Source organism: Taudactylus pleione, unplaced genomic scaffold (genome assembly GCF_031769625.1).
Source record: "Taudactylus pleione unplaced genomic scaffold, aTauple2 ptg000184l, whole genome shotgun sequence".
NCBI classification, from domain to species: Eukaryota; Metazoa; Chordata; class Amphibia; order Anura; family Myobatrachidae; genus Taudactylus; species Taudactylus pleione.
The window spans coordinates 7,662,120-7,806,298 of NW_028284586.1; the positions used below are offsets into that span (position 1 = coordinate 7,662,120).

Consider the following 144,179-nt stretch of genomic DNA (forward strand, 5'->3'; position numbering starts at 1 on the left):
GAAAGCTGTTGTGCATTCCTGGTTCCCCAGCAATGATGGTGTTAAGCAGTTTAACCTTGGTCAGACATGTCCCTTTGATGTCTAGGATGCTCTGCATTTCAGGGATGTGAGGAAACTGTGCTTGTAATCCCCTTTACAGATCAATGAGTCATCCAGCTGCCACCCAAAATACAGTATATGTGCAACACATAGATAGATTAAGTGTTTTCTTTATGATTGGGACTTCTGTCTGTAGGTTCTATCTTATACGCTCTCAACAACATCTCAAGTGGGTTCATCCAGAGACATCAAGGTAAATGCATTTATTTAAGTTGTTAATAGTATTAATCTTACAAAATACCATCATGGAATACAATAACAAGCAATTGCAACAACAACCAGACTGTATAAAACTAAACTATTGCTAAAGCACATAGTAAATCAATATATTTTAGACACTATTAGTATTTTATAGTATGTCTGAGATATCTTATCTTTTTTCTAGTATACATTATTTCGTTTTAGTAAATTACATAGCAAAATAATTTATGTGATGGTGCAAGTTAGTAACAGTCTATTGTTTTGCTTGTTGGAAATCCGTCACAAATTTGTACAATATCAAAATATCAGGGAGATAAGTTACTACTTGGTTCTGGCCTGTCCTTAATGTTAAGGTCATTCAATAGACACATTTGGCTATTTTAGCCTATTTCACTACATGTGTTAGTTTTATCGCATCACTGAAGTTGTAGCAATGAGATAAATATACTCTATTAAGATGGATTTTCTTGTTTTTTTTATACATTATATATAACTTTATTGGCGTAGTTAATATGATTACCAAGGAAAGAAAAAAGCCCCAAAAAGGCGCTGAATAATTAAATCACTAAAATAGAAGTGAGTGAAATAAATAAATAAAATAGCAGCTATGATGAGGGGTGTTAAGCCTCTAAACTTGTTCAAAACATAAGACTAAATAACCACTAAAAGTGGTACACAGCGCTAATAAATATAATATAGAGACAAAATTGAAATCTATAACAATTTTAATAATTTGAAGCTATTTAGCACATTGATAAAAGCAGGAATCAAAACATAAAAATATATGCAGCCAAGCAACATGCACCGTTGGAAAATCAGTTGCAAATATAATATTGTACCAGTAAAGAGAATATGTGTATACAAGCTGGAGTCCGACACAGATGTCCTCCTAAAAGGAGGTCTCCTAGAGTGCTTGTAGTTAGCTGAAAATTAAAACCACACTAAGGCCCATATTCAATTTGAGGCGAAAAGTCCGGATCCGCGATACTTTTTCACCGATGACGTAATTTTCACCTGTTTTGCTTTTACCCCGTATTCAATTTGAAAGACTTTCCGCCTAGGCGGAAAGTCAATGCAATGTACTAGGCGAAAAAGTTTTGCCTATGAAAAGCAGGCGGAAAAAAGTGCAGAATTGGGGTTTTGGGGTGCAACGGGAACCCCCCTACAGCTTTCAGACAGTCTCCCAAAGGTAAACTGTGTCAAACATTTTTTAAAAAACACTTAAGGACACCCCAAAAAATGACTTTGAAAAAGGGGGCAAAAAAAAAAATGTTGGGGTACAAAGTTAAAAACTAGCGAACTTGCCTCTGGGAGGGTCCCCAAGTATGCCCCAGGTGTTTTTTGTATTGCAAGTGCTTGCGGCAGGTGGATTTTTTCAACTTTTAAATATGCTGACCCCCATTTTGAAGTACCCCAAATTTACTGGGATAAGTTCTTTTCTGGAAAAAATACTCCTGAATACTATTCTTCACCACTAATACAAAACCGCTATTTAGCAGCTATTGAGCCTGTTTAAAAACACCAAATACCTTCAGCAAGCCAAATCGGGGGGTACCATAGTGAACCCCCATGTCAGAGCATCTTTTGGGGGGTGTCAGGCTGATTTCCCCAAATCCGACAGTACTTTCCGTCTGTTCAAGTTTCGCCGGGTCCCGTTTTCGCGTACTTTCAAATTGAATATGGGGTAAAGCGGGCACACGCGCGATACTTTTCCACCTACAAAACAGGCAAAGTAGGCGAAAAGTCTGGGATGCGAAAAAGTATTGCGGCTCGGCTCAAATTGAATATGGCTCTATGCCTGGTAGCTCCATGCCTCACACTCCTGTAGCGAGCGGCTCCAATACTGGATAAAGTCACCATCAAACACTGGCTACTCAGGATTCATTGCCAACTGGGAACAGCATCAGGTGAGCTCACCAATACATCAGAGGTCTCTCCCCTGGCCACTATTCAGCTACACTTCCACTTTGACTTTATACAATATTGGAGCCGCTCGCTCCAGGAGTGTGAGACACGGAGCTACCAGGCATAGGACCTCATTCAGAGGCGGTTGCACGGAGCGATTTGTTGTAGCGAACAATGTTTTTTTCAACTGCGCATGCGTGTACATGGCAGTGCGCGTGTGCAAGCCTGTCTTCTCGACTGCAATCCTCTTGCTCGCTAGTCACTACGAGGTCGTAGCTGTGATTGACATTTTGCGCCGTTTGTGGGTGGTTACAGGGGAAGGTGCTTGTGAACGGGGGTGTGGTGGTGCGTACGCAGGCGTGGTTGACCTTAAAAAGGGCGTTTTAAGGGCGTGCATATATTACTGAGTGAGTCATCACACACGTCATCTCGTTGCAATAATGACGCTACTGCTCGCAGAGCTAAGGGTAGCCCAGGGTCTACCTAAAGCGTTGCGAGTGCTGGCGATGGTTTCTGCCTCAACCTATGTTTGTAGGCAATTAACAATGTAACAGGTGTTAATCGTGCTGATGTAGGTTGCCGCCTGCGACCGACTCTGAATTAGGCCGTAGAGATAGGGGTGTGCTTTCATTGTTGTGGGTGTTTCCGCGCTTACGATGTGCATTGCAACTGAGCGCTCATTTTGCATATTCTCGATCACTTTGGGTGTGACCTATCGCTCCCGTGCGACCGCCTCTGAATGAGGTCCATAGTGTGGTTTTAATTTTCAGCTAACTACAAGCACTGGGCCTGATTCAGCAAGGATCGCTATTGCAATTACGCACGCAATTGGCCGATTGTGCATGTGTATGCATTGCAGTGCACGTGCGTGAACACTCCACTGCGATCGGGACTGCGATTGCAGTGACTACACAGATCCCTCACAGACTGATTGACAGGAAGTACCATTTAGGGGTGGTGACAGGGGGTAGCCGGTGAAACGCAGGAATGCCAGTGCGTTTGAATGGTGGTACTCCGATTGTACTCGATGTTACCGATGGTCTTGCTAAGTATTACTGATGTGTGTAAGGTGAGGTGGGGGTCTTTATGATATCAACTGCAAACTGATGGAAAAGTGCTCTACCTCCATGCAGATGGTTAAAACGTGTTGATCTTGTCATTAACCTGTGGGCATAGAATTGCATTGATGTAACCTTGTAACCCTCAATGACCTATTTTGGAGTACGATGTCCCTGCATTGACACTCTTGGACAACAATAATGATTGCTATCTCATTGGTCATTGGGGCATTGAATCGACCTTGATGTTCACCAGCAGGTGTCCTGTCAGCATGGATGATCAGTCTAAGAACATCTGATGGCATGTGTTCTAAGGCACTGACTCTTAAAGCTCCTGATGTAGTTATTGTAGCATGCAACATTTCCTGCAACTGAAAGACTATGTGGAAATCAATGCCAGGAATATTTTCACATCGTCTTGACCCATAACTTAAAATTTTCCATACTTGAATGTTGAATCATCAACTGGACCTGTTCCTCCAAAGGATGTCATTTGGAGAACAGAGTTATATATTCAAATGTTTGAGCAAAACACTTTGGATTTATTGGACGGGATGCATGGTGCATTCCACTTAGGGTGCGATGCATTCCGCCGGTCTTTGCATGCATGCCGGCGTTGGTAATATGAGTACTCACTGCATACAACGAGGTTACCAAGTTCTGAGTTAGGTCAGTGCTGTTGTAATTGTGCGTGAGGGGCCGATGTTACTCGATGTTCCTGATGTATACACAGGACTGAAAGGTATTACGGATGTGAGATAGTGATAGTGGGCATCTCTATGCTGGCTGTCCGGCGGCTTTGTGATTGCATTCATTAGCATATTTTCGCAGCAGACCTCAGTGCGTAATCACAGCTGCGTTCACAATAGCGATCCGCAGTGTATCAGGCCCTCAGTGTGTTCTCTCTCTTATTAAGTGAACATAAAGATGGTTTAACCTTGATTATGTTCTCTAAAAATACAGTGACTATAATAGATTATCAAAAACCGTAGGTGATGGACTGGCTTATATACGAATTCATGTTTTTTTTTTTTTTTTACATAAAATAATATCCAGTGTGCTTTAAAAATTTAACAAATACTATGGGTCAAATGTAATAGTGTGAGAGTTTAAAAAATTTGAGAGTTTAGCAATAAAACTCTCACACTAATACAATGATCGAGTTATATTTTCAGTACACGAAACACCTGATGAGAGTTTAAGGGGTAAATTTACTAAGGGTCGATTTGACTTTCGTTTTGTAGTTCGATTTAGCTCACCTCAAACCATCTCAAATTGAAAGTTCAAATCCCTCATTTACTAACATTCGATTTGAGAACCATTTCCCAAATCGAATTCGATTTGGTTCGGTTTGGAACAGTGATTTGCTGTTCGACTTGGCATGTTTACGTACAAATCGAGCAGCAAATCCCACTTCAAACCGAACTGCAAATCCCCGACTGCATAGAACTGTTTCATGCTTTAACTTTCAGCATGAACAGTTCATTTTCACACAGATACATGCAGACATCAGTGAGATGCCTGCATGTATCTTACTGTAACAAGCTTATAAATAGTTACATTTAAAAAAAGAATGACGTGGGGCTCCCCCAAAACAGAACCAGCCCGACTTTTCATAGCCAGTCCTGGTTGTCTAAGTACAGGGAAAACAATTGCGTAGGGTTCCACTATACTTAGTACAACAAGCACTGGGCTCTGGGAACCAGTCCTGGTTCTGGAATTACAGGGGAAAAATTGCCCCTGTAATTCCCCAGGGATCCCTGGCCTGGGCTGACTAGTGGTCAGGACTGATGCTGCGGCTGGGGGGGCCCGGTGAAAGGGCTCCCCTGGCTGTGGCATCACCCCCCCGCTAGAAAGGGTCCGGTGCTGGTTCTGGAGCTTACAGGGGAACCCTACGCAATTTTTTCACCTTCAATTCCAGAACTAGGACTGGTTCCCAGAGCCCAGTGCTGGTTGTACTAAGGGCCTGATTCAGACCTGCTCGCAGGCCTGATTCAGACCTGCTCGCGTTTTTTTTTCTCTTCAGGCAGCTCGCTAAGCTGTGGGTGACAACCCACAGCTTTTGCAAGTGGCCTGGAGCCTGTCTCGATTATCACAACCATCGGGCTTGCGAGGAGATCCTGTGGTAGGGTCTCAGCTCTCGCAAGCCCGAGTGGACTCCCTGCTCTAATAGAGCAGGAAGTCCACTACTGACATCACTAGTAAATGCTTTTTTTTATGTAGCCACTCCCCCTCCCAGCCTACAAAACGGGGCGAGCTGTCAATCAATTTCGACAGCCGCCCCGTCTTGTAGTGAGACCCGTAGCGACGGAGCAGGGCGGGTCACGCGCATGCGCACGCCGGAGGCGGCGCATGCGCAGTGGGGGACCATCGACCCGCTTGCAAGCGCTGTGCGCTTGTGAGCGGGTCTGAATCAGGCCCTAAGTACAGTGGAACCCTATGTATTTTTTTACCTGTGCTTAGACAACCAGGACTGGCTATGAAAAGTGCGGGGCTGGTTCTGTTTTAGGGGAGGCCCCACGTAATTTTTTTTCTAAATGTAACTCTTTCTTAGCTTTTTACAGTAAGATACATGCAGGCATCTCACTGATGTCTGCATGTATCTGTGTCAGTACGACCTGCTCATGCTCTAATCGAAAGCATGAAGCAGGTCTATTCATTTTGGGATTTGAAATTCGATTCGAAGTTCAATTTTGTGTTCGATTTCAAATTGAATGATAGTAAATGAGGGATTTGTGTGTCGGTCTATGTAAAAGTACTGATGTTCGATTTGAGTTCAATTTGAGTAAAATTCGGATTTAAATTAGATTTTACATTCGATTTGGCCTTTAGTAAGTACCCAAATGCAAATCGAATGCCAAATCACTCAAAATGCTAAATTGAATGTTAGTAAATATACTCCTAAATCTTGAGAGTTTTTTTAGTCAGAAAAGCATGGAAGTCTGCATGTTCTGTGACTTTATTACATTGGCTGTAATATGTGAGTTTTCTCTCAGCTTCTAAACTCTCACCCTATTACATTTGCCCCTATTTTTTCATTTGTATATTTTCCTGCAGAACGAGGATGCCTATTTACAGGGCCGTAACTAGGGTAGTGCGAGCAGTGCCATGGCACAGGGCACCACAGGGCAGGGGGCGCTGTTTGGGCCTGTCACTTTTACTGTATATTATCATTCTCACATGTAGCTTCCTCTTCTTTTAATGCTGACCATATGCATCTGTTTAGTGCACAACCCATTGAGTCATGGGTAAAGGCAGCACATGGGAGCCAGGTGACTGTAAATAGAGGGTTTTATGAGATAAAACATTGGGGTCTCGTTGTCTTGTTTTGCTGCAATGTCATTCAACCCCCCAACCAAAAGATGAGATAGTGAGACTATATTATGTGTATACATACCTTTATATTCTCACTACAGTATCTCATATTTTTCTCACTCCACCGAAAGGCACCCATAAGGGAAAGATAATTCATCATAGCAGCTGTTTTATATTGTAACATAAACTTCTTTTCACCTTCCATGCGTTGGTATGGTGACATCATTGTCTCTTGTTAGAGAATAGTTTGCGGTCTAAGATTGCATACATATTTACATTTTGGGCAACATTTCCACTTCTAAAAACTCTCACTTTAGTAAATATACCCCTTAGAGTCAGGAGAGGCTACCAATTTACAGCCCACAGGAAGATGGATTAGAGGAGTTATAATGATTTAACCAAGCCGCCCAATTAGTGACAACCAGGGGTTAAAGTAGTTCTGCCTCCTCCGGCCCACCTCAGCCCTCAGAAACCCACTCCTGCGTGCGCGTATACTATTAGAGGGGGCATTACTGCAGGGGGCACTATTACAGGGGGCATTACTGCAGGGGGCACAATTGCAGGGGGCATTACTATTGGGGCATTACTACAGGGGGCATTACTTCTAAAGGGGGCAATACTATTGGGGGCATTTCTGCAGGGGGTAATTTCTGCAGGGGGCATTACTACAGGGGGCATTACTTCTAAAGGGGGCATTACTATTGGGGGCCACTACTACAGGAGGCATTGCTGCAGGGAACATTTCTATTGGGGGCATTACTTCTAAAGGGGGCATTACTATTGGGGGCTACTGCTACTGGAGGCATTACTGCAGGGGACATTTCTATTGGGGGCATTACTTCTACAGGGGGCATTACTTCTAAAGGGGGCCACTACTACAGGAGGCATTACTGCAGGGGACATTTCTATTGGGGGCATTACTATTGGGGGCATTACTACAGGAGGCATTACTGCAGGGGGCATTACTACAGGGGGCATTACTGCAGGGGGCATTACTGCAGGGGGCATTACTATAGGGGCATTGCATATGGGGCACTGCATAAGGGGCACCACTCCTCATCTACCAGTATAAGTGAAAGAAATTTATATAGTAAATCCATGTACTATGGGCCTGATTCAGCAGCGATCGCAGCTGCAATTTTGCATGGAACGCAGCTGTGAAAATATGCTAATGCTTGCCAAAGCTCAGCCGGCAAAAGGACGCCCACTGCTGCCTTCTCATATGCGTCCAATGTCGCACTCCTATGTAAATATCTTTACCATCGACGTACATCAAGCAGTCACACAACATTTACACCAGGTCTGACCAGCGCCGTTCAAACGGACTGACACGCCTGTGTTTTTCTGACCACCCCCCATCACCACCCCAAACGCTGTCAGCCTGTCACTAAGTTTGCGATGGATTGCTATGTGCGCTCGTAATTGCAATGCGGCTTATACACATGAGCGATGTGCATCCGTAATCACATTTGCGTTCACTACTGAATCAGGCCTTTGAGCATCAGCTATACAGGATCATTGCAGTTTTCAAGAAACATTTCTCATTCGGCCCACTAGATGGCACTGTTGTCTGATGTCTATGAATGATATTTTATTATGCCTTGGCAAAGAAAATAAAATAACAGTTACCACTAATAATAACAACAACAATAATTATATTGGTATTAAAGTACGATATCTCAATCTGTACTGTAAATTATATGGATATTAGAAGTCAGAGAGTAGTTGTTCTGTGATCATATAAAACTTTATACTGATATTATACTGATAAAGTTTGCTTCTTTTTTTTTTTGCTTTGCTTCCAACTCTGCATAAAACACAGTATTCCTCTCAGCAGCACATTGTACAATGTCATTATTACGTGGTACGTACATGACACATTCACCACCTTGACAGCAGAGGTTCTAAGAGGCCTATTTAAGACCCTTTGCAGTTTTTTGCCCATTAACTAACATCTATTTTTGTTGTTCTTCACAATGATAAGAGATTAAGTAACTGAGGACCTGATTCAGCAAGGAATGCAGTTGCTAATACGCACGCAATCGGCCAATTGTTGCGTACTGCGCATGCGTATGGATTCCAGTGCGTGTGCACGAACTAGCCACTGCGACCGGGACAGCAATCGCATCGGCTACGCAGACCCATCGCCGAGTGATTGACAGGTACTGTTTGTGCGTGGTGACGGGGGGGGCGTGTCTGGGAAACAAAGCCGTGCCAGTGTGTTTCAACGTCGTTGCAGGGGAGTGCATAAATTATCCACTGCGATGCCATACGCAGCCTAAGGGCTTATAGCATGTGTGGAAGTTAGAATTTCTGAGTAAGGTCAGAGCTTGTGCAAGTGTGCGTGAGGCTGCGATGGTACACGATTGTACCGATGTTTTTGCAGTCTTGCTAAAATGGTAAAATGGGCATCCTTATGTAGTGCAGCGGTGGCATTGCGATCGCAATGAATTAGCATATAATCGCAGTTGAACTACGTGCGTAATCACTATTGAATTCGCAGTTGCGTTCCGTAGTGAATCAGGCCCCGAGTTATTTAACATTTTACTCCTTCCATGACATCTGCTCCAACAAGCAGCAGTCCCAGTAAATAGTAAATACTAATCTTTTGCCACTGCTCAAAAAGCATTCAACTTCAAGTTCTGTCCTCACTGTATTACCTGTCATGTGCAACCATAGCCTGCTCCCACACTGAATAAGGAGGGGGGGAGGGTCTCTACACAGGAGACACAGGTGGCGTTAGCTATAGGAGACAAGTTCTGTCCTCACTGTAATACCTGTCATGTGCAACCATAGCCTGCTCCCATACTGAATAAGGACGAGGGGAGGGTCTCTACACAGGAGACAAAGGTGGCGTTAGCTATAGGAAACAAGTTCTGTCCTCACTGTAATACCCGTCATGTGCAACCATAGCCTGCTCCCATACTGAATAAGGAGGAGGGGAGGGTCTCTACACAGGAGACAAAGGTGGCGTTAGCTATAGGAAACAAGTTCTGGAAAGGTACAGTAGGCTTTTCAGGGCTTAGGGCCTGATTCAGACCCGCTCGCGAGCGCTATGCCCTCGCAAGCGGGTCGATGGTGGCCCAGTGCGCATGCGCACGACAGAGCCAGCTCCGTCGTGCGCATGCGCGAGACCCGGATAGCGACGGGCATCCGTCGCTCCGGGTCTCGTACCAAAGGGGGCGTGCTGTCGATGTTGAGTGACAGCACACCCCCTTTGGTGGGCGGGCCGGGGGCGTTGCTGCCCAGACGGAGGCGTTCACAAGTGATGTGGGAGTGCTTTCGGCTCTGTTAGAGCCGAAAGCACTCTGGGGCTTGCGGCAACGAGACCCTACCACAAGGGTCTCGTCGCAAGCCCGATGGTTGCGACGGTCTTCACCATCACGACCATCTTCCTGGCCGCTCGCTATAGCTGTGGGTGGTCACCCACAGCTATGCGAGCGTCCGGGAGGCCGCTCTGAAAAACAAGAAGGACGGCCGTGATTTAGAGCGAGCGCTCTGTTAGAGCGTCCGGCTCTGAATCAGGGCCTTAGTAGGTTGGTCAGAACTTTTTTGTCTCTCTTACCTAAATTTTTAGATATTCATCTAGAAACAGTTGTTGCTACATGAATTTCTGCAAACAAAAAGTTACTCTGAGGTATGTGTTATTATATCCAGGAGATGCTTCACATTGGTTCTAGGGGCTATTCAGATGTATTAATAATGATTAAAATATATACAAAATGTCTGAGGGAGTTATTTATTAATCTCATACAGATATAAGGTACTAGAAAAGTACATTGAGATACATGATAACACAGAGTTCGAGAAGCCACTGTTCCTTTTAAAACACACTTAAACCTAAAATGCATATCTCCCTGCCACAGTTCTTGCATTCACTAATAACAGCACTGTGCAAGGGCATGCTGGGATGTGTAGTTCCACAAAAGCTGGAGGGCTGTATGTCGAGCATCCCTGCCTGAGGCATACTTGCCTACCGTCCCGATTCGGCCGAGAGCCTCCCAAAAATTGGGTGCCGCTCATTGCCTACCGGGAAGGCAGGGTAAGCCTCCCGGCGTCCGCCAACCCGCCCTACCCCCCGCCCCCGTGTAACACTAGAAACCCCCGCAGGGGGGGGGGGGGGGCGGAGATGCTGTATCGCATCATCATGGCCCCGCTCCCTGCTTTACAATGCCGTTAATATTGGCATTATGAAGAGGGGCCACCCCCACGATGATGCGATCGCAGTCATGCCCCATGCTCCGTCTCCAATGCTGCATCATTGCGGCGCCATGCCCCCTTTCTGCTACAACGTCCCCCCCCGCCTTGGAAGCCGGACAGGCTTCCATGGCGGAGGGGGCTGAAAGTCGGCAGGTATGGTCTGAGGGGCCTATTTATCATCACTTATTTTTCACTAAAGTATGTGATAATTAACACTTTCACTTTTGTAAAAAATAAGTGTCAGGGCTATTCATCAAGTTCTGAAAAAGCATTTTTTCGGAAGTTGATGGTGTTACTGAACGCCACTTTCAGATGGCGTTCAGCCCCCGATAATCTTCACAGGCTGCCGTGTAAACAGCATGACAGCCACAGCAGAGGGATCTATTCAGATCCCTCCCTGCTGTGTCTGCACTGCCGAGTCCCGGAGCTGAGAGCTCCGGGGCACTGCAGACATGTGGCCCAGCTCACTGAAAGAAGACAGGTGAGCCAGGAGAAGGGAAGGGGATGCGGCAGTGGGAGTGATCGGACAAGGAGGGTTAGGGGAGGGAATTAGGTTAGTGAATTAGGAGGGAATTAGGTTAGTGAATACTTACCTTAGGGACGATCAGGATTTTCACCCATGTCGGGCAGCCGCTGTCGGGATTCCAACCGCCAGACAGGCGTCCGGTGGTAAATCATACCAATTCCTTCAGAGCTACCTGCTCTAATGCTGCTAAACACAGAGCACAGTGCATAGGCTGCCTCTGGAAATGACCTTTCATACTGCACATGTGCAGATAACAAAGGTTATTCAACTGACAAGTTTGATCTTGGCTACTGATGATATTTGTGAAGTGTAAAGTAGTCTTTGTCTCCTGGGAAGTATGAGGAAGACTCTAAAGATATCATTGGCAGCTCTACAGGCTACCCAGATGCAGAGACGCCCAATCGTGTCACTCTGGGGGGCATGCCCAGCATCCCGAGAGGGCTGTCCCCGGAACACTGTCGCTGCACTGTCGGCAACCGGCTCCTGTCACTGAGGAGCCAGCATTTTGGTGTCACCCCCTCCGAGTGTGACAGCCGGTGCTGCCCGCAACCCCATAGTGACCCAACTGCTCAGGTGGCACTGTAACACAATGCACATAAAGTAAAGGTTTTAGCAGTAAGTTACATGGTCACATAAAGCTATCTGCTAGTCACTTTAAGAACTTTCCCTTCAACACCACTTCTGGACAGCTGGATAACTAATGATAAAGGCAAGTGGTCATGTAAACAGGATATCTGGAAAGGAAAAAGTTAATATCATGGCCGGAGAGTAACTGGAGACACACACAGCAATAGTGTCAGACAATACTCTAACTTTATTAGGCATGACAGGCATTTATATAGCTTCTTCATTGGTTATCTTATCACTTCTAAGCATGCGTAATAGTTTCTTAACAGTTTGATTAAAGTCATGTATACGCTGCAAATTCTATTTGTATTAACAGCAGGGAGCAGCATTGTATTAATAAGCAAATAACTACTAATTTCTAGACCTTTCTAAAGAGCCTTTGTTCATTGTTAATGAGAAAGGTACAGAGAGCGAAATGCCATTACAACATTGTATATATATATCTTTGCCATTGCAAACAATAAGCACTTAGAAATCCTTGGTGAGAATATGTGAAAGCGACTGTATCTCCATGTCAGCATTAATTTGAACAAACCAATATTCAGAGTTTAACTCTATCACTAACAACTTTCTTTAATTATGCTCTGTGGCCAGCATTGAATTAATTAGGTCTCATTGCATTCTCCGACCGCCACCTGCTTGGTGCACCCCAAAGTCCTGGCTCACTAGGCTGCAGGCAGTGGTCAAAAGGTTATCTCAGAGTTCTGTGTGACTAGTAATGGGTCACAGCTGCTTCCCTCTCAGATGTCCATACCTCAACAGTGGTACAGTATATTGTAATGAGAATGAGATCTAAAGGCCCCCATACATCGGAGATGGATAGCAGCAATCGTGCAATTTGCAATCGTGTATGGACATGATCAGCAGATTTGCAGACCATTACCAGTAAAATGATAGGCCTTTCAAGATTGCCAGATCTGTGTTTGCTGCAATCGATCTGCAAATCACTGAAAAAGATCTGTAGTGTATGGGCGCAGATTGCTCGATTGGGAAATCCTAAGATCGGGCAATGAATCTTCAAATTGTTCAATTGTGGTTTTCAGATTGCTGATGTATGGGGGTCTTAACACCAAAGACGTATCTACCTTAAATTAATGTGTGATTGTGAATGAAAGGCTTTGCTCTTATTAGACATGTGCATTGCTTGATTCTGCATAATGAGCCATATAAATGTTTTATCTGAAAGAACTAGAAAGCATAGTTACTCAAAACTAAATAAATACATTGTATACAGATCCACTGAGCAGCAGATTCAGATTGCTGCTTTCCAGAATGTAGTTCTCATTAATCTCTTATAATTTCCAACAACCATTGTAAGAATCCCTGCATTTGTTATTTTTTAGGAGTTTAGGGGGTAAATTTATTAAGAATCGATCGAGATGACAATCTCTGGTGAGTTTAGGCATGTTTTTCATCTCGCAAATTTACTAAAGGCAGACTCTGGTGAGTTTGGGGGAGAGTTCTCCCTTCTCACTCGTAAAACTCGGGTGAGACCGCAAACTTGAATCTTATAGCCATCGGGCAAACTCGCAAGTACTATTCACCTAAAATATACAGCTTGCAAATTTACCAAGAATCGAGATGACAATCTCGGGTGAGATGACAGCAAACTCTCTGTCAAATTGAAGTTTTAAACACTCACCTCCGAAGCTGCGAGTTTTCCAGAAACATACACAGAGCATTGTCAGTTGTGTATGTTTCTGCCTGTAAATATTAAAAATTTTTGTTTTTTTTTAAAAAACAATTATGTAGGATCCAGCCCCAAAAGCCATAACTAGCCCGGACTTGTCAGCCAGTCCTGGTTCTGAAAATAATGGGGAATAAAATGAGTAGGGTTCCACCGTAATTTAGGAACGAGCACCAGTGCTGGTTTTAAATACAGGGGGAAAAAAATTGCGTAGGGGTCCCTCTATATTTAAAACCAGCATCGGACCCAAACCTACCAGGGTGTAATGCCACAGCCAGAGTATTAACACCCCAAGCCAGTCAGGCCAAGCCGGGGATCTCAGGGGAGGTGGAGACTTCCCAAGAAGTTGTCCCCCCTCTCTCGAAACCCCAGGCTTGGTCTGAAGCCCGGGGCTCTTCCCCGCACCCCTGGAGTGGTGGGTGGAAAATAGAAGTAAACTATTGTATTTTACAGTGGAACTACAAGTGCCTGCAGGCGGACGGCACCCGTACCTCCACAGTAAAATAAATTGTTAAATAAAGATTTACTTGTAGTTCCACTGTAAAATACAATAGTTTACTACTATTTAACACTTTATTACCCCCGTACCCACAGCACGGGGCTGCGGGGAAGAGCCCCAAGCTTCAGACCAAACCTGGGGTTTCGGGAGAGGGAGGGTCCCCACCTCGCCTGAGATCCCCGGCTTGGCCTGACTGGCTTGGGGTGTTAATGCTTTGTCCATGGAGCCCCGGTGATAGGGTCTCCTGGCTGTGGCATTACACCTCGGTCGGTTTGGGTCTGGTGCTGGTTTTAAATACAGGAGGACCCCTACGCAATTTTTCCCCCCCTATATTTAAAACCAGGACTGGCCCTGCAGCTAGGTGCTGATTCCTAAATTATGGTGGAACCCTACTCGTTTTGTTCCCTGTAATTTTTGGAACCAGGACTGGCTGACCAGTCCTGGGTTGGTTATGTTTTTGGGGGGACTCTGCGTCATTTTTTTTTACACATTTAACTTGTTTTTTACAGGTACAACACACAAGCAGCCTTCACAGATCTCACTGATATGTGCAGGCTGCTTGCTCGGGAGAGATTTGCAGAGAGAATATACTGCAATCTCGGGTGAGTAATAATCTCATCTAAACTTGCAACTCGGGGGAGATATCTCAAACTGCATCACCATCGGAAATCTCACTTTCACCTAAACTCACTTCTTAGTAAATTTGCGAGATGAAAAACGGGAAAATCACCCAAGATTCGGCGATGCAAATCAAGATTAAAACTAACAAAGCTCGACCAATCTCGATTCTTTGTAAATTTACCCCTAGCTTTCTATTCTCCTGTGCTGTGATACAGACGGGGCTGCTGTTTCCTAACATTTTTGTCTGGTTCATTTTTATTCCGTTAGAAACTACGTCCTATTGGGCATATTCAGTTGGGTGCAAGGTTTAGCGAGGTAAAAAAACGTACGCCCCTCGCGCCCAACTTTGGAATACTGCGGGTATGCCCTCTCCACGTGACCAATGGTATCCAATTAAAAATAAAGTGGTCGCGGGCTTTTCAGCTCTGAAAACCCTGTGCCGCGTAAAAAATAAATAAATAATTCTTCACTTACCTGCCTGGGGGTCTCCACGACTCCCGGTGGCCTCCCCTCTATCTTCTCACTGGAGAGGGGGCTGCTGGGAGTTCCGGGGCCTGCTGGGAGGCTCCAGGGGCTGGTGGGAGAGGCAAGGGCTGCTGAGAGATGTAGTTCTCCCAGCGCCCATTACGGGGGGCCACACTACCACTGAGGGGGACGCACACACACACTCACTCATACTCGCTCAAGCACACTTACATACAGTGGTGTCCCTCCCCGCGGTGACACCTGGTGCGGGGAGGGATGCCTTGTGCGTGGCAAAGCCACGTGCCCCGAAAATGGGGTGTGGCTTCAAAAAAGGAGGTGTGGCTTTAGAAAGGGGGCGTGGCCTCGTGGGCCGAATCTGGTCCCCAGCCCGTGTATCTCTGTGGAGTGGTGGGGGGTGCCAGAGGTGCAGACACTACAGGCTCTCTCACTGTGACAGGAGCCGAGTGCTGCACTTAATTCTACAGTGCAGCCCCCGACTCCTGTCACTGAGGGGAAGCCTGCACCTTGGTGTCACCCCTCAGTGGGTGACACTCGGGTGTGGCCCGCACCCCCCGCACACCCCTTGTGACGCCACTGCATACTCACTGCTGCTGCAGTAGTCCGGGACCCGACGCCGGATGAAGACAGCACTTCGGAAGGTGAGTAAATACTGACCAATTAAGCTAATTGGAAACTTCCAATTGCTTAATTAGTCCACTGGGGGGCTTCCGCCAGGGTGCCCGAGCAAGTCCAGCAGAATTTTTCTAAATTATTATCGATTTTAGTAAAAATCACACTCAGGAGGTGAGAGAATTAAAACCTCCCGGCGTGTAAAAAAAAGAAAAAATCTGCACCTATTTGAATAGCAAAAAACCCGCACCTGCAGGAAAAACCTCGCAGGTGCGGGTTTGTTGCTATTCACGCACCCAATTGAATATGCCCCTATGAATGTGAGAATATCCTTGCTACATTTGAATATTGCACAAGTCTGTGAGGTATTTTGTGGTGGTGTAGATGTTTATTACGGTCATGTAGATCTGTGTATTTTCACTAGCAGAACTTTATAAAACACACATATTTATTATGTCTCTTGACAGGGTTCCTTTTGTACTATATATACATATTGAAATCTATGAAGTAAAAAGACAGTGTAAGAAGATCTAACATCTAAGGAAAACTATGAAGCTACTGGTGTCTTTCCTGATTTTGCTAGTTGTGAACAAAGTGATGCCTCAAAATAAACGTACAAATAAAGTTAGTTTAAAAACTACAGCACAGGGTAGAGCAGTTCTTCAGCCGCCCAATGAAGAGTTCCCCATGTCTGCTCATGGAATATCTGCAGTTAACCTCTCTTCACTGGATCATACATTGGGTCTATCAAGAGGCCCTACAATGACACCGATACATGAGCAGAAAGCATCTGAAGACATGAAACTCCACCTGCTGAAGAACACAATGGTGACCTGTAATGATGGGACAACGGCAGGGTAAGCAGCTGAATCGAGCATTTCACCAATACAATACAATGATAACTATCTCTGTTTTGTACACCTAGGTATTATATACGAGAAGCCAAAGCAAACAAACGATGGATAATATTTCTTGAAGGTACTGACTTCTTTCTTTTTTTTTTTTTTTTAAATATCTTTTTATTATATCCAAAATTCAGTACAAATTACACACATACAAACATTTTTACAACAAATGTATACCTTGCATTATAAAGAACATACATATGCAATAAAGTACATACATTTTGTGAAATATTGAGTATCTGAATTTTGTCTTTTTTACTTTTTATGGGGAAAAAGAAAGAGTCCAAAACCAGATATATAGACCATATTTATAATATTAAATACTATTGGACTCAGGGTCAACAAACTAGATATACAATAAAAGGAAAATTTTTAAATAATAAAAATACAATAAAATAAGTAAAGAAAAATAAAAGTAAAGAAATAAAATGTAATGAAAATAAAATAAAAATAAGATGAATCGTCTTACAATCATCAAAAAATATAATAATTATATATTCTGTTAGCTATTCCTCAGTGACAATAAGTCCTACAAAGTGATATCATTATGTACCGATCCCAGCTATCAAGTTATTCGTCTCATCAGAGACCAAGTGGTATTGTCAAAAACTTTCAAAATATTATTGGATGCAGTAATGGGTAAAAAGTCTAAGTATATTTCCCATTTCAAGATAAAGGTCTTGACTCCCCTTTCAATATCAAGAATAGCAGCGCGTCTCAAAATATATTACATTCAACAATTCAAATTTCAACATTTCTAAAGACTGGACTCCTTTTGATAGCCAATACTGTAAAATAATTTTTTTGCTAGGGTTATAATAGTCGTTAATAATGGCAACAATGTATTTTGAATTAGATTTGGAGCCCAGGAAGAAAAATCTGCTAATAGAAATGCTTCCCAAGAAAAAGGAAGATTGCTCTTCGTAATCTGTTGTACAAAATTATGAACTTTATACCAAAATTTCTTGACCTTAGAGCATTGCCATATATTATGAATAAAAGTACTAGAAGATGAGAAGCATTTTGGACAACAAGCAAACTTAGGGTCTGAGTTGGTAATTCTGCTCCATTGTGCTTGGGAAAGATAGGCTCTATTAAGAAATTTGATATGAATTTCTTGGAGTTTAGCTGATTTTAGCCATTTTAGAATCGATGGGAGTTGTTTCATGGTTCTGTTGGAAAATATAAAATCAGGAAAATCCTGTGACCAAGCAGACCATACTTTATACCATAACTTATTGATATCTTGTATCAACAAATCATTATACAGATAGCACAGTTTAAATTTGTGAGTAGAGGCTAGGGTGAATATTGAATAAATAGGGGTTAGTGAGTCATGATGTAAGAGCAAGTCATACGAGCCAAAATCCACTTTACTTTGGATGTAATGCCTGACATGCAGATACATATAAAAATGTGAATTGGGAATATTGTACAGGTCCCTAAGCTGCTGAAAAGAATAAAGATTGCCCCCAGGATCAAAACCGAATGGCTGCCAATCCCTTTCGTTTCCACATCAGGTACAAAAAATTTGAGAGCAAGGGGGCAAAATTGGGGTTACCCCATAATACTGACTTCTTTCTTTATATTAAAGTCAGATGTTGTCTACACAGTCTAAGCAGCCATTTTGTGGCCTGAGATAACAGTCAAAGGAATGGAGCCTACCAATTCAATAGGAGCCAGTAACTTATCCTTCTAATGCATTGCAAGGTCACGTTCCCATGAATATTATTGCATATGTGATAATCAAACAGTAAACCATCAGATTATGTAATAGTTTAATGCATTATGGATCTTGTTCCCTATAAACAGGAGGGTGGTGTTGTTACAGCAAAGAGACATGTGATGTTAGATACAGGAATGCCAAGCGTTTAATGAGCTCCTCAGACTGGACAAAGACCAGGAAAGGTAAAGTTACCTAATCTTAGTATCAGGCATTATTTGTCTTAGATTTGTTACTGCCTGGAAAAAAGAAATAGCTTTATTTATACAGTTGATATTTTCTTTTTTGCGGATTCTCATTCATTTCTGTTGCCTAATAATATATACCAGTGGAAATGGCCCTTCCCATGGCAAACGGTTCCCAGCAGTATCACCGTCCCCACCCAATAGATCCAAATGGCAGAGCCCCCACACCCAGTGTCAACGCACTCTCACTGTATTTGTACCCCCCTCCCCATGTCACTTTACAGTATATGCAAGTAACTATTTTTAATATATTCCTCCCCCAACCCGGTCAAAAATCCTTTTTGATGGGCATAAGCCACCCCCTTAGCCTCCCCCCCAGTGCCAAAAGATGCCCCCCATTACCCCCACTCCCTGTGGCATAGCCCCGTCTCCTCAACATATTGCGAGCACAGCGGAGCGCGGGCTAGGGGGAACTGATTGCCAGACCCCCTTGCTGCAGCTGATTTTTGCACATGCAGAGTTCGGCATACTAGTGGTCAGAAGGGAACATTTGGTATATGGTGCTTGCGCCCCAGTGTGCCGTTCACACAGTGTTCTTGGGCATGATTTTGAGAGTGATGTCATAGACATCACATTCAAGGGGCCGGAGCAGGAGGAAGAAAGTAACAGATGGGGACGCAACGGTTTGGCATAGGATGTGACCGTGTCAGCTAATGTCCAGGTGGCTGCAGTCGTATCCCATGTGACCATGCCAGGTAAGTGATTAAATGTGGAATGCATGTTCTGTCCCACTTCACCCACACCTCCAAGCCCCAGCAATGGCATGGTGGGCTGGAGGGCTTGGACTCTTCATTTCCCAACACTGTACACACTGTCCTGCCTGTTTCCTTCTTTACATACATATTATGCAGCTTTTCAATCAATTCTCTCTGTGGGTGGGATGTACTAAGCATTGCATCTGCAATGCTGTTCATATCGCCCATTATCGGGTACATACCGGTGATAATATCACCGGTGTGTACCCACAAAATCCTGCAAAATCCTGGTAAGAGCTGTCCTTTGCGATAGAAGGACTTTGGGGTTTATGACACAGAAGTCCTTCTAGCGTCCTTCTGTTTATGCACAGAAGGATGCATGTAGTGCGGGGGGAGCTAGGAGGAATCCGATTGGATCCCTCTCAGGGGGCATTCCCAAAAAGAAGCCCATCTAAAGATGGCGTTACCCACCGGAACAATGTACATATAAGAATTCCAGTAAAACCCCCGAAAACAGCATTTTCGTGGGTTATACCGCATTTCTGCCTTTTGTACATCGAACCCTGTGTGTTGTTATGAATATTTATCTGCTTGGCTTTCTCACTTTTTCTTCTGCCAGCAAGTGGCCCTAGTTCAGTGATTTTCAACCTTTTTCAACTCGCGGCACACCAAACAAGATTTAAAAATTGCCAAAGCAAACCAACAATCCCCCACAAAGAAAAGCATGCACATTGCTCCCCACGGGAAAATGAAAACACATACATTTGCCCCCTGCAGAAGAAAACAATCACACTCTCCCCCACAGAAAGCAAAATAATACACATTGTCCCCCACAGAAAGCAAAATAATAAACATTGTCTCCCACATAAAAAATATCACATTGTCCACACAGAACGTAAAATAATACACATTTGCCTCTACCTGTCCGTGGCAGAGAAAGGAGCTCCCTGTTTCCCATCCACGGAAATGTGTGCAGCTGCCTGTCACACTCTCTGCTCAGCAGCAGTGAGCACTGTGCGGGCGTAACATTACAGGTCACGCACGCCGCTTATCCATTGGTCACAGCCCGGGCAGTGGCTGAGCCACCTTGAAGAGCCCATTGCTGCCCTGGGCCAAAGTTAGGCGTTTCACTGCGGCCATCTCTTCTTCTCTGCACTTCTCTGGCGGCACACTTAGGAACCGCTAGCGGCACCGCAGTTGAAAAACACTGCCGTAGTTACTTAATTCCCCAATTGTTGAGCACATCGTCTGCTGTGGCACACAAAGGAAATTAGCTGCTTTTAAAAACACTCCTGCAAATCATTGGCATAAGTCTCGTACATCTGATAAATATCCTAAATATGCTGCCATTCGCTAATCCATCTGAAATACTCTGGACATTACCAAGCAAGTGCACTTCCAATCTCTCATCTCTGCTCAGTCTTTTTTTTTAAATATCTTATAGAATATTACAAATATAAATCGGGTTACAGAAAAGGAAGATCTCAACACCGGTCTCCTAAATCTGAATTTCTCCTCCTCGTCTCAGGTTTGGTCTATGCAGCTTCCCAGGTCAACCACCAACGCGTTTCAACAATAACCTTATTCAAGACACGTTGCAATGCATTGGCTGCTAACCTGATAAACTGTATGCATCTACTCAGAGGTGAAGACTAAAAAGCCAGATTTAGGAGATCAGTGTTCCTGGATTTACTTCCACTAGGACTCTAATCTTACAGGTACCATTATATCCTACCTCTTGCGCAACACATAAGGGGGCTTTGGGTGGTATTCCTTATAAGTTAGCATAATACCAGCTTAATTTGTTTTTCTCACTTCATATGCATGACTAGTACTCTTCTAGCACGATATGAGGAAACCGCATATTATTTGTATAACATACAGTGCTTCTTTTGTGACGGTACTCAACAGTCTCTACCACGGCCGTTCTACCATTAGGCAGCTTTAGACAGCTGCCTATGCCCCGAGATCTGGGGCCTCCACTGAGTCTGCCTATTGCAAAATGAAGGATGTCACTAAGAAAGACATCCCTGTGCTTAATACAGATGGTCATGTGGGACTTATACAATAGCACATTTTCACCTGCGGGGCCGGGGGTATTAGTGGTGGTGGTAGTCTTAGCAGTAGCATTATATTTTGCATAGGGTGCCAAGAACTTTGTACCAACCCTGGTGTCTACAAAACCATGCACATCTCTCACACAAGACAATTAATGCATTCCCCTCCACCCTTTACTGACTAGTACAATTCTCTCTTAACTAGTCTTACCCTAACCACCCTACAGTCCCGGTGGTGGTAGTTATGGTGTGGGATGATTGGGAAGATAACTGCTCAGACCAATAGCTTCTTATTGATCTGTGCTATCACACCCCTAAGGTGTGCAGCATCATTTATTTGGCGACGTTGTGCCCACAGTATGTTTTATACTGTGAATTTTACACTTATGTCAATAAAAATTTACATAGGTGAGTACCATCAGAAAATAAGCATTGCCTATAGTAACTATATCCTGCCTTTCTGTGCCCGTGCGCCTGCAGGTGACAGTGGGAAAAAATGCACACAAGTATTGCAAGTCCTGGAAACTTATTTCCACAAATCTCCCCTTTCTGAAGATCATAGTCCTCCGTAGCAGATGGTAACTGGAAGAGGGGGGCCCGATATTACGCTTCATGCAGTCTGATTTTTTTTTAAAAGCGGATATTTACTTACATTCACATGTACTGTGAATAAAGATAATCCTCTCTCCCTTTAGTTCTTTACTCACTTCTCAAAGTTGTCATCTAATTGTGGCCAGGCTACTACTCCACTTTGGACATTTAGAATTGGGCAATTTGTCCAAATGATCGGTCTCCTGTCTCCAGTGTCTAACACATCAGTCATCAATTTTATGTTCACGTTTAGCATCTCTGTTGTTAATCTGTTCAATTCTTTTTATGGCCATCCATTTAAAACTAGCAGCGTTCTGGTATGGTGTTTTGTAGGTATCTTTACTAGTCACACTAATTATAAGAACTGAACTACTCACCCATTCACCCATACGTGTCCCTGATGGCTGACTCATCCAATGGTGAATACACGAGTCATCACTGACATCAACACTTTTCGATACGCCCATTTATCTGTGTAAACTCCGCGGAGCCAGAGGAGCACTTTAAAACACTTAAATGCTTGTGTATTGCCGCAAGACCATAACTAAACAGTGAACAAGCCAGTAGTGTAGCACTGTCTACTATTGTGTGTGGCTAGAATAATATGTCACAATCATATTAGCTGATCTTAGCGGGGAGTTATCATAAATAACTATAGGTAAGCACTTAGGGGTCTATTTACTAAGCCGTAATAAAAATAAAGATAAAGTACCAGCCAATCAGCTACTAACTGCTCTGTTTGAAAAATGATAGTAAGGAGCTGCTTGGCTGATACTTTATCCCCGTCCACTTTATCTCCAAGGCTTAATAAATAGACCCCTAAGTGCTCAAGAAAAGCATAAAACATTCATAGCGTAGGATATAACATTCATATATAGGGTAGGATATACTGTAACATTCATAGCATAGGATCGGAGCGAGCAGCGATTGCACTAACTGCATGTAATGCAGTCACATAGATATAATATAGATATTTATTTACTTATGTTTAAATAAAGTGTACAAATGTACTGGTACAAGGAAAAATCAATGGTGTTTTGTGGATAGAATGTCAAATTATCTTTCACATATTGCAAAGTGGTCTTGAAGCAATTCTGTCTGCAGTATGCGGTGTATTACTAAAATATCTCTTTTATGCTTCTTGTTGACAGGTACAGGGATTCTCTCCCCCAGACAGGATGAAAACCCTCATTGGTGGAATCTAAATGCAGTGTAAGTCTGTTGTGACCCGGCTAATACCAGGAACGTCAGCTAGTAAGCTGAGAACAAGGTTTCATCCCAGTGTGCAGAAATATAGTAATTCTCGTTTTATTAAAATGTGACCTAAATTACTTTTCTTATCCTGCACATGTTAGTTCTACAGCATATGGTTCAAGGGATGCAGTCAATATGTCGGCGGTCAAAATGCCGACCACCGGCTTCCCAACTCTCAAGTCCCGGCAGGGGACTAATTACAGGTGCCAAAATCCCAACACCTGTCATTATACCTACGCTGGGAGCCCGACGCCCGGCATACCGAACGAAGGTAAGCCGGGTGCCGGGTGCGGACAGAGGGTTAGGTTAGGGGCTCCAGGGGGGGACTTAAGCTGCATACACTTGTAAACATTTTCTGTCCAACCATCCAACTAGTTGATTGGTTGGAATGAAAATCTGGTTAGGTATGAAAGCAAATGACAATCAGCAATTTGCTCCCAAACGCCGGAAAATGGACAAAAACTGTTGTTTGAACAAATTGTTTAGATCAAACTTTTAACAAACTTATCTGACTACCATTTTCATCTGTTTTCTGGCATTTAGGAGCAAATTGCTGATCATCATTTACTCCCATACATTACCAGAATTTCATTCCAACCAATCAACTAGTTGGATGGTTGGACAGAAAATCTTTACGTGTGTACCCAGTTTTAGGGTTAGGCACCCCCCCTGGTAGGGTTAGGGAAAGGGGTGTTAGGGTTAGGCACCCCCGGAGGGAGGTTAGGCACCCACCCGGGAGACAGGTTTAGGCTGCGGGAACAGGGAAGAGGGGGGTACCGATTCAGAGTTTAGGGTGTTATTTAATTAAGTGCAATTTTGGCAAATTGTTGTCAGTTTTGGCTAATTTTACTCAGTCTTTTGGAGAGGTCCAAAGCAAATTACCATCTGTGGTAGGTTTGTAATGCCTAATTTGAGCCAAAACCCTCCAGGAAATGGTTCTGGCCAGTAAGATTGTTATGTAAAACTTTGTGCACTGCACTTAAAGCTACTTATGCATCCAGAATATAATAAAAAGCACATTAAACATATGTGTAAGACTGCCACTAATTAACATTTAATTAGGGAACCCAAGCAATTAATAAACATTTTTTATAGGTCACAATTATTTAATTAATTTATTATTGGGGAATAATGATAATAAGTAATAAAAAATAAAAGTTTAATTATGCAATTAATGGGACCAATACTTTTTTTATGTTAATTGGCATCATATTAATTAATGAATTCATTAATTAATGAACAAGGCTTATAATGTAAAATTGTGGCACAACAACTGCCAGCATGCACATTCTTTTATTATTAATTAATTAATATGGCCACAATTAACAATAAAATATTATTTAATTTATAAATAACATTTGCCGAGTAATTTAAATATTTTTTTATTATCACTTTTCCCCAATGATAAATTATTTCAATAATTGTACCCTTTAATATAGTGTTAGTTAGTGATAACTTAATATATGTTCAATGTTTCATGTACAACAGTTATGTTCCAGTGTCATCATTGCCAATATAAGTGAAATTACCTAAACTATGGAACAAGGGTGATACACCATTATTTAACATACATTTTGCTGTATGACTCCTCCTGTACACTTTAAATGGTGGTCAGAGCGTAGTACAAGTCTAGGAGATAACTAAAGCTGGCCATCAGGTGACTGGATCCCAGACAGATTTGGGTACATATTGTCACGGCTTGGCGTGCGCTTGGACCCGGAGTGGAGTCGGATGAGGAATGAGGACTTGTTTGCTGGTACTTGAAGGCAGCCGGCCTTAGGGGAGTATGACTCATGAAGCAGTGGCACGCGACGGGATCAGAACCAGGCTGCGAGACACTGGCGGAACTTAGAGACCCGGGGTAGGCTGGGTATAGCAGGTAGACGGGATCAGGAGACAGGTAGTAACAGGAGCAAACTGCACCAAGGCTGAGAGGGGAGTCTGCAGAAACACACTGGTACTGACACTTTAAATGAGCAAAGGAGCACAGAGAACTAGCTCACAGCATACACTGTGATAGACGTTGCACTGGCAACTAAAGAGCCTCTGGACAGCCCTTTAGTACCCTCAGGTAGTGCAGGATTGGTTGCTAGCCTCCCCAGCCCAGACTGAACCTGATTGGCCAGAAAAGACATGTGACCCAAATCCAAGATGGCCGCGCCCAGTGGTCACAGCATGGAAGCTCTGCCAGTCTCAGCCCCTCTCACCTGCCTCCAGATGGAAGCCCTTGGTCTGCGGAGACTCACAGCACCCAGCGCTATTCTCCAGGAACCTGCACCTCTGCTGGAAACACCATGCCACAGCGCCCGGAGCGGTAAGCGCCGCGATCTCAGCAGCCTGTCACCCCTGGTCGTGACAGTACCCCCTCCTTTAGGAGTGGCCTCTGGACACTTCTTGGGTTTACCAGGATTCTCAGAGTGAAACTTAAGCACTAGGCGAGGAGCGTAGACATCCTCAGCTTTCACCCAGCAACGTTCTTCGGGACCGTAACCTTTCCAATCCAGTAGATATTGGAGTTGCCCATAACGAAAACGAGAGTCCAGGACCTGTTTGATCTCGAACTCTACACCCCGCTCAGTCAAGACTTTGGGGGAGCGTGGCAGAGTCTTGCGAAAGCGATTCAGGATGAGAGGTTTCAGCAGGGAAATATGAAAGGAATTTGGTATTTTGAGGTAGGACGGAAGTTTTAATTTATAGGCTACTGGATTGATCACTTGAACGATGGGAAAAGGACCGATGAAACGAGGAGCAAATTTCATAGACGGCACTTTAAGGCGAAGATTCCGAGTGGATAGCCATACTAAGTCACCTGTTTATAGGTTGGGCACCGCTCTCCTTTTTTTGTCCGCTGTTAATTTATATCGAAGAGAGGCTTTTTGTAAGGAGGAATGGACCTGAGTCCAAATCTGAGACAATTTCTGTAGGGTGGAGGTCACTGCTGGTACATCGAAGACTGGCAATTCTTGAAACTCTGGTACTCTGGGATACAGTCCAAAAACTACAAAGAATGGGGTTTGCCCCGTAGATGAATGATAGGAGCTGTTATGGGCAAATTCGGCCCAGGGTAAGGTGTCCGCCCAGTTGTCTTGTGATGAAGACATGTGAATTCTTAAGAAAGTCTCAAGGTCTTGATTGACCCTCTCTGTAGACCCGTTAGACTGAGGATGGTAAGCTGTTGAAAAATTCAGTTTGATTTGAAAGATAGAACATATAGCTCTCCAAAATCTGGCTACGAACTGTGCCTTTCTATCAGAAACAATCTCAGTTGGAAGTCCATGGAGACGGAAGATGTTGTCGACGAATAACTGAGCCAACTCTGGAGCAGACGGCAACTTCTTGAGGGGAACGAAATGAACCATTTTGGAGAAACGATCCACTACTACCCAGATGGTGGTAAACCCATTAGAAACAGGTAGATCCGTTACAAAGTCCATGGAAAGGTGTGTCCAAGGATGGGTTGGTACTGACAGAGGTAGGAGTGTGCCGGCAGGAACCTGTCTGGATGTTTTATGTTGAGCACACTGTGGACAGGAGGCAATAAAAGCTTCAATTTCCGACTTCATAGCAGGCCACCAGTATGATCGTTGCAGGAATTCCAAGGTCTTGCGTATGCCCGGGTGTCCGGCAAAATGAGAGGTATGAGCCCACTTCAAAAGCTGCTTGCGCATATCTGAGGCCACAAATGTCTTCCCGGGAGGAGGTTGAATGCAAGTGGTAGTGAATACTCTGGAGTCTAGAACTGGAGTTTCCTTATGATTTTCGGAAGATGCGTCGGAGGAGAGTGATCGAGAGAGGGCATCTGCTTTTTGATTTAGTGAGCCTGGGCGAAAAGTTAAAGTAATATTGAAACAAGAAAAAAATATTGACCATCGAGCCAGGCGGGAACTCAGGCACTGAATATTTTTTAGGAATAGGAGATTCCGATGATCTGTATAAACGGTGATGGGATACATCGCGCCCTCAAGAAGATAACGCCACTCTTCAAAAGCTAGTTTCACAGCCAATAATTCCTGCTCTCCAATGGGATAATTCTTTTCTGCTTGGGAAAATTTCTTTGAGAAGAAGCCACAGGGATGAAACTTGCTATCCTCGAGTTTCTGGGATAGTACTGCCCCTACCGCTTCAGAAGAGGCGTCTACCTCAAGAAAGAATGGGTAGTTAATGTTGGGTTGTCTCAGCACGGGGGCGGAAATGAAGGCTTGCTTTAAGAGTTGAAAGGCAGTTTCAGCATCTGGAGGCCATCGGGATGGATTTGCCCCCTTGCAAGTTAGGGCGGAAATGGGTGCCATGAGAGTGGAAAATCCTTTGATAAACCTTCGATAATAATTTGCGAAGCCCAAAAATCTTTGTACTGCCTTCAAAGAATTCGGACGAGACCAATCCAATATTGCCTGAACTTTCTGGGGATCCATTTCAAGGCCGGCACCTGAAACGATGTAACCTAAAAAGGGAACTGAGGGAACTTCAAATACGCATTTTTCAGCTTTGCAGTACAGGTGGTTCTTTCGTAGGTGAGTTAACACCTCCTTGACTTGGGATCGATGTCTGACAATGTTGGAGGAGAATATCAGAATATCGTCGAGGTATACTACCACAGAGATATATAATAAGTCCCGAAAGATCTCATTCACAAAGTTTTGGAACACAGCAGGAGCGTTACAGAGACCAAAAGGCATTACCAGGTATTCAAAATGCCCATCTCGAGTATTGAATGCTGTTTTCCATTCGTCCCCGGCTCGTATCCTAATGAGATTGTAGGCCCCTCTTAAATCCAGCTTGGTAAAAATAGTAGCACCTTTTACTCGATCGAAAAGTTCAGTAATGAGGGGTATCGGGTAGCGATTTTTGATGGTTATATCGTTTAAGCCCCTGTAATCGATGCAAGGACGCAGGCCTCCATCCTTCTTAGACACAAAAAAGAATCCTGCCCCTGCCAGTGAGGAGGATGGTCGAATGAACCCCTTTTGCAGGTTCTCCTGGATGTATGCTGACATGGCTTCAGTCTCGGGTAGGGAGAGTGGGTAAGTACGACCTCGCGGAGGAGTTTTGCCAGGAATCAACTCAATAGGACAGTCCCACTCCCGATGAGGAGGCAGAATATCGGCTCTGGTCTTACAGAAGACATCGGAGAACGAGCGATACTGGTAGGGAATTGGAGTAGTGGTTGCAATGTAACTACCTTTGACGGGTTTGATTTGAGGAAGGCAGGATACTTGACAAGTCTCTCCCCAGGACAAGATCTGCATGGTGCCCCAGTCAATATTGGGGGAGTGCTTGCGTAACCAGGGGTATCCAAGGATGACCTCATGGGAGGCTTTGGGAATTACTAGGAATCGGATAGTTTCAGTGTGGAGAGCTCCGATATGAACTGGCACAGGAAGGGTACGTTGAGAGACGATTCCGTTGGTAATATGAGTGCCATCTACAGCAGATAGAGTGATGGTGTTGGCGAGAGAGGAGACAGGAAGCCGGAGCCTCTGGACAAGTTCAGCGGTGATAAAATTTTCAGCGGCCCCTGAATCGAGGAGAGAAAGAACAGTTTTAGAACCAGTGGAGATCTCAAAAGTAATGGAGAGGGTAGATTAATTTTTTGACGGAGACGGAGACATCACTCCTAACCTGGTGTCTCCGGCACAGATTAGGATCGGGAGTTTCCCGGACGACGTGGGCAGGCTGCAACCATATGACCGGTCTCCCCGCAGTACATGCATAGATTTTCTCGTCGGCGTCTTTGCCGTTCTTCTACCGTGAGGCGGGCCCGGTTAATCTGCATGGGTTCGTCACCCGCAGGTTCAGACGGAGGGAGGGTTGGAGTAGTGGGCGGCCGGAACCTAAAGCGATCTCCCCTAGTTTTTTCACTCTGGCGTTCTCTGTACCGCAAATCCACTTTATTGCAAAGGGAGATAAGCTCATTGAGGGTAGCCGGCGGATCACGAGTGGCGAGGTCATCTTTTATGCGATCTGTCAATCCATTCCAAAAGGTGGAAGTCAGGGCTTCTTCATTCCATTTTAGTTCCGAAGCCTGCGTTTGAAATTGAATGATATACTGACTGACTGGTCGGTTCCCTTGGCGAAGTCACAGGATTTCCGTCGCCGCGGAGGTTGTTCTGCCGGGCTCGTCGAAAATCCTCCGGAAGGACGTGAGGAATCCAGAGTAGTTGTCTAGTAACGGGTCGGACCTCTCCCAGAGAGGCGAAACCCAGTCCAGGGCAGAACCGGTCAGTAGAGACACTATATATGCCACTTTGGATTTTGGAGATGGAAAGTTCGCAGGCTGTAGTGTGAAGTGGACGTCACACTGGTTGAGAAACCCTCGGCACAACTTGGGGTTCCCGTCAAACTTATTGGGAGTCGGAAGGTGCAAATGAGATGGTGCAGGTGGAACAGGGACAGCTAGAGCTGCTGGCTGGTTGGTGGCGGCAGGCAAATTAACAGTAACCAGGGAAGCTTGCAGCGTATCCTGACGAAGATACATTTCCTGCAGGAACTGAGCCATTTGGCGCTGAGACGCCTCTAGTCCCTCTAGGCGACTGGCGATACCCTGGAGCAAGTCGGCCCTCAGATCCTGTCCACTGGCCGAATCCATCTGGCCAGTGCAAACTGTCACGGCTTGGCGTGCGCTTGGACCCGGAGTGGAGTCGGATGAGGAATGAGGACTTGTTTGCTGGTACTTGAAGGCAGCCGGCCTTAGGGGAGTATGACTCATGAAGCAGTGGCACGCAACGGGATCAGAACCAGGCTGCGAGACACTGGCGGAACTTAGAGACCCGGGGTAGGCTGGGTATAGCAGGTAGACGGGATCAGGAGACAGGTAGTAACAGGAGCAAACTGCACCAAGGCTGAGAGGGGAGTCTGCAGAAACACACTGGTACTGACACTTTAAATGAGCAAAGGAGCACAGAGAACTAGCTCACAGCATACACTGTGATAGACGTTGCACTGGCAACTAAAGAGCCTCTGGACAGCCCTTTAGTACCCTCAGGTAGTGCAGGATTGGTTGCTAGCCTCCCCAGCCCAGACTGAACCTGATTGGCCAGAAAAGACATGTGACCCAAATCCAAGATGGCCGCGCCCAGTGGTCACAGCATGGAAGCTCTGCCAGTCTCAGCCCCTCTCACCTGCCTCCAGATGGAAGCCCTTGGTCTGCGGAGACTCACAGCACCCAGCGCTATTCCCCAGGAACCTGCACCTCTGCTGGAAACACCATGCCACAGCGCCCGTAGCGGTAAGCGCCGCGATCTCAGCAGCCTGTCACCCCTGGTCGTGACACATATATACATATATGGTCAAATCTGAAAGATCATTCAGCAGCCAGGTCAAGCATCCTGATCTGCATGAATTTTTAGCTATCTGAATTCATTTTTAATGATATATTATGTATTCACTAAGATATCTAATGCATTTTGGAATAGCTGTAAAAACCATGTTAAATATTCTAACCCCATTAGCTATAGTACTAATTTGAAACCTTGTGACCAATGGTTGTAGACATTGTTCAGCATGTTGACAGGCACCACTATGTCGACATCTGAAATGTCACCATGTGAAATGTTGACATTCTGAGAATTCTGACGGTTAGGGGCTGTGGGGGGAGGCTAGGGTTAGGCTACAGGAGGGGGGAGGTTAGGGTTAGGCTGCAAGGTTTGGGAATTAGGGTTAGGCAGTAGGGGGGAGGGTTAGTGTTAGGGGCAGGGAATAGGAGGTAGAATACTTACTGGAATACCGCTGCTGAAATGTCACTGCTGGGATTCGGACGAAGATGCTGGAACTGTCACAGCCGCAGGGGGGATGTAGCCAGGAAGCCGGAGGTCGAAATGCCGACCAATGGCATGGGACTAAAGCGGCCTATACACGGGGCGATTTTACACACGATATGCACGATTTAGACGATCAATCATGCATATCGTGTGTGTTTTGGCATGCTGTACGACGGCGAAGTGCGTCCCCGCCGTCGTACATCATACATCGGCATCGTAAATCTTATGGAATAACCATAAGATCTGCAATCCATCATGCTGTTGAATAGGTAAACTAAGCATCTTGTAAGATGTATCATTCACAGCAGCATGCAATGCATCGGGCTGAATTTGAAAAAGTACCGCACGTTTTCAAATCGCACCGTGTATGGGCCGCTTCATGATAGGCGTCTAAATACTGACGCCTATCATTGGCTCCACGCCGAAATCTTGAAGCCCGTCATACCGAGCGTAGGTAAGCCGGGCAGGCGTTGGGAGCTCTTAGCCGCGAGGGGAGGGGGCGAGGGTTAGGGACTCCAGGGGGGGACTTAGGCTAGGGGAAGGGGGGCTTAGGGTTAGGCACCGGCGGGTGAAATTCAGGGTTAGGCACCCCCCTGGGAGGGTTAGGGGAGTGGGGCTTCGGTTTAGGCACCCCTGGGGGGAGGTTAGGGTTAGGCACTAGGGGGGGGAAGTTTAGGGTTAGGCACCACTAAGGGAAGGTTAGGGTTTGGGGGGGAGACGGGATGGTTAGGGTACTTACTTACCCTAGTATGGATCTTCATCTGCAGGCCTTCCGGCGTCGGGATTTCATCCGCCGAGCTGAGGTCCGGTGGTGAAATATACTGATTCTCCACGGGGAGAAGGTAAAACACCACTAGACCACCCATTAGGGTATAATCCCTAGAGGAACACTGTATAATGTATCTGCATGTAACAGGTCCTATAATGTAGAGAGACTGATACAATGCTGCTGTCCTGGATGGCTCGGTGCAATCACAGCTCTCTCCATATAGCCAATAAAGTTTCCCTGTTTCTGCAAACACTGCCATGGTCAGGTTGTGGCACAGCTGATATATTATGGTGTAAGTGTAAGCATTATACCCTAAAGTGTTTTTGGGGGCTTTTTTAAATTTCTAGGAAGTTTTTGCAGAGATGAGTGGATTGGTTTTGGCTTAGATCTTCCCGCCAAGTTCGTATCTCTTTCATGTTTTGTCCATGAATGATGATGTTTTTTCTCGAACTTAGTGGGAAGGTCCGAGCCAAAACCAAAATTCTCATCTAGCCTGTAAGTCTATTTGGACTTATAATGTTTTGGACATTATTTCAACACCTGATCCTCTCGGCCCCATTTATTTCTGTATTGTATATCTGTTATACTTTAGTAGCTCCTAAAGGGGGCTGCTCATTGCTTTGCGCCATGGGGATTTATCACTTGTAATTTATCGTATCTCTTGCTGGTGCCTGTGGGCTTGTGCATCTAGATCTACCCTCTGATGATGATGGTGGTTACCAACACAAGCTAGCTGCTTCTAATTGGCTGACTGCGGACTCACCCCTGAAGCTGATAGGTGGTTACGTCATTGCTCGTGCCATTATTTTATTTATATATATATATATATATATATATATATATATATACAGTCAGGTCCATAAATATTGGGACATTGACAGAATTTTCAGATTTTGGCCTCTATTCACCACCACAATGATTTTGAAATGAAACAAACAAGATGTGATTTAACTGCAGACTTTCAGATTTAATTTGAGGGTAATTACATCCAAATCAGGTGAACGGTGTAGGAATTACAAAGGTTTCTATATGTGCCTCCCACTTTTTAAGGGGCCGGCCAAAAGTAATGGGACAAACTAAACAATCCTAAATCTAACTTTCACTTTTTAATACTTTGTTGCAAATCCTTTGCAGGCAATTACAGTCTGAAGTCTGGAACGCATAGACATCACTAGACGCTGGGTTTCATCGCTGATGATGCTCTGCCAGGCCTCTACTGCAAATGTCTTCAGTTCCTGCTTGTTCTTGGGGCATTTTTCCTTCAGTTTTGTCTTCATCAAGTGAAATGCATGCTCAATCGGATTCAGGTCAGGGGATTGACTTGGCCATTGTATAACATTCCACTTTCTAGCCTTAAAAAACTCTTTGTTGCTTTTGCAGTATGCTTCGGGTCATTGTCCATCTGCACTGTGAAGCGCCGTCTAATGAGTTCTGAAGCATTTGACTGAATATGAGCATATAATATTGCCCAAAACACTTCAGAATTCATTCTGCTGCCTTTGTCAGCAGTCACATCATCAATAAAAACAAGGGAACCAGTTCCATTGGCAGCCATACATGCCCACGCCATGACACTACCACCACCATGCTTCACTGAAGGTGGTATTTTTAGGATCATGAGCAGTTCCTTTCCTTCTCTTCTCTTCCCATCACTCTGGTACAAGTTGATCTTTGTCTCATCTGTCCATAGGATGTTGTTCCAGAACTGTAATGGCTTTTTTAGATGTTGTTTGGCAAACTCTAATCTGGTCTTCTTGTTTTTGTGGCTCACCAATTGTTTACATCTTGTGGTGAACCTTCTATATTCACTCTTGTGAAGTCTTCTCTTGATTCTTGACTTTGACACATATACATCTACCTCCTGGAGAGTGTTCTTTATTTGGCCAACTGTTGTGAAGGGGTTTTTCTTCACCAGGGAAAAAATTATTTTGTCATTCACCACAGTTGTTTTCCGTGGTCTTCCGGGTCTTTTGGTGTTGCTGAGCTCTCCGGTGCGTTTTTTCTTTTTAAGAATGTTCAAAACAGTTGATTTGGCCACACCTAATGTTTTTGCTATCTCTCTGATGGGTTTGTTTTGATTTTTCAGCCTAATGATGGCTTGCTTCACTGATAGTGACAGCTCTTTGGATCTCATATTGAGAGTTGACAGCAACTGATTCCAAATGCAAATGTCACACCTAGAATCAACTCCAGACCTTTTACCTGCTTAATTGATAATGAAATAATGAGGGAATAGCCCACACCTGTCCATGAAATAGCTTTTGAGTTGATAGTCCCATTACTTTTGGCCCCTTAAAAAGTGTGAGGCACATATTGAAACTGTTGTAATTCCTACACCGTTCACCCGATTTGGATGTAATTACCCTCAAATTAAATCTAAAAGTCTGCAGTTAAAGCACATCTTGTTTGTTTCATTTCAAAACCATTGTGGTGGTGAATAGAGGCCAAAATCTGAAAATTCTGTCAATGTCCCAATATTTATGGACCTGACTGTATATATATATATATATATATATATATATATGCATGCATATAAATGTCCCAGCACTCCGTAAGCCCAAATCCGGGCAAGTACCTTGCTCCAGGTGCCCTCAATAAGGCGGAGATCACTCCCCTCTATACAATCCACGGTGAAATAGCGGCACTCAAGAGTCTTCACAATAAGGTGAAACAATTAAACACGTTGTTTCACCTTATTGTGAAGACTCCTGAGTGCCGCTATTTCACTGTGGATTATATATATATATATATATATATATATATAAAAATCAAAAAGTTTGGCATTCTGGATAATGGTAATGAGTTGGGGTGCCCTCCTAAATAAATGTATAACCAGCTGTTCCTATGAGGTCGACGTTTCAAAGCCCTAAGGCTTTTTCATCAGGACTGTAGATACATATGTACAGTCCTGATGAAAAAGCCTTAGGGCTTTGAAACGTCGACCTCCATTTGTACTTATGCATTTACCCATTTAAACTTTTTTTGATTCACTTTTCAACTGGGAGTGCCGCCTGTTTTCTTAATTGAGGTGTCACTGCTAAGGATACTGGATTTCAACCTCTATACGCACCTACCTATACCTTCTAAACCCTGCCTATAAACCTCTAAAATTTACGCTATTTGCGTATGCAGTCATACAGTAAAATAAAGACTTTAGACCTTGAACATGTGTTTCCAAAGCACAAAGTATTATTCAAGTAAAGTACAGTCAGTTACACGCTGTGATCTAAGTACAATTTAGCACAAAGAATTATACAGACCCAAGATACAGTTATACATTACGCACGCGCTCTGGACCAGATACCAGCATCAGCAAGAAACCTCCGTCAATCAGCAGTCAGCAAGAAGACTCCAGACTGGGGTCACAACACACACCTTTATACCCTTACAGAAACAGACAACACAATAGAGAGGTTTGTTGCTGATCCCATTGGTTCCCCATCGTGGTGCGTTTGTTACAGGGCATTTAACAGGTTGATTCAAATGGACACAGAACAGCCTCTAACAGCTTGTTGCCTCCGTTTGCCCGCCTCATGCAAATCTTGGCTGTTGGTTTTACAATGTACATTTAAGTCTCTACGGTCCATAAGTTGCGAATGCATGTTGCGATCTTCTCACCGATGGTACCGGAAAGCTGTTGAGGAAATGCAGATCAGTACAATACCAAACATGGCTTACTTATCACGAATTAAACCTTAGATACCAAAATAGTCTTTATTTCACAGCATTTGTAATAAATGTATAAAACTTGGATCTTATACTTTAAAGCTATGGAACCTTTTATGTGAGTGTGCATTATGTAAGTATTAGGGGCTTGGGAAAAGATGCTAGTTAGGTTTATCTGATTTGGGGCAGATGTGCATGCATGCAGCTAATAAACAGCGTTCGCATGCAGGATATTGTGCATTCACTAATGTGCATCATGTTAGCAGCACAACTGTGCGTAATGTGCGGTGTTTATGCATGAGATTCTATTTATGATGGATTTAATATATATATATATATATACATATATATATATATATATATATATATATATATATCTATATATAATCTAATTTCTTACTAACATTTTCAAACTGCAAGGCAAATGTGTTATGGACAGTGAGCTTCACTCTCAAAACAGGGTGGAGACCCCCAGCTGTGGGGCCATTCTGTCTGATAGTGAGACTAAAACCTGTTTAGGATTCAGACAAATTCAATTGTGTAGATCAATGTCTGGGTTATATTACAATTGCCACAGCTCATACACTAGTATTCTGGTGTATTGTTAGTTGTTTTCCTAGTATACTGTGCTTGTTATGGTATCAAGGTTGTCCCTAGAATGGGCTTTGTGGACATCAGGGCATGATTTCTGGAAGGATTACTAAAAAGTGTTCTAATGCTAATAAGTCATTTCTTATGTATGGTAGGGGAAGATTGTTACTCTGCGGTTTTGACAAAATGGCGTTGTGTGATCTATTTCTAAGATGGAGTCTTGTCGCCATTCGTGAGATGGCGTCGCGCAGATTCCGATTGTAAACAGATTCTATCTCAGCTGATTATCCGGCTTTGACAGTTCCACCCTTTGATAGCCAATCAGACACTATCACAAACTATTTTGAATCTGTTTAGCCATGCATGAGAATATACCGTTTAATGTTACTATGGTATGACACAATTTGGTCATTTGAACCATTTAGACAATGCATCTCCAAGAAGGGTAAAACAACCCTTATACGCCATCTGCGGATCATTGGCAGGATGTGGGAACTCATCTAGCCTATAAAGGAAGTTTGGAAAGGAGATTGGGACTGCGTTACCTAAGATGACTTAAAATAACCTAAACGATATATTTATGCACAACTATTCAAATTCAGATTACATTGTCATACATTACATTATAACTCAGGATTGTAATACAGTTGTTCCTTATTATTGGTATCCATATCTCACAACTTACTGTACTAAAATTGGTCAGACACTCCCCTGATTTGGTATAACACTCCTCCTCTCGGTTCCACTCCATTAACAGCAGCATCAGCTCCCATCTCCTCTATCTATCCTCCGTCACAGGAACCAGAAATCCCCAGACAAACCAAGATGACGGAAACTCTGGAAGAAGAATACAAAAATGAACACAGCAGAACAATCCTTTGCTGCGACACTGATCTACAGTTTTCTTTTAGCTCAGGTTTCTCACTGTCACCTTTTTAATCCTCCCGGCACAAGTTTGCGATCGACAGGTCCACGTTATCGGCCTCGTCTCCGCCTTGTATCTCCACCGGTTGGTTAACCTCCCTATAGTGAGTGGAATGGACCCACGTATCTTCCCCGGCCACCCTTTGAGGATGTGGTACTTTGTCAACAACGTCAGATACGGACCTTTCCACCGATCAGTCAGGCAACCTGAACATAAGAAATTATTGGATCATAACGGATTCTCTAGGTTTAACATCATGAGGGTTTGCTTCAGTCATGTTAGTTAATAACACTTTCAATTCCTGTTGTTCTTACTCATCTTTGTGAGACACTGCACAGTAACCTCATTATCATATTTTCACATGAGGCTGCCTGTTAAACAGTATCTCAAAGGGGGACAGGTAGATAGATGGTCTGGGATGATCTTGATATTAATACCCATCACCTTACACAGGTTATAAAAGACATTACTTGTGAAATGAGTATCCCTCCTATATTCAATTATTCTAGGGATACTGTATTTGTACACAAATTCCTGCAATTTAAATTCTGTTATCAATATCTACTGCTCTAAATATTGCCTGGGCCCCTGGGTTGGACAGTATTCCGAGTATTTGACCTTAGCTGGCTGTCGTTTGTCCTTAGCGACCTTGTGTCCTGTGTGTGAGAGATAAAGCACAACAGTTTAATATCATTTAAACATGACCTAAATACAACAATAAATCGGCCACATTTTACATTAGAACAGATCCATTGGCAGGTTGAAAAGATTGTAAACAGTCATATAAGGCCTGGGAGAAGATACTGGAGTTGTCTATGAACCCATGGGACACTCGTGTCCATGTGTAGTGTACACCTCCCCCTAAGTGGGAAAAGAAAAATACTGACAGTCAGGGTGTTAGGGCACAGGGAAGAAAGCAGAACAGAGATTGGGTATCAGTTATATCAATTACCATTACCAGTTTTTCCCTAGTACTTCCCGTCAACCTGTCTATCTGCAGACCAGAAGTATGACCCGACTCCTAATGTTGGCTCCCACTCTCCAATAAAGCATTAACGGCCACAATTGGAGCTGGTGGCTGTTGGACATTTGCTGGTCTCTGTGCATATCCCTTATGGGGATATCCAGGTACTCCCTGGTTTGGGGGTCCTACCCTCTTTGCCGTGCAGCTCTTACTTATGTGTCCTGGCTGGTTGCAATTAAAACATTTTCTTGGAAAGGATTGTTGTGTGGGTTGAGCAGGAGAGAAAGGTGGTGGGTATGGGTAAGGATATTGAGGAAAAGGATATTGTGGGAAGTATGGAGCTTGTGGGTAGTATGGGACTTGTGGTTGTGTAGGATAAGTGGGATAAGGCTGTGTTTGCTGTAGTGTAGGATTAGTGAGGGCGTATAACTGTTCAGGTGTGGGTGTGGGTGCAGGTGTGTCTGCTGGCTGTGATGTTACCATCATTCCTTCCAGAGCTTGAATACTGACAGCCATTAATTTCTCGCTCTGGGTCTCTCTCTTCTTTGTCATGTTTTTGTCATGTTCTATGGCAGATTCTATGAGGGTATCTATTGTGACTCCCCTCCAGCCAGGCTGTGAGGTCTGAACTCTGGTTTTTAGGTTCTCTTTAAGGCCATCCATGAGTATAGTGACAGTCATTCCCCTGTGGTGAGTGCTATCTTTAATATCTTCTAATCCTGTGTACTGGGTGATAGCCTGCAGAGCCCGGTCGCAGTAGTCTTCTGCAGATTCACTCCCTTTTTGTTTTATAGTGAAAATTTTGTTCCAGTTAACTACTACTGGAAAATATACACCCAATTGAGTTATAATACGGGAAATTTTACCTTGGTTCACTTCATCTGTTAAGGGAACGTCACCATCCAATACACAATCCGTGATAAATTTTGTCACGTCGATATTGCGTGGTAGACAGGCCCTTAACACCACACGCCAATCTTTGTTAGTTGGTTCATGAGAACTACCCAAATTCCTCAAAAATCTTTGACATTTGGCTAATTCCTTCTTGGGATTGGGGAAATCATTTATGATGGAATTTAGCTCTGCTCTTGTCCAAGGACAATGCATTACCACATCTCTTGTAGGTACAACTCCGTTCGCATCCGCATTCCCATTCGGAACAGTTATTGTCGGGATGGGATGCAGACCGGCTGAATTGCTACCTTTGACCTTATTACCTGGCTGGGGGTTTAGTCTGTTGCTGCAACGTATAGTGTTAACAACTTCCTCCACGGGCGCAGAGGAGTTTAACACTTCCCGTGCTGTTACTGATGGAGATGGTGGCACCACTTGGGCTTGTTGTGGTGACACATCTAACATGTGTACAGCATGGGAAACGGCAGACATGACAATAGGCTCATCATCCACATCATAAACATTTTCGTTATGGTTACTTAAGAGAGGGTACAAATTGCTTGTTACATTTTTATGAGTTTGTTCAATAATTGTACCTGCACCCCAATCCACATAAGGTGGCGGTGGTGCACGTGAACTACTGGCAATACCTTCCGCAACGCTACCTTACCGCATGTGCGCGCCATTTTGCGGCTCGCACGCATTGCAATTTAGCGCCGCGGGTGTATTTTCTGGCAATGCGTTCGCAACACTAGTTTGTGTCGCTTGCACATATTTAAGCCACGCATCCCCTTCATGCTGCCACAACTTTAAACATTCATAATATTTTACCTTTTTCTCTCGAGAGCGCATCAGACTGATGTGATCCCGGACATTATCTAATACATCTTTATCAAAACTACCAATTCTGGGAAACGGTCTAACACTCTTCATCATTATTTTAAACCATACGTCACAATACCTTATTGCATAAGTACCGTATTTAGTATGCATAATACGACGGGCCGAACCAAGCGGCACTGCCATTAGCAGCACATCATTGTCTAACATTTCTATTGTTTGCGTGGCTCCCATCTTGGGACAACTCCTACGTTTTTCAATAAAAATTTAAACTGGTGAAAGACAATCAAGATACTTTCACTTACCTGCGGACGCCTTTGAAGAAGGGTGTATCCACGAACCCTATGGAGGACTTCTAGATGTCTCCACTCACCTATGGGAGAAAAGCTGCTCCCACGCAGAAAATCCCTTTTTGACTACGTTTCAACTGCTAGGGGGTAGTAAAGTACCCTTTATTTTCCAGTTGATTTCATCCACCCTCTCACCAGCTCACAATCATAATCTAACCAAAATTATGCGGTTCAATTATAATGTTCAATTAAGCCTAACAGATTACACACATTGATTACTGAACACTATAATCACGCTGGGAGCCGAACCCTAACAAAAATTGCAACAACATTTAGGTCCCGTGTTACACCCTAAACAAGTACTCACAGTTACACACTTTTTTCCTGCGCAGAAAAATACACGTTAACCCAGTTATTGGCAACAATTGACAATGTGACCTTATCGGATTTGTTTAAACACGTGGCAGCACTACCGGAAATACGTATACGCTATTGTGCGACTAGTCACATACACAATAATGCAACTACCACACAACCGTATGACTCTTACCCTTAGCTGCGTATGCAAAAGTGCATCTCTATTACGCGCGCAAAAATGCGACTCAGCCGCGTGCGCAATACTACGGTACCCTTTTTAGCGTAAAATACTATCAACAAAGGAAAACAAACTTTTTCCTTTCTTGTCCCTGGATTCTAGTCAGCGTACCTTGACTCACACGATAACGGATAGCGATCTCTCAGCATAGAGTGGTTGCAGGGAAAACTGCGTGTGGCCACTATACACCCTTTGGTGAGATATCGATAACCGTATTTTATCGTGTGAATAGGTAAGTGACCTCACACTATGAGCCCCCATCTAAGGATACTGGATTTCAACCTCTATACGCATCTACCTATACCTTCTAAACCCTGCCTATAAACCTTTAAAATTGACGCTATTTGCGTACGCAGTCATACAGTAAAATAAAGACTTTAGACCTTGAACATGTGTTTCCAAAGCACAAAGTATTATTCAAGTAAAGTACAGTCAGTTACACGCTGTGATCTAAGTACAATTTAGCGCAAAGAATTATACAGACCCAAGATACAGTTATACATTACGCACGCACTCTGGACCAGATACCGGCATCAGCAAGAAACCTCCGTCAATCAGCAATCAGCAAGAAGACTCCAGACTGGGGTCACAACACACACCTTTATACCCTTACAGAAACAGACAACACAATAGAGAGGTTTGTTGCTGATCCCATTGGTTCCCCATCGTGGTGTGTTTGTTACAGGGCATTTAACAGGTTGATTCAAATGGACACAGAACAGCCTCTAACAGCTTGTTGCCTCCGTTTGCCCGCCTCATGCAAATCTTGGCTGTTGGTTTTACAATGTACATTCTGGTGCTTTAAGTCTCTACGGTCCATAAGTTGCGAATGCATGTTGCGATCTTCTCACCGATGGTACCGGAAAGTTGTTGAGGAAATGCAGATCAGTACAATACCAAACACGGCTTACTTATCACGTATTAAACCTTAGATACCAAGATAGTCTTTATTTCACAGCATTTGTAATAAATGTATAAAACTTGGATCTTATACTTTAAAGCTATGGAACCTTTTATGTGAGTGTGCATTATGTAAGTATTAGGGGTTTGGGAAAATACGCTAGTTACGTTTATCTGATTTGGGGCAGATGTGCACGCATGCAGCTAATAAACAGTGTTTGCATGCAGGATATTGTGCATTTGCTAATGTGCATCATGTTAGCAGCGCAACTGTGCATTATGTGCGGTGTTTATGCATGAGATTCTATTTATGATGGATTTAATATATATATATATATATATATATATCTATATATATCTATATATAAAATCTCATTTCTTACTAACATTTTCAAACTGCAATGCAAATGTGTTATGGGCAGTGAGCGTCACTCTCAAAACACGGTGGAGACCCCCAGCTGTGAAGCTGGGGCCATTCTGTCTGATAGTGAGACTAAAACCTGTTTAGGATTCAGACAAATTCAATTGTGTAGATCAATGTCTGAGTTATATTACAATTGCCACAGCTCATACACTAGTATTCTGGTGTATTGTTAGTTGTTTTCCTTGTATACTGTGTTTGTTATGGTATCAAGGTTGTCCCCAGAATGGGCTTTGTGTACATCAGGGCATGATTTCTGGAAGGATTACTAAAAAGTGTTCTAATGCTAATAAGTCATTTTTTATGTATGTTAAACACTGTCGGTATGTGTTTGGGGAAGATTGTTACTCTGCGGTTTTGACAAAATGGTGTTGTGTGATCTATTTCTAAGATGGAGTCTTGTCGCCATTCGTGAGATGGCATCTCGCAGATTCCGATTGTAAACAGATTCTGTCTCAGCTGATTATCCGGCTTTGACACCGCACACCTTCATAGGAATAGCTGATATATATAAATTTTGTGGGTATAATAATTTTTTTTGCTTTCATTCATGCACAAGAAGGAAGATTATACTTACTGTTGTACAGAGGGGTTTTTGGTAAGAAACCCAATAGCACATGCGTTTTTCACTAATGTTAATAAAATAAAATAAAAATGTTTCTTGTGCTTATGATCTGGTTAGGTGTATGTGTATCTGGACATAAGTACTGTATATACTGTAAGTACACCTGACATAAACCTGGCACATACGTGTAGTACTGGTGCAGTGCTTGATGCATCTAGGCTCAAATATGGGAGTAAAAACGCAATTCTTACGTGAAATGTATTTGTGCATTTGAGCACATACTGTATGTGGCCAATCCACCATCGGTCCCACTGAGTGTAAAATTACCTGTTTTGTAAAGAAATTACATAATCAATATATTTTCATTCAACTGTGTGATGTTTTCTATTCCCTCTTCAGTTTTGTGCCGTATTGCTCAAGTGATGTCTGGAGTGGAAATGTATCCAAATCTCAGAACGGTACTGTGTATATGTTTTTCTGATGTTTGCTAGATCACTTGTGTACTGTTTTAAAGGGAACCTATCTAAGGATCTGAATAATGTTAGGACCTGATTCAGAGTTGGAAATAGAGTAAGAAAGAGCAAGTAACTGTGTATCTTGGTAAAACCATGCTGCACTGCAGGTGGGGCAGATTTAAAAAGTGCAGAGAGATTTAGAATTTTAAAGAAGGGGTGTGTCCAAACTGCAGTGTAAAAATAAAGCTGTCCAGCATCTGTGGGCTACATGCAAAAGCAGCAAGTATTCACCCTACATGTAAAAATAATGTATGTATTTGCACCCATTGCAGTGGAACATGGTTTGTCCATGTACACAATAACTTACTCAATCTTACTGTATTTCCATCTCTGAATCATTAGCTTTGAGGTTTATAAAAAATGGATATATAAATAAAATGGTCTTGCCCAATATACAGTAGGAACGCAGGAATATCTTCATATAAGCATAATATACATTCAGTATACTATTCCATAGACAAGAAACCTTACGGTTTCACATGTCCCATAGAAATGATCTGAAATTTCACAAAACCTACTGAATTTCTGCCACTCAAACTTAAAAAAGCAATGAAATTCTGATCATTAAGGCTGAAGCCTTAATGGACGTGTTCCTTGCGCAATACAGATATGGAATGCCATCGCACCCTGTGGTTAACTGCAGATTCAGCACTCTCACAGAACAAAATTGCTGTCACTCACAAAATGGTGGAGCTGCTAATTCACAGAATTGTGCGAATCTATATAATGGGGCATTTGTGGGCTAATAGTTTAAAGACTGTAACTTTCTCAATTACTCAAACTCCAAAAGGCCTGAAGGTGCATTCACACGTAAAAATTTTCTGTCCAACCATCCAACTAGTTGATTGGTTGGAATGAAAATCTGGTAAGGAATGAAAGCAAATGACAATCAGCAATATGCTCCCAAACGCCGGAAAATGGAGAAAAGCTGTTGTTTGAACAAATTGTTTAGATCAAACATTTAATAAACTTGTCTGACGACCATTTTCATCTGTTTTCTGGCATTTAGGAGCAAATTGCTCATCATCAGTTACTCCCATACGTTACCAGATTTTCATTCCAACCAATCAACTAGTTGGATGGTTGGACAGAAAATCTTTACGCGTGTATGCACCATTACACTGGAACAAGAGCTACCTAACAAAACAAACCCCAAGTCATAATTCGTACTCTACCCTGAGTTATGCTTTCCCCAAAATCCCCCACAGACGAAAGCAGAAAAGTCTCAGTTTTGACCAAACAGGAAATGGAAGAAAGAAACTGACACTTTAGATTGTTCCCAATTACTAATTTTAAATTTTTTTTGCCCTGAAATTTGGTGACTGTTCTAACCATCCATGCCAAATTTCAGCTCAGTTTGCCCAATAGCTTTTGAGATGTAGCCCCTCAAACACCATCCCCCATCTCAGGAATTCCCTATGGGAGAATTCCATTTATTCGATTCAGCCTTAATATAAGGGTACGACCGTGCCTTTATAATATTCAAACACAAACCTAGAAAACTAAAAAATGACGAACACATTCAAACCAAAAAAGTGCATTATGTTGTGGTCAGTGGCAGTAATGACGTCCTGTGTGTATTTCTCCATAGAATTGTCCTAATGTCATTTGTTCTCATTTCCATTTCAGAACAGGCGTTGCTGTGTGAGCTTGCAGAGTCGCAGCTGTCCTTAGCAGAGCCTAAGTGGTCAGCAAACCCTTCTCTGCACATGACACTAATAGGCCTCACTCACATGGAGGGAAGAGCTCGCCAACCACATTAGAGTTTGCCCAGGACAGCTGTGGCTGTCTGCCATCAGTCTTGAAAGCAGGACTGCAAGGAAGAACCCAGTAGAGTAAATAAATAAAATGCATTTATATTCTGAAATGTTTTTAGTTGATCATCTGCTTAAAGGAATAGTACCCCTTTTGTGAAACCATGATTAGAACACACTAATTGAGTCACAGTGGATCAAGCTGAATGGCCAGTGTGCTAAGTGACTGGACTTCATAATTCATCACTGTGTGAAATCCAATAATTGTCAGCATGCCTGTAATTCTGATGGACAGATGACCACTATCAGCCTATGTGTATGTGGCCATCTGCCGACTGTTCCAACAGGTCCTTTAGAGGTGAACTGTCCATTTCAACCTTTTTTAATGGGGCAGGGGCATTTCTAGAGAGGAGGGACCCCGTGTGCAGTCTCCGACACGGGCCCCCTTCTCTCCGTCCGGCTGTGCGCAGCCAGTGCCGGAGTTATAGACTCTGGGCACTAGAGTGTACCCAGAGTCTATAATGTCTGCACAGGTCACCGGGAAAATGGCCGCGGCGGACATTTTCCCTGTACTGCGCATGCGCAAACGACGGGAAAATGGCCGCCGCGGCCAATTTCCAGTCGGTTTACAGCACCGGACCCCCACGCCAACGTGGGACTTCGGAGAGGTAAGTAATATTATGGGTGCAGGGTGTGCGGAGCACGTGTTCCCCGCACACCCTGCACCCATTATAGATACGCCCCTGTAACGGGGGATGTATCAAGCCTTGGAGAGACAAAGCAACCAATCAGCTTCTTGCCCAAAGCAACCAATCAGCTTCTACTGTGACTGTTATTTCATAGACTGCTAGATAAATGACAGAAGCTGATTGTTTTGATTGCTTTGGGCATCTACTCCATCTCTGTAATGCTCAAGACAACTCCCCCTTAGGGCCATATTTACCAGTATTCAGGAATTGCTCCTGATAATTATAATTTCTATTTGCATATCAGAAACAATTCCCATTATGTTGAAGAAATAATCTCTTATGCAACCACTATACATTACTGTGCTACAGAGCATGAGTGGTCAACAGACTGGGCATGTGGTTGTGCAAACTTTGGCGTAATGCTGTTCACAGGCTGCAATGGCTAACATCATCTAAAGATGGCATTAGGCATAATCAGGGTTAAGTTCTAGTAAGCTATGTTATTCAGGAGCTGGTAAATGTTTAATTTAGGGCCAGTGGCGGGCTGGGCTGGGGGGCAGGGTGCCGTGTGCCCCCCGGGCCACAGCGTCATGCGGGCCGCGGGCCTGTGCAGCCTGTGTCACTGTGACACAGACTGCACCGCGTGTGTAGCACTGACCGGACTGAGTTTTTTTTTACTTTGTTTTTTATATTACGTGTGTCTACTGGGGGGGGTGTCTGGCACTACTGGGGGCACTACAAAGGGGGGACTACTACTACTGGGGGCATTACAAGGGGGGTGGGGGACTATAACTACTGGGGGCACTACAAGGGGGGGACTACTACTACTGGGGGCACTACAAGTGGGGACTACTGCTGGGGGCACTACAAGGGGGAGGGGACTACTACTACTGAGGACTACTACTACTGGGGGCACTATAAGGGGACTACTACTACTACTGGGGGCACTACAATGGGGGTGGGGGACTACTACTACTGGGGACACTACAAGGGGGGGACTACTACTGGGGGCACTACAGGGGGGACTACTACTACTGGGGGCACTACAAAGGGGGGGACTACTACTACTGGGGGCACTGCAAATGGGGGAACTACTACTACTGGGGGCACTACAAAGGGGGGGACTACTACTACTGGGGGCACTACAAGGGGGGGGACTACTGGGGCACTACTGGAGGCCTGCATAAGGGTGTTCTCTCCTGTGGCACACGGGGGCACTGCATATGGGCACTACGACAGGGGGCTGCATTAATCTTTATTTTTACCTTACATTAATCCCATATGGACCTGCCTCCTCCCTGGAACACTGGTGGGGTGTCGTAGCACACATATTCTTCGGACACACACGCTACTCCTCTGCCAGGGCCGCCTGCATGCATTTGCCCCCCAGGCTAAAAGTTGCCAGCCAGCCCCTGTTTAGGGCCATATTCAATTAGCCACGAAAAGCGGAGTGAATTCGCTAATTTACCGTGATGTTTTCTCTATGCGCGTCCCCACTTTTCGCCCTATTTAATTGTAAAACACACAAAAACGCGGATAGGCGAATGTTTTACAAAACTAAACTAGCAAAAAGGAAATTTTTTGGGGGGAGATCAGTCTGTACCCCATAAAAAGTTTCGGTGACCCTGGGAATCAATATAGAATAGTAATAGTAGCCCTAATAAAGGTATTTAGTGGGTTTTTTGGGGCGCAAAGGGCTGTTATATCCATTTTTTTATATTTGTGGAAAAATGATAGAAAGCAATGTTTTTTTCTGAAAATTAAGTACCGAGGTTAAATTTGGGGTACCTGAAAATGGGTAATGGTATATTTTAATGTCTCTAAAATTAAGATTTAAAAAATCTCAAAATTACACCTGCTGCAGCCTCGTGCAATCCCCAAAACACCTGTCCCAACCATATAACCCCCCAAATTACCAGGCCCCCCACTTTTTTTAACAATTTACAACACTTTTTTTCATTTTTGCCCCACATCTCAGTGGCAAACGCAGGATTTTTAGAGGGGGGTTTCCAAATGCTTGATTTTAGAGTGAGTGTGGCCAGTCCATGAATAATTAGCACTTAACCATCTTTAATATGTGTCATACAAAGTGTAATGTGCATCATAATTCCAGCATATCCAAGACCAGCGATCCCAGTAAGCCATTAAATGTGGCAGTAGGGCCACCCTGCCTGAGCTAAATGTTTTTATTTCAGATGGGGGCTCTATTCCAGAGCATTGGAACAAGTCTGGGAGTCTGGGGGTGCAGCAGAAGAACCTAGCACTACCCTGGGCATATATGTACATATTGGTCTTTTTATGCATTGAATAGTGTATTATACTATATTAATAATTTACCCTATTGATGGTCTATAGCATTGCACCCCTAACTGCATGTTTTCCAGATCTCCTAGTTGGTGCACAGGTGTATTTAATACTGGCTGACACATATTAAAAGATCAACAGGGGATGCTATTTATTTCATTTGTGATTCTGAGAAGAAAAGAAAATTCTATCATTTTACAATTTCTATTGTGGTTATGGGCTGGGGAGGGGGGTTTCCAGGCAACCAGAACCCCCCCCCCCTGCGTGTGCCTATGCATCTGTACCCCAAAATATGGATTTCTCCTGCCTTTTGCTGGAGAAACTTTTCCACCTGTTGTTGCCTATGGAGTTTTCGGGTAGGCGAAAACTCCATGAAACTGAATATGGAGGAGAAACGTGCAAATCGGAGTAAACTTTTCTCCAAACGGCACTTTTCACAGCTAATTGAATATGGACCTTAGTAGCCCCCATAGAACGCTAGGGGGCATATTCAATTGGGCGCGAGGTTTAGCAAGGTAAAAAGCTCGCGCCCCTTGTACCCAATTTTGAAATACCATGGGTATGCGCACTCCCGATACCCGCGGTATCCAATTTTAAAAAAGTGGTTGCGGGGTTTTCAGCTATGAAAACCGCGTAAAAAAACAAAAAAAAGAATTTGGCACTTACCTGCCCGGGGGTCTCTGGTGATCTCCGCGGCTCCCAGTGGCCTCCCCTCTATCTTCTCACTGGAGAGGGGGCTGCTGGGAGTCCCAGGGGCTGCTGGGAGGCTCCAGGGGCTGGTGGGAGGGGCAAGGGCTGCTGGGAGATGCAGTTACTCCCAGCGCCCATTCCGGGGGGGCCACACAGACACTGGGGGGGCCACAGAAACCGGGGGACACAAACTCACTCATACACACACACAAACAGTAATAAACACTCACACACACTGACATACTCACCCTGCTGCAGACGTCCCGGCTTCCAACGCTGGATAAAGAAGACACCGATTCGGAAGGTAAGTAATTAAGGACTAATTAAGATAATTGATATCTTCCAATTGCTTAATTAGTCCTCAGGGGGGTACCGCTGGGGTGCCAGAGCAGTCCCGGTGATTTTTCCTAAAATTACAGATTTTAGGAAAAATCACACTTGCTCTGGAGGAAAAACCTTGCAGGTGCGGGTATTTTTCTATTCTCGCAGCCAATTGAATATGCCCGTATGGTGGCTGCTTTTGCAAATGAAAATGGAAGAACCGCAGCAAATATCCCCAATACCTGCAGTGGTATTCCCTTCTTAAATACTATAGGTACTGACCTTTTGAGAGTATCCCTCAATCAGGAAAAAAGGAAATATATCTGCACTCTACCAATGTTGTTATATCAAGACCCCAAATTATTATACATTAATTGTTTATTAGTTATGGGGGTGCTGCCCTATTCCAACCAAATTTAATGAAATGTAGAAAGAGAAAGACAAGGGGTTGTATACTCCTGGGTGCACAGACAGTATCCCCCAAACAGCTGTTTTGGGAAGATTTTGCGACAAAATGTCTTTATTAAAAATGCCCCTTAAGGTGCCCACACACATACCGACTTTTCATCCAATTTGGCCGATTTCGACGAATCGTGACGACAGATCATGTAAAAAATGGCCAAATCGTGAGTTTCTACACTTGATCACGATGCCGATGCGCGTCCCCGCGCGTCGTACATCGCATCTTCAGATCTGCCGTGCTGTAGGGCAGATTAGCCAATCTGGGATACAATGCACTGGCTGCAAGATAGATCTTAAGTCAGATTGGACATTTTTAACTCGAAATCGTGACCACGACTGCCTGGGGAGAGTTCAGGGAGAGTTCAGGGGAAATCGTGTGCATTGGCTGATTGGGAGCAAGTCGGTATGTGTTTGGGCACCTTTAGAGTTGAAGGCATTTGTGCTCAGAGCATGTGTTCAATTGCACTCTTCCAAATTTAAAAACAGTAGTGTATGTCTAATGATCACAAGAAGAAAAGGGACATTTTTAGGTAGTCAGTGAAATCACTGATAGCTGATAGCTGAATATCATTGACAGCTGAATATCCTGGCGCTAGGCAGACCAATAATAATTAGCTTTTATAAAAAGAATATAAGCACTGCTGCTAGTCCAAGTGCATGTGCTAGTCTGGCCAAAAACATCACAAGAGAAATTTCAATAGAGAAGGACTGCGCTAATACTTACACTGATGTAGCCTAACGAAACCGTGTGCAGATGCTTGATTGATTGATCAATTATGAGGCTTCTCTTAACCATTAAAACATTTAGGGCTCTATTTACTACAGTCCGCATATTGAATGCGGATTGTAGTGTGATATTACCGAGTGAATTCGCATTGCGAATTCAGGCAATATCACAGGGATTTACTATAAATCCCTTGCAGGGACAGAGCTTGCGATAAAGCTCTGTCCCTGCGGATCCCATCCGCACTGTAGTCGCGGTATTTTCGGAAAAAATACCGCGACTAAGAGCCCGCGCATGCGCTGACCGACCACCGCTATTACCCCCCACCGACGCTAAGCCCCGATCACACAGATCACATTTCCATTACAATTATGGGAAATGCGATCTGCTTTACTAAAAATAAGTGATACTGGGGGTTGGAGTAGAATTTTACTAATTCTACTCCAATTGCCCTGTAATAAATACAGGTGAAACTAAAATAATGTGAAAAGGGTGTGAAAACACCCTTTTTCACTTTATTTTAGTAAAAATAATGTTAATAAATAGAGCCCTATATCTCACATGCATACAGTACATAAAAGCAATTTAAAAATCAACACACAGTACTTCATGAATTGGTAAAGAAAATGCCCAGTACTTACGTGCTGTTCAAATATATTTGTTTGTAATATGAGCTCAGCTATATACTGTATATATATATATATATATATAATCACAGTTCCCTGTGTGCCTTAATCCAGGAGTATATAACCTCCGTTGGGTAATAATTCTCTGTAGGGATATGCATAATATGGAAATTTGCTCACCGGCATCAAGATGTTAACTCCCCCAATATTCTCCTCAATGTGTTGGGAGGCTGAATCTGGCACCAGTCAGGTGTTGTCCGGAGCCTAGCGGCTCTTGCAGCGGCAGTGTGCTGTTTGTGGGTGTCAGTTAATCTGTACAGTGGGGGGCCTCGTGGCACGCTCTTTCTTTATTGTAACCACTTGAATGTTCTGCGTACCCCCCTCCGGTGAGCAGACCACGCTGACCTGTCAGTATAACTATATTGAGCGGGTATCATTGTCAGTCCAAGTAGCACAATCCCATACAGCGCAGTCCTTCTCTATTGATATGTCTAATGATAGCATAGCTGTGGTTTAACAGTTTTAGTAGTATATGCTAAAGATACATTACCCTATTTGTACACAATATAATAATGTAATGGAGTGTCATATACACAAGACAGAATAATGTTCTGACTGATATTAATATATTTTCCATCTAAAACTAACTTAGAGATACTACTGTTTACCGTTAAAAAAAAAATTAGAATCTTCTCTACTACACTAGTAGCCCAAATATATATGACACATAAGCAAGGCAGATAGTCAGCAGTGACTTGATATAATGTAGCCACAACTCTAATGAAGTAATATGAGCTGGAAATGTCAATACACAAACAGTCTATGAGAAGCAGTTATATAATGCTGTTGATCATTGTATACCTTTGCCCAGCCCTCCAGTATGAGATACACCGCATGAGAGGCATATTTGGGGATGTCCTCATCTAGTTATGCTCTAACAACTTACCATTGCCTGCCCATGTCTTGCTTTTCCAGGCAGGAGGGGATACAAGGCAACAACCTGCAGAAGTATAGATACAGAAGCATGTGCAGCACAGAAATACATACTGTATATTCCGTCCCCAAGCTACTACCAACTAGAAATGAGGCCCCTTAATGTGAGGCAGAAACAAAGTGTTTGCAGAGTTACCTTTTATCCATATACACAATATTAATCTATCAATGCAATATCTAAATAATAATCATACTTTTTCTTAGCATATAATTGTACCATAAAACGTGTATGTTTTTGTTAAATATATTTTTTTTAAAATTATATTACTTTAATACATGCTATCTTTATATTCTTCAGACTATGCTTTCATGGGATCCATAATTATACAGGAGGTGATTCGAGATTTGGTGTCAAAAGGCATTAAACAGGCCAAAAGTGTAATTTTAGCAGGTTCAAGGTATGTTTTTATTATTATTAGCTTTAAAACTATACTATGAACACAAAAAAGACAATGGTTTTACACGTTTACAGTTATTTTTTTTCCTATCAAATTGTGGACACAACATTTGTTTAATTCTTAGAAACAAATTAGAAAGACCTGTTAAAGACTTGGAGCTATAGATCATCATGGTTGCATGCTTTCAGTGATTACGTTCAGTCACTAATCTAGGGATTGCTCTTTTAAGTGAACCCATCTGGCATAGAAGGCAAACCTAATGGATGGACATCAAAGTGCATTAGGTATTCTCACTCTGCTGTCGTAGCACGACCACATATGCTATCAAGGTGGCGGCATTTTCTCTCTGCTTGTGCATGGATCAGAAAATATGTTGTATCTCTAGATTCCAGGAGGCACATTAACAGATCATTGCTTATTCAATACCAAAAACGCTACATTTAGCATATCAGCTATGTGAAACCTAGTGCTGTACTCAGTAGTAATATTTATATATAAAGTGCTGTGTTCAGTAGTAGTAAATAAAGGTCAGTGCTCAGTAGTAGAGTAAAAAGTGCTCTGCTCAGTAATAGAATATAAAGTGCTCTGCTCAGTAATAGAATATAAAGTGCTGTGTTCAGTAGTAGTAAATAAAGTGCTTTGCTCAGTAGTAGAATATGAAGCATTGTGCTCAGTAGTATATAAAGTGCTCTGCTCAGTAGTAGTATATAAAGGTCTGTGCTCAGTAGTATATAAAGTGCTCTGCTCAGTAGTAGTAAATAAAGGTCTGTGCTCAGTAGTAGTATATAAAGTGCTGTGCTCAGTAGTAGAATATGAAGCATTGTGCTCAGTAGAATATAAAGTGCTGTGCTCAGTAGTAGTATATAAAGGTCTGTGCTCAGTAGTAGTAAATAAAGTGCTGTGCTCAGTAGTAGAATATGAAGCATTGTGCTCAGTAGTATATAAAGTGCTCTGCTCAGTAGTAGTATATAAAGGTCTGTGCTCAGTAGTATATAAAGTGCTCTGCTCAGTAGTAGTATATAAAGTGCTGTGCTCAGTAGTAGAATATGAAGCATTGTGCCCAGTAGTATATAAAGTGCTCTGCTCAGTAGTAGTATATAAAGTGCTGTGCTCAGTAGTAGAATATGAAGCATTGTGCCCAGTAGTATATAAAGTGCTCTGCTCAGTAGTAGTATATAAAGTGCTGTGCTCAGTAGTAGAATATGAAGCATTGTGTCCAGTAGTATATAAAGTGCTCTGCTCAGTAGTAGTATATAAAGTGCTGTGCTCAGTAGTAGAATATGAAGCATTGTGCCCAGTAGTATATAAAATGCTCTGCTCAGTAGTAGTATATAAAGTGCTGTGCTCAGTAGAATAGAAAGGGCTTTGCTCAGTAGTAGAATACAAAGCGCTGAGCTCATTAGTACAGGATATATATATATATATGCTGTGCTCATTAGTACTATATATATATATATATATATATATATATATAGTGCTGTCCTCAGTAGAATATAAAATGCTGTACTCAGTAGTAGAATATACTACTCACTAGTGTGAATATATATATATATATATATATATACACACAGTTTTGTAGATCGGCACTCCTTTTAAAAGATTCAGCAGCTGGGTTGCAATAGTCCAACAGGCCCAAACTCACGTATAGGCTTAGAGAGAGAATAAATAGGCAGGCAGCACTCCACGGACTCAATACATGGACATAGGATCAGCAAATCAGAGCAACGTTTCAGATGCTTTATTACATCTTTCTTCAAAGCCTTGAAGAAAGATGTAATAAAGCATCTGAATCATTGCTCTCATTTGCTGATCCTCTGTCCGTGGAGTGCTGCCTGCCTATTATATATATATATATATATATATATATATATAAAGTGCTGTCCTCAGTTGTAGAATATAAAGTGCTGTGCTAACTAGTAGAATAGAATATGGATGTTTGTGTTGTGAAGGAGCCCACACATTGGTCCTGATTTAGAGAAGTACGCTACTGCCGTCATTGCTGTGATTTTGTACCTAGAGAATATGCGAAAATATGGTAATGTCGCAGACTCCGGGATTGGTATTGAGACACCCACAAACGCCATCGCAAACCTAAGCAACTACATACTAATACGCAGCAGCATACGCAGATCCTTCGATAATCGGCCTCCTCAATAACCATATGGTTTCACAGAATTTGTGTCTGAACTGAGACACTGGAGCCATGTTTTGTGCGTACGAGATCGGAGGCAGCTACACACTCCGAAAACAGAAGTTTCTGCTTGCAACTACGGTAATAGACTTTGACGAATGCGCAGATAACTGATAATCGCTCAACTGCAAAAATATTGACATAGTGTACTTCCTGAATCAGGCCACTTCTAATGTAACTGGTAATATCAGGTAATTGGCCTCATATCAGAGTGTGCCCCAAAATTATATCGATGTCCATTAATAATACAAAAGGTGCAGATACGCGTATTTAATAGACTTTCCCATAATTGTGATGGGAAGATGGTCACTATTAGGATGTGTTAGTACTCATACTCCTTCCTTTATAACAGGTCCCTATTTAGTCTGGAAGTTATTGGCTCAAGCACAAAACAGAGATGTATCAAACCTTAGAGAGAGATGAAGTGGAGAAGTTGCACTTAGCAACCAATCAGCTATAATTTATCTAGCACAGATTATAAAATGACAGAAGCTGTTTGGTTGCTATGGGCAACTTCTCCACTTTACCTCTCTCTAAGGTTTGATACATCTCCCCCCCCCCCCTTCTTCCCCAATGTGAATCGCACGTGTGGCCAAATTGTATAGCAGTGCATTAGCTTGGCACTATTTGTTCATAATCCCAGTCTTGAAAGAGACAATAGAAGATCTTCATTCAGACTCAGGGCTACAAGCACAACTTTGACAAGTTTGGGGCTTGTATATTCTAAATAATTTTGGTGGATGTTTATGATGAATATCGCTGTTCCCTTGCAGTAGGAGACATTATGTTTAATATATATTATTAATATATTGTATTTTGAATGAGGGGATTACTGTATGTCCAATTACAAAATTAACATTCAGAAGGGATTGCAAGTCCATGATATTATAAAGAATTCTTATATCGCATTTATTCCCCCCTGGTGGTGTGTATTAACAGATAGACACCAGATGTTAGACAGTCAATAGGTCGACTGGGACAAAAGGTCGACAGGGACAAAAGGTTGACACACTGAAGGTCGACATGTAAGAAGGTCGACAGGTACACATGGTCGGCAATGTCAAAAGGTCAACATGAAAATGTTTGCCACAAAAATGGTCGACACATGCTTTTTTTTGTTTTTTTAGCCCTAAGCTTCACCCTAACCCTTCCCTTGGTGCCTAACCCCCCCCTGCTGGTGCCTAACCATAAAAAAAAAATCATATGTCAACCATTTTTTTGTCGACAATTTAATATCGATCTTTTGACCCTGTCGACCATTTGTACCTGTTGACAGTCTTACATATTGACCTTTAGTGTGTCCTTTTCCCTGTAGACCTTTTGTCCCAGTTGACCTATTGACTGTCTAACATCTGGTGTCTATCTAGAGACGTGGTCGACCTCTTTACAAATGCTGCTTGTGTCCAATATATAAAGCTGCTACTATATATTGCACCACTAGGTGGCAGAGAGCTCTACAATATGTTCCTTAATATACTGTACAGTATATGCTGTAATCACCTTTTGCTTTTTGCTTAGAGATTTATGGACATGTTATAAGGATTTTGTATGTGAGAAAATGTAAGACAATAAAAGTATGTATTTGTGTCCTAGGCAATGTCCTGGTCTACAGGGTCCCAGTGCTTATGTGCAAAGTTGGGGTCAGATCAATATAGACTACAGATTTATTTTATTTATTAACAGTTTCTTATATAGCGCAGCATATTCCGTTGCACTTTACAATTGGAAACATTTATAGAACAAAACAGGAGAATAACAGACAGACATAGAGGTAAAGGGGCCCTGCTTGCAAGCTTACAATCTATAGGAGGATCTACAGCTTTTGGCACCTCACTCATAACCCACCAAAAGCTGCCGGCTATATTTACTAACCAACTGGTTTTCAAAGTCCCAGTTTTTTGGCGTTTTTGCCCGTGGGATTTAAATACCAATAATATTAAATGCAATTGTTTTATATACAATATTATTGCCAGTCACAGCCAAGGGGGGAGAACCAGGAACACCGCTTCCCCTCTGACGGTCCAATTTTCTGTTCACGTCCCCTTGTGACATCATTTGCAGGTTGGTTAGGAGGGAGTGGGGACAATAGGACGCAATTCTATGAAAACCGTGTCAGGGCCTAATGACGCTAAATGGCCGGCACTGCCCCAATCAGCAACCTGCTGTGCTACATCAAAAGCGTAAGTGTGTGTGTGTGTGATCTAATATATACGTGTCTGTGTGTTATATAATAAATATGCCCATGTGTGTGTTGTATGTAAAATATATATAGACCCCCCCTTTTCAAATCCTGTGTTTGCCTCTGCCAGTCAAACTCCCTCCCGGAATCAGTCCACTTAAGAGTGATAGTGGAGCGGTCCGGGGGAGGCCGGTGACCCGTTTCTACTACTTGGTCGATGACGCCCCTGCTTTACAAAGCCGGAAATCTCTGCATTGTATATTGGGGGGTGGGGCTGTAATGACGCAATTGCGCCACCACTCCCCTACACCGCCCATCATTGCCGTCACCACGTCCCCCTGTAATGCTGACCTGGCTGTCTCCTCCCAGATGGGGCAGCTAGAAAGTCAGCATATATTCCACGGGCACCATTACAAAGGTAATAGGAATTCAATTTCAGTCACAGCAGCCAACAAATTTATCAGTTGATTAGTTAAGTGAAAAAATGAGAAATGTGTGTGTGTGTGTGTGTAAAATAATGGACAAAGTGATAGAGCAAAAACAATGCTCACAGAAGTCGTGCCCCCTACACGCAATGCTCACAGTAGTAGTGCCCCACAGTATACTGTCCTTTATGCAATCCGTGCAGTAGTCATGCCACTTACACATAATGCCCACAGTAGTAGTGCCCCCTACACGATATGCTCACAGTAGTAGTGCCCCACAGTAGTAGTGCCCTTTATGCAATCCTCACAGTAGTCATGCCCCTTACACATAATACCCATAGTAGTAGTGCCCCTTACACACAATGCTCACAGTAGTAGTGCCTCTTATACATATAATGCTCACAGAAGTGACCTTTATGCAATGCCCACAGTAGTAGTGCCCCCTATGCAATGCCCACAGTAGTAGTGTCCCCTACACGCAATGCTCACAGTAGTAGTGCCCCTACACGCAATGCTCGCAGTAGTAGTGCGCCACAGTAGTAGTGCCCTTTATGCAATCCTCACAGTAGTCATGCCCTTTACACATAATACCCACATTAGTAGTGCCCCCTACACACAATGCTCACAGTATTAGTGCCTCTTATACATATAATGCTCACAGAAGTGACCTTTATGCAATGCCCACAGTAGTAGTGCCCCCTATGCAATGCCCACAGTAGTAGTGTCCCCTACATGCAATGCTCACAGTAGTAGTGCCCCACAGCACCATTACAAAAGGTAATAGGAATTCAATTTCAGTCACAGCAGCCAACAAATTTATCAGTTGATTAGTTAAGTGAAAAAAATGAGAAATGTGTGTGTGTGTGTGTGTGTGTGTAAAATAATGGACAAAGTGATAGAGCAAAAACAATGCTCACAGAAGTCGTGCCCCTACACGCAATGCTCACAGTAGTAGTGCCCCACAGTATACTGTCCTTTATGCAATCCGCACAGTAGTCATGCCACTTACACATAATGCCCACAGTAGTAGTGCCCCCTACATGCAATGCTCACAGTAGTAGTGCCCTTTATGCAATCCTCACAGTAGTCATGCCCCTTACACATAATACCCACAGTAGTAGTGCCCCTTACACACAATGCCCACAGTAGTAGTGCCTCTTATACATATAATGCTCACAGAAGTGACCTTTATGCAATGCCCACAGTAGTAGTGCCCCCTATGCAATGCCCACAGTAGTAGTGTCCCCTACACGCAATGCTCACAGTAGTAGTGCCCCTACACGCAATGCTCACAGTAGTAGTGCCCCACAGTAGTAGTGCCCTTTATGCAATCCTCACAGTAGTCATGCCCTTTACACATAATACCCACATTAGTAGTGCCCCTACACACAATGCTCACAGTAGTAGTGCCTTTTAAACACATAATGCTCACAGAAGTGATCTTTATGCAATGCCCACAGTAGTAGTGCCCCTTATACAAGAAGACACGCAGACACAGACAACATCTTACTTACCTGAATCCCCACTCCTGCACTGCCACCGTCTGACAGCTCCTCACGCTTGGCACTGTGGGAGAGACATCTCTCCCTACTCCCACTGCAGGAGCCGGAAAGCAGAGCTTAGAAGTGAGCTCCGGCTGCAGGGAGGGAGCAAAATCTCAGTGGGTGCCCGGCAAATGGAGAAGGCAGCGGCGGCACCTCTCCAGCCAAGCCTCCCTGCATAACCTACAAGAGCATGGGACTAGCTTGATTTATTAACAACTTGAAAGCACGCAAACAGCAAAAACATGACATCATATTATAATGCTACCTTCCTGTTAAACAGGCCATGCACGGTGCAATAAAAAGACGTATAATATTTCTTATCAAATTTACCTTGAAATTTTCTCTTGAAATTTTACATACGAAGTGTTCAAATGGTGTACGATTTGTCATACGATGCTTCGTTTAACAATTACAAATTGTAAAGGAGTGATCGGTTGTGCACATAACCATTACAATGAATCTGCTGGAATGTCAATAGGGGAGGGCTTATCTAGGGGGTATAAAAGGCAGCCACCATTTTAGGCATGTATACTCTGCTCTGTGACTAGTGAATCTTGGTTGTATACCTGCTGAACGCTGTGCAGGGCCAGTGTGTTTGTTAAAGGCTTGCCTTGTACAAAGTGTTGTATTTCTTCTGATTTCTATCACCTTCTGATGGCTTCCTATCGCCATAAGTTTCTGCTAGCCTATGCTCAGAACACCGTATCTCATGAGAAAATGGAGGTGGGGAGTGGCTAGGGATCTACACCTCGTCATCAGACATCGGATCGTATTACCTGCCAAAAGTGATACGATGTGTGTCACATCTTGGTAAGATAGGTCGCCCTCGTACGGTTTTTCGGTACGAGAGGCGATACAATTATACGACTGCGGGGACGCGCATCGCCATCGTATGTACACCAAAACAACATATGATGTGTACGATCGCTCTTTACTATCGATCGAAATCGTACACATCGTATAAAAAAATCTTACCATGTATGGCCGCCCTTAACTTTGCACATAAAGATTAAGTAAGTCTCATGGCAGACATAGGAGGTTTATGCAAATGCATGTATTTTTAGGAAGATTTTTGAGAATCGGCTTGGAATATCTGTTTCAGGCCAAATTATGCAGAACTAAGCTGTTATAGCCATAGTTCAGTTTCTATATTTGTTTGTATATTTGTATTTTTTTTCTTATGTTTGCTAATTTTAATTTTTTTGTACAACTTCCTATGTCTGCTTATATATATATATATATATATATATATATATATATATAAATATATAAACCTAGAAACATTTTGTCTAAGAACATCTTAGACAAACAGTTTCACAGTGTAACACTGTTACTGCTGGCAGTAATACATTTTTATCTCTCCATTTTATTAAAGTATATGAAAAGTAGCAGCAAGATTGTTGTCACAGACTATTACTTTGTTCTTACAGATGTCTTGGCCCCATACACCCACCCAAATTCTACTTTACATTCAATAGAAAGAAGTGTTTTACATTCAATAGAAAAAAGCCACAATGTCTGACTTTATCAGACCAGCCTTGGAGTATACATAATGCATGACTTCACTGCATGGGTCTCCTTGATCTACAAGTGCGGAAGTGAGAGGAGGTGTGAGCACATCTAGGAGACATGGTCGTCACTTATTATACCATTACATGAGCCATGCTAAATATTTTAGAAAAATGTATTTTAAATAACTCAAGAAGCGTAGGTGCATATTTATTCATTATCATGTTTCGGACCCTATAATTATAATTTCTTATTGCGACAATAAGAAATTAGAGATAAGCCCTCCGTGTATTGAAAGTAGAGATGTGCTGGACCCCCGTGTTTTGGTTGTGGATCTGGATTAATTTTCGTGTTTTGGTTTTGAATTTGGATAAAAATGGATTAAAAATCGATAAAAACAACTAAAATATCTGAATCCAAAACCTGAGTTCAGCTTTTAAATCCAAATTCCGAACCAGCTACAGATCCGAACCGGGACACAAAAGTGAATTCGAACCTTTACCCAGTTCTACTCTGAACCCCTAAATTCGGGTATGTTCGGATTTTAGAAATCTGGACCCGTACATCTCTAATTGAAGAAGTGATCATTAATTCTACTGCTACTGATGATCCCTTGTGATGATCCCTCTCCTGGTAAATTGTGTGTTATGTATCCCTTCGGTAATAATGGCTAATACCAGCTGTAGATGGTGTTAGCTGCCAGGGCCATACTGCTTGGTAACTCGACAATAGAGCAGTCTCCATAGAAACCTCAGAAATCCGCTGCAGGTGTCGGACAGACATAACTTAGAATCATTTTTTTTTTTGAAAGGGGGGGGATTGACTCTTAAGCAGCATACTTTCATCATGATATTACACATTGTGGAATGAATACGAGACACACATTGGGTTATAGGTTGGGTGGGTGACAAGGAAATTTTTTATTTACAGTGTTAGTTTTTGTTTGCTAGCTTATGTTTTTTTCTTTTTCAATTTTACATTTTAATGGGGAATATGGCCAGCACTACCATTAAGCAGACATATACAGTCACCTATCGCACTAATGGCCAGTGGTGAATTTCCCATTAGGCATATGCAAATGCCCACACATCATGCTCCAGCTGCTGAAGTGCCTGTACTGACTGGGTCTCCCAAATATGTAGTAAGGACCCACACTAGAAGACTTTTATTAGTAGTTAGCTGACATGCCAATATTAACAGTCCAAAAACACACTGGCTGTAGACTAATATTAGTGCTTGTGTGTTAGCAAATTATACAGCCACCTTTTGATCAGATCATAGAATCAATCTATCAATCAATATTTTGTAAGAATACATTGATTCTGATAGGGCTTAAAAAGTTGTCTAGGAGTTTGTAGCAATTTAATTAGGAAACCAATTCAGTGATAAAACTCGCTGCATATGATAATGGTGCTTCAGCCAATCAGCTCCCAACAGTCATCTGTTTAAAAAATTACAGTTGGGAGCTGATTGGCTTGAGCGCCATTTATCATATGCAGCGAGATTTATCACTCGTTGTGAGTGATAAAACTCGTTGATGAATGAGGCACTAAGTGACAAACAATTGGCAGACCATGGCACCATGTGTGGCTACATCCATTCCAGACACATCAAAACTTTATCCTGTTGAATTGGATTTTTAGTCAAAAATTTTCAATCCATTGTCTTACTTCATTGGAAGAATCTAATCAACATAGCTGTTTATTAGGTACTTGTGACTGTGCCTATTGTTTAAAGATATACTATTATGTTGTTATTAAAATCCACCCAACTGTATACTATAATAGAACACAGATCAGAAGTTTCTCACCTTATATTCTTCTACTTATGTCTCAGCGCTGGAGGCACCGGAGCCTTGATCAATATTGACAGAGTGGCATCTCTTGTGGATGAGCTGACTGCTGGCACTGTTCAGGTCAAAGGCCTAGTTGATTCTGGATGGTTCCTTGATACTAAACATGCCAAATCTGACTGTCTGGATGGCACCTCTTGTGCACTGACTGATGCCATCAAGAGAGGTTTGAAGTAAGTGAAAAATAACCCCAACCTGATCATTAATATTCCTACTTGCTGCGAGCCCCAGCACAGTTCATCATCCGAAAATCAGCTCTCTTCCCGAATGTTTTCATTCAACATTTCAGAGTCTGTTTACACAGCTAGAAGGAACATTAATTACACAGCCCGCTGTCTAAATGAGGGTGCAGTTATGTGTATACGTGTATGAGATTACCAGCAAAGCAAGGACAGATGACTGTCGAGTTTCAAGTGGGTAAGTTCTTTGTTAGTGGAGTGGGTGCCCGGCGGTGGTTCCCTGGAGTCATAATGGAGTGGTTAATGTCCCAGGCGGAGCTCACTGGAGAGTGCGCCGGGCAGAACTTTGACCCAAGGAGCGTGTTCTGGGCCTTCCACTGGATGGATTTGGACGACATCACATAATTTGGACTAAAGCTTCACAGAGTGGTAACACTGGATCCCAGAAGACATACTAGAGGGTTGAGGTCCTGGTCAGACCTCCCGTTGGTGTTCGCTGGGCAGAACTTTGACTCAGGGAGCCTGTTCTGGTCTTTTCACTGAATGGAATTGGATGAAAACTTCACAGAGTGGTAGCAATGGATCCCAAAAGATATACCAGGGGTTGAGGTCTCAGTCAAACCTCCCATTGGTGTATGCTGGGCAGAACTTTGACCCAGGGAGCCTGTTCTGGGCCTTCCACTGGATGGATTTAGACAACATCACATACTTTGGATGAATGAAAACTTCACAGAGTGGTAACATTGGATCCCAGAAGATATACTAGGGGGTTGAGGTCCCGGCCGGACCTCCTATTGGTGTATGCTGGACAGAACTTTGACCCAGGGACGATGGACAGAACTTTGACCCGGGGTGCCTGTTCAAGGTCTTCCACTGGATGGATTTGGACAACTTAATAACTTGAAGATTTAAACCCGGAGATATATATATATATATATATATATATATACACATACGCATAGGCTGGTGTGGACAAAATGCTGCGACGTAAGAATGCTTTCAAAAATAGAGTGTTAATAGTTTATTTTTATCAACCTTCTGTGGATGTATGCTTGCTCTAATCCTTCTGTTTCTTCATGTAATCCCAGACAGACTCGATGATGTTGAGATCAGGGTTCTGTAGGGGCCATATCATCATTTTCATGACTTCTTGTTCTTCTTTACACTGAAGATAGTTCTTAATGACATTGGCTGTATGTTTGGGGTCGTTGTCCTGCTACAGAATAAATTTGGAGCCAATCAGACACTCCCTGATGGTATTGTAAGTACCTGCCTGTATTTCTCAGCATTGAGGACACCATTAATTCTGACCAAATCCCCAACTCCGTTTGCTGAAATGCAGCCACAAACTTGCATGGAACCTCCACCATGCTTCACTGTTGCCTGCAGACACTCATTATTGTACCGCTCTCAAGCCCTGAGCTGTGGTCAGTTCTCCAAGATGCTTGGAACAGCCTCCCTGCTGAGTTCCTTAAAAACTGTGTGCAAGTGTACCTAGAAGAATGGATGCTGTTTTGAAGGCAAAGGGTGGTCACACCAAATATTGATTTGATTAGATTTCTCTTCTGTTCATTCACTTTTCATTTTGTTAAATGATAAAACTAAACTATTAACACTGCTATTTTTGAAAGCATTTTTATTTTGCCGCATTTTTTCCACACCTGCCTTAAACTTTTGTACAATACTGTATATATATATATGTATATATATATATGTATATATGTATATATATATATATATATATATATATATATATATATATATTTACAGTGTATAATCCCTTTATATTTAAGGCGTCACTCCGTGTACTTCACAAAAGATAAAGTGTAATTTATTCCATCAAATCAATTGAGGTTTCAAGACCTGAACAGTCTTTCTATAAATTACAATATGCATAATTCTATAGGAAGTCACCCCGGCATCCGTTTAATACTACGGGTGCCCATCTACATGCAAGTATATATATATATATATATTTGTATTTGCCTCCATTGCATCACAGCATGGTTTAACTGCAAATTTATGCCACTTAGCTGGGTTTGCACACAAAACTAATGTAAATACATACAGTACATATAAAAAATATTGCAACTGTAATATAAGCTTGTTCAATCTTGTAATTATCTCCTGACACATCCTTAAGAGCAAAAGAGCAAAAAGATTTAACCTCATCAGCAAGTTTTTAAAAATGTCACACTAATTAGAGATGTGCACTGACCCCAATGTTTTGGTTTAGGTTTGGGATCTGGATTCATATTCGTGTTTTGGTTTTGGATCTGGGTTAAAAAAAAAAAAGTTAAGACTTTTTTTTTTACAAAAAAAGCTAAAATCATGTAATTTTGCAATTAAAAACCCAAAATTCTGATTTAAAATCTGAATTCCAAACCACGGGAAGATCGCGACTCAGATCTGCCCAGATTCATGAAATTCAAGCAGATTTGGATTTATGGAGAACCGACCGCACATCTCTACTCCTAGTTTTATGCCAGGTACTGATAGACACCTCACACGTAAAAAGACACGCTCACTCTTTCTGGTACATATAAGGCAAAGCTATGTACTATCCCTTATACCCTTTCTCTGCAACATTTCCATGTAAAATCTCATATGAAGATTTCAGTAATTCCTAATTAATTTGTCAAAATCTTTAAAATACAGTGTTTATGCACCCTATGAGCTTGTATACAGTACAATAGTAAAATTGACTGTAACTTTAGTATCCTGATGATGTCTCCTTACATTTGACTGTCTTCTTCCCGGCAGGCTGTGGAATGGAGTGCTCCCAGATAACTGCAGACAGCAGTATAAGAGAGAGGAAAAGTGGCAGTGTTTTTACGGCCCCAAGTCATACACATCAATGAAATGTGAATATCACAGGTTTGGTTGTAATTAAAATACACTGTAAGTTATTGGTATAAATAGGTTGTAGGTCATTTAATCAACATTATCTGAAATGACACAACAGACTGGCTTTAATGGTGCTATTAACGAGAAAATTAGATAATTCCTTATTTTGGATTAAGGGGAAAATATAATTTTTGCTTTAAAATATATTGGCTGTTAGGCTTTTCTTAGCTAAAACAAATCTCTATCCCTTATGATATGCACTATAGTGTCTTTATATACATAAGTATATACTGTACAGTAAGTTGCAAGGATAAAATATTCTTTGACCGCTGTGTAATATAAAAAAGTCTACCCACATAGTGGTGGTGGCCATTAGATTGTTTCTACCAAAACTGGTGAGTATGATTTCAAATGTAGATTATCAATTCAATAGGGACTCAGTATATATATATATATATATATATATATACACACATATATACACATTTCTGGCACATACATGGCCAAGATATGTACTATACACACATATATATTCTAGGGTCATTCCGTGTGACTCATGTTACATTTCATGTTAACTTTTAGAAGCAGAAAAAATACATGCTCTTAGTAATTAAATTTTATTGTTTATATGCGTAACTCATGTTACAACAGAATGGGTATAGGAACTGATGGGATTTATTTAAACCTGCTCTCTTCATTATTTTACAAAATGATTGTTATACTATACACTTATAAGAACCTAAATTATGATTGACACACAAACAAAAACTGAATGTTTCCAAAACTATACTTAAAAAGAAAATATCAATTTTGACATGTGACTCATGATACATACGAATGTGACTCATGTTACATTTCTATCCCCAGTCAAAGGGCTCTGATACAAATTACTCAAACCTGTAGAATCCACGTGAATTAATCAATGTAGGTCTGTTTATCTTCCTGATTACCCGTGAAACTGTATAAAATAGTTCATCTGGTGATAATGGCCATTTCCCGTTGCTGCCAGCTTGCTCCATTGTGCTCACTAAGTATTCGCTATTTCTGATGTCCTCAATCTCACCTGGGTAACTCTTTCTATCGTATTGAACATAACACGTCACCAATGTTAACTACATCATCTGAAGTCACTGTGGGCCTGATTCAGCAAGCAATGCAAAGGAGAGCACTCACCCGTCTGCTGCGAGAATATGCTAATCAATGCATACGCACGGAGACAGCAGCACAAGATGCAGACAACCAGCCCTATATTAATCCGCCCATCTCCCTTTACTCAAAGCCTGATGAGTACGCAAGATAGCGTAAACATTGGTAACATCGAGAACCATCAACCACATTTGCATAATAGTGGTTGACCAGACCTCGCGCAGGATCTTGGCAACTTCCTGTGTGCACGGAGTCTCATCACTGCATGCGTCTCTGGCTTAATTATGGACGCCCTTAAAACGGCGTCTCAACGCACAGGCACGTTCGCCTGACCACCCCCCGTCACCACCCACAAATGGCACTTCCTGTCAATCAATATCGGAAGGGATCTTGAACGCTGCGTGTAGTCTGCTTATGCTTACCCGAACGCACTGGCTAGTTCACGTACGCGCAGTGCATACGCATGCGCAGTACAAAAACATCGGCCAAGTGCGTGTGTTCTCTCCTTTGCATTGCTTGCTGAATCAGGCCTTGTGACAGTTACATTAAGTTCCTCAGTACAAATAAATGAAGTTGAAATGGCTTGGCATCTGCTGTGATACGATTTAATTTTCATGTATTGTGACCTATATTTCATGGAATGACCCTCTATTCTTCATATGGCACCCCACAGTTTTGATACTTAGAATGGAGTGCCCACGTTTCTCTGGGAGTGTGTGTATATATATATATATATATATATATATAGATCCAAAATACCGGCACTCCTAAATAAACTGCAACTACTCCGGTGCCTTTCCAAAGAATTCCACATACAGATATGTAAAGACGGCACTCATGAGACTGGACAGCTACAAATAATGACCATGACACTAGTCGTAATGTAAATCGACGTTTCAGGGACAACTCCCTTTTATCAAGACTTAAAAATACACAAACAGACAGAGCATATATACCTGTAGAAGACACCAACGTGACTGTGAACTCACCACAGCACCCAGTCGGAGATCTGATGACGTCACTGGTGCGGGGTCGCACCAGTGACGTCATCAGATCTCTGACTGGGTGCTGTGGTGAGTTCACAGTCACGTTGGTGTCTTCTACAGGTATATATGCTCTGTCTGTTTGTGTATTTTTAAGTCTTGATAAAAGGGAGTTGTCCCTGAAACGTCGATTTACATTACGACTAGTGTCATGGTCATTATTTGTAGCTGTCCAGTCTCATGAGTGCCGTCTTTACATATCTGTATATATATATATATATATATATATATATATACAGGGCCGGCCCTAGCCCAAATTTTTTGGTAAGCGAGTAGGTTTTTTGGCGCCCCCCCTATGCAGTGCCCGCGGTGGTGGTCCCCCCTGTGCAGTGCCCCTTGTGCCCCCATTAGTAAGCTTATACAGTGCCCCCAGTAGTAGTCCCCCCTCTTGTAGTGCCCCTAGTAGTCCCCCCTTGTAGTAGTCCCCCCATTGTTGTGCCCCCAGTGGAGGTTTCCCCCCCATGTAGTGCCCCCAGTAGTAGTCCCCCCCAGTAGTAATCCTCCCTTCAAGTGCCCCCAGTAGAAGCCCCCCTTCAAGTGCCCCCAGTAGTAGTGCCCCCAATAGTAATCCCCCCTTCAAGTGCCCCCAGTAGTCCCCCCTTCAAGTACCCCCAGTAGTAATCCCCCCTTCAAGTGCCCCAGTAGTAATCCCCCTTCCTGTGCCCCCAGTAGTAATCCCCCCCTTCAAGTGCCCCCAGTAGTAATCCCCCCTTCCTGTGCCCCCAGTAGTAATCCCCCCTTCCTGTGCCCCCAGTAGTAATCCCCCCTTCCTGTGCCCCCAGTAGTAATCCCCCCCTTCAAGTGCCCCCAGTAGTAATCTCCCTTCAAGTGCCCCAGTAGTAATCCTCCCTTCTAGTGCCCTCTGTAATCCCCCTTCAAGTTCCCCCAGTAGTAATCCCCCCTTCAAGTACCCCCAGTAGTAATCCCCCCTTCAAGTGCCCCCTGTAATCCCCCTTCAAGTACCCCCAGTAGTAATCCCCCCGTCAAGTACCCCCAGTAGTAATCCCCCCTTCAAGTGCCCCAGTAGTAATCCTCCCTTCTAGTGCCCCCTGTAATCCCCCTTCAAGTACCCCCAGTAGTAATCCCCCCTTCAAGTGCCCCCAGTAGTAATCCCCCCCTTCAAGTGCCCCCAGTTGTAATCCCCCCTTCAAGTGCCCCCAGTAGTAATCCCCCCTTCAAGTGCCCCCAGTAGTAATCCCCCCTTGTAGCCCCCCCCAGTAGAGACACACGTTCTAAAAAACAAAACAAAAAAAAAACACTTACCTGGACCCCCTGCTCCTGCTCCCGCCGCCGATATCCGCTACTCCCGACCATTCTCCAGGGCCGCTTTGCATTATGGGAGAGACGTCGTCATGACGACGTCTCTCCCATTACCCACTGCGGGAGCTGGAAGATGGCTCCCGCAGTGGGAGCTACAGCAGCCGATGAGAGTCTGACAGACTCTCATCAGCTGCTGAAACAAACACACAGTTGCCGGCTCCGGCGGCTGTGTGTTTGGCACTGTGTAGCGCTGACCGAACTCCGTCCGGTCAGCGCTACACGCGCGGTGCAGCTGTGTCACAGAGACACAGTCTGCACCGCGGTAATTCTGCATGGTCGCGCCCGCGGCGCCCTTCACTACGTGGCGCCTTACGCGGCCGTGTACCATGCGTAACCATAGAACCAGCCCTGTATATATATATATATAATATATATACTAGGGATGTATCCCGAGCCTGCACATCCCTAATATATACATACATACATACATACACACACACACACACACACACACACACACACACACACACACACACACACACACACACACACACACACACACACACACACACACACACACACACACAATACCAAACAGTACAATTTTGTAAACAACAAATCAATAACTCGTTATGGATACCTAACAGCAAGTTGCTTTTGGTCTCTTTGTGTTGTGCGCTCTTATCTTTATGTCTCAGTCATTGCTATGATTGTGTTTCAGCCCCTATCTTTGTGGTTCAGTGGCTCTATGATGTGGAACAGCTAAGAATAGAAAACATCCAGCCAGATTTCCAATTCATGACAGCAAATCAGTGGAACAACATACAAAGCATTGGAAGAGAGCTTAAGAAATCTCTGCGTGAAGTCCCGTAAGAGATAAACCTGTTTGTAGATGAAAGAATTGAGAGGAACGTCACAGGCATTCAGCCATAGTGATCAAAGTCACTGGTCTGTATGTGAAAACAAGAAAGCATAGAAAAATATATAATGCACATCCCTGCTTTACATTTCCTTGTAAGGGGTATACTATAAGAAAAGCAATGAGTACTACCTCTAAGACAGCTTGATACATATGTCATTTAACATTCCTACCACACTATAGGGCTTATGTACTAACATTGAATTTAAGTGCAATATATGCACTATATCGTATCAAGTGATCAGACACTTGCCTTCACTGTAAGCAGAAGAGAGCTCATTTCTAATTGTTTTTTTTGTTTTGGTGCAACTTTAACACCTGAATGGAGTGTAATGCTGGGTACACAATTGATCAGCCAATATATCTTGTTGTGTGTCGGCCAGTGTGTACCAGATATGTCTGTGAACAACGTCGTACACAGACATATCTGCAGATATATTGGGGCACTGTGCTGTGTGTTTTCTGATCGCCCGTACACTTGCAGCAGAGTTCACAGGGAGAGGAGGCGTGACACACCCCCTGGCCAGCGGGACCCGCGGCCAGGAGACAGATGATGGTTGTTCAGTGTGTATGAACAACCATAATCTGCAGATATATCTGTTAGGTGCGTACCCAGCTTAAGCCAAAGAGCCTCAATATATCTGCCGCTGCCAGCAAGACAGTGGTCTGAACTAGTAAAGACTGAAGCTGAGCACGATTACTGCACTAGATGGTACATATGATTTCTATCAATCATACATATCATTGTGTTAGTGACACTGGGCCTAATTCAGCATGGATCGCTATTGTGATAGCGTGCGCAGGCTGATGATTGTTGCCTACTGTGCATGCACCGCACTGCGTGTGTGCGGCGGCACCATTACGATCGCACTGCGATCACGCAGACCATGGAAAGCCATCGCAGAGTGAGTGACAGGTAGTCAGTGTTTGGGGGGAGTGGTCAGAGAAATGCAGGCGTGCCTGTCCGTTTGAACGCTGTTGCATGGGCATGCATAAATTAGCCACTGCGACTGCATACGCAGCTTGAGTACTCACCGCGCACAACGAGGTTAGCAATTGTCTGACCTGTTGTAATTGTGTGTAAGGGGCCGATGTCACACCATGTTCCTGATGTATACGCAGGACTGCAAGGTATTATGGATGTGAGATAGCGGTAGTGGGGTCTCTATGCTGGCTGTGCGACGGCTTTGTGATTGCATTCATAAGCATATTTTCGCAGATGTGCGTAATTCCAGCCTCGATTGCAATAGCGATCTGTAATGAATCAGGCCCACTGACAGAAATAACGCAACTCTCTGAACTGCCATATTTCCAGGGAAAGTCTAAGGTTTTGAAATGCTGTCCCTATAACATTTATACTTATAGCACCAGCATACACATTTATACATCAGTTGTGGTAGAGAATCGGGGCTCCCTATAGCTATTTTGTCCCAGCCGGCTGGTGGAGCTTTACCAGGGTTAATTGGCAACTACTGCTGCACACGACACAGAGATGCTCAGGACCTGCAGATTAAAGTGTGCACATTTGCCTATCTAACTTGCTTTTCCATGTTGCTTCAATCTCCGATCATATAGCCCCCTGAATTAGTTTTAAAGGGTTAGACACTTCCCTAGTGACATCACAGGAGGTGCCTAAATCAAGCCCTGCCTAAAAAAGGAAGTCCCTGGGAGTATTCCTGTGCCAGAGTATAGGCTCCCAAACCTTACTCCAGCTCCTGTGTATGACCTCATTGCTCGTTCCTGACCTTGGCTTTGTCCGTATACCGATTTCATCTGCTCCCTGGTACTGCGCTTGGTATTATAATTTTGACCTTGGCTATCCTCCGTGACCTGCATTAGGCTGCTCCCTGGTACCGTCTTGTCCGTTTGGTTCTGACCCAGCCTGTGCTCCATCCAGAGCTCACTAGCACCTGTATTGGGGAACCTAGTCTGAGGGCCGTGACTTGCGTCTCGACAACAGCCAAGTCCCTACCTCCTTGTGGGGGTCACTGATGAACACCTCTGGCACATTAGATTCCATGCCTCAGTCATAGGCCTCACCAATCTTAAATACGGGTTTGCACCCAAGAGTTGCGACAGAATACTCTGGCCACACATGGATGCTGCTGGCAATCTGTCACCACACGACTTGCTTGAGAACCTCCTCACCAGAGTCGAACAAGAAGAACAAGACCAGGCTCAGATTATGCAGTGTTTGCCAACACTAATGCAATGAGTCGGTGCCGCTCAGCCACCTCCAGTACAACCAGTTCCACCTTCTACGGTTACTGTACAAGCTGCAGGTACTTCTGTGCCCTTACGGATTCCAAATCCCTCAAAGTATGATAGGGATCCCAAAGGCTGTCGAGGACTCCTGAACCAGTGCTCATTTCATTTTGAGGTCCAGGCAGCGAATTTCCCATACGAAAGGATGAAAGTGGCTTATGTGATCTCGCTACTGTCTGGTCAAGCTTTGGTTTGGGCTTCTCCATTATCGGAAAGGAACGATCCCCTGGTTAATAACAGTGCTGATTTCCTGGCACCTTTCCGGAAGGTCTTCTATGAGCCCGGGCGAGTATCCTCCGCAGGGTCAGCTATGCTGCAGTTGAAGCAAGGCAGCCAATCTGCAGGACAGTATGCGGTGCAGTTGAGTCCTGGCCTCATTGTTAGGGTGGAACAACGAAGCATTGGTCGCTGCTTTTATGCAAGGACTGTCAGAGCAAATCAAAGACGAACTTGCATCCAGGGAATTGCCAACTTCTTTGGATAATTTCATTTCCTTATGTATCCGGGTAAATCTTCGCCACAGAGAGAGCATGAGAAAAGGAACAGTCTCGTCGCTTCAGCTTCAAGCTCACCCCGCATTTCAGAGCACCAGTTGAGCCTCTAGAAGAACCTATGCAAATCAGGAAGTCCAGCCTTCCTGCCTCAGAAAGAGAAAGGAGGTTCATAATAAGCTTTGTCTGTATTGTGGCAATACAGACAAAGGTCGTCATCTTTCCGGCTGCTCAAAACGTGCAGGAAACAAGAAGGCCTAACTGATCGAGGGATGGTCTGATAATGTAGCCTCCCAGTTTTCCATCAATGTGACTCTGGTCCTGGGAAATTTCTACGAAGTCCTCAATGCCTTTTTAGATCCGGGTGCCGAAGGGATAGGGTACTTACCTGCCTTGTCGGGATCTTCTCCCTTCAGGCTGCCAGCGTCGGGATATGAACCAGGACTTCATACCCATTCCCATTTCTATATACTCCCATCAGCCAAGAGTCCAGTTATTCTGGGTCTTCCATGGCTTTGCAAGCATGCTCCCATTTTAGATTGGGGAGAACCTCAAATCCTGTTGTGGGGTTCTCAATGCCATGGGTCATGTTTGTCATCTGTCAAACCTCCACATCGTGTCATTCGAAGTTCAGTCATCTCTCCAGAAAATCTGCTTCCAGCTCCATACCAGTCCTTCAGGGATGTATTCAGTAAAAAGGCAGCTGAGACACTTCCCGCAAATAAGGGGGTGGCACTGCGCGATAGACTAATTACCTTGGAAAATGCCTCCCAATAGAAGAGTCTTTCCTCTCTCGCTTCCCAAGTCCCAAGCAGTGTCAGAATACATTAAGGAGAATCTGGAACGTGGGTTCTTCAGGGAGTCCAAATCCCCTGCCATAGCTAGCCTATTTTTCGTTAAGAAGAAAGATGGAGGTTTGCGACCGTGTATTGATTACTGGGGACTGAACACGATTACTATCAAAAACAGGTTTCCCCTACCTCTGATCTCAGAGCTCTCTTCGCGGGCCTATAATCTAATCAGAGTCCGATCTGGGGATGATAGAATATGGCCTTTAACACTCGTGATGGCAACTACGAATACTTAGTCATGCCTTTTGGATTAAGCTATGCCCCAGCTGTTTTCCAAAAGTACATGAATCATATCTTCCGGGACTTGTTATATAAGTACGTAGTGGTATACCTGGATGACATCCTGATATTCTCTGAGGATATAGTGAGTCATTGTCGCCACATATGTGAGTTGTCGTCATGACTCCGGGCCAACCATCTTTTCTGCAAGCTTGAGAAATGTTCCTTCGAGCAAAAGGAACTAACATTTTTGGGGTACATCATTTCGGGTTCTTGCCCTCGACTGAATCCAGAGAAGCTTACAGCCATTGTCAACTGGCCCCCGTCCAATCGGGTTGAAAGAAATACAACGCTTCCTGGGTTTTTGTAACTTCCGTTCATCAGGAACTACTCGTTCATCACAGCTCCATCACTGCTCTTACCAGGAAGGGGCAGGACACTCGAGTATGGCCACATGAGGCAGAGGAAGCTTTTGTCCATCTAAAACAGTGCTTTCTTTCAGCACCCATTCTGAGACAACCGAATTGTGCAAACCTTTTTTCCTGGAGGTGGACACCTCCACGGTTGGTGTTGGGGCAGTGCTGTTGCAGAAGGATGAAGAGGGCAAGTGGTATTCCTGTGGGTTCTTCTCCTGAAAATTCTCTGCCCCGGGGAGGAATTATGCTGTTGGGGATAAAGAATTTATAGCCATCAAGTTGGCTCTTCAGGCATGGCAATACTTGTTAGAGGGAGCTAAATTTCCGGTGACAGTCTATACTGATAATAAGAATTTGACGTACCTTAATACAGTCCACTGCTTGAATTACCATCAATCCAGGTGGTCATTATTTTTCGATCGGTTCAATATGATGATAACCTACAGGCCGGGTAATAAAACATCAAGGCCAATGCCCTGTCTTGAGCATTCAGTTCTGCTGAAATGGAGGAAGTAAAGGAAGACAAGCCCATTCTGAACCCTGCTTGCTTTATAGATGTCATCAGCGAGGTAAAGTTTCCGCTAGGGAAAACATTCATAGCACCCGAACTTCGGTCCAAGTTACTTCAGTGGGTGCATTCATCACATTTCAGTGGGCATGCAGGAGTCAAAAGAACCTTAGAGCTAATCCTCAGGAGGTACTAGTGGCCAACGGTCCATCAAGATGTTAAAAGACTTTGTGGCAGCTTGCCATACTTGTGCTCAGCACAAAGTTCCGCCGCACTCTCCATCAAGTCCCTCGTTGGCACTACCAGTACCTAATGGTTCTTGGACTCACATTTCCATGGACTTTGTGGCAGATCTACCTTCATGCCAAGGGTTTAACACTATCCTGGTGGTGGTGGACAGGTTCCGCTCACTTTGTTCCATTAAAAGATCTACCTTCAGCATCAAAGTTGGCAGAAGTATTCATAAGAGAAATCTCTAGGTTGCACACGTTTCCTAAGGACATTGTTTCCGATCAAGGAATGCAGTTTACCTCTAGATTCTGGAGAGCATTATGCAGGTGTTTTGGCATCAATCTGAGCTTCTTTTTAGCCTACCATCCCCAAAGTAACGGCCAGGCAGAGTAAATAAACTAAGTTTTGGAGAAGTTCATTCGGATGTATGTTTCAGCCAATCAAGATGATTGGATCTCTCTGTTGCCATGGGCTGAATTTGCACACAATAATATCTGTTTCAACATTTTTTACTCAGTGCGGTCTGCGTCCGGTGTTACCTGAGTTACCATGTCTTCGAACAGTGTCACTTCCAGCCGTCTGTGGTACAGTGAACCAGTTCTTTAAAATCTGGAGGTAGGTAAAGAGGAATTTGTGCAAAGCCTCTTCAAGGTATAAACTGTTTGCAGACAGAAAGAGGAGGAGGGGTCCGGTACTGAGTCCCGATGATAAAGTCTGGCTGTCAACCAAGCATGTGAGATTAAGAGTTCCAACAATGAAGTTTGCTCCCAGTTACATCAGTCCCTTCCAAATTCTTCAGGTGATTAATCCAGTGGTATTCCGTCTGAAACTTCCTGGGACACTGAAGATACCCAATGTATTTCATGTCTCCAACCTAAAACCCCTGGTGCTTAATCCTTTCTCAGCACCCTGCAACCCTCCCTCTGCAATTTCAGTAGACCATCAGGAAGAATATGAAGTGAAGCAGATCTTGGATACCAGGACTTCTAGGGGATCTGCTCAGTTCTTGGTAGACTGGAAGGGGTATGGTCCTGAGGAACGTTGCTGGGTCAAGGCATATATATATATATATATGTATATATATATATATATATATATATATATATATACACAGCTTGCACAGGATTTAGGACCACTACAGTAAAATATACCACTCAGCCTATGACGGGGTACACACACACTGACTGACACAGACACACACACACACACACCTCTATCACTAAAAAAACATGAATGCAGCAGGCAAATAAATACAGCCAGCATGATTTATTAAAGACCCCCCTCCCCCCAGTGGTGCCCCTTATACAGTGCCCCCTGTAGAGGTCCTCCTATGCAGTGCATCCAGTAGTGCCCCTTATGCAGTGCCACCAGTAGTTCCCTTTATACATTGCCCTCAGTAGTGCCCCTTATACAGTGCCCCAATAGTGGTCCCCCCTATGCAGTGCTCCCAGTAGTGCCCATTATACAGTGCCCCCAGTAGTGGTCCCCCTTATGCAGTGCCCCCAGTAGTGGCCCTTATACTGTGCCCCCAGTAGTGGTTCCCCTATGCAGTGGCCCCAGTTGTGCCCCTTATACAGTGGCCCCAGTAATGCTCTGCCCTATGCAGTGCCCCTTACATATATAAAACAAGGCACACACACAATATACTTACGTGAATCCCCACTCCTGCGTCCACCACCGTCCGCTCCTCTGTCCTCCTACTTGGCACTATGGGAGAGACGTCATGACGTCTCTCCCATCACCCACTGCGGGAGCCGGAAGGCGGAGCTCATGAGTGAGCTCCATCCCGGCTCCCTCCGTGGATGCAGCAGCCAATGAGAGACCGGCTCCTTCCCTGCAGCGCCGCGGTAGCCAGAGGCTGGAGTTCTCTCCTGAACTCCAGCTTCCGGTTCTCCCCACGGCCCGGGCACTATGGGAGAGACGTCATGAAGTCTTTCCCATTGTTCTGAGAAGCAGCTGGGCGGACTGGACGGTGGTGGATGCAGGAGCAGAGTTTAAGGTAAGTATTGTTTTTTTCTTATTTGGAAGCGGCACTACAGGGGCATTACTATATGGGCACTACAGGGGCATTACTAGGGGGCATTACTATATGGACACTACAGTGGCATTACTGAATGGGCATTACTATATGGGCACTACAGGGGCATTACTAGGGGGCATTACTATATGGGCACTACAGGGGCATTACTAGGGGACATTACTATATGGGCACTACAGGGACATTACCATATGGGCACTACAGGGGCATTACTGTATGGGTATTACTAGGGGCAATTACTATATGGGCACTACAGGGGCATTACTAGGGAACATTACTATATGGGCACAACAGGGGCATTACTAGGAGACATTACTATATGGGCACTCCAGGGGCATTACTAGGGGACATTACCATATGGGCACTACAGGGGCATTAATGTATGGTCACTACAGGGGCATTACTATATGGGCAATACAGGGGCATTACTAGGGGGCATTACTATATGGGCATTACTAGGGAGCATTACTATATGGGCATTACTAGGGGACATTACCATATGGGCACTACAGGGGCATTACTATATGGGCACTACAGGGGCATTACTATATGGGCACTACAGGGGCATTACTATATGGGCATACAGGGGCATTACTATATGGGCACTACCACAGGGGCATTACCTCAGGGGGCATTACTATAGGTGCACTGCTGAAGGGGGCATTACTATAGGGGCACTGCTGCAGGGGGCATTACTATTGGGGAATTACGAGGGGAGGTGCCAAATTATTGTCTTGTCCCGGGTGACAAAAACCCTAGTTTCGGCCCTGCAGTGGCGGGCTGGGCCGGGGGGCAGGGTGCCATGTGCCCCCCCGGGCCGCAGCGTCACACAGACTGCACCGAGTGTGTAGCGCTGACCGGACGGAGTTCGGTCAGCGCTACACAGCACAAACACACAGCCGCCGGAGCCGGCAGCTGTGTGTTTGCTGTAATCAGCAGCCGCTGAGAGTCTATCAGACTCTCATCGGCTGCTGCTGCTCCCACTGCGGGAGCCATCTTCCGGCTCCTGCAGTGGGTAATGGGAGAGACGTCATCATGACGACGTCTCTCCCATGATGCAAAGTGGCCGGAGGAGCCGGTAGAAGCGTCGGGACCAGGAGCGGGAGATTCAGGTAAGTGTTTTATTTTATTTTATTAAGTCTCTCTCTACTGGGGGGGGCTACTGGGGGCACTACCAGGGGGGGGATTACTATGGGGGCACTACCAGGGTAGGATTACTACTGGGGGCACTACCAGGGGGGTGGATTACTACTGGGGGCACTACAAGGGGGGGACTACTACTACTGGGGGCACTACAAGGGGGGACTACTACTACTGGGGGCACTACAAGGGGGGGGGCTACTACTGGGGGCACTACAAAGGGGGGGACTACTACTACTGGGGGCACTACAAAGGGGGAGACTACTACTACTGGGGGCACTACAAAGGGGGAGACTACTACTACTGGGGGCACTACAAAGGGGGGACTACTACTACTGGGGGCACTACAGGGGGTACTACTATTACTGGGGGCACTACAAGGGGGTACTACTATTACTGGGGGCACTACAAGGGGGGGACTACTACTAGGGGCACTGCATAGGGGGGAGGGGACTACTACTAGGGGCACTACATAGGGGGAGGGGACTACCACTGGGGGCACTGCATCGAGGGACCACTGCTGGGGGCTCTATATAAAGGGCAATACTGGGGGTACTGCATAGGGGGGAGACTACAACTGGGGCCACTATTTAAGGGGCATTGCATAAGGGTTACCACTATTGGGGGCACTGCATGGGGGGTGGACTGCTACTGGGGGCACTATATAAGGGGCACTGCATAGGGGGTACCACTATTGGGGGCACTATATAAGGGGCTTACTACTGGGGGCACAAGGGGCACTGCACAGGGGGGACCACTACTGGGGGCACTATATAAGGGGCTTACTACTGGGGGCACAAGGGGCACTGCATAGGGGGGATCACTACTGGGGGCACTACTGGAGGCCTGCATAAGGGTGTTCTCTCCTGTGGCACACGGGGGCACTGCATATGGACACTACGACAGGGGGCTGCCCTTAATCTTTATTTTTACCTTACATTAATCCCATATGGACCCGCCTCCTCCCTGAAACACTTGAAGGGGGGTGGCGCCGTAGCACGCACGTTCTTCGGGCACCCTGGCTACACGCTACTCCTCTGCCAGGGCCGCCTGCATGCATTTGCCCCCCAGGCTAAAAGTTGCCAGCCAGCCCCTGCGGCCCTGGTTACACTTACTGAAACCAACGGCGCTAGGCCACTAATCGGAGAAGGGGGGTTTCTGGGTACTCAGAAACCCCCCGTGTTCTCGTATGATCTTGGCCTGTAAATTGGCTCGCTTACCTGTACAAATGTGCACATGCAAGTAAAAATAGGCATGTGACAAAACTAATCTGCATTTCAACTGCAGTTTTGCACATTAGTACATGCGTCTTAAGGTGCCCACACACTGGACGACTTACAAAAGATACAGAGTCGTCAACGATTTCCCTTGAACTCCCCGGGCAACTCACTGGCACTTCTGGAAAAACTATGGGCCTCATTCAGAGGCGGTCGGAGGATGCAAGCAGTCGCTCAGAAACTGTGCGGCCGCATGCATCCTGACCGCCCGCCTCTGTTTCGGTCGTTATGCTGTTGGTTTACACCCACAGCTCTAACGACCGCTAGGGTGACCATCGGGGCTTACGACGAGACCCTAGGGTAGGGTCTCACTTGTCGTAAGCCCCGGAGAGCTTCTGGCTCTGTCATCCCATGGGAACGCCTCCGTTTGGGCTGCCACCCCCCCGGCCCGCCTTCCAAACGGGGCGAGCTGTCAATCAACATCGACAGCTCGCCCCCTTTGGAAAGAGACCCGCTACGACCGGCGCTGTCGGTCGTAGCGGGTCTCACGCATGCACACGAAGGAGCCGGCTCCCTCGTGCGCATGCGCACTGCACAAACATCGAGGCGGCCGTGCAGTCGTAGACCGTACGGCCGCCTCTGAATGAAGGCCTATATCTTGCTAAACTGTGCAATGTGACTAACAACCTATCAACATATCGTGCGTCCTTAATGATTTCCAGTGCATCGTTAAGGAGATTGCCAGATCTTACCTGCAGTAGGTGAGATCTGAAGATACGACAAACTACCCGCGGGACCACGCATCGGCTCGTTATCGTTCCTAGAAGCTGCACATTTTTAAACGATGTATCGTTCCGATGCATAGTATTCGTGCAAATCGTGCCTATAATCGTCCAGTGTGTGGCCATCTTTACATTATAACTGATCATACCTATGTAGGATTGCTATACTATCCCTTTAAAAAAGAGATACATATGAATTGCACAAGTTGACTGACTTCCTGTCTGCATTTCAGCCGCTTTTAATCAGCCTCAGAACCTGTGAAATTCATACGTGTCCCTGATTAAAGGAATATTTATGTAGCACAAGATCATTTGAAAAATACACCTTTAATAAAACATGTTTCTTTTATCACTTCCATTTACAGGGCAGTGTTTGCTCCAGCCTGCTTCTCCCACACACTTATTACAGAGAGGTAAGAGAATAAAGGCATTCCAGTCATTCTACACGTTCTTTGTATTACAGAAGTTTATTATGTCTTAAAGGAAAATAATCCCTATTCATTCATATAGTACATCATGTCTCCGCTTATTCATTTATACGAGTATGTTTAATAAACCATATATGTCTAAGCATATTTGCACAGAAAGACTCATTTATTCACATTGGGCCTGATTCAGAGTTGTACGCTATTCCGATGTTTACGCAGTTAAGCGATAATCGGCAATCTGTGCATGCATCTGAGTCGCACGACGCATGCTTCAAGATACATTACTGTAGTCACTCACAGTGACTATTACTCACAGTGTGATTGACAGTCAGGGAGCGTCTGTGGGAGGTAGCGGGGAGTAGCACCAAAGAACGCAGGCATATCGCAACCAATTTCGGAGTATATCCCAGCCTGCTTCTGAGATCCTGCACGCAGTGAAAGTGGGTCCGGCGTCTCAGTTCCTGCGGCCATTCTGTGCGACCAAAGGCCAATCAGAACTGTGATAATCGAATGAACGGCAACCGATGCTTCGTCTTTTTACGCAGATGCTTTAATGTTGCAAAGCCTCAGGTGGGCGGCTCAATACATTTCTTGGAGTCTGCGGCAATTACATATTTTTGCACAGCTTCTGCGTACGGGATGGCAGCTGTGATGGCACAAGCATACATCTCTGGTCAGGCCCATAGCTGATGTTAGTAACATGTCACATTATCATACCAACTGCAAAATGCTTGAATTATTTTGTCAATGAATGAAGCACTTTCCTAAAAACTGGGGTAAAGGAAAATGGTGGCATTGCCAAAAATAGTTAACCTATCAGTTGCAATCATTTTTCTAGTACAGTTTAGGAAATGAAAGAAAGCAAATATCTGATTGGATGGCTATTGGCAAGACCACTTCTTCCTATGTATTAATTTACATAAATGGAATAATGTTTGCTGAAAACCTCTCTGTTGTCTTACATACTATATAAAATACATACTGTCTCTTTCACAGCAATTGGTTGCAGTATCAGGTGAAGGGAGTGAGCTTAGCTCGAGCTTTACAATGCTGGGAGAAAAGCCTTCAAGAACGAAGGGGACCTAAGGCTGTTATCCGTGGATGTCCCTTTCATTTGATAGATAACTGTCAATGGCCTCACTGCAACCCCACGTGCCCAGCCCTGCATGATCCTGTGACTGGCCAGGAAGTGACATTACTACAGATGTTCCTCAGGCTAAATCTGGAAAACCAGAAGAGAGGACAAGAGCCCAAAGGAGACATAAATCAGCTTATAGCAATGCTGAGACACAGTGGTTAATGAGAGTATAACAATTATTTATAATGACCAGTCCCTATCCATAACAAAATCTCGTTGAACTGCACCCCCCAATTCTGTTTAGACACAATGTGCAGAAACAAAGAAAAATGTAGAGTCTGAGGCTAAGTAACAATGTAGAGTCTGAGGCTAAGTAACAATGTAGAGTCTGAGGCTAAGTAACAATGTAGAGTCTAAGGCTAAGTAACAATGTAGAGTCTGAGGCTAAGTAACACTGTAGAGTCTGAGGCTAAGTAACACTGTAGAGTCTGAGGCTAAGGCCCTGATTCAGACCCGCTCGCTAGATGCGGCCGCTCGCTCCCAGCGTATGGCAATTCAGCTAAGTGACTTCAAGGCAGCCGCTCGCTCGGCAAGGCATAAGCACGCCCACTATGTCTTGGCGAGCGATCACTTTGTGTTTATAGACGCCCACCAGCATGTCTTTAGCCGCCAACTAGCGTACGTCATCTCCAGGAAGTATATACAACCATCGGTACATCGGGAACCATCGGAAATAGATTGCAGCGCTTGCTGTTGTGTGTCCCCTACGGCAAGCACTGCGAGCAGTTCAGTGTAAAAATCAACCAAGTGACGTGTATTATGACGCTGCCTGATAATTATGCACGCCTCTGAAACGGCATTGAAAAACACTGGCACGCCTGCGTCCGCAACTCCACTCCCCCGTTACTACTGCCCTGCCCCTGTAACCACCCACAAACGGCCTCTCCTGTCACTCATTCCACTGGGATTTCATGGCAGGGCGAGCGCGCACATTCCGATCGCTCGTACTAGTTTGCACACGTGCACTGTGAACTACACGCATGCGCACATTAGCGAACATCGTCTGCAACGAGCGGCCGCTTGCTAGCGAGCGGGTCTGAATCAGGCCCTAAGTACATAAATGCACATAGGCAGTTTTATTCTGCTTACTATGCTCTGTGCCTTTTTTGGTAAATAGAGGAGATAAACAGACACACTGGGGACACTATGGGGGTGATTCTGAATTGAGAGCAAAGTAAAAAAAAAAATGCCAGTAACTTTTTATTGGAACAAACCATGTTGCACTGCAAGGGGGCAAATACATTTATTTTTTTGCATGCAGGGTAAAAACTGTCTACTTTTGCATGTAGCCCACCATTACTGGACCGCTTTATTAGAATACTGCAATTTGGATTTACACTTGGACACACCCCTCTGAAATCTCTCTCTGCACATATTACATCTGATCCTCCTGCGGTGCAGAATGGTTTTACCAAGGTGCAAAGTTACCTGCTCTTATTTGCATCCCTACTCAGAATCGGACCATGTGTCATGATCACTGCACATTTGTTGTCCATCCTGATCACCATTTGCTTCTTACCTAGTGGGGAGTGGGGCAGCATCTATTATTGAGGGTGTGGTCTCAGCACCCAATCCCCAGCTTATGGAGGAGTAGCATTCGACAGTCTCACAGATAAGGAGCTGCCAGCCGTTGCCTCTGCATGTCAGCATCTGCACTCAGTATGAGGGATGCAGAAGTAGCCGTAGCTGGCTCTGTTGGCGGTTGCCCATTTGTGACTTTATGCAAATGCCGCTACACAGCCCAACCCTGTTGTACATCCATGCATCCAAATATGTAAGGACTGAGACTCCCGCTGTCAGTGTCTGTACGCGCTGAAATACTGATTGGTGCATCTATAGAAGTATCATCGGTTGCACCATTGAACCTTGCACCAGCCCTATGGCATGTGCAGTTTCGCCATCCAAGTATCTCCCTATGTGAGCGGTTGAGCATCTGTGTATGCAACTACTTTCCCCGACATGCCTGTGACACTCACATAACAAGTCTCTGTACTTCTGTTTAGCAACCTCCCAGTCACCGTCCAGCACTTTTCCAAGACATTTGTGATACCGCGCGTCTTTGATCGCAAAAGCACCTTTGTGTGTATGTGTAACGCATGTGTCGTAGGAGTTTAGGGATTTCTGCACACTCGCAATAGAAAAAAAATCGCTTAACTACGTGAACATCAGCATTGCGTGCCACTCAAAAACAAGCCCAGAGTGAGGTGCCATCTGCAACCTTATGCAAAAGAAAGTCTGTGAACTTTGGCTTTTTTATGTAGCAAAGGGCTGGAGTAGGAATGGCCATCGATGTTCTGCCACCATTGGACAACGGTTTTGCCATTGATGGCGGATATCCGATGGTTTCCTCCCATCGATGGCTGTGAAGCAGAGAGGTTTTCTTTTCTCTGCGCAGGGGGAACATACTTAACGCTGGTCACAGTAGCCTACTAAGCCCCAGTCCCTTCCCTGATTGGCCTGTCACCTGCCAATCAGGAAATGTGGCAGGTTTACCGTCAATGGTTTTATGCAATAGATGTTAACCACAATTGGCCATCCCTAGGATAAAGGGAAAGAAATTACATTCACTATACTGTATGAAGAAGCCAGCATGCAAGGGAAAGTTTTGTTTCAATGGAATTAATGATCCTTAGTGCACTGGCAACGCCCCCATGTCCCTCTGTAATATATAAAGTAATGTCACCTTGGAGAATTAAGCATTAGCTGCACTAATCTGTTTGTTAGTCACTCTGTTAAATAAAGGGCATATCATGGTATTTTTGGCTGTGCAATATTTGGGACAGGGTGAGGAATCTATAGACATTTGTTGGGCTGCCATGAGCAAATCACTAATTGATATGAACAGAAACTGACATTTTGATGAGCTGACTCTAGTTATTATCCTTTGTATATCGACATATAAAATTGTATAATTCACACAAACAATATAAAAGCTAATTGCTGATTAGTTGCTGTGGTTCAGTTCAAATGTTGTGCCTAAATGTTAGTGATTTCTTCTTTATATATTAATGTTATTTAAACTATGAACATTTTCCACTGATAATTGTATTTACCAATAATTAATATTAACTTTTGGGATTAATTGTTATCCTTTATGTATTTCTGAATTGGAATAATATATATTTTTGTTGGTGTTATCTATCTTTTATTACTTATAGTTATGGATTTACTGTATTACCATGTGGCCAGATAAATTAAAGTTGAGAAAAATTGTTTTAAAACTACACACTGAAATCAAGAAGATTCTATATAGTATGGTATTATATGTTATTTTAATATCACTACTCATGTCAGATGATTTTACGTACAGTAGTACAATGAGCAAGTGGAACATGTGGTTATGATATTGAGTCCTACGTGAGCAGGGAACAGTCGCATTAGCTTGAAATGACAGCTGTCTCCTGATTGAGTTGCCATGAATGAATAGAGGCTTACAACATCTGACCAGCATCTTATATACCACATAAGGTAGAGGTACCAACACTAAAGTACTAATATGGGGTAAGAGGCTTGGTTGGAAAGTGAAAGTGAAACTATATAATGCATTTAAGAATATACTAAAATTACTGTTTTTAGGAAGATCATTTATGTCTATGGGTAGATCGCTGCATAATTACTGTCAGTCCTGTTTTTTACAGGACAGTCCCACTTTACTGAAGATGACCGCTATGTCGCCTAATAATTTAGAGGTGTCATCAATTCAAATAATGAATTTGTTTTCTTGTATCAGGTCAGTTGACAATTTTTTAAAATTGCGATTGCTGTGGGGTAAGTGGCTGATATCTATTGAGAACAAGACTCTCAGAGGCAAGAAACAAAAGCAAAATACTGGGATACTCACGCAGTTTGGGGAGTTCTTCAAGGAGAGTAAATCACCCTCCTGGATTCTGGTCACTTCTGCAGTGAAGGGCCGAGGCTGTGATGATGTAATTGACTGCAATTATTATCATAACCATGGCATATCGCACTGGCACACCTCCAACACTTGCCCCTTGGATGTCTCTTCCGGTATCTCCCGAAGAAGATCCCTAAAAAGAAATGTCTTATTGTCCTCCCACTCACCAGGTCTGTCTTGCCTTTTGTCTGTCACCTATTGTTTCTTCTCTCAGCCTTTATTGTTCCCTTGTCTCTCAATTATTATTTGTTACTTGCACCTCCCCTTCTATGATACATTGTTACATGTCCTTCTTGAGTCCAGCCAGCTCTTTTTGTTTTTAATCTTTTATTTGTTTTCTTTCACTCTTTGTTTCTTTTTCTCTACCTCAGTGTTTGCTGCCTGCCCTGTCTTATCATCAGATTCTTCCTCACTTGTCTTTTCCCCATGTTGGTTTCTTTACTCGGCCATGTCTTGACAGGAAACCAATGCAGCAAACTAAGAGTAGGGATGAGCGGGTTCAGATTTATGAAATCCGAACCCCCCCGAGCCACCCGATCCGAGTCCGAGTCAGGCTTGCCTTTTTCCCGCCTGACTCGGATCTGAAATCAAGGCAAAACATCATCATCCCGCTGTCGAATCTCGCGTGTTTTGGATTCTATAAAAGGTCCCCGTGTCGGCGCCATTTCTCACTCCGGCTGTGGACAGTGAAGAGGGAGGGTGGGAGTTAGGGCTGGCTGGGCTGTGCTGCTGTTGTCCATAGGGGCTGTGTCCACTCCTCCAAAGTCCATAGGGGCTGGCCGGGCTGTGTTGTGCTGCTGTTGTCCATAGGGGCTGGCTGGGCTGTGTTGTGCAGTGTCCCATAAAGGCTGTAGTCCTAAAGGGATGTTGTAGTGTTGTCCAGGGGGTGATCTGTCCATCAAGGGTGCTCGCCCCAAGTGCAAAAAAACAATTATTTTTTTCTGTGTTTGTGAATTGTGTGCGCAGTAGCCGCACGTGCATCAACAAAGTAGCATTGCCAAGCGTGCGCCTGTGTCATAAATCAAGGGCCGGCTGGTTCGTCTGTTAAAGGGTGGTGTAACCCCCAAATTACACTCCAAAAAAAATAAAAATGTCTTCTTTTCGGTGTTTGTGTGCGCCTTAGCCACACGTATATATCAATATCACATAAATGGAGGACAAAACTTTGTCCGATAAAAATAAAATAGGGAAAGATCAAGAACCACTTCCTCCTAGTGCTGAAGCTGCTGCCACTAGTCATGAGATAGATGATAAATCGCCATCAACGTCGTCTGCCAAGGCCAATGCCCAATGTCATAGTAGAGGGCATATAAAATCCCAAATGACAAAGTTCAGGAATATGACCTTAAAAACAACATCTGAGGAGAAACGTAAACTTGCCAATATGCCATTTACGACACGGAGTAGCAAGGAACGGCTAAGGTCTTTCCCTATGTTCATGACTAGTGCTTCAGCTTCACATGACGATGGAAGCCCTCCTCCCGCTACAAAAATCAAACAAGTTAAGCTGGCAAAAGCACAGCAAAGAACTGTGCGTTCTATTGTTCTATGAGGATATCACAAATCCACAAGGAGAGTCCAAGTGTGGCGGCGGTTGCGATGCCTGATCTTCCCAACACTTCCCAAGAGTTGGCTCTTTCCACCATTTGCACGCCCTCTGCAAGTGCTGGAAGGAGCACCCACAGTCTACTTGCTGATATTCAAATTGAAGATGTCACTGTTGAAGTACAACAGGATGAGGATATTGGTGTAGCTGGCACTGAGGAGGAAGTTGACGAGGAGGATTCTGATGGTGATGTGGTCTGTTTAAATCAGGCTCCGGAGGAGACAGTTGTTGTCCGTGGGATGAAAAAACCCATCACGGTCATGACTGGGCAGAAGACCAAACATTCCACCTCTTTGGCTCTTTGGTCTGGCAATATTTCTGTCCAAATCCGGACAACAACTGTCTTGCCATATGTACCATATGTAAAGGTGAAATAAGTAGGGGTAGGGAAGTTAACCACCTAGGAACAGCCTCCATTATACGTCACCTGCAACACGTTCATAAAAAGTTACTGTCAAGTTCAGAAACTTTGGCTAAGACTGTAAGTAGTCCAGGGACACCTAAATCCCTTTGTCCTGTTGTATCCAAGCGCCTGCAAACCACACCATCAGCTCCCTCCTCGTCAATTTCCTCCTTAGTCAGGATCGGAAGTAGTCCTGCAGGCCATGTCACTGGCATGACTGACTCTCCTATCCGGGATTCCTCCAGAGGATCCTGCATTGCTACTCCTACTGCTGCCGCTGTTGCTGCTGGGGGTCATCCATCATCCAAGAGAGAAAGTAGGAACACCACTACTTTTACTAAACCATTGACCCTCCAACAGTCTTTAGCGAGGAGGATGAAGTACGACAGCAGTCATCCTGAAGGAAAACGGATAACTGAGGCCTTGACTGCTATGTTGGTGCTAGACGTGCATCCGGTATCCGCCATTAGTGCAGTGGGATTTAGACAATTGATGGAGGTAGTGTGTCCCCGGTACCAAATCCCGTCTAGATTCCACTTCACTAGGCAGGCGATACCAAGAATGTACAGAGACGTCAGAAAAAGTGTCCTAAAAATGCGGTTGTACCCAATGTCCACTTAACCACGGACATGTGGACAAGTGGAACAGGGCAGACTAAAGACTATATGACTGTGATAGCCCACTGGGTAGATGTATCGCCTCACGCAGCAACAACAGCAGCGTCACCAGTAGCAGCATCTCAGAAACGCCAGCTCGTTCCAAGGCAGGCTGCGCTGTGTATCACCGGTTTCAGTAAGAGGCACACCGCCGACAACCTCTTAGAGAAACTGAGGGAAATCATCGCCCAGTGGCTTACTCCACTTAGACTCTCCTGGAGATTTGTGATATCTGACAACACCACCAATATTGTGCGGGCATTACATCTGAGCAAATTCCAGCACGTCCCATGTTTTGCTCACACAGTAAATTTGGTGGTGCCGAATTTTCTGAAACACAACAATGACGTGCAAGAGACGCTTTGGGTGGCCTGAAAAATTTCTGGCTACTTTTGACATTCAGCGACTGCGTACCGAAGCCTGGAGCACGAGCAAACACACTTGAACCTGCCCTGCCGTCACCTGAAGCAAGAGGTTGTGACATGGTGGAACTCAACCCTCTATATGCTTCAGAGGATGGAGGAGCAGTAAAAGGCCATTCAAGCCTATACATCCACCAATGACATAGGCAAAGGAGGGGGTATGCACTTGACTCAAGCACAGCAGAGAATGATTGTGTTTTGCAAGTTTCTCCAGCCCTTCGAACTTGCCACACGTGAAGTCAGTTCAGACACTGCCAGCTTGAGTCAGGTCATTCCCCTCATCAGGCTTTTGCAGAAGCAGCAGGAGAAAGTGAAGGAGGAGCTAAGAGGAAGCGATTCCGCTCGGCATGTGGGACTTGTGGATGAAGCCCTTCATTCACTTTGCCAGGATTTGAGGGTGGTCAATCTGTTGAAATCAGACCACTACATTTTGGTCACCGTGCTTGACCCTAGGTTTAAAGCCTATGTGGTGTCTCTCTTTCCGGCCGACACAAGCCTGCAGAGGTGCAAAGACCTGCTGGTGAACACACTGTCAGCTGAAGCGGAACGTGACACGTCAACAGCTCCTTCTTCATTTTCTCCCACAACTGGGGCTGCCAGGAAACAACTTAGGTATCCTAAGCAACCCACTGGCGGTGATGCAGGGCAGGCAGGACCAAGTTTGGACATCTGGTCCGGACTGAAGGACCTGGCAACAATTTCTGACATGTCTACTGTCACTGCATATGATACTCTCACCATTGACAGAATGGTGGAGGATTACATCGGTGACAGCATCCAAGTAGGCATGTCAGACAGTCCGTACCTGTACTGGCAGGAAAAAGGGGCAATTTGGAGGCCCCTGTACAAACTGGCTCTATTTTACCTAAGTTGCCCTCCCCTCCAGTGTGTACTCCGAAAGAGTGTTTAGTGCAGCCGGGAACCTTGTCAGCAAAAGGCGTAGGAGGTTGCTTCCACAAAATGTGGGGAAGATGATGTTCATCAAAATTAATTATCAATTCTTCCAGGGAGACCAGCCTCCAGAACATACAGAGGGACTTGTGGTGGTGGATTCCAGCGAGGACGAATTAATACTCTGTGAGGATGAGGATGTACACAACACTGAAGAGGGTGAGGAATCGGTGGATGAGGAGGATGAGGACAACATCTTGCCTCCGTAGAGCCAGTTTGTGCAGGGACAGATTAATTGCCAGCTTGTTTTGTGTGGGCCCAAACGAACCAATCATTTCAGCCACAGTCGTGTGGCAGACCCTGGCGCTAAAATGAATGGTTTGTTAAAGTGTGCATGTCCTGTTTATACAACATAAGGGTGGGTCGGAGGGCCCAAGGACAATTCCATCTTGCACCTTTTTTTTCTTTGCATTATGTACTGTTTGAGGCCTAGTTTTTCAAACTGCCATCCTGTCTGCCACTGCAGTGTCACTCCTAGATGGGCCACGTGTTTGTGCCGCCCACTTGTGTCACTTAGCATATTCATCCAGGTACCTTGGTGCAAACTTTTGGACTAAAAACAATATTGTGAGGTGTTCAGAATAGACTGGAAATGAGTGGAAATTAATTTTATTGAGGTTAATAATAGCATAGGAGCAGAAAAACCCACAAATTCTGTGATTTTAGCTGTTTTAAAAAAAAAATGCAGATCCAAAACACAATACCCAGAACTAGGGGTGTGCACCGGCCACTTTTCGTGTTTTGTGTTTTGGTTTTGGATCTGGATCTTTCTTCGTGTTTTGGATCTGGATTGGTTTTGCCAAAACCACCCTTCCGTGTTTTGGGTTCTGGGTTTTGTGTTTTGGATCTGTATTTTTTTGAAAAAAAGCATAAAAACAGCTAAAATCACAGAATTTGTAGGTTTTTCTGCTCCTATGCTATTATTAACCTCAATAACCTTAATTTCCACTCATTTCCAGTCTATTCTGAATACCTCACACCTCACAATAGTGTTTTTATGTCCAAAAGGTTGCACCAAGGTAGCTGGATGACTATGCTAAGCGACACGAGTGGACGGCACAAACACGTGACCCATCTAGGCGTGAAACTGCAGTGGCAGACAGGATGGCATTGAAAAACTAGGCCCCAAACTGTACATAATGCAAAGAAAAAAAAGAGGTGCAAGATGGAATTGTCCTTGGGCCCTCCCACCCACCCTTATGTTGTATAAACAGGACATGCACACTTTAACAAACCAATCATTTCAGCGCCAGGGTCTGCCACACAACTGTGGCTGAAATGATTGGTTCGTTTGGGCCCCCACAAAACAAGCTGGCAATTAATCTGTCCCTGCACAAACTGGCTCTACGGAGGCAAGATGTCATCCTCATCCTCCTCATCCACCGATTCCTCACCCTCTTCAGTGTGTACATCCTCATCCTCACAGAGTATTAATTCGTCCCTGCTGGAACCACAGGTCCCTCTGTACGTTCTGGAGGCTGGTCTCCCTGGAAGAGTTGATAATTCATTTTATGAACATCATCTTCTCCACATTTTGTGGAAGCAACCTCCTACGCCTTTCGCTGACAAGGTTCCCGGCTGCACTAAACACTCTTTCGGAGTACACACTGGAGGGGGGGCAACTCAGGTAAAATAGAGCCAGTTTGTACAGGGACCTCCAAATTGCTTCTTTTTCCTGCCAGTACAGGTACGGACTGTCTGACATGCCTACTTGGATGCTGTCACCGATGTAATCCTTTAACAGACAGACGCACGCTTGTCGCTGCTGCTTTGAGGATTCAAGTGCGGCTACAGCCCACACAATTCACAAAGACAGAAAAAAAAAAGAATATTTTTATTGTTTGTGGAGCACACTTTGAGGGTTACACCACCCTTTAACAGACAGACGCACGCTTGTCGCTGCTGCTTTGAGGATGCAAGTGCGGCTACAGCCCACACAATTCACAAAGACAGAAAAAAGAAGAAGAATATTTTTATTGTTTGTGTAGCACACTTTGAGGGTGTCACCACCCTTTAACAGACAGACGCATGCTTGTCGCTGCTGCTTTAAGGATGCAGGTGCGGCTACAGCCCACACAATTCACAAAGACAGACAAAAGAATATTTTTATTGTTTGTGTAGCACACTTTGAGGGTGTCACCACCCTTTAACAGACAGACGCACGCTTGTCGCTGCTGCTTTGAGGATGCAAGTGCGGCTACATCGCACACAAGTCACAAACACATTAAAAAAATAGTTTTTTATTTTTTGGAGCACTTTGAGAGTTACACCACCCTTTAACAGACAGACGCACGCTTGTCGCTGCTGCTTTAAGGATGCAGGTGCGGCTACAGCCCACACATTTCACAAAGACCGAAAAAAAAAGAACAATATTTTAATTGTTTGTGTAGAACACTTTGAGGGTGTCACCACCCTTTACCAGACAGACGCACGCTTGTCGCTGCTGCTTTAAGGATGCAGGTGCGGCTACAGCCCACACAATTCACAAAGACAGAAAAAAGAAGAATATTTTTATTGTTTGTGTAGCACACTTTGAGGGTGTCACCACCCTTTAACAGACAGACGCACGCTTGTCGCTGCTGCTTTGAGGATGCAAGTGCGGCTACATTGCACACAAGTCACAAACACATTAAAAAAATAGTTTTTTATTTTTTGGAGCACTTTGAGAGTTACACCACCCTTTAACAGACAGACGCACGCTTGTCGCTGCTGCTTTAAGGATGCAGGTGCGGCTACAGCCCACACATTTCACAAAGACCGAAAAAAAAGAACAATATTTTAATTGTTTGTGTAGCACACTGTGAGGGTGTCACCACCCTTTAACAGACAGACGCACGCTTGTCGCTGCTGCTTTAAGGATGCAGGTGCGGCTACAGCCCACACAATTCACAAAGACAGAAAAAAGAAGAAGAATATTTTTATTGTTTGTGTAGCACATTTTTAGGGTGCCACCACCCTTTAACAGACAGACGCACGCTTGTCGCTGCTGCTTTGAGGATGCAAGTGTGGCTACATCGCACACAAGTCACAAACACATTAAAAAATTTTTTTGATTTTTTGGAGCACTTTGGGAGTTACAACACCCTTTAACAGACAGACGCACGCTTGTCGCTGCTGCTTTGAGGATGCAGGTGGAATCTAGACGGGATTTGGAACCGAGGACACACTACCTCCATCAATTGTCTAAATCCCACTGCACTAATGTCGGATACCGGACGCACGTCTAACACCAACATAGCAGTCAAGGCCTCAGTTATACGTTTTGCTTCAGGATGACTGCTGTCGTACTTCATCCTCATCGCTAGGGACTGTTGGAGGGTCAATTGTTTAGTAAAAGTAGTGATGTTCCTACTTCCTCTCTGGGATGATGAACAACTCCAAGCAACAGCAACAGCACTAGGAGGAAGTGGTTCTTGATCTTTCCCTATTTTATTTTTATCGGAGAAAGTTTGGTCCTCCATTTATGTTATATTGATATATAATATACGTGCGGCTAAAGCGCACACAAACACAGAAAATATTTTTTTATTTTTGCTGGAGAGTAGTGCACTTTGTGGGTTACACCACCCTTTAAGAAATGAGCCAGCCGGCTCTTTACTTATGGGACACAGGCGCACGCTTGGCGCTGCTCCTTTGTTGATGCACGTGCAGCCACAGTGCACACAAGTCACAAACACAGAAAATATATTTTTTTTTGGTTTGGAGTGTACTTTGGGGGTTACAGAACCCTTTAACGGTCAAGCCAGCCGGCCCTTTACTTATGACACAGGCGCACGCTTGGCACTACTTTGTTGATGCACGTGCGGCTACTGCGCACACAATTCACAAACACAGAAAATAATTTTTTTTTTGGTTTGGACTGGAGTGTACTTTCGGGGGTTACAGCACCCTTTAACGGTCAAGCCAGCCGGCCCTTTACTTATGACACAGGCGCACGCTTGGCACTACTTTGTTGATGCACGTGCGGCTACTGCGCACACAATTCACAAACACAGAAAATTATTTTTTTTTTGGTTTGGACTGGACTGTACTTTCGGGGGTTACAGCACCCTTTAACGGTCAAGCCAGCCGGCCCTTTACTTATGACACAGGCGCAAGCTTGGCACTACTTTGTTGATGCACGTGCGGCTACTGCGCACACAATTCACAAACACAGAAAATAATTTTTTTTTTGGTTTGGACTGGACTGTACTTTCGGGGGTTACAGCACCCTTTAACAGTCAAGCCAGCCGGCCCTTTACTTATGACACAGGCGCACGCTTGGCACTACTTTGTTGATGCACGTGCGGCTACTGCGCACACAATTCACAAACACAGAAAATAATTTTTTTTTTGGTTTGGACTGGAGTGTACTTTCGGGGGTTACAGCACCCTTTAACGGTCAAGCCAGCCGGCCCTTTACTTATGACACAGGCGCACGCTTGGCACTACTTTGTTGATGCACGTGCGGCTACTGCGCACACAATTCACAAACACAGAAAATTATTTTTTTTTTGGTTTGGACTGGACTGTACTTTCGGGGGTTACAGCACCCTTTAACGGTCAAGCCAGCCGGCCCTTTACTTATGATGACACAGGCGCACGCTTGGCACTACTTTGTTGATGCACGTGCGGCTACTGCGCACACAATTCACAAACACAGAAAATAATTATTTTTTTGGTTTGGACTGGAGTGTACTTTGGGGGTTACAGCACCCTTTAACGGTCAAGCCAGCCGGCCCTTTACTTATGACACAGGCGCACGCTTGGCACTACTTTGTTGATGCACGTGCGGCTACTGCGCACACAATTCACAAACACAGAAAATAATATTTTTTTTGGTTTGGACTGGAGTGTACTTTCGGGGGTTACAGCACCCTTAACGGTCAAGCCAGCCGGCCCTTTACTTATGACACAGGCGCACGCTTGGCACTACTTTGTTGATGCACGTGCGGCTACTGCGCACACAATTCACAAACATAGAAAATAATTTTTTTTTTGGTTTGGACTGGAGTGTACTTTCGGGGGTTACAGCACCCTTAACGGTCAAGCCAGCCGGCCCTTTACTTATGACACAGGCGCACGCTTGGCACTACTTTGTTGATGCACGTGCGGCTACTGCGCACACAATTCAGAAACACAGAAAATAATTTTTTTTTTGGTTTGGACTGGAGTGTACTTTCGGGGGTTACAGCACCCTTAACGGTCAAGCCAGCCGGCCCTTTACTTATGACACAGGCGCACGCTTGGCACTACTTTGTTGATGCACGTGCGGCTACTGCGCACACAATTCACAAACACAGAAAATATATTATTTTTTTAGCACTTGGGGGGAGCACCCCTGATGGACAGAGCACCCCCTGGACAACACTACAGCACCCCTTTAGGACTGGGACACTGCACAGGACTTTGGAGTGGACACAGCCCCTATGGAGAACTGACTGCACAACACAGTCCAGCCAGCCCCTATGGACTTTGAAGTAGTGGACACAGCCCCTATTAACAACAGCAGCACAGCATAACACAGCCAGCCCCTATGGACTTTGAAGTAGTGGACAACAGCAGCACTACACTACACTACACTACACTACACAGCCCTAACTCCCACCCTCCCTCTTCACTGTCCACAGCCGAGTGGTACCTTATATAGGATCCAAAACCCGCGAGACTCGGAAGGCGGGATGATGACGTTTTGCCTCAATTTCAGATCCGAGTCAGGCGGGAAAAGTCGAGCCTGATTCGGATCGGACTCGGATCGGGGGGGCTCGGGGGGGTTCGGATTTCAGAAATCCGAACCCGCTCACCCCTACCCAGAACCCAAAACAGGGAAGGGTGGTTTTGGCAAAACCAATCCAGATCCAAAACACGAAGAAAGATCCAGATCCAAAACCAAAAGTGCACACCCCTAATTAAGAGCTGTTCCATGTAGTCGTTTCAAAATTTGCTAAGTATTGAGGATACTTACATTTCAAATTTGCTAAGTATTGAGGATAAAATGTTATTTGTTTTTTATTATATTCAAAAAATTACCATTACTAGGAGATTCAATTAGCATCAACGTACCATCAGAGGTACAGTGTCCAGCAATGGTTATTTAACATGGATTACACAGGTACAGTAGGGCAACCTTGCTCGTTTTCCCTTGTGCCTCTATGAAGTCTCCCTCCCATAATGATCCATAATGTGTGCAGCCTAAGATTGTGCAAAGTTCAATCTTCACCTTAAAATTTTCTCTATCAGGAATATTTCAGATTTCAATTAAACATTACATTTTATTTATTAGAATAATGCTATTCGTACAAATGTACTCCATGTAATCCATAGCAGGGAATGCTGGCTTTTGTAGTTTCACAAAGTTCCACCATAGTTGAAGAGGCCATGGCTACATCAGTTTTAACCACTTGCCTGGCATGGTTTGCATATTCCGACCACACCAGGCAGTGCTTTATCTGATCTGGTTGCAATATTTCGACCAGTCAGATAAACAGTGAGGGCGGCTGCAGGAAGAGAATCTTCCAGCAGCTGCTGCTCTCAGAGGGACCTTCTGTTCCCTCTGCTTGCCCGCGCCCTCCCCCAGTGTTTGTTGTGCTGCTGATCAGTCAGCACAACAGGACCACCCACCTTTCTGTCATCTAAGGCAAAGACTCAGCTTTGTGCTCCCCAGCCTGTATATAGAAGTCATCCTTGGCTTGCTTGAATACAGACAGCAACGTTGTAAAGACTGAAATGTTGGTAGGGTGAGGCCAAACCCCATGTTTCGTCCTGTTATATTGATGTGCTTGCATCTTCTTTTTAAGTGGAGCTTGCAGGCTCCACTGTCTCAAGATTCAAAGGTGGTCAGTATCGTTGCCTAAAGTACACTACTGTTATGATTGCCAGTGACCACCCCTAGTAAGCCAACTAGAACTTCAGGTCACGAGGTCTTCCACGAATAATCAACCACCAGTTGTTCCCTTAGAGATAATAAACCCACTGGTACTTAGGCGGCCACCTGGACTTACTGTTCAGAGTAGTAGCAGCTTACAGGGGTGTCAACTGGAATCCTGAGGTTAGAAGAAGGAGTTTAGTATAGTAGGAGAGATGCGTCTTTGAAAGCCGATGATGTGGTGAGTCGATGGTACGGACAGTGTGCCGATGATGCGGCAAGTGTGCCAATGGTGAGGCTTGTGTGCCGATGGTGCGGCAATAGCCGTTAGTGGATAGTCAGATGATATGTTGTGGCTTTGAGAGCCAAATGCCGCTCCTGCGCCTGCCGCCGTCCACTCCTCCTGCTCGGCACTATGAGAGAGACGTCATGACGTCTCTCCCTTAACCCACTGCTGAGCCGAACTCCAGCCTGGCTCCGGCCCTGGGTGCAACAGCCAATGAGAGTCTGTCTGACTCTCATTGGCTGCTGAAACAAACACACCGCCACCGAGTAGTACGAGTGTACTACCCAGCAGTGGTGTGTTTGATACATTTACTGAAACCGATGGTGCTCTGCCACTGATCGGCGAAGGGGGGGTTTCTGGGTACTCAGAAGCCCCCCGTACATGCTCGTATGATCTTGGCCTGTACATCGGCTTGCTTACCTGTACAAATGTGCACATGCAAGGAAATTAGGCATTTGAACGGCACTATGGGAGAGACGTCATGACGTCTTTCCCTTCACCCACTGCTGAGCCGGAAGGCGAAGCTCATGAGTGAACTCCAGCCTGGCTCCGGCCCTGGGTGCAACAGCCAATTAGAGTCTGTCTGAATCTCATTGGCTGCTGAAACAAACACAACACCGCTGGAAAATTTGCTCACTGTGTACTACCCGGCGCCAGCGGCGGTGTGTTTTTTACTGTGTAGTGTGGTCTTCACTACACACTGAAACCACTAACCTGCACACACACACACCCCCCAACTGCCGATCCGACGGCGCCCAGGGCACATGCCCCGGCCGACCCTAGTTATGCCACTGACTGTTTCTGTATCTCACACTCTCCATTATATCTGCTATTTAATCTCCCCCTTATTCCTCTCATATTCACCATGTTCTTCTCCCTCCTCACTCAGTGGCTACATAATCCTACCACCTCTTCCAACCTTTTTCCTCCCCCCAGTCTCCTGCTCTTCTGTCTCACTTTTACCTCTCTCTTCTCTCCCAGACACCTTCCCTCAACTCCACTGACGTCAAACTAGACTTCAGCCTTGCCCAACAGCTGCAGTTGCCCTTACTCAATCAGGAGCCCGCACCATCCCAATGTTCTCTTCATCCCCCTGCTCCAAATCAATCTTCCCTCCATGCTACAACAACCCAAATAATCTCATTCACATTTCCCTCCTTAACTCTGTCCCTCTCTCCTGTGCCCTCTGCAATGACAGATCTGTCTGTAATAAACTGGTCCCCACTCTTGATCTTTTCATCTCCAGCTCCCTGAATCTCCTAGCCATCACCAAAGCCTGGCTTTCCCCTTCAGACACTTCTCGCACTGCAGTCTCCTTTGGTGGCTTTGTCTTCTCTCATACCCCCCCACCCTAGAGGTTGGCATAGTGGTGGAGTAGGGGTCCTTCTATTCCCCTCCTGCTCCTTCCATGTCATACTCTCAGTACCATCTCTCTCATTCTCTTCCATTGAGGTTCATGCTATTTGTCTCTTGTAACCTGTTCACCTATGAGTAGCTGTCCCTATCTCCAAATACCTTGACAACTTTGCATCCTAACTCTCCCGTTTTTTTCTGCAGACCTTCCCTCCTTCATCTTAGGTGGCTTCAATATCCCCATTGATGCCCCACTGACCCCTCTGCCTCTAAACTTCTTACCCTCACATCATCATTTGTTCCTCTCAATGGATCTCCTCACCCTCCCATGTGAATGGACACTCATTTGATCTGGTCTTCACTCACCATTGTGATATACTGTATCTGACTTTACCAATACCCTCTCTTTGACCATTATCTTCTTTCTTTTAACTTATCCCTCACTCCTTCTCCAGGTCGACTTCCCCCCAAGGCTACCATCACCAAGTATAACCTTGAGGCTATTGACACTATGGGCCTGATTCAGCAAGGAACACAAGTGTGCGCACGCACTCGGCCGCTGCAAATATATGCTAATCAATGCATACGCATGGCAACCGCAGCATAAGATGCAGATGCCCAACACTGCACAATGCCGCCCACTTTCCTTTACTGAAAGCCTGAGTAATCCGCAAGACAGTGGAAACATTGGTAACATCGAGAACCATCGGAACCATACGCACAATAGGAGGTTGACCTGATCTCGTGCAGAATGTTGGCCACTTCCTGTGTGCATCGAGTCTGGCTGCGTATGTCGCCGCACTGCCTTAATTATGCACGCCCCCTATAACGCCATCCCAACGCACAGGCATGCCTGCGTTCGCCCGACCACCCCCCGTCACCACCAACCAACGGCACTTCCTGTCAATCAATATCGGAAGGTTGCGTTGCTTGCTGAATCAGTCCCTATGTCCTTGTCTTCCCAGCTCGACTCACTTCTCTCCCCCAGTGTCTCTCTTTCCTGCCCTGACCATGAAGTTTCCCTGTACATTAATTTCATTGCAAAATTATTTTACCTGATAACAACCTACTAAAATTATCCATCACCTCAGCCTCTCACATTTACTCCAATATGACAGGGCCTACAGCAGAGTAGTGTAGTAATATCAGAGTATAGAGAGCACTAATATATATAGGTACATTAAAAAATTACTTTCCGTTGTTCTCTCCAAGTGTGAGCCAGTAAACAATAAGCTAATGCTTCAGGGTCAGGTAGGAAAACATCTGCTGTGCTAGTTAGAAGTGATGAATGTGTTTAGTGTACGCAAAACTCATTGTAAATAATGGTTACAGTGTTGTCATTCATCACTTTTAGAACAAAGAGGTCTAGCTTCTTACATTTCTGTGAATACTCCCAATTTATGAAAATAATTCTGCAGGAACTTTCATGTGTATATCAAGTCATACAGATGTGGGTCATAATTTGCTGCATCTTCTGTATTGAGTTAATAATGAGTCTAAAAAGAGTATGCAGTACACTTGTTGAACTGGTATCGATGCATTCTTTGTAGCCTTATCCTTTCAAAGGCTGTTTGCGTAATAAGCTTTGAAAGAAAACGTAAGGAAAACTACATGTACTGTGGGCAACTCAGACACCTGTTATGGCTGATTTTATAAGACAATGGATTCATCTCAGCTTATGTTTGCATTGACTTAATGATCTTGTATGTCCATAATAACTGGAGCTTCCATAGATTATGGATTTTCCTCATTTTGATACTCAAGCTGTTCACATATGATCTGGGTTTACAACATTATCAGAGGTGCTACCACGCTGAGACCTGTAGTTCTATTGCAGAAAAAAGGGGGGAAGCTGATGCACACTCTAAGTACTAAGAATAATAAATATAAAAAATATATAATAAACTATCAATTAACATGGTGTTACATAGAGATTCATAGTACATGTTTGGCCAAAGAGGTTTGCCCACCTACCACTTCACGGTGAACCTCATCAGGTGGGTCCCTAACATCCCTAATACTGACACATTGTATACTTTTATCTAGCACTTACCTGTAATAGTGCCCATTCCATGTGTGTACTGCAATGCAAGGACCAATACTAATTAAAATCACCAGCGGCAGGTAGGAGGTGTGCTAGCCCAAGAGAAGGGGTCTAGCACCTTCAAGTGTACCTTAAATACACATACAGTCAGGTGCATAAATATTGGGACATTGACAGAATTTTCATATTTTGGCCTCTTTTCACCACCACAATGGCTTTGAAATGAAACAAACAAGATGTGCTTTAACTGCAGACTTTCAGATTTAATTTGAGGGTAATTACATCCAAATCAGGTGAACGGTGTAGGAATTACAACGGTTTCTAAATGTGCCTCCCACTTTTTAAGGGGCCAAAAGTAATGGGACAAACTAAACAATCCTTTCACTTTTTAATACTTTGTTGCAAATCCTTTGCAGGCAATTACAGCCTGAAGTCTGGAAAGCATAGACATCACCAGACGCTGGGTTTCATCCCTGGTGATGCTCTGCCAGGCCTCTACTGCAAATGTCTTCACTTCCTGCTTGTTCTTGGGGCATTTTCCCTTCAGTTTTGTCTTCATCAAGTGAAATGCATGCTCAATCGGATTCAGGTCAGGAGATTGACTTGGCCATTGCATAACATTCCACTTTTTAGCCTTAAAAAACTCTTTGGTTGCTTTTGCAGTATGCTTCGGGTCATTGTCCATCTGCACTGTGAAGCGCCGTCCAATGAGTTCTGAAGCATTTGACTGAAGATGAGCATATAATATTGCCCGAAACACTTCAGAATTAATTCTGCTGCTTTTGTCAGCAGTCACATCATCAATAAATACAAGGGAACCAGTTCCATTGGCAGCCATACATGCCCACGCCATGACACTACGACCACCATGCTTCACTGATGAGGTGGTATGTTTTGGATCATGAGCAGTTCCTTTCCTTCTCCAAAATCTTCTCTTCCCATCACTCTGGTACAAGTTGATCTTTGTCTCAAAATGAGGCAAATCCATAATCTATGGAAGCTCCAGTTATAATGGACATACAAGATCATTAAGTCAATGCAAACATAAGCTGAGATGAATCCACTGTCTTATAAAAGCAGCCATAACAGGTGTCTGAGTTGCCCACAGTACATGTAGCTAGAATCAACTCCAGACCTATTTCCTGCTTAATTGATAATAAAATAACGAGGGAATAGCCCACACCTGTCCATGAAATAGCTTTTGAGTTGATAGTCCCATTACTTTTGGGGCCCTTAAAAGTGGGAGGCACATATAAAAACCGTTGTAATTCCTACACCGTTCACCTGATTTGGATGTAATTACCCTCAAATTAAATCTGAAAGTCTGCAGTTAAAGCACATCTTGTTTGTTTCATTTCAAAGCCATTGTGGTGGTGAATAGAGGCCAAAATATGAAAATGCTGTCATTGTCCCAATATTTATGCACCTGACTGTACATGGGAAAAAAGGGGGGGGATGGGCTTCACAATCTAATTACAACATTATCAGAGGTGCTATCATGCTGAGACCTGTAGTTCTACTGCAGAAAAATGGGGGAAGCTGATGCACACTCTAAGTACTAAGAATACCCATACCTGTGGTAGGTAGGAGGCGTGCTAGCCCAAGAGAAGGGGTCTTGCACCTTCAAGTGTACCTTAAATACACATACATGGGAAAAAGGGGGGTGTGGGCTGCACAACCTAATTACAACATTATCAGAGGTGCTACCATGCTGAGACCTGTAGTTCTATTGCAGAAAAAAGGGGGAAAGCTTATGCGCACTCTAAGTACTAAGAATAATAAATATAAAAAAAATTAAAATTAAAAGTTTATTATATATTTTTTATATTTATTATCACAATGTTGCACTCACCAAGTGCTGGGAATTTAAAAGTCAAAACATGGCTAAACAATATTTGATGATGATAAAAATCACACTTATGAAGAATTGCATGTTCAAGACAAATAAAGGTATAGATCTCAAACAGCAGTGTTTCCAAGGCAAACAGAGAGCCATACTAGGGGGTAAATTTACTAAGCTGAGAGTTTGCAAACTCTGGAGAGTTTGGGCATTTTTTCCCACTCTCAAATTTACTACTGTCAAACTCGGGAGAGAGATCGCCTTTGCTACGGGAAAATACTGTAGAGGTAGCAAACTCTTCAATTCACCATCAGCCAAACTCGAGAACCTTTTCACTAGTGAAGATAGGATTCTGGAATTTACCAAGCAGAGAGTTTCTAAACTCCCATGAGATGGGAAAACTCTCCTGTAAAAACTCATGAAAAAAATACACCTGCCTGTGTTCTGAGAGTTTGGCAGAAACATACACAGATCGCTGTGATCCATGTATGTTTCTGCCTGTAAATATAGGAAAAAATTTAAAGATCAGAAAAAAAATGATATAGGGCTTCTCCCCCAAAAGCCTAACCAGCCCCAGACTTGCCAGCCAGTCCTGGTTTCTAAAATTATGGGAAACAAAATGTGTAGGATTCCACCGTAATTTAGAAACCAACACCAGGCTGCAGGGCCAGTCCTGGTTTTAAATATAGGGGAGAAAAAATTGCGTTGGGTCCCCCCTATATTTACAACCAGCACCAGACCCAAAACGGCCGGGCTGTAATGCCACAGCCCGGAGACCCTTTCACCGAGGCCAAAGCATTATCAGCCCAAGCCAATCAGGCCAAGCCGGGGATTTCAGGGGAGAGATCCCAGGCTTGGACTGAAGCCCGGGGCTCTTCCCCGCACCCCTGGAGCATTGGGTACGGAGGTAATAATGTAAAGAATAGAAGTAAACTATTGTATTTTACAGTGGGACTACAGGTGCCAGTATGCCTGCCCTTTGGCGCTTGTGGAACTACAAGTGCCAGCAGACAGGTGGCACCTGTACCCCCACTGTAAAATAAATAGCTAAAGAAAGACAAAACACACACACCGTGATTAGTAAAGCTTTATTACATACACCTAACCATTCATGCATACTTACCTATACCAGATGCTTTTGTCCTCTTCCCCAGTAGAATCCTTAATGACTGGCCCTGCAAAAAAGACTGCATACTCACCTATATCCTGGCACTGGTCTCCGCAGTAATCCATTATATTTGCAAAAAAACAAAACAAAACGAGTTTCCCGATCCACGCACCTGGTATCAGTATGTGTGTTGCCACACATACTGATACCTCACGAATGCCAGCTGACAGGAGTGCACAGGCTTTGCAGTCCCGCCAGCCAATCAGCGGCCGTGCTAACTGTAGAGTGGCCGCTGATTGGCTCCGGCTACTGACAGTTCCCACGTAGTATGCAATCTTTTTTGCAGGGTCAGTCATTAAGGATTGTACTATAGAAGAGGACAGAAGCATCTGGTATAATTAAGTATGTGTGAATGGGTAGGTGTATGTAATAAAGCTTTACTAATCACGGTGTGTGTGTCTTGTCTTTTTTTAGCTATTTATTTTACAGTGGGGGTACAGGTGCCGCCCGTCTGCTGGCACTTGTAGTTCCACAAGTGTCAAAGGGTAGGTATGCTGGCACCTGTAGTCCCACTGTAAAATACAATCGTTTACTTATATTTCCCCACTTTATTACCCCTGTACCCAATGCTCCAGGGGTGCGGGGAAGAGCCCCGGGCTTCAGACCAAGCCTGGGGTTAAGGGAGAGGGGGGACCCCTTTTTTTGAGGGTCCCCACCTCCCCTGAGATCCCCGGCTTGGGCTGATAATGCTTTGGCCCCGGAGCCCTGGTGAAAGGGTCTCCGGCTGTGGCATTACAGCCCGGCCGTTTTGGGTCTGGTGCTGGTTTTAATTATAGGGGGGACCCTATGCAATTTTTCCCCCCTATATTTGAAACCAGGACTGGCCCTGCAGCCTGGTGTTGGTTTCTAAATTACGATGGAATCCTACACATTTTGTTTCTCATAATTTTAGAAACCAGGACTGGCTGGCAAGTCTGGGGCTGGTTAGGCTTTTGGGGGGGAAGCCCTATATAATTTTTTTTCTGATCTTTAAATTTTTTCCTATATTTACAGGCAGAAACATACATGGATCACAGCGATCTGTGTATGTTTCTGCCAAACTCTCAGATCACAGGCAGGTGTATTTTTTTCATGAGTTTTTACAGGAGAGTTTTCCCATCTCATGGGAGTTTAGAAACTCTCTGCTTGGTAAATTCCAGAATCCTATCTTCACTAATGAAAAGGTTCTCGAGTTTGACCGATGGTGAATTGAAGAGAGTTTGCTACCTCTACAGTATTTTCCCGTAGCAAAGGCGATCTCTCTCTCGAGTTTGACAGTAGTAAATTTGAGAGTGGGAAAAAATGCCCAAACTCTCCAGAGTTTGCAAACTCTCAGCTTAGTAAATTTACCCCCCCCTAGTATGGCTCTCTGTTTGCCTTGGAAACGCTGCTGTTTGAGACCTATACCATTATTTATCTTGCACATGCATTTCTTCATAATTCTACTAAGTGTGATTTTTATCATCATCAAATATTGTTTAGCTATGTTTTGACTTTTAAATCCCCAGCACCTGGTGAGTGCAACATTGTGATAATTGTCTTGTGTAATTGGTGAGTAGGTTTACATATGTGTTGGACTAAGCAGGCCACATAGAGTCTGATTTGCCACATGCAAGTACCGGTCAATTGCACAGTTTTGGTAACATAGGGCCTGATTCAGACCCACTCGCGAGCGGCTGTCCGCTCGCAAGTGGGTCGATGTTATGGACTGAGCATGCGCACGACAGAGGGAGCTCCGTCGAGCGCATGCGCCAGACGCGACGAGCGAAGGAAAGTCCTTCGCTCGTTGTGTCCGATCAAAGGGGGCGTGCTGTCAATGTTGATTGACAGCATGCCCCCTTTGGTGGGCGTGCCGGGGGCGTGCCTCCCTGACGGGGGCGTTCCCACGGGAACGCCTCCCGTCAGAAGCCGGCCCACTGACATCACTAGTGATGTCAGTGGGAGTGATTTTGGCTCTGATAGAGCCAAAATCACTCCGGAGCTTGCGGTTGAAAACCTCAACCGCAGGCTCCGGCTCGCAATTTCGATGGTCGCGATGGTCTCGACCATCGCGACCATCACAATGCACGCTCGTATAGCCTGTGGGTGGTGACCCACAGCTATACGAGCGTCCAGGAGGACGCTCCATGAAAATGGAGCCCGGCCCTCATTCAGAGCGTGCGCTCTGCTCAGAGCGTACGGCTCTGAATGAGGGCCATAGTCACAGAATGTATGGCCAGCAGCACCTTTCCCTTACAGCTTGTTATGCTCACAGGACTGGTAGTAGAATCTTATCCTGTGTAGGACCCAGTGGCACAGACATGGAATAATAGAGGCACTACAGGAACGTAGACCACAATTAGAATGACTCACAAAGGAGTTTTATGGTGGGTACATATCAGAACGACCACCAAACAACGTGATGGTCGTTATGATTATTCTTCATCTCAGAACAAAAGATCTAGGGCCTGATTCAGACATGGACGCTAATGCAATATTCACGCAGATTGAATGATTGTTTGCCATTGCGTATGCATCTCAGTGCACGTGCGCAAAGGCAGCTCTGTGATCACGCAGGTCACGTAAACCCATCGCAGTGTGATTGACAGGAAGTGAGTGTTTGGGGTGTTGACGGGTGGGGGGGGTATTCGGCGAAATGCAGGTGTGCCTATCCTTTTACATGCCATTTCATGGGCATGCATAAATTAGCCACTGCTATTGCATACGCAGCTCAGCCTGTCAGAAGAGCTCCCAAAGCTGCGGCAGGTCAGACCTGCTGCAAGGGTAAGATGGCAGCCGATGTGCTTTATTGTTACTGATATTTACGTAGGTATGCGTTGTTATACGCAGGTAAAAAGGCAGCAGCGGCCATCTTTATGCTGGGGTGATCTAAGCTAACATTAGCAAATTTTTGCAGCTGCGATCGCATTTGCATACATCTCTGAATCAGACCCTAGAGTGTACACACTGTGCAATCATTGAAGTGATGGCACGATATGCCGTATCGTTGGATTGCGTATCTTGTACACACTATGCAGCCATCTTTAAGAAATTTGAATAGTGAGCTGTACAGTGTACAATGGGCTGTGCTGTAAAGAGCAAATGCAGAAAAGGCCATATTCTTTTTGCAGTATTGCTTTGTATTTGCTGAGGCTAATTGTACAGTACCTGCTGAACGCGTTACACCTATGCCTCAAAACGACAAATCGTCCAATATGTAGTGTAATGTGTACCCAGCCTTAGATGTGTGGATGTCCAATAAGAACACAAGGACCCAGCACCTATGACCAGCATGGGCACACACAATACAGAGATGTAATCAGAGGAGGACTGCTGGTACAAGCCTCCTCCTTCAGGATGTGTGATGTGCAATCATGTTAACGCCTGCACTGTCAGCTTAGCTGCTCAACAACCAAGTGGCTGTGGAAGCAGACAGAAGATTCCGGTGGAGTGCATTTGCATCCACCGCTCCTAACACTATGTACCAATATTATCTGTCACCAGGGGGCTATTTCTAATCAACTGTGGAGATCTGGGTTATCCATCTATCAATATTTCTAGGATCCTTCCTCACCCTGGATGCCTCTAAAACCCTTATCCACATCCTGCTCATCTCCAGCATTAGATTACTGCAATCTACTCCTCACTGACCTACACATTCATTAACTCTGCTGCCTGCTTAATTTTATTCTGATGGTCCCCTCTGCTAATTGTGCCAATGGCTCCCTGTCCCACTCAAAATCAATTCATTTTTATCCCACCTACAAAGTTCTCAACTACTCTTCTTCCCACACATTCCTTCTAGCCCACTATACTCTGCCAATGACTGTATCCTCACTGATCACCTTCTCGCACACCAGACTCCAGGACATCGCCAGTGGGGGGTTAATTAGTCTTATTTACTGATTCATAGTATTCTCCAGCCAGGGCTGTAACTAAAGGTGTGCGACCGGTGCCACCGCACAGAGGGCCTGATTCACTACGTATCGCAATATAGCGTACGCACACAGGCCCTGATACAGAGCCGGACGCTCTGAAAGAGCGCTCGCTTTGAATCAGGGCCGTCCCTGCTCCTTTTTGGAGCGGCCTCCTGGCCGCTCGCATAGCTGTGGGTGACCACCCACAGCTATAGCAAGCGGCCAAAATGATGGTGGCGATGGTCAAGACCATCGGGCTTGCGACGAGACCCTGCGGTAGGGTCTCGCTGCCGCAAGCCCTGGAGTGCTTTTGGCTCTTATCAGAGCCAAAAGCACTCCCACTGACATCATTAGTGATTTCAGTGGGGCCGGCCCCAGACGGTAGGCGTTCCCATGGGAACGCCTCCGTCTGGGCAGCCACGCCACCGGTACGCCCACCAAAGGGGGCGTGCTGTCAATCACCATCGACAGCACGCCCCCTTTGCTGCGAGACCCATAACGACGGCTTGGCCGTCGTTATTCGGGTCTCGCGCATACGCATGACGGAGCCGGCTCCCTCATGCGCATGCGCACTTGGGCAACATCGACCCACTTGCGAGCGCTCAGTGCTCGCGAGCGGGTCTGAATCAGGCCCACAGTTCAACTGCGATAGTATGCTAATCCATAGCGATCGCAATGCCACCTCAGCACTACATAAGGATGCCCACGTCACCTACACGCACATCCGTAATGGTTAGCAAGACTGCAAAAACATCGGTACAATCGAGTACTGTCAGACCCACATGCACAGTTAAGGCAGATCAGACCTCACTTAGGAATTGCTTACTTCAGCGCACGCTATGAGGCCTCAGGCGGCGTATGGCATTACAGTGGGTATCGCAGTGGATAATTTATGCACGTCCCTGCAACGATGTTCAAACGTACTGGCACGCCTGAGTTCGGCCGACCACTGCCCTGTCAACACCCACAAATGGCACTTCTCGTCAATCACTCTGCGATGGGTCTGTGTAGCCACTGCGATCGCAATAGCTAGTTTGCGCACACGCACTGAGATGCATATGCATGCGCAGTACGCAACAATCGGTCGACTGGGTGCATATTAGCAACTGCAATCCAAGTTGAATCAGGCCCAGAGTGCAGGACTCTGTGGAGGCACCGTCACTGCCCCACGGCTCTTGCTTCAGCTTCTTAGTGAGGATCCGGGGGCTGCAGTGTGACATTCTCCTGCAGCATGCGCCCCTTGTCGCAGAGGAGGAGCCAACAGTGCAGGCACTAGACTCCGGGGCCAGCCCAGCATCATCGGGGATGGGCATACCCCCAGAGTGATGATTTTGGGATTTATCATCCCTGAGGGGCCACGCCCCCTTTATGTTAGGCTGCACCAACTTTTTGGAGGCGATATGGAGTGCGCATCGGGTGTCACCAGACCTGGTGATGCCTCTGCCCAGAGGGAAGGAAAATTTCTGAAATCTGACATTTGAGTCCTATTATCACCTATGTGGCCTATTTCAACACAATCAAAACCTACTGAAGCAGCATTTCAGTATAAAAAATGCACTTACTTGTTTGAATTTTAATAATTTTAATTGAAAAAAAAAGTCAAATGTGATTTTTCAACCACTCTTCTTATGTATGCCTTAATCAATCTTCCATTTATGTTGGTAATTGTGTAAAGTTGACTCTTAAAATTGTATTTAGAGAAATGCCTGAAGTAATGTGGAAATAATGGGTTAATAATTTTGTATAATACATTTGCCAGATGTAGTATGATGCATTTTACAAAGCTGAACAATTTTAATTTTTAAAAATAAAGTGTTCTATTTGTTTTTTAGTAAAGTAAAGAATGCAAATGTTGAGCATACACTCTGTCTACTTAAATAAATAAAAAAATCACATTTTAATATCACACAACAAAATTATGTATTCTTTTTTGTATGTTCCTCAACAACTGAGCCTTCATTATGAGCAGAGAACCTTCTGGTGCCTGCAGTAAGTGCATAGCCCATTCTGATGCCTACAGTAAGTGCATAGCCCATTTTGGTGCCTGCAGTAAGTGCAGAGCCCCTTTTGGTGGCTACAGTATGAGTAGAGCCCCTTCCGGTGCCTACATTAAGTGCAGAGCCCCTTCTGGTGTTTGCAGCATTTGCAGAACCCCTTCTGGTGCTTGCAGTAAGTGTAGAGCCCTGTCTGGTGCCTGCAGTAAGTGCAGAGCTCCTTCTGGTGCCTGCAGTATGTGCAGAGCCCCTTCTTGTGGCTGCAGTATGAGCAGAGCCCCTTCTGGTGCATACATTAAGTGTGGAGCCTTTTCTAGTGCCTGCAGTAAGTGCAGAGCCCTTTCTTGTGCTTGCAGTAATTGCAGAGTCCCTTCTGATGCCTGCAGTGAGTGCAGAGCCCATTCTTGTGCCTGCAGTAAGTGCAGAGCCCCTTCCGGTGTATGCAGCAAGGGATTCAGATTTGGGAATAGAGCATGTAACATAGAGCAAGTAACTGTGTACCTGGATGAATGTTGCAATGCAAGGGGTGCAAATACATACATCTGTTTGCATGTGGGGTAAATACTGGCTGCTTTTGCATGTAGCCTACAAATACTGCATAGCTTTATTTTTATACTGCAATTTAGATGTCAGTTTGGACACACACTCTCACATCTAAATATCTCTGCACATTTTAAATCTGCCCCACCCGCAGTGCAGCATGGTTTTACCACGATGCAGTTACTTGCTCTTTTTAAAGGTCAGTACACACTAGACCAGGGGTCAGGGAACTTTATTACCTTTTACCCCAAAATATATTTAGATACGCCGACATTACCCCCTTGATTTGAAAGGAAGGAAATCCTATAGCAGTGCCCCCAAAGTTATGCCCCTGTAGCAGTGCCCCCATAGTTATGCCCCAGTAGCAGTGCCCCCATAGTTATGCCGCTGTAGCAGTGCCCCCATAGTTATGCCGCTGTAGTGCCGCTTGTACAAAAAAAAAAAAAACTTACCTTAATCCCCGCTCCTGCATCCGCCGCCATCCTGTCCGCCCGGCTGCTCCTCAGAACCATAGGAGAGATGTCATGACGTCTCTCCCATAGTGCACATGGAGAGAGCCGGAAGCTGAAGTTCAGAACAGAACTCCAGCCTCTGGTTAACGCGGCGCTGCAGGGAAGGAGCCGGGCGCCTGCTGGTAATAACATTTCAGCGAGCATCCGACTTAGAGCCTCCCTGTAGCGCCATGCTGGAGGTCACCGACGCCGGGTGCAGTGGGTGCGCCGCTGCACCCGGCGCCAGTGACCTCCATTCCTGGGGGTAATGGACGGACAACCGGGCATGCAATGATTCATATGCATGCCCGGCTGTCCGTCCATTACCCCCAGGAATTTCAGTTTTACCCCAAATGGGGTAATTTACCCCTGTTCCTTGACCACTGCACTGTATGACCTTGTTAGTGGTGGGACCCGGTGGGAGTGCCGGCATCGGCAAGTGCTTACCGATACTTACACGGCAGAGGGTTATATCACCCGTCGGACATGCATGCAGGGCCGACGAAGGATGTCTCTGATGACGCGCGGGAGCGCACATCATCAGTGACATAGCGGGTACACACTAGACAATGTGCCCAATATGTCGCTCCGATCCGCCGGAACGGATGACATATCATCTAGTGTGTTCCCAGCTTTACTCTATTCCCAGATCTGAATCAGGCCCTAAGTGCAGAGCCCCTTCTGGTGCCTGGCAGTAAATTTGTTCAATTTTGGTGCTGTTTATGGCCAACTTAGGGTAAAAAACTTTTTCAGATAACATAACCAATAGTGTGTAGTCTCTGCTGAAGGGTATGCTTTTTTTTCAAGTGATTCAACTTTAACAGGATGGGTTGCATATGAATAGTTAGTATAGTGGGTTGTGGATTCAAGTGGGTAATAATGCAGGTTGCTGGTTTCCTAGGAAGTTTCAGGTCCAAGTAATGAGGTACAAGCTCATTATTTACAGATATGAGCTTGTCTCTAAAGCTGGGTACACACTGGCAGATATATTGGCTGATCAATTAATCATCCAATATATCGGGTGCTTGTCGGCCAGTGTGTACCAGCGATATGTCTGTGAACTATAGGCGGGGCGCACGGGGCGGTCATCCAGGGTCCCCCACATTACCGCATATATACTCTGGCCAGCTCCCAGCAGCAAACAGAAGCAGTGACTGACAGTGCAGACAGCACATGAGCACAGTCACTGCTGCCTGACGATGGAAACCCCGCCCCCGCACTGACATACTGCCGCCATTCGCGGGTGTATGGATAGGGGACGGAGCCTAATAATGTGAATTGCCCGCCCCCATCAGAAGCCTGCATGATGCTGCAAGTCTGAAACAGGTTAGTGTGTGTCCTCTGTCCCTTCCCCCCTCTCTCTCCTTGTCTCTCTTTCGCTCTCCCTATCCCCTCCCTCCCTCTGTGTCTCACTCTCCCTTTCTCTCTTCCTTCCCTGTGTGCACTCAGCATGACTGCACATGCGCAGCAGCCACCGTAGCTCTCCGGGCACATCACAGGGATGGGCTCCTTCTGGAACCCGTATCCCTGTATGTGCCGTATAATACATCCGGGCGCTATGACTGCATATTGCAATGCGATCATGGGCGTTAATGTCATGCCCGGATCGCATTGCAATCATTAATAAATGGGGGCCTATATCTCACTACTTCCCTCTCTCTCTCCCTTCTCCCCCTATCTTTCTGTCTCCCTCTTCATCTCTCCCTCCCTCCTTCTCTTTTTCACACCCCACTCAAAATCCTGCGTTTGCCCCTGGCAGTGTACTAGATCATGTCCGCTACGCTGCCGGCAGTCTGTTCCCAGCAGTGTTGCGGACATGAAGTAGAATGCTGCGACCTTGCCGGTCAGTGGAGAGACAAGAGACAAGGTAAGGGGCATAGTAGTCGAAGCGTGAGGCCATGGTAATATTATTGATGGGGCCCCCACAACTTAGGTGCCCTGGGGCCCACACAAGCCTTAATCCGGCCCTGGTATGAACAAAGTATAAACAACCATCATCTGCAGATATACAGTATCTGTTTAGTGTGTACCCAGCATAAGGCTCATGTTTAATTCCTTACAATATGCGTCTGCAATGCTTCGCTGAACAAATCGCAGTAGAATGTGGTATCCACACATCATGAATTTTCCTGCACATCTCTATGGGAAGCGAGGGTAAACTGGCGATGTAGGTGGTCGTGAAGTGCCAGCGTTCCAACAGCACTTTGCATTTTAGAGACATGAGCTTGAAAGATGTTTGAATTTAAAGGTATGTCACATTAGGGAAACACCAATACTGTATATTGGGGCAGATTTATGAAGCTCTGGGAAGTGATAAACTGAAGAGTGATAAACGACCAAGCATTCAGCTCCCAACTGTCATGTTACAGACTGTGGGGCCTATTCATCAACAATAAAATAACGGTTTTAAGGACATTTTCCGTTATTTTAGTATTCACGAAGACACTTAACATAGGAGATATAACTGATATCTCCTGGTTAAGTCCGCCTGCGTTAATTTCCACACTCCCCATACATTAGTACATTAGTATAGGCATATGAAAATTAGGCTATTCATCAAATTCCGAAAATGATGTATTTTCGGAATTTGATGGTGTTACTATTCGCCACTGTGAGGTGGCGTATAGCGGGTTACACTTACCTGCTTTCAGCGTGAGCAGGTCCTCAGCCAGCTCCCTCCGTTGCTCTGGTCCATTCCTAGGCTCTGGCTGCTGCTCTGTGTTCTCACAGCATTGCGGCTGTGAGAACAAAATAACGTTCTTTTTTTTTTAAATCTTCAGCCCCCTCTGCCTGTCCGTGCTGTCTGCTGCAGACCGGGGCCGGGCGGGAGGTCGGCGGCTACAGCCGGCCAGCTAAGTGAAGGGGGGAAGAGGGAGGGTGGACACAGAATTATCGCAGGTGTAATTTGTGCTGTGCATGCTCGCGCTTTTGTGAACGGAACGGCGCATGCGCAGCACTGATTACAGCTGCGATAAGGTATAAAGCATCTATTTCCTGAAAAGCTGTCATCACAAAAACCATAACTTTTTTGTGGAACAGATAATTAAGGAGTGGAGGAATGATGAATTCCTCCGTTAATTAGGTAGAACTCCATGCGAGTTCTAAACCTAATTACCTCTAGAGAATTTTTAGCTATAATGAATAGGCCCCTGTGTTTGAAAAATGACAGTTGGGAGCTGATTGGTTGATAGTTTATCACTTTTCACTTCCCAGAGCTTCATACGTCTGTCCCAATATGCGCAATTTACTCGGTCGTTGTTTCCTTAATATTCTGTGAAATGGCTTTAACTGCTTTAAAAGGGACTGGCTGACCAGCTCTACCACAGTTAAGGAAATGCAACTAACTTGCTGGGTGTAAATGAAATGTTTATTATGCATAATATAACAATGCATTGTATGTATTTGTTTACTACAGCCATCAAATTGCTTTTACTAACAAAAAAGTAATGTTATCTGAATGCCCAGCTTACAATGAGATTACATGAGCTAACAGAATGCAGCTAAAGATGTCTTTTGGACTATGTTGTCTTATCTGTGGATCCGTTGGTTGTATGTATGCTAGGGGCTGCACAAACTGCTGTGACCATGTCCTTAATCCTGTGAAGACAGTGAAATACATTAAAGCCGGGTACACATTAGACGATATTTTGAATGATTTGGCCGATTCCGATGCATCGGAAAGTCAAATCGTTCACATCGTCCAGTGTGTACCTACTATCGCGATGCCGATTCACGCTCCCGCCAGTTGACCGTCACATCCTCAGATCTTTTTTACACGCAGAAAGATCTGAGGAGGTTGCTAGCGATGCCATGCTGCCGAATGCAGCATGACCCCCGCTACCAACCACAGTCGCTCTGTCACTGTCGGCATCGGCAAGTGTGTATGCCGGTCCGTTGCTACCGAGGTCTAGTGTATACTGGGCTTAACTATACTATGGGGCATATTCAATTAGCCGCGGGGTTTACACCGCGGCTAATTGACGCGCTTGACGGGATTCAATTAGTGGGGATTCCACACGCGGGTGTCCCTGAGACCCCGAGCGCGAGTCCCCGCTGTTTGATTTCACCTCACACCTCATGTAGGTGCGAGGTAAAATCAGCGTGAGGCCGCCCTATTCGGCCTCGCGCGAGCAATATTAACACACTGATTCCGCAGTTCTCGCGGAATCAGTGTGTTCTCGCGTGGAAGTCCTGTTTTTTGGACGCGGGGAAAAAGCTATTCTATTGAATAGCTTTACCCCGCGCCGCGGGACTTTCACCCATCAATTACTCGCGGGAGAGGTCCCGCGGGTAATTGAATATGCCCCTATGTGTAAAACAAGAATAGGTGTGTTGAGGCATTATGCACATATAAAGCCGAAAAAGTGGACACAAACAATATGCTCAATAAAATAAGAATACTATGCTAAAATGGATGAAGAGGTACAAATTTCAGCAGGGGTTAAAGTGAAACCAAAGTGAATGAAATTGCACTGGAGCATATGTACATTGTCTTACTTTTTGTGTTTTTGCACTAAAACACAAAAAGGTACATACTACACGATAAATTGGACGATTTGTCGTTTTGAGGCAAATCAGAACAACAAATCGTCCACATCGACCAATATGTATGCCCGATTCCGGGGGTCACGTGCGAGATCGTGCAATTGGCCATGCTGCACGGCCAATCATACGACATCACATGCAGGGCTGAGTAGTGTAATGAAGGACGGAACGAATAATCGTTCCGTAATTTATTAACTCTTCTAGTGTGTACCGGCAATCTTCTGTGGTCCGGGGCAAAGGTATATTGCCCCGACCATCATCAAGATTGCCATGTCGTCTCGTGTGTACCCAGCCTTAGTGGTGATGTCAGAGTTCACACACACAGACAGGGACATTTATGCATTTGTTATCTGATGCCCTGATAACTCCTTCCTTAAAATAAATACAAAATAACCAGTTTTGTTATATCTTAATGCATATTTCACTGAAATATGTTAAATAAAATAAACATTTGTCAGCTGCCTTTGGCCAGGCTTCAATATACCTCATGGACTCCAATTTAGAAGCTTTGGGCCTGATTCAGAGCCGCTCGTAAGCGGCCGCTCGTTCGTTGTAATACGCATGCGCGAACCAGTCATTGCGGTCGGAAATTGTGTGCTCGCAAAATAGCGAATGCCTGCTAATTTGAGTGACAGAATGAGGCGTTTGTGGGTGGTAACAGGGGAAGGTGCTTGAAAACGGGGAGTGGAGATCCGAATGCAGGCGTGCCAAACGGTCAAAACGGGCGTTTTAAGGGTGTGCCTAATTAACAAAGCAGCGTCATCGACCACGTCACTTGGTTGTCTATTAGCCTGAACTGCTCGCATGATTGCGGTAGGAAAATGCTACCACAAGCACTGCGAGCAGTTCAGATGCCTTTCGATGTACTCGATTAATCTAATAAATAGCGGAGATGACGTAGGATGCGAGCGGCCAGGGGGCGTTTTTTTAAAAATAGCGAGTGCATGTTTCGTTCGCTCGTTCAGACATAGAGGCGTCAACAGACCGCAAAGAGCGAGCGCTCTATTTAAATATCCGGCCCCTTTTTCTGAACGAGCGAGCGCAAATAGCGTCCGGCTCTGAATTAGGCCCTTTGTTCCTTCTAGAGTGGAACAGCCAGGCCCATTGATGCTATGTACCATTCACCATCGCCTTGCCACTAGACCGTGCAGCATTTTAGAGCAGAGAAAGGCGGCTTGGAACAGCCCAGCCACCCACAACACATGACCATACCCCTTTCTAATGCACACGGAACCCAATTCTCAAACTTAAAAAGTTGTAAGGTATGATGTTATAAACAAGATGCATCTCAGCTTTATTTTAGCCACACCCTTTGATATAAGTTTAGCATTTGATATTTTATTAGTGTTAAAAACCCTAGAAAAATCACAGTGGATAGAAGGTCTTAGGGACTCATGTAGAGTTGGAAGCACTTTGGCCCAATATATGCAGGCTCATAATCTCCTGTAATAAGCAGATTTCACACAGCTGGGCGAATCCCAAGATGAATTCAGTTCTGCAAGGGTAGCATATGCAACAGTTTTATGCCCAGAGAGAACAGTGGTATATGTACCAGGCTGGGGCCAGGAGAAAACAGAATTATATGCACCTGTTTTACGTTAAAAGTTGTATCTTAACATTTGGTAATAGTAAACGCTAAAGCGCAATTTGCACACAATATATCACTTTAATAAAGTTTCTTTCTCTGGACAGTTATTAAGAAATAATAAGTCAATTTACCATTTAAAATACAATTGCATACAGATGCAAAACAACATTGAGTACTAATTAAGCTCAATTAAATACAAATATTGGGCCCCATCCATCTGCGATGGATTGCCGCGATCCCGCGATGCTGCAACCCAGCATCGCAGAACATGTTGGATTTTGATGATTTGACAAAAAATGATCGCGATTGTCAAATCGCTGACATTTAACATGACAAATGTCTGCGATCCAGCGACAGATCGCAGAACATCGATGGTGGGCAATCAGAAGTTTCCGATGGCCGATCGGAAATTTACGATCGCATCCCTGCATCATGACGATCCGCCGCAGATATATGGGCACCTTATGTCTTCTCTTTTAACAAAACAAATGGAAATTTGCTTTCCTGCTGTGGACGGATGGCAAATATCTAAGTTATAGGGGCCCAATTATCAATGTGTATTTGAGGTATAATCTCCGAAAGCACCCGTTTTCGGGGGTTTACCTCAAATACTAAGTATCCCCCGTATGTATTAAGGACGGACTGTGACCCCTCCATTAATGCGCTGCATTCCAGAAATTGGCCCTGGCAGCTAACGCCATCTGAAGGTGGCGGTAGCCGCTGTGGCCTATAAGCTACACCGCGCATAATTAACAGGCGGAGGGACACGCCGGAACCTTCCTCGACTATGGCGGCTGTGCATGTGCAGTCCGAGGGACTGCGCAAGCGCTGCACTCTGCACTGGCCGGCAGCTCTCCGGAGACATTGCAGGGACCTTTCGGAGCCCATCTCCCTGCATGTCCCGGATGAAACATCTGGCTGGTATGATCGCAATTTGCAAAGCGATTATGGTCGTTACTGGCATGCCCTGATCGCGTTGCAAAAGTGATCATTGATAAATGGGGGCCACAATGTGAATAGTGTGCACCTGCCACACTAATAATAGTAATTATATCAGTGGTAGGGTTATATATAAGCACTCTGCCAATCAGAAGCGTCTGTCAAACATCATCATTATTATCAGTACTTAAGCTGCATACACACGGTACGGTCTGCACAACCAACGATATCGCTGAACGATTTCCCTTGAACTATTCTGTAGTGCAGGACAAACGATATTGGGTGTACACACTGAAAGATAGCTATGATAGATATTGGGTGTACACACTGAAAGATAGCTATGATAGATATTGGGCGTACACACTGATATCTATGATAGATATTGGGCGTACACACTGACAGATATCTATGACAGATATTGGGTGTACACACGGAAAGATAGCTATGATAGATATTGGGTGTACACACGGAAAGATAACTATGATAGATATTGGGCGTACACACGGAAAGATAGCTATGATAGATATTGGGTGTACACACTGACAGATATCTATGACAGATATTGGGTGTACACACTGACAGATATCTATGATAGATATTGGGTGTACACACGGAAAGATAGCTATGACAGATATTGGGTGTACACACGGAAAGATAGCTATGATAGATATTGGGTGTACACACGGAAAGATAGCTATGATAGATATTGGGTGTACACATGGAAAGATAGCTATGATAGATATTGGGTGTACACACGGAAAGATAGCTATGACAGATATTGGGTGTACACACGGAAAGATAGCTATGATAGATATTGGGTGTACACACGGAAAGATAGCTATGATAGATATTGGGTGTACACATGGAAAGATAGCTATGATAGATATTGGGTGTACACACGGAAAGATAGCTATGATAGATATTGGGTGTACACACGGAAAGATAGCTATGATAGATATTGGGTGTACACATGGAAAGATAGCTATGATAGATATTGGGTGTACACACTGACAGATAGCTATGATAGATATTGGGTGTACACACGGAAAGATAGCTATGATAGATATTGGGTGTATACACTGACAGATATCTATGATAGATATTGGGTGTACACATGACAAGACAGCTATGATATATTTTGGGTGTACACACTGATAGAGAGCTATGATAGATATTGGGTGTACACAATGAAAGATAGCTATGATAGATATTGGGTGTACACACGGAAAGATAGCTATGATATTGGGTGTACACACGGATAGATAGCTATGATAGATATTGGGTGTACACACTGAAAGATAGCTATGATAGATATTGGGTGTACATACTGAAAGATAGCTATGATAGATATTGGGCGTACACACTGATATCTATGATAGATATTGGGCGTACACACGGAAATATAGCTATGACAGATAATGGGTGTACACACGGAAAGATAGCTATGATAGATATTGGGTGTACACACTGAAAGATAGCTATGATAGATATTGGGCGTACACACTGATATCTATTGGGCGTACATACGGAGAGATAGCTATGCTAGATATTGGGTGTACACACTAAAAGATATTGGGTGTACACACTGACAGATATCTATGACGGATATTGGGTGTACACACGGAAAGATAGCTATGATAGATATTGGGTGTACACATGGAAAGATAGCTATGATAGATATTGGGTGTACACACTGAAAGATAGCTATGATAGATATTGGGTGTACACACGGAAAGATAGCTATGACAGATATTGGGTGTATACACTGACAGATATCTATGATAGATATTGGGTGTACACATGGAAAGATAGCTATGATAGATATTGGGTGTACACACTGATAGAGAGCTATGATATGGGTGTACACAATGAAAGATAGCTATGATAGATATTGGGTGTACACACGGAAAGATAGCTATGATAGATATTGGGTGTACACACGGACAGATAGCTATGATAGATATCTTTCCGTGACGTCATCCTGCCACAACTCTGAACAGGCAAATCTTGATGAAAATGTCCAAGTTGGCCTGCGTGTATGGACGACCATAGATATCGTTATCGTCCATGCGGGAACGCGCATTGTTGGTCGTTCGCTGCATAAAGATGAACGATATAAACGATTTATCGTTGAATGATATCGTTATCGTTCATAGATATCGTACCGTGTGTATGCACCTTCATTTTGTACCTGCAAGTCACTTGCCTCCTGACAGGCGCACATGCTTTTTTTATGTGGTTTGCATGGGTTGCATTTGTGTGATCCTCAACTTACTGTACTCGACCAATGGTTGCATCATTCCCCCTACAGTATGTTTCACTTCTATAAGCGTAAGGATGCAGAAGTACTAGTACTGTACACATAGGCATGATACATAAAGATTGTTTCTGTACCCGTGCAACAGAAAAAAAAGACAGATCACAATTTCACAATCTGGCTAAAGACTAGCTCATAGACAACACTGTTGACAAAACAAATATGTAATAGGTTTTTCATTCTGATTACTCTGTGAGGCGAATGTCATAGAGTAAACAATACATGGAGGCTGCCATGAGGGCTAGGTTCAGGAAATTACAACTAGAACAAATCTTCTGACAAGTGAAAGTTGGAGACAAGTTATGTACAGTCCTTGCTGTGAGTGTGCAACTGTATAGCAGCCACCCACATATAATATATAGCCGGCAGTATGTATTGCAGCACTGCAGCCACCCACATACAGTATAATAATAATCATATATACACAGCCGTGTGTATATATAGCAGCAGCAGGAAGTGACTGAGCAGACAGGGAGAAGGAGTTCCCGTGCTGAGTGCCCCGGGTTAGCTATGTGTGTGCGGCGTGGCACTGCTGCTGCTTACTAGTGACTGTATGGGGATCCCGACTACAGCTGCCACCTCTCCAGCTGCGCCCCCTGGCACCGCACACTGGCATTTCCTCTGAGCTCACAGAGAGCATGACGCGGCTCCCACCCATCCCTCCTCGGGAAGAGGAAGTTTCTGTATAACGGTCAGAGCTGCTAAAGCCGGGAAGAGACCGGAGGAGGGATCCTGCCGGCACAGTCTGGTGCGGGCACTGCCAGGGCTGGGGAGTAAGCTCTGCTGCACCCACCCTGCCCTACTGCTGCCCTGCAGACTGACCATGGGATGACATCGCTTTGGTCCGGAGCAGGATGACAGTGTATTCACTAAATCTCAAAGTGTTCTGGCTGCTGGTAATCATCCTCCTAACTGGCATCTGGTGCCTGTTTCTGGCTCTGGGGAGAAGCAGCAATGAGGAGGAGACCGGGGGCTGCCAGGATAACGCACTCAGCAGCTGGCAGCTGCTTTTCAAGCTGAGCTTGGTGCTGCTGGTGTGCTATGTGGTGATTAAATGCTGCACCACCTTCCCACAGTGCCAGCCTGAGGGGACCCACCTGAATGTGGGTAAACAGCACCAGCAGCAGCTCAGGAAACATCTGCTGGACTCCTTCTATGAGCAGCACATCAGGCTCTCCCCACATGTTCTTGGCCACAGCAAGGCACATGTCAGCCAGATAGTGGGTGAGCTAATCAAAGTGGGCAAAGCCAAGCAGCAGGACACTGGCATTACCTTCAGAGGGGACTTTGTACAGATTGGCAGTGCTTATGAGCAGCACAAAATCAACAGTCCAGATTGCTTTGACATTCTGGTGCCACTAAAGATGCCACAAAGTCTCAAGTTGGAGCCTGTTTTTGCAGAGGTGGGTAAGGAGTTAGTGCCCATTCTTCATGGCTGTATGATTTGTGGGGTAGCGGCACCAAAAAAATCAGAGTGGGCTAAAACGTACAAGCAGTTTAGTGATTGCTTCTGCATGGAGGCAGGCCTCAGGCACCAGCTGTCCTCCACTTCCGTCCTCAAGTGGTTTCACTGGAAGATACAGAGATGTCTCAACGTAATCAGGTACCAGTTTGAGGAGAGGTGCCACATTACGCTTTCAGTGTCTGATGATAAACTCATCCTTAAAATCCTCCCCAGGTCAGACTATGTCTGCTGCCATATATCCATGTCTGTGAGACTTATCCCGGCCTTTAACTTGGGAGATCCTGTGTACCTAACTGCCCAACCTTGGGGCAATATTCCCCATCCGGAGACTTTACATATGGATCCTTATTGGGGCGTTAACTTCTCCAAATATGAGCAAAAGTTATTGAACTGGTTTAAGGACCAGTCCCCTTCCAACTCTTGTCACCTGAAGTGCCTACAGATCGTGAAGAGCTTGAGGGACCTTACAGCAAAGACATTCCAGCCTTCATTCTCTTCTCAGTGGAAAGCCATTTTGTCATCCTACAACTTGAAAACAGCACTTTTTTACCTATTCCTAAAAATTCCTTTTGAAAAATGGGATGACTCATTACTCATGGAGAGGATGGCCGACTTCTTTACGTTTCTGAAGGAATGTTTGCAAAATGAAGCACTAATGCATTTCTTCCTTGGTAACAGCAATCTTCCTAATTTTATCAATCTGCCAAAAATGTTCAAAGAAGCGCCACCAGTAAACCTTCTTGACGGTTATGGGCCTAACTTGTTGGACCAAGCATGTTTCCAGCTCCTTAATCTATGGGTTCAAATGCCTCGAATCCTGCGGATGAGTTCAACTCCGAAAACCTTTATCAGGGAGTCTGTCAGGTGCAAACACACAAACCTTTAAATTTTATACCAAAATAAAAGGCCAAGATGAATATAATTCATTGCACAAACAACGGCATTCGAACAGTCGTTTAAGCAGACATTTTCAGTGCTGTGTAATGCAGAAGATGTTTAAGAATGTTTGCTGTGATTAGCTTGTTACCAGAACCCAAGTGCATGATTGTACTATTAGGTCATAGATAAAGTAAATATTATTCATGCCAAAGAGATTATTAATACAGTTACTTGCACATTGTTGTAGTACTACATACAGTAGTGTGTCACTCATTTGTGTAGCATTTTTTGTTATTTTTACAGTTAAACTGTGGTCATTTGATTATCTACCATGGTTATCATGAACCCTTTATTTTTTATAAGGGACAGAGAAAAAGGGTTACGTCTATCTATAAATGAATACACAAACCTCTTTACACTGTGCTGCACTTGCAGTGGAATCCAATTTTCAAGCAGTAGGTCAGCCATTTTGTTTGCTGAATCGAGTCTATCAGTTCACTGTACATCGATGATGGCACTTATTGGTTCAGCCAGCAAAGTGGTTTCCTACATTGTGTGTATGTGACATAGACTTTAACATAACAATTGTGGGTATGGATCGGTCAGTTATCGTTTTGTGCATGCTGCAACACACAAGTATTTTAGTGGTTCGACAAACAGGCCTAATAAGTTGACTTTTTGGTGCAATTGTAATGCAAAGCTATTTGATAGCCCTTTAACCCTTTAATTACTGATGGTCTTTTCCAGCGACAGTGTTCATGTAAAGTTTTGCTATAAATCTGCATTAATGACACCTTATCAAGTAATCTTAGGTATTAAAAAAAAAAAATGAAAATAGCCAGAAAGTACAGTCATTTAACATTTTGTAATGCATTGAGGCTTGTGGATGGTTTGCATTCAGTTTACTAGGATTACATTATTTGTGAGCAGTATTTGGACTTATATGTGAAGAAAGGCACAAAGATAACACAGACAGTATGCAAACCTAAAACAGCACTTTGCACATGTTGTGTTTTAACATAATTACTCAGCTTTCAAAAGCTTGTCTATTTGCATTTCTTCACATACCTGAAATTTCAGGTCTTATTATCATTTATTTATATAGTGCCAGCCATATTGTGCCAAACTGAACTGCAAAATGGTGGAAACATTGACTTAGCAAAGCCGCGTCATTCCTACAGGCAAGTGGTAACCAATAGCAATTGAGGCCCAGATGGTGTAAAGTTTGTGGCCTCCTTCCCGTAATGATACTCAAGTCTTCCTAGTGAACACTATGGGGGAGATTTATCAAACCTTCTAAATGGAGAAGTGAAGTTGGCAATAGCAGCCAATCAGATTCAAGCTATCATTTCTGTAGTACAGTCTATAAAATGATAGAATCTGATTGGTTGCTGTTGGCAACTTCTTTTTTTCTCTTTAGAAGGTTTGATAAATCTCCCCCTAACGGTAGATTTACTTAAGCTTTTAAAAACCAAAAATGGAGGTGTTGCCCATAGCAACCATATTCTATCTATCATTTTCCAGAATGTACTAGAGAAATGACAGCTAGAATCTAAATGATTATTATGTGCAACACCTCCACTGTTTCGTTTAGAATGTTTAGTAAATATATTAGATATAGCTAACTAGTATGCATTCAAGATAATGTTTCTTGTAGCATGTCTTATTTCCACACTCAGTAAAACATTTAGGCTACAATGAACACCTATTAGTCCTTATTTTCTGCATAGGGATCAGTGAGGACTAATCTATGGTGCATTTGCACTGTACGTCATATAAACTGGAATGCAACTCAGAGCATTGCGCCAAGGGCAAGGTGAAAAGTGTGTACAGGCTTTACATAACCATAAATGTTGCATGTCATTCCAAAAATGTCACAAAATCAGATAAAACTAGAATCCTTTGGTAAACTTCATTTTATTTATATTTTTTGTTTTATTTGACTCCTAAAATAAGTCAAGTTACTTAATCAAAGATACTATCAAGCACAAATATTTTGCCACTATGAGCTGCCTTCAGTAAATACAAATTTATGTCTGTAATATAGGTCTGTAATTGTGGTGCTGTTGAGTGTTCTGATGCTCTATAAACAAATGTTCATACTAATACGTAAGCTGGGTACACACTGAATATGTGAGCATTCGTTCCAACATCGGAACTAATGCCCTTGAATGGAGATTGCCCATTCACACTTGAATGAGTTAATGAACACTGTTCTGTCACTTACTACAGGTCGTAGCGATATTGCTAGGATTGATGTGCAGCACATAACACCTAGTGACTGTCGGTAACAACCGCGGGAGCACGGAATCGCCGGTACACACTGAGCAATGTAGGCGATTTGTTACGAAATTTCAAACCGTCCCGACATCACTTCAGTGTGTATCCAGCTTAATGCTTCTCACTGTAACTTTTACAGATGTAAATGCTTTATAGCAAGAGCCAATGAGGTATGCAAAACCAGGAGTTGCTGGAAGCCATCGGGATGGTAACAGTTTGATAACACAACAGTAATACAAGCTAAAGGCAGCCTAAATTGCTGATAGTCTTTTTATATTAATAATTCTGGAATGTTAACTCTGCCCCTGTTCTTCAAATTTTTGCAAATGTACACCAAGTCAGCTGTAGCCTGTAAAATGGCTGCTTTCTTCATCCCTGGCACTCTCCCTTTCCATACTGATAATTATAACTAGATAATGCCTATGACTTAAAACTATACTTCATATATTGCCACTATAATTTGACTTGTATACAGTGTCATGCTTTTTTTCATAATATGGTTCAAGTAACAGTATCCCATAGCAACCATCTGAATATTTGATTAATCTGACTAAGGGGTCAATCCAATTAGGTGCGAAGGGATTGCAGCCTACCAACAAAAATCAGCGGGTCTGGAGATACCGTAAGTGCGGCATATAGCAGGGAACAGCATAATTGTACTATTGTCACTGTTTTATTAAATAGGCTTGTCAGGTTATTGGCCTTTACTATCAAAAGTTCTACCCAAAAATAAATTAAAGTCTATATTTCTGTACTAAAGTGTAAAATAACATTTTGTGGATTTTCTTTTTATTTTTTTTTAAGGTATTTTTGTAAAAAATTATTTAAGAGAATATGTTAATTGTTTTACCATTCTGCACAATGGGCCTCATTCAGAGGCGGTCGGAGGATGCAAGCGATCGCTCAGAAACTGGGCGGCCACTTGCATCCTGACCGCCCGCCTCTGTTGCGGTCGTTAGGCTGTGGGTTAACACCCACAGCTCTAACGACCGCTCCGGTGATGGTCAGAGACTAGGGTACTACTAGGGTAGGGTCTCCCTTGTCGTAAGCCCCAGAGAGCTTCTGGCTCTGTCTGAGCCGGAAGCTCTCCACTGACATCACTAGTGAACGCCTCCGTTTGGGCTGCCACCCCCCCGGCCCGCCTTCCAAACGGGGCGAGCTGTCAGTCAACATCAACAGCTCGCCCCCTTTGGATCGAGACCCGCTACGACCGGCGCTGTCGGTCGTAGCGGGTCTCACGCATGCGCACGACGGCGCTGGCGCCGTCGTGCGCATGCTCTGTGGGGGGCCATCGACCCGGTCCGAGCGCATCGGCTCTAACGACCGGGTCTGAATGACCCCCAATGTGTGTACTAATAATATGTATGAAAGTACATATACTTGGCAATATAATTTCTAAAATATTTATTACCAAAAATGCAAATAGATGTATTTTATTATGGTACACAATAAATTAGGAATCAGGCTGCCTTCTACATGTAGAAAAGGGAACACCACATCGCTTATGGTAAAAACTATTTCTATAAAAGGTTAATATTCAGAATAGGGCTCCTACTCCAAATAAGATGTACTATATAACCAGTATTTTCCAAACTTATATACTGGAGGACAGTGTAAATTTTATCAAAATGTATTTCTCACACTGATTAAAAAAAACATACATAATGGACACAATGCACTCTCCTTAAAAATACAGGCAGCTATATACAGCAGCATAATGTCCTACCCTCTGTGGATACCGAGCACCACAGTGGGTGAGACATTATGAACTTTGGGCTCAGTGCTGCTATACCTGCTGTACTGTATATAGCTGCCTGTATTTTTAAGGAGAGTGCATTGTGTCTATTAAAGTATGTATGTTTTTTTAATCAGTTTGAGAAATACATTTGATAAAATTTACACTGTCCTCCAGTATATAAGTTTGGAAAATACTGGTTATATAGTACATCTTATTGGGAGGAGGAGCCCTATTCTGCATATTAACCTTTGTAAAATATTTATTAATAAGCCTGAAAGTAACTTACTTGATAAAAATGGCACTTAAAATTTTTTGATTAACATCGAGACTGAAAAAAAATATATTATGCTACAATTGTTGTTGCCACTAGCAACAGAAGCCTATGTTGAAATATTTTCTGTATGAAAGAAAACACAAGAAGTGTACGAATACAAAATAAATTAACATGTTTTATTTGTTATACATAAGTGCTTATATAATTGATACCCAAGGCTTTTTTTGGCCTATATCAAGTGCATGTTTTGCTGGATCAAGGGGCTGTTTTGTTGGCCTAACCAATAGTCATTAGGAAATAAATTGTCTCAGGTTTCAGTGTTATTACAGGTTTCCAGTGTATTCTCATGGATATTGGCTTAGGCCACAAAAAATGTCTGCCTCCACTGTTTGTTTTGGCGACAAGTACCTTTTAAGTATAGTGATGCAATGCCAACCAATCAGTTATTATGTTTTTTCAGTCTAGTGCAAATCTAGGCACACAACCAATGTGTCCAGATACTCTATCTTTTACCATTATATGATAATGTTACACACAGAGGTATATGACCAAATTGAATAGATTCAATGATTTGTCACTCTGAATGAGTACCCGCATCTTATGTGGGGCACAATTTGTGTGGTGAAGTTATTACCACAAACACTGTCAGATCGTGGATCATCACCATTTGACATTATTTCAATATGGGATAAGTAGTGTAATTATGCCCATAATAATTTTCTGCCCACTAGACCATGGTCTGTATGCAGATCTGTAGATAAATGGAAACTAATCTGATTTGAAGAAAAGGCTGATTTTTATATATAATATTTTTTTTTTACCTAACAAATATATGTATAGGGAACATGCTTGATCTTTTTGTAGAATTATGAACAGATCAAGGACCAAGGCATTAATACATTATATTTTAGTACAGCTAATTACAAAGGACTGGACTATATATCAATTAACTCAACATTTGTTGACTTGTTTAGACATACATGCTTGGTAGTGATCAGTTACATCCATCTGTGCTAGTGTCTAACGGTAATATTTGTATATTAAAATACCTCATTTTTATTAAAAAAAAGTTTCACATTACTAATATATTTTGTGTAATATAGTAAATTTCATATTTTCCTGTAAGATTTATTTCTCTAAATATATCTTTATATTTTCTGATCTTATATGTCACATATTTAAGGTTTTATGCAATGTGTTTATGCAATTGTAGGTATAGATTGCAAGAGAGTCTTCTGATTCATACAAAATAAATTTGTTTTACATGGTTCATCTTGCTGAGTAAACCAGGGGTACTTTGTTTAAAAATTACTATTTTGTAATGAGCAAGTGTTCTGCTATTTTTTGTGAAAATGTGGCCACTGGGTGGCACTGTCCTATATCTTTCTATGATATTTTTTATTTTAATCAATGTAAAGCAGTATAGTCATGTAAAAAACAAACTATGGCCCTCATTCAGAGCCGTACGCTCTGAGCAGAGCGCACGCTCTGAATGAGGGCCGGCCTCCATGAAAATGGAGCGTCCTCCTGGACGCTCGTATAGCTGTGGGTGACCACCCACAGGCTATACGAGCGTGCAGTTTGATGGCCGCGATGGTCTTGACCATCGCGACCATCGAAACTGCGAGCCGGAGCCTGCGGTTGAGGTTTTCAACCGCAAGCTCCGGAGTGATTTTGGCTCTATCAGAGCCAAAATCACTCCCACTGACATCACTAGTGATGTCAGTGGGCCGGCTTCTGACGGGAGGCGTTCCCGTGGGAACGCCCCCGTCAGGGAGGCATGCCCCCGGCACGCCTACCAAAGGGGGCGTGCTGTCAATCAACATCGACAGCACGCCCCCTTTGATCAGACACAACGAGCGAAGGACTTTCCTTCGCTCGTCGCGTCTGCCGCATGCGCACGACGGAGCTCCCTCCGTCGTGCGCATGCTCAGTCCAGAACATCGACCCACTTGCGAGCGGACAGCCGCTCGCGAGTGGGTCTGAATCAGGCCCTATGACAACCTGTGTGGTTATGCAGGAAACTATATGACATTTTTAAAATTCTGTCTTGACACAAAACAGTCATATCTATACCCAAGACGTGCCAATCGTCTTGGGGTCGAATACATGTGCAGATGTATGCATCTGCTGACTTAAAGGGCTGGTGCACATATATTTGGGGGGTTTGTGTGCTAAACAAATAGTAACCAGTGTTCTGCCAAAATAAATAAGACCAAAGAGTAAAAAATATTTTAAGTTCTGATTGAAAATGTTACATTGTATAATGTATTTAAACACTTAATATTATAGTTTATATATATTTCTATGTTATAATGCACTTTCATTGTTTTGTCTAAAATGTACAAAGATGACTGTACATTGTGTCACAAATAAATAAAAAATATTGGTGCAGTATTGGTATAGCGTTATATGTCTTTATTTTAGTAATGCCACTGAATCAATAATTATTGTGAAAATAAGTTTATTATTTAAGGACAAATTTTAGTGATTGGAGTTGGAAAACTATTAGAAATAAAAAAAAAATAATTCCAAAATATTTTCCTTTTTTTTGTGATTATGCTGTTGCAGATTGTGTGAATGAGCATAAACAAAAGCAAGTGTCTTACTCAATGCCATGGATTAAGGGCTCATTTACACAGTTGGTTTCTAGAGCTGCAATCCAAACAGAATGCAACTTCCCGGGGACGGCATAGGGATTCATTGGCCAGTATGCCGCACCCCCTCTGCAAACCGCGCACTTCTACAATCAGGTCAGAGGGTGTGGACAGATCTCATGTATGGACAAAGTCCTTGGTATAGATTTTCATCATTGAGCAATGTTACAATGTTAGTAAATAGCCTTCAAAATCTCTGTTATATTGATGTAGACCTCCAACTAGATTTTGCCTTTAGAAAAACTAATCTTCTTTACATGGTTGTATAAATGATCCCACATTTGAATTCACTGACAGTGGGTCTGATTTAGAGTTATGAATTAAAGCAAAAACAAAACAATTTTCTCCAGGATAAAACATTGTGCAATGCAAGTGGTACAAAAGTATTTTTATTTTTTGCATGCAGGGAAAATACTGGCTACTTTTGCATTTACAGCTAACAAATACTGGACATTGTTTTTGCACTGAAGGTTAGAAGGAAGCTACAGTAGGACAAGCCCCTTCCCATCTATAAATTGCTATGCACATTTTGAATCTGTCCCATCTGTAATACAACATGGTTTTACTACTAAGGTGCAAATTTGCTCTTTTCTCTTATTCCTAACTGATTCAGGCCCAGTGTGTGGGTGTATGTATGTTTTGTTTTACCAGGGCTGTATGGAGGGTGGTGCGGCCGGTGCCTCCGCACAGGACAGAATCCTCCAAGATCACCGGCCGCAACCTGCCCGGCTCCAGAGGTCTGCAGAAAGATACCTCCTGGAGTGCTACGCAGCTCTCGCAGAGCAACGCCGAGGAAACCCCCGCCCTCCACCCTTCTGCTGGCTGAAAAGGTATGTCCACATGGGGAGGAGGGAGCGGGGGGGAGCAAGAGGGGCGGCAGTGCAGCAAAGAGCACACTGCCGTCCTGATACGACAGATGTGTCCACATACATCTAGCCTCCTTGCGCGTTAAACAGCCCTTCTAGTCGATGCTGTGCCGTGACTCAGAAGCGCTGAGCGTCTTTTCGTATGTTTTGTTTACCTTCAAATGTATCTTATTCGCACAGTGATGTGAATAAGATGTACAAGCAGCTTCTGATGATTAAAATGATATGCGGCATGCCTATATTCTGTGTGCAACTGTGGGTGTATCTGCATGCAAAATGCTACGTTACAGTGTCACAGCTGCTATAGCGTTTTGCATGCAGATACACCCGCAGTCATTCACAGAATATAGGCATGCTGCGTATCATTTTAATCAACAGAAACTGCTTGTGTGTTCTATTCGCATCGCTGTGTGGATAAGATGTATTGGAGGGTATAAGTCGCACGGTGCTACCAAGTCATGCCACGGCATGGCGCGACTAGAATGGCTGTTTAACGTGCAAGGAGGCTAGATGCATGTGGACACATCTGTATGTACCTGGTCAAGGGGTATATTTACTAAATGGTGGGTTTTCAAAACGCCTGATTTATATACAGTATTTAAAAGGGCAATAATGGTAGATGCAAACCCAGGCTTGATTTGCATCAAATAATATTGCCCTTTTAAATCTGGCAGGCAAAATCTGAAAATCCACTGATTAGTAAATATTCCCCCTATCCCTCAAATTGTTAGTGACAGTAATTTGCCTTTATTATGAATATATTGAGGAGTTTGAGATCTGCAGAAAACTTGACCTAATTTGTTGTTATTTAGAAGTGTGAACAGTAGGGAGCAAATTCAAAAAGCCACTGCTAAAGCTTAGCCCTGAGCTATTCAATATGGGTCCCTACTCTGCGATGCACTCATTATGGATTATTCTCCCTGCAGCCTCAGGAGTTGCGAGGAAAAATCTGCGTTAAATACACCCTCTGGGACCTAACATGTGGGGTAACCCATAGATTTCAGACACAATGCAGAATTTATGGGTTAATGTGTGTTAGCCGTACTGGGAAAATGCATAATAATTGAATAGCGTCATATGTTATATCCGATGTTTTACTCGCGCTGTGAACACAATGGCTAATTGAATCTGCCCTTAAGAGTCTGTTACTAGCATGTCTGCTAACTTCAGCACAAGCTGACATCTCTAAGAATATAGCAATTAGCTGAAACATCTGTGAACACGAATGTACATAGCTCCAGCAGCTGAAGCTGATCTATTTGCCCATCTGTAGTTCATATTACGTACTATAGTAGGCAGACCCTTGCGTCTCGTGTCCACTCATTTTAAAAGTGCTCTATAAGGAGATATGTATTATAAAGTCAGGAAAAAAACATCAATGCTACAAAGTAACTGGTGTTGGTAGGCATTGGCCACCTTCAAGTAAACATGTTGGCCTTCAAAAATAGTTGCTGAACCATCACATTGTAATTATATTGGAATATGCTGTACAAGCAGTTAAATCTGGATACAGACCCGTTTGCCTTTTATGATGTCCTGATAACCGCTGTGCCCTTGTACATTGGTTATCTTTCTCTGCATACTTTCACTGCTGTAGTTGATGAAATTATTACATTGTCATGTGTGTGAGGATGTTGGTCTCAAATTGGATAGCTGTGATGTTTCTCGTTTCCAGGAATAGCCTGGAGAGAAGATAAAGCTGACCACTTCAGGGGCGGACACTCATATGATTAGACTCCACCCCCGTTATGGCAAAATGCCGCAAATCGCTGGTCCGTGGAGAAGGGGTGCTTCTAAAATAATGCATCTTTTTAGCCCTGCCCCCTCCTCACAGACCCGCAATTCCTGGTATTAACTCCCCATCCTGCCCACTTTACTAGGAAGTGGGTGGGATTCAATAGATCCACCCTCTCCCGAGGACCACCCGAAAAATCATGAGTTTCTTGCACCTTCCAGGAGAGTGGGTAAGTATAATGTACCTGGAATCTTTATGTTGCAGATCTCTGGTATTTGAGCAGTTATTCTAAAACTTCTCACTGCTAAAAAAAGGAGTAGTGAAAATAACAGTTGATTACTGTAAGAGCCGTGCAAGCAGGCATTCCTGTGTGTATACCCCCACTGTGGGAATGAAGCAATTCATCAATCTTTTGAGGCTGTAAATAAAGGCAGCACCCTGCAATGCGATTTCAGTGTTGCTAGTCCGAGATACAATCAGCAGCAAACACCCAAATGTGCTATTACTTTTATATCACATTGAGCAACACACAACTGTGAACTATTCTGTTTCCTTCTATGACACAGCAGGATAAGACTGCTACTCTCCTTACTGTTTAATATTAGACTTTTATCCTACGTGGAACCTTGGGAATGAACAGATACAGCTACTGTGAGTGCTGCTGCTGGTGGAACATTTTTAGCTTTGAATGAACTTTGCACAATTTGCCGCATATGGAACCAAAATGAACAAAATGATTCATTTCCTTCTCTTTTGAGCTCAGTGGTTTAGAAATACAAGGAAGTGATCCTGCAATAAGCAAGCCACACTGAACACGCGGCCACGTCTGTTACAGTGTTAAGTGTGTACTTTTTGTGGGGATTGCACTACCAGGTTGCCTTTGCAGATCCATTTAGATTAAAATGGGATATTGAGCACCATTGAAAATTAGTATATTGCATTAATATTTGTCCATCACTGAAATGCAGACAAATTAGCTAGAGGTAATCAGGGAATAAAGGAAAATGCAGATGCATACTCTAAGCACTAAGAATACTGATGATCAAAATATTTATAATAAACTCCAACAATTAACATGTTTTTTTTTTTTTTTTTTTAAGTAAGGTTCTTACCACATGTTTGGTCAAAAATGTTTGTCCACCTACAGGGCCGCAACTAGGGGGGAGCTGGAGGTGCACGTGCACCGGGTGCGCTGCTGCACAGGGGCATTACCAGGGGGCTCTACAGGGGCATTACCAGGGGGCTCTACATGGGCATTGCTAGGGGGCATTACTATTTGGGCACTACAGGGGCATTACCATATGGGCACTACAGGGGCATTACTATGGGGACATTACCATATGGCCACTAGTACAGGGGCATTACTATAGGTGCACTGCTGAAGGGGGCATTACTATGGGGGCACTGCTGCAGGGGGCATTACTATGAGGGAATTACCGGGGGCTCGCCAAATTACTGTCCTGCCCCAGGTGACAAAAACCCTAGTTTCGGCCCTGCCACCTACCTCCTCAAGCTGGGTCCAAAATATCCCTAAAACTGACATTATATAAATGTATCTAGGACTAACCTTTAATAGTGCCCATTAAATGTGTGTACTGCAATGTAAAGGACCTATACTAATTAAAATCACCTGGGGCAGGTGGGAGGAGTGCTAGCCCAGGAGAAGGCGATGTTGAGTGGATTGCAATAGAAAGCAAAACTGATTCTTAGTAAATCTACCCCCAGGAATCTCCTTCAGAGGTGGAATGTCCTCCTGTGGGCAGGTGGTGTTATTTCACTTCAATGTAGGTATGGTTTGGGCAGACCTATGGAGGATGCTCATTTCAGGGCACAATTAAATTTTTTTTTTAAAACACATAAAATGAACATCGATTTTTATTATATTGGTCATCGATATTGAAGACTATAGATGATCGGAACAGGGATGCAGGGGCTGAGAGCTCTGTCTCTACGTTTCTGACAGGTCGCATAGTTTGTGACTCAGTTAATGCAATCAGTAATACTGGGTTTGGGATGCGCTTCAGGGTGGTGGTGGTGTTGGTGTTGTGGGTTATAGGGGGTTGGATGATGGAGGGGGGAAGGTGTGAGGACAAAAAAAGGGGAGGGAGGGGGGGAGAGAGAGAGGGGGGGGGGGTCCAGGTGTGGATGGTGCTGCACCATACAGTAGGGGTACCTGATCCTACTATTGGATAGATATGGTAAGATTGGAGGGTATGTGCGCTCCTTGGTTGTGTGTGTGTGCATTGGTGGGGAGAGGGAGGAGGGAAAAAAACGGGGGGAGGTTGGGGGGAGCAAATGGCTGTGTGCTGTGGTGGATGTGTTGTGGTAGAACAGAAATACTGGAGGCTGGATGGATGGTGGAAGAAACAAATACGTTTATTTGTATCTGTGTGTGCACATAGGGGGTGGTAGTTGCTCAGTAGGAGGCACAGTGCTCCTGGAGGATAAATGTCTCTTAGATGGTTCGTGGCAGCACACACTGCCCAGTTGGTGATTTGGGGTGACAGGGCGTAACCACAGTGTGGGGAGTAGGGTAAACCCTTTCAGGGGGCTACTTGACATGCGGTCCTGACTACTGCATGCTCCCCTGCTGGACCTATGGTTGACAGACTTTTGAACTGGGATGCCCTGTTTGAGGTGATCAGGGGTGCTGCCACTTTGCGGCATCCCGGAATGGTGAGGAGAATGGGTGCTGACCTACCGGTAGGTGCCCAGGTCCGTTGGTGTGGGCTTAGTTGTTCTCAAAGTCCAGTATGATGCCGCGGTGGGGGACGTGCACTGTTTCAGTGGCTCACATCTGTGGATGCAGTGCAGGTGAAACCTGTGCTGCGTGCAGTGGTGTGATGAGTGCGTGCAGCGCTGTCGCTTGGCAGAGGCTGAGGCTGGTGTGAGTGGGGACCAGCCTCCGGTTAAGCACCGCTGCTGCCGTTCAGGTGCCCGGATTGGGGCGGATGTAGATGCAGGTGGGTTCAAGGTGGGTAGGTGTCTGGGGGTCTCCAACGCGTTTCGGCACAGGTGCCTTCTTCAATTCTTCAAGGAGGTGTGAGAGGATCAATGCTTCTGAGGTTCTTATGTAGTGCACTTCTGGGGGTGGAGGGGTGGTCAGGTGACTCAAGGGGCCAATGGTGTGTTTGAGAGGTAATGCAGTGCAGGTGTGTGCAGGGATTTGCTGAATGGTGATGCGGCGCAGGTGTGTGCAAGGACTAGCTGGAGTGATAAGTGCAATCAGATTAGGACAATGGTGTGTTTGAATGGTAATGCGGTGCAGGTGTGTGCAGGGACTTGCTGAATGGTGATGAGGTGCAGGTGTGTGCAGGGGCTGGTTGGAGTAATGAGTGTAATCAGATTAAACCAATGGTGTGTTTGAATGGTAATGCGGTGCAGGTGTGTGCAGGGACTTGCTGAATGGTGAATGGTGATGAGGTGCAGGTGTGTGCAGGGACTGGCTGGAGTGATGAGTGTAATCAGATTGGGCCAATGCACTGCCTGGCTGGTTGCAAACAATGCAACATCACTAGGCAAGTAGTTACAAAGTCCATAAAAAGAGAAATGTTATATTTTAATGCATTTTGTACACGCATGAATATTTTTGCGACAAAAACTTGGACTGTTCCTTGAAATTGGGGACAGTTAACAACTACAGTGCACCTACAGTATGCTTTTGTCATTATTGTTTGCCAAAGATCTTAAGGCGCACATACACTTGCCGATTTCTATGAGCGATTGAACGATAACGATATACTTATCGTTCAGTCGCTCATGAATCGGGCATATTAATGTCGGAAACAACCAGCGATGTGCACTCCCGCTGGGAATGGATTCCTTTGTGCATTCATAGCCGCACGTGCAGTGCAGCTTATATGTATGTGCAAATGGCAAACAAATGCTCGATCTGCGTACATAGTTGCACTTGGGATCGGTACTGAATCAGGCCAAGAATCACAAGTGAAATAATTACCTCCGCCTGTGGATCTTTTAAAATGTGTCATCCAGTAATGAATAAACCTGTGCATCAACTAGGAGAAATGGAAACCATGCACTGCTAGTGCTCCCTGAGGAATGAGTCTGGGAAACACTGCTTCTCTCAGAATATTATTAAAAGCCTCTCTTTTTCCCATATGAGGCATTAACCCTGTCGCTGCTAAGGATGAGTGGAACTTGTCCTAAGCACTGCAGGGAATCAGATGGGGTTTATCTGAAAGTCTGCCCTTATAGTTATGGTTGCTAAAGGAGTTGATAAAGGAGAGGGCAGGGCTTCATGATTTCATAGTTTCGGGAACACAATGATGACATTAAGCCCATCCCTTCCAGGCAAAACACTACATAAATTTTTACTAGCCAGGAAACTGAACAATTTTCATTCTCCTCTCCCCCCTAACTGGCACCCACAGATTCAGGAGGATCCTCCTTTGAAATGAAGAAGTCCCCTTTTTCAAATGATGTGACCCAGGGGCGTAGCAAGGCCTATGGGTCCCCCATAAATTTCCACAGGGCCCCCCTATGCAAATTATATTACAGTTTATCCATTTTGATTGTAAATGATCTACTTAGCTGATATGTAGGATTAAATACATTTTGATTATCATATAGTATTATAAACCAAAGAGATTTGTATAAAAAAAAACAACAACATAGTCTCCCTAATCCCGATTGTTTATGATATAACGTGGTATATAAGAGGGCTATGATCATTCTTGCCTACCTTTAATTTTTCCTCCCCAGGAGAAGCCCGGGGAGGAGAAGCAGGTGGGCAATGATGGGGGCGGGACCTGACGTTTTGCATCAATTAACCCTTGTGGTAAATTACTGCCAATAGCGCATATTTAAATAGGGGCAGGGCCAAATGACACGATTCTTAGAGAATCGCACCACTAAGCCCTGCCCCCTACTCGGGTACCCCTGATCTCCTTTAAAATTTTCCCCATTCTGCCCACTTCACTAGGAAGTGGGCAGGAATGCGGGAAAAGTGGTTACTCTACCGGGGGTGCAGGGGGTACCCGAAAAATCAGGAGCCTCCCATGACTTCAGGGAGAGTAGGCATGTATGGCTATGATTCACTAATAAAGTAGTTAGTGAGGAGAGACAGAGGCGGAGCAGGCCTTGCCAATGACAGCTGATTCCCTGCAGCAGCAATCTGGTAAGAATAGAAAAGCCAGGGCTTAGGAGATGGCAGTGTAACTCCATGCAGGGAGAGGGCCTGGCACCAGAGGCAGCCCGGGCCCAGAGCTGTAACTAGACTTTTTGGTGCCCTGTGCCAGAGAGAGCATTGGCACCCCCTACCATTTTTTAAACAGGGACATAAGATAGTGCACCTGAAAAAGGACCATGGCTTCATGGGGAAGGGCCAGGGAAGAGATAGGGGTACTCCTGGGGCAGCCAGGAGGTGCTGGGGATAAAAGATGAGCAAGCTACAAGTGAGAATGATAATAAACAGGAAAATTGACAGGCCCAAACGGCGCCCCCTGCCCTGCGGTGCCCTGTGCCATGGCACAGGTCGCACTACCCGGGCCCTGTAGCAGCCGCACTCCCTGCACCTACTGTAGTTACACCCTTGCCTGTGAGTGGCAGCTGGTCTGCCAAACATTGGAAGAGTGTACGGTGACACAATACTTTTAGCAGATGCAGATCTGAGATCTGCTGCAAAATTGGACAGGTGGGTAGACATATATTGGATGTTGCATCTGCGTCTCCGGTAGGATTGTGTCAACAGTTTGGTTTGGATCCCCGGAGGACTGAAGAAGTGTGTACCCATCTTAAGTCATGCATCGTCATATCAGATTAATACATTTGCTTTATACATTGTATATAAATTAAAAACTGCAGATAATATGCAGGAAGGGGTTAAGGTGACAGGCCAGAATTTATTATATAGTTCTTACCTGAAGATGTTATTCAGATTCTTTTTCTATTTAGGACCTTTTTTGAAGGTGTAATCCAAAGTCCTTATCAGTAGTCGTTATCCAAAGTCGCTTAAATAAAGCAGGAACTACTCAGAGAGTATTAATGTAAGACTAAATGTCACAACAAAATGGCTGCCAGTAACTGGGCATCCTTGATATAGGTCTGTGACCTGCATTGTGACATCACAATGCATACAGGCAGCAGCTGGAGATGGATGTAGCTTAGATCAGTTCTGGGCCCTACAGTACCTGCCACATTTATATAACATCAATAAATGTTTGTGAAGGCTGGTGCTTCCATGGTAAATATCTTAACGTCATCAGTGAACCCATTGTGACCTCTCTGTTAATAATGTGTGAGCACCTGAGAACACCCTTGCACTGCAGAAATCATTATGAATCCCAGGGAAGGAGGACTATTCCTCCATCTTGGCTTCAATAAACTCAGTGGCACCTTTGTTGGTTATTGTCTGCTGATCATCTCTTGATTGAGGATATTTGTGGGTGGTCTGCAGGTACGCTGCCAGTGTGTCAGCATCTATGAGTTGGGAACTGCTTAGATATTGAGGTAACAAATCTCCAATGTGATCAAATAGAAATATGTTTCAGCATTATACCTGGGGTGTGTGTCTCGTGATTTATGACAGGATGAGGTCATGCACTGTACAAGAGCCTTTGCTATCTGCTGCGCATACACCATCTTCCCGAATATCACTGGGAAGATGGTGCCAGCTGAAGAAGGTACGGGGGCCCATTACACGGAAGAGGGGGGTCTACACATAGATCTCTATGGGTGTTAATACACCCCTGATGTAAAGAAACACTTTGTTATTCATTAGTATAGTGATATATTGCAGTTGCAGACAGGATTCTATTTTGTATACTTTTTACAAATGCAGTTTAGTAATAAGTTGCCCTTGGACAGTTCAAAATGAAACAAGGATAACATGTAGTTCTCCTCCGCTGGCCTGTCCCTTCTACGTCTCAGCCAAAATATTCAGACAATGAATTTAGCAATGGTTTTTAATTTATATAAAGCAAAAATTACAGGAATTACAAAGATTCATTTTACTGCCTGCTAACAATAAATGTCTGGGTTACGTTGCATTTCAGAGAATTCTTAATATTTTTTTTCATTCCCAAAGTCAAAGCCAGATTGGGACTTTAAAGCAAAATTTTGCATACAAAGCCCGCAAGCCCACATTTATTTACACGTCGGAAGCAAAAAATTATTTCTAATTCTAATGTCGCAGGGATCACATTCATTCCGGACTGCCTCTGTTTTATGGCACCACTACTGATCTTATGGTCTTATGGTAATGGCAACTAAATAGAGAGAGTACAGTGGCAGTGCAGGAGGATGTGTTGCTATGGGGATGTGATGGCACCACTACTCACCCTACGGTAATGGCAGATAAATGGAGAGAGTACAGTGCCAGTGCAGGAGGATGTGTTGCTATGGGGATGTGATGGCACCACTACTCACCCTACGGTAATGGCAGATAAATGGAGAGAGTACAGTAGCAGTGCAGGATGTATTGCTATGGGGATGTGATGGTGTTGCTGCAGAGGTGAGTAAATGTGTTGTAACAGGAGGAAAGGGCAATGTGTTGCTACATAGGTTTGCACAAGGCCTTTTCCAATAGTAAATTGTATGTATCTTACATGTTTAAGCAAGTAAAGATTTATTGTGTCCCAATGCTATCCTATAATACTAGGCAATAGGAGCGTAACCAGTGTAATATATTATTGCAGAGTAGGTCATCCAGCTCCCAGTTAGATTATAGGCAATAAAATAAAAAGTAATCTGAAGAGCTATCAAATTTAAATTTATAAAAAAAATTATTATGTATTCACATATATTAAAAATAATATAAACACATACCTCCCAACATGACCCTCTCCAGGAGGGACACAATGCTCTGGTCCTGGACTTCCCTGGTAATTTATGATTGGTGGCGGCTCTAGAGTTGGGGCTGCAGCACAGTCCAAAATTCAAATAGGGGAGTCACACCAACTGCCAGTGAGTCCCAGCCAGTGGTGTTTGGCAGCGTGTGAAATGACAATTGGTGTGGCTCCCCTATTTGAATTTTGAACTGCGCTGCAGGCCACAACTCTAGAGCCGCCACCAATCATAAATTACCAGGGAAGTCCAGGACCAGAGCATTGTGTCCCTCCTGGAGAGGGTCATGTTGGGAGGTATGTAAACAGAACAAGTACTAATAAATATAAAATATATTTGCTAAATTTGAGAGGTGCCTCCTAATTAGCAGCACAATAATTAATTTTATTTGACGATCCTCGGGTGATAATATATCCAATTAATCCTTTATATCATGCAATACTCAGTTCCTTAGTATAACAAGGTCACTTTGTAATGCTGTGCACTTTGGAGCTCATTCAGACCCGCTCGCAAGATGCGATTGCTCGCTGGCAAAAAGAGGCCGGATATTTAAATTAAGCGCTTGCACTGCGTCGCGTAAGGATGCCCACTGTGTTTTAGCGAGCTACGGCAAAGTGCGCTCGCAAATGTCTGTAGACGCCCCCTTGCCACTCGCAACACACGTCATCTCGGAGCTGCTTGCAGCCCTGAGGTTGCCTTAACCTGCCGCAAGCACAGCGATCAGTGCTGGCTGAAATACATGCAGGTGACGTGTACAATGATGCTACTTTGCTAATTATGCATGCCCTTTAAACGGCGTTTTGGCGGCCAGACACACTTGTGTTCGCACATCCACTCCCCCGCTCACAAGCACCTTCCCCTGTTACCTCCCACAAACGGCACTATCTGTCACTCAAAGCAGCGACCTGATAGTGGCTTACGACTCTATGAGCAACCAAAATCAGATCGCAATGAATGGCTTGCGCACTGCGAATTATACGCATGCGCAGATGGGGAAAATCGCTCAGAGCGAGCGATCACGCCTTAGCGAGCGGGTCTGAATCAGGTCCTTTGACTGGCTACAATATAACTCTGCAAATTAAATGTCAGTCTCACACTTATGCTGCGTACACACGGTTCGATGGCAACGATCAGATAACGATCAGACGATCGTTGTCTGATCGTCCTGCATGTGTTGGATGTTCATCCAACACATGCAGTAACCTCTTAACGACTATGCGGGTCCCCATAGTAAGCAGGCTAACCTGGTCGATATCGACCAGGCCTCCCTGCTTGCACAGACGACGGTAGTTATCGTTAAATTCTAACAGTTTATCGTACCGTGTGTACGCAGCAGTACTCCAGCAAGGAGGCGGACTTAATTAAGGTTTTTAGTTATGTCAGGAGAGTGGTACAGAAAATGCTAAAAATCACAGCACACAATGGAAATATATTGAAGTCAATGGCTGGACTGTGGGGCTGATTCAGACCCGCTCGCGAGCGCTATGCGCTCACAAGCGGGTCGATGTTTTCCCCCTGCGCATGCGCCACCTCCAGCCAGCGACGGGCGCTCCGTCGCTAGGGTCTCGCACCAAAACGGGGTGGCTGTCGACTGTGATTGACAGCTCGCCCCGTTTTGGAGGCGGGCAGGGGGGGTGGCTACACAAACGCAGGCGTTCCTGAAGGAACACCTGCCGTTTGTGGGAGGCACCACTGACATCACTGGTGAGCTTCCGGCTTTATTTAGAGCCGGAAGCTCACTGGGGCTTGCGGGAACAAGACCCTACCACAAGGGTCTCGTCGCAAGCCACAGCTATGCGAGCGGCCAGGAGGCTGAAACAAAAAAAAACACCCTGATTCAGAGCGAGCGCCTGAAAGAGCGTCCGGCTCTGAATCAGGGCCTTTGTCACTAGTAATTATCCAACTGGTTTGGTGCATCTGATTTGCTCAAGGAAGCAGACAAGTATTTCAACATTTATAATAAATATATGTGCAGGCTTTCTATTCTCCAACTGTGCATTAATAGGTCTTTGTTTCTTAAAAACAAGGGATCTTTGCAGTGTAAATGGACTTTTTATACTGCGCCCGCAGTTTCATATATGTAAATGGGGATGTAGTCAGCATCCCGTTGTGCGGGATGCCAACGGTCAAAATACCGCCACCGGAATCCAGACAGCGTCGGGATCCCGGCTCCAGTATTCCGACCGCCGGCTTCCCTAAGATAAGTATCTGGGGTTAGGAAGAGAGTTAGGGTTAGGGGTTAGGCACTAGGGGGAGGATTAGGGTTAGGCATTACAGAGGGAGGGTTAGGTTTAGGGTGCTGAAAGGGGGAGGTTAGAGTTAGGCACTAGGGGTGAATTTAGGTTCAGGCATCGGAGAGGAAGGGTTAGGGGCAGTGGCGTAACATGGGAGGGTCGAGCAGGGCATGTGACCTGGGCACCTCTGGACCCGGCGGTGTGGAGGGCGCCGCCAGTCGCAGTCCAGGGCACGTGCGGCACACATTAAATAAAAGCGCCGGCAGCGGCTGCAGTGTGTTTGCATTAGAACTGCAGCCAATAAGCGTCAGACAGATGCTTATTGGCAGCTGCACCCAGGGCAAGGGCCGGGTTGGAGCTCACTCATAAGCTCCGCCTTCCGGCTCCCGCACTGGGTGAAGGGATAGAGGGCGGAAATTTTCCGGGGTGTTTTGAGCAGCGCGGAGACACTCTACGCGGGACCTTGGAGAGGTACGTTTTAGATAATATGGATGAAGGGTGTGTGATGTGGGTCCCCCCTGGACCCGGGGGCACGTGTGCACCACACACTGCCTCCATTATAGATACGCTCCTGGCAGAGAGTCAGACTTTAAACAAAAACAATAACACAGATATGGAAAAGTCGCTCATGTGCAGTGAAACAAAATCTCAGTTTGAAACTGAAAAAAGACTCAAATTGAGTTCAAGGCTGACTCTGAATAATGCCCATAATCCTGTTCCAACACCAAACATCATCAGGTTCACACATCTTACCCCACCACCCACTCAAGGGGTAATGGAGTTTCAGGGATCAAATTCTGATTTTTTTTTTGATGGCTGAAGTCCCAAAGAAAAGAGGCATGTGTAAGCATCCTACATCCCTGCAACACAACATTTCATTATAATGCATGGCTACCGGAGGCCTGCAATGACTCTGTGAGTATTCAAGTTGTAACAGTTGGATGCCCGACCAACAGCATAGGCGTCTGACACTTACCTTTAGGACCCACTGCTGGGAGTCAACTTTGCACTTCAGCCTCCCCCTCCTGTCTCTAAGCGTGGACCCACCATTACTTCTGCAGTAATGAGTACTGTGGTCACTTGACCACTCAGTGCTCCACTGAGCCAAATTCTAATCTCAGGCTATAAATAGCTGCACTCTGTAGAAATCTTTGCCTGAGTATTAAGTAACATTCCTGGCTCAAGTATCTACTGTGATAACATTGGGGTAAAATAGCTCGGTAGCGGGTCAGTGGTGCAATGCCTAGGTGCATAATAAGGGTACACACGCAGCTTTTCAGGTTTAAATGAAAATAAATGGAGCTTTATGGTCAGCATTTAGGAACAAAATAACAAACACCTATTCCCCTTCAGGGCACTACCTCACTTCTTGAACCCTGATTATTATGGACAGCTAGTCTGCAAATGTAACATAGTCTCTTGTAGTCCTGTCTCTCACAGGTATAGACATAGCCCCCTGGCCTGACTTCCATAAAGTCTTTAGTTTCAATCCTGTCTTTCACAGGTATAAATACGGCCTCCTGGCCTTCACACAAAGTCTCTCTTGTGGTCCTCCCTGCCTCCTGCAGGTTTGGACACTGCCCTCACTGGCCTCCAGGCATACTGGGCTCTGTAGCTGCCACAGTCCTACTTGGACTGTCTCTTTTGGCAGGCTGAATGATCTGCCTTCTTAGCCCTCACATGGGCTCTGACCACAATGCAGCCCTTAGGTGTGCTCACACCTCTTTTTTCTACCCTGAGTGGGTGGGTCCGTCCAGCCCCACACAGAACCCATGGCTCACTATTGCCACTTAGCTTGATATTGCCACACCTATCGAGTGTAATGTCATTTCAAGTACCAGACCATTGTTTAGTCCTTACTATGATACTGTGCTTGTGACCAAGACTTTCACTAGATTCCTTATATCTAAACCAAGCTGGATTAGCCTTTAAAATGATTGCCACTTTAAAAAAAAGGGGGAGACTCACATAAATCCCGCAGAGTCGGAAACCCAGAGGCTATTACATTTAGCCCCAGGTCTTATGGACCAAATCAGGTCCCACACACATACAGTAGCATACTTTATGGACACTCTATCTTTACCTTACCCCCCTCAGTGTACCCAGCATTACCCTACACTTGGAAAGGGTAATTGCCAAACTGCAAACGTGTAATACCACAATGTAAATACTTTTGTGTCATCATGCACCTACTTTGTGCAAGTGTGCTTAGCTTTTATGGGGAATTAAGTTGCAGGACAAGATGGTAGCATGTTCAAAGATTCATTAATTTGAAGAACAAATAATTATGCATTTAAGTGCAGGAAGGAGATTCCATGTTGCGGAATGGGATTATATAAATATAATATAGGGGTGTCCAGAGTGAATCTACAGGGCAACCCCTCATTTTGGAGGGGGTGCACAGCCTTTTCTTCCCCTTACATTATCAGAGGAGATTAACTGTCTGATTTGCGAATTGCTCATGTCATTTACTAAACACTGTCTATCTTCCAAACTACTTTTTATTCCATAATAATAGAAGGGATATCCATACTCTCCTTAACAAGTTTCCTGTTTTTTGTAATCAGTGAACGATTCCATTAATATCTCCGTGCTTATCTTTCCAGGATGACATTTGTATAATAAAGCTGCATACACACGGTACGATCTGTACCACCAACGACTTGAAAGATATTGGCCCTCATTCAGAGCCGTACGCTCTGAGCAGAGCGCACGCTCTGAATCAGGGCCGACCTCCTAAAAAATGGAGCGTCCTCTTGGACGCTCGTATAGCTGTGGGTCACCACCCACAGCCTATACGAGCGTGCAGTTTGATGGCCGCGATGGTCTTGACCATTGCGACCATCGAAACTGCGAGCCGGAGCCTGCGGTTGAGGTTTTCAACCGCAAGCTCCGGAGTGATTTTGGCTCTATCAGAGCCAAAATCACTCCCACTGACATCACTAGTGATGTCAGTGGGCCGGCTTCTGACGGGAGGCGTTCCCGTGGGAACGCCCCCGTCAGGGAGGCACGCCCACCAAAGGGGGCGTGCTGTCAATCAACATCGACAGCACGCCCCCTTTGATCAGACACAACGAGCGAAGGACTTTCCTTTGCTCGCCGCGTCTGGTGCATGCGCACGACGGAGCTCCCTCCGTCGTGCGCATGCTCAGTGCAGAACATCGACCCACTTGCGAGCGGACAGCCGCTCGCGAGTGGGTCTGAATCAGGGCCATTGTTCAGTCAGAGGTGTAGCGTGTATCCAGGGCGCCCGGTGCACGTGCGTGCTATGGTGCCCCCCCCTCAAATGTTCCAGGGAGGAGGAGGGTCCATATGGTATTAAAGTAAAAAGAAGTAAAAATAAAGAGATAGGGGCAGCATCAAAGTGGGGCATGGAGAGCTAAATATATTCCACCTTCTTCCCCCTGTCTCTCCATCCTCCTGCCCCAGCTTTAAAGCCACCTTCCATATCACTCCAGTCGTCAGCTCCTGTAGTAGTACCCCTTATGCAGGGCCGTCTGCAGTGCCCATATGCAGTGCCCCTGTAGTTGTGCCCATATGCATTGCCAACTGTAGTTGAGCCCATATGCATTGCCCCCTGTAGTAGTTCCCATATGCAGTGCCCCCTGTAGTGGTACCCATATGCAATGTCCCCTGTAGTGGTGCCCATATGCAGCGTCCCCTGTAGTGGTGCCCATATGCAGCGTCTCCTGTAGTGGTGCCCACATGCAGTGCCCC

At 44.4% G+C, this 144,179-nt stretch overlaps 2 protein-coding genes across 2 annotated transcripts; both read left to right on the top strand.

The window, feature by feature from the left end:
* The first annotated feature begins 220 nt into the window (after window positions 1-220).
* LOC148519732 (palmitoleoyl-protein carboxylesterase notum2-like) lies at window positions 221-83,805 on the top strand. The gene is made up of 12 exons (XM_088476221.1): window positions 221-292; window positions 16,301-16,690; window positions 16,759-16,811; window positions 18,551-18,646; window positions 23,201-23,261; window positions 42,880-42,938; window positions 51,857-51,956; window positions 61,641-61,829; window positions 64,599-64,699; window positions 68,853-69,000; window positions 79,574-79,621; window positions 80,633-83,805. The coding sequence occupies exons 2-12, from the start codon at window positions 16,383-16,385 to the stop codon at window positions 80,934-80,936; spliced, it is 1,467 nt and encodes a 488-aa protein (XP_088332347.1). The 5' UTR covers window positions 221-292; window positions 16,301-16,382; the 3' UTR covers window positions 80,937-83,805.
* Window positions 83,806-119,385: 35,580 nt separating this feature from the next.
* ITPRIPL2 (ITPRIP like 2) lies at window positions 119,386-121,540 on the top strand. The gene has a single exon (XM_088476222.1). It carries the CDS (start codon window positions 119,386-119,388, stop codon window positions 120,880-120,882), a length of 1,497 nt encoding a protein of 498 aa, XP_088332348.1. The 3' UTR covers window positions 120,883-121,540.
* Window positions 121,541-144,179: the final 22,639 nt, after the last annotated feature.

Coding starts and splice junctions, on each gene's coding strand:
- ITPRIPL2 (XM_088476222.1), top strand. CDS start 119,386: ATGACAGTGTATTCACTAAATCTCAAAGTGTTCTGGCTGCTGGTAATC.
- LOC148519732 (XM_088476221.1), top strand. CDS start 16,383: ATGAAGCTACTGGTGTCTTTCCTGATTTTGCTAGTTGTGAACAAAGTG. Junction 16,691..16,758: donor AATGATGGGACAACGGCAGG/GTAAGCAGCTGA, acceptor TTGTACACCTAG/GTATTATATACGAGAAGCCA. Junction 61,830..64,598: donor GCCATCAAGAGAGGTTTGAA/GTAAGTGAAAAA, acceptor TCTTCCCGGCAG/GCTGTGGAATGGAGTGCTCC.